Source organism: Gigantopelta aegis, chromosome 10 (assembly GCF_016097555.1).
Source record: "Gigantopelta aegis isolate Gae_Host chromosome 10, Gae_host_genome, whole genome shotgun sequence".
Lineage (NCBI taxonomy): Eukaryota > Metazoa > Mollusca > Gastropoda > Neomphalida > Peltospiridae > Gigantopelta > Gigantopelta aegis.
The window spans coordinates 29,595,594-29,739,772 of NC_054708.1; the positions used below are offsets into that span (position 1 = coordinate 29,595,594).

The following is a 144,179-nucleotide window of genomic DNA, read 5'->3' on the forward strand; positions in this document are numbered from 1 at the left end:
CAGCACATGCACAGCATGTCAGGTCAGGTCAGGTCAGGTCAGGTCAGGTCAGGTCAGGTCAGGTCAGGTCAGGTCATAGGTTTCAATGTGCTCATTCAGAACAAGCTGTTGCTATAGCACTCTCCTCTCATGGGCACATGTGTCGACTTTCAACGGCTCCTTCGTTCAGGACAGGAAAAGGTTTGGGGTGGGTGGGAGACGGGGTCGTGTGTGCTGGCGTGTGCAACGGAGCACAAGCAGCCCAACCAAGGTCACAGCATGTCAGAAGTGAAGCATCAATAATCCCCACACAAGCACAGCGCATTAAAAGAAAAAAAAGACATCGGATTTAAATATAACACAGCTATATATTTTTTTATGGATGTCCCCAGCATTTCCAATCATTGTCAGTCATTTGTGATCTTTTATAATTCATTGATTGGAGGTCATAAATGCATGGATGTTTATACACCTCTGTGATTAACCTTTCTTCATTAATATTTTGCTTCAGCATTATTTATCAGTAAAATTAAAACAAATTTGTCAATGGCGTCAACATGTGAAAGACCTAAAATATTACAACATTATGTCATCACATCTGGGATTTGTGTGTGTGTCGAACAACAAGCATCAAAAATCACCTTCTGAGTAATCAGTAAAAAGTGACAGTGATGCAATGTTGATAAATTCACTGGAAGTGATTTGTTTTGCTGTCAACATGTTGTCAATGTGCTGAGCAAGTGTGGGGTGAGCTTTAGAGATGTGCCAATCATGTCACTGTGTTAACGCTTTTACAATGTAGATGGCAAATTTTGTGAATTATAACAAAATATGTTTTTAAACATTATATTTTAATATCATGTGAGAGAAGAGGGGAAAACCTTTTTAACATTTTTATGTATTGGATGGAGCACATGACACAGGTTAGTTTAGATAGATACATGTACAAATGGATTAAACTGAATTTTTTTTTTAACTTTATATGTTCTGTTTATATTACCTCCACATTATTTTTTTAATTAAATTTAGGTGTTAAAACTCTTCATTCAAAATGTCAACAAAGATATCAATTTTACATCACACAACCTGAACGAAATATAAGGATGTTTTCTAAACAGTGAATGCTTGCCACTACCCCAAAAAGGGGTGGGGTGGGGTAAAAAGAAAAACAAATGAGCAATAAACAGAGAATTAAACATAAAATAAATTAAATAAAGTATCACAAGCTGATATAAAATACTGCATTATATGCACGGAACACAAACTAAATCAGTGACAAACTGGAACATTTAAACAATCGCCAAGAAGCCAAGTTTAACATCAGAGTTCTTGTTTTGTGGTTATTTCGGGGCAATAACTATGATCCACTATCAGTTACATGTAGGTTTATTTACCAGATTTCTGTGATTTACCTGCTTAAATATATATGCTTGCATGTACCTTGGTTATTAAGCAGTGTAAAATATGTTTGATTATTACAGCCTCTGTTCCAATTAACATTACTTAAAACATTTAGTTTTGACAAAGTCTACATGCTTCTCATCATCCTGTTTGTTGAAGCTAAAAATTAATTTAAGCGAAACACACACGAAAATACCACAAATAAAGGGTTGATCAGAGGCTTTGATGCTTTGAATGTATACTACAAGACAAAAGAAATGCTATATGCAATATAACATAACGAGCTGCTTTGGGTAGTAATATGAAATAGACAAAACACTGAAATTTTGTGATTTCAATTTAAAAGTTATTTTAATGAAGACAGTTTCTGTTTCAATTAATATAATATTATATTATATTATATTATATTATATTATAATAGTATTATGTAGTATATCGTAGGGATTACATGTATGTGCAAACTATTTGTATTTACTTGCACTTCTTTTGTAGTTCAGTACATATTTCACCTGCTGTACTTTCATGATCACCTTCTCGGGGGTTTTAAAATAAGAACCATTAGAAAAGTGTAAATTAATATACATACACTAAATTAATATATGTACACTAAATTAATATACGTACACTAAATTAATATACATACATGTATTTTAATTATAAAGGCAAGTTTTATAAACTTCTCCACTTACACGACTCTTTTGTATTTGATAATATACAGCCACTGTGAAAAGGAAATCTAACAATCCATATACAAAATGAAAGATGTAATACTCCACAAGAAAACAAATGAAAATAAAATGAACACTATTTATCTAAATATGATTATGATTCAACATTTTTACGTGTTGACCTGTAACATAACTAATTCAATAACCCACATCCCTTAAATGTAATAAATGCTTTTGACAGATATAAAGTTTATTAACCTGCATTAAGAGTTACAAATAAACTTTTGAGTTAAAAAGTTTTCAAATGTTAAAACTGACATAATAAATCATATTACACCTTTCAATTAGAACCTCTTTTTTTAAAGTTACAAAATGTATATAAAATTTAATTTAACAAAAAGTTTGTATTTAAATTTTGAGCAGATTTCAATTTTGATTTGCGATCACCTGAAAAAAGGATTATACTACAAAGATATACCGGTATTATCTTTACAAATATAAAGAAAAAGAAATAATCTCAAAAATTACATAATAACATACATACAGTAATTGAAGTTTGAAAATACACACTACCATTGCACAAACAGTTTTTACTGAAAAATAAAAACATAAGAAATATGTAAATTACACCTTACAATAACAATATAACTGTATGCAGATCTAAAATTATACAGTTGCACTATTACACTTGTTAAATTCACATGTCAGAATATTTCTTAAAACCTAACTAACAGTATACTAAAACAAATCCCCTTTGTGACATAAATGTATTATAATTGTTTATTAAAATGAAGAATCTAGGATTTAGGTCTTGAATATATATATATATATATATATATATATATATATATATATATATATATATATATATGCAAGCATATTGCCTTTTAGCCAATACTTCCTGATCTAAAGTGTTTCTTTTGGAACATTAATTTTATATATATTTTCCACATTTTATCTTTGGTTTTACTGTATTATCATTTTTTCTCTCCACTTTTCCTTTTAGAAAACAATTCTCTTTGGTCTTAAATTAAAACTTTTACTTTCTCAAAGTACAGTAGAATCTCGCTGGGTTGAACTCGGAAGGGTCGATTACACCACAACGCTCATACCAGAAATTAAGAAGAAGAAGAAGAAATGTTTTATTTAACGACACACTCAACACATTTTATTTACGGTTATATGGCGTCGGGAACCAAAAACGTAAGTCCAGAGTTAACTTCCATGTTGTTGACCGAATGATTCTCGAGCACCGACGGGAGTTCGAGCCAACGGGATTCAACTGTATCTCTAATTGAAAATTACCACTATGAAAAGTGCTGTTTTCTAGTGCTACTTGTACATGTACATCATATATACTACTACTTTACTAAGAAACAGTATTACTTTAAAATAATTATTAACAGATACAAAACTAATATACAGGTGTGTAATATATGTACCTCATTACAGACATCAAGCTAATGACATGATACATTCAAATGTACAAAAATTAAAAATTAGATTCAAATTTCTACCTCTATTCTGGTATTTAACATTCAAAAAACATCACCGATATTGACTATTTGTGAACAATAAATGTTAATTTGACAGTCTGCAAATAATTTCACTTTTAATATCAAAAAACAGCAATAAAATCTACTACATGTACTATTCGATCGATAGTTAACAAAGAAAAACATGATTTTTTTTTTGTAAATTCAAAGATACAAAAGACGTTTAACATATAGAATGAAAATGAATATTTGTGTACCGAACACAACATGGCAAGTTGATCGTTGTTCTTTACACCAAGTTTGTATAATTTACAAAAACCAAAATACATATATTAACATACTATAGTCCGTCCCACTGGGATCACATTTTTTTCATACTGTGTAATGTACTACAAGTTAAAACCAGACCAGCGAAAGGAAAAGAAGGAAGTTGAAGTCACATGACCGGAACTACAGGGAGCATACAGTGAAGAATTTTAGGCCATCCCATTAGCTGTTGGGATGTTCGGACCAGGCAACTCGCGGGAGAGGTGCACTTGTGAGGACAGGTAATGTGAAAAGAAAATTTATTTCTGAGCCGATTGATTTGTAAATTACCCACACAAATTGTATTTCTTTGTTATTTCCAAAACAGTTTTACTTTTCTTCTTACGTCAAACCAAAATGAAATTATTTACAAAAAAACATTTTAATAGAATGATGGGACAGACTATAGATGTTTACACAAAAATCCTAAATTGAAGAAAGTTACAGTAAACATATTCAATAATTTTGTTACAGTAACCATTCAATGTTTCTGAATCGTCAAGCTGCCTTCACCAGAAGACATAATTCTCTAACAATATATGGGTTTTTGCCAGAGGTAAAATAACATACTCTAAAATCTTGGATATTAATGGATACATTTTTATAATTTTCGGAAAGATTATGGTAAGAGAACTGCTGTTTAAGATGTGTCAAACTATGAAATACAGTGTCAAATTTCAAAATATTTAAAACCCATAACCACTAAGTACGATCTGTTTTGTTTTTATTACATACCCTCAAATTATTTTCTGGCAGAAAACCTGACAATCTGGGTGATAGCTATCTCAACTTAAAAATAAATCAAATGGCTTTTACCAGTTACTCATAGCAGCAAACGTATAAAGAAAGAAAAAAAAACCCTCAAACGTCAGTCACCTTTCTTAAGAAGCCACAACTAATTAAACAAATACAACTAAACTCTACTAAAAGACCTACATCTATGTTAATTAACTACCCTTTGTTAAAAGACCACTTCTTGGAAACCCATTTGAGTGGCTGCTTAATTAGTGTTTCACGGGACACACAAAAAAACATCAGTATTGCACATTGAATAATAGGCACTTATTAGCTGTATACAAAGCACAAATAGCAAATAAGCTGATATGTACAAGTATGTATTTATTCAGATCATATATCACACAAACCAATATATATTCACAACAGAAGATGTAATATGCATATGCATGAGTTACATGACACACAAATCCAAGTGCAGACAAAAATCGGTGTACTTATATATTTAGTGTTATTTAAATTTAGATAAACTATAATGAGATATTATCTAAAATTATCTCCCTTGTTAGACTGGTCTATAAGCATACCATTTACACAATTATGGTTTATTAACACAAAGTACTGAATGTTTCAGAATATTCTGGAATGTATAAATTATGTACTAGAGAATTAAAACGGGTACATGCCACAACATTGTGACCTGCAACTGGGTAACAGACTGGGGCCTAATTCACTAAACTCTCGCAACTTTGCGATCTCGCAGTGCAGTGCTAAAAGACATGCAAGGAGGATGCTTTGTTGTCTCACAGAGGCTTAGAGACCGTTGTGAATTAGGCCCCTGGTTTGTAAAGACTACTGGATCCGATGTCAAACATCTGGTCTTCCAACATGTAGTCTTCTGAGAAACCGGCCTTGGTGGCATCGTGGTTAGGCCATCGGTCTACAGGCTGGTAGGTACTGGGTTCGGATCACAGTCGAGGCATGGGAATTTTAATCCAGATACCGACTCCAAACCCTGAGTGAGTGCTCCGCAAGGCTCAATGGGTAGGTGTAAACCACTTGCACCGACCAGTGATCCATAACTGGTTCAACAAAGGCCATGGTTTGTGCTATCCTGCCTGTGGGAAGCGCAAATAAAAGATCCCTTGCTGCTAATCGGAAAGAGTAGCCCATGAAGTGGCGACAGCGGGTTTCCTCTCAAAATCTGTGTGGTCCTTGACCATATGTCTGAAACCATATAACCGTAAATAAAATGTGTTGAGTTCGTCGTTAAATAAAACATTTCTTTCTTCTGAGAAAACTGGCTACATTTTTCCTATCAGCAGCAAGGGATCTTTTATATGCACTTATGGGGAACTGGTTGAGATAGGCCAAAAACATTTTTAAAAATCAGAGAAGAATACCCCCAAAGGGGTTTGATCCATTAACCCCCAAAACCGCAGATGTGCCCTCAAATGAGTGAGGCAGATTCCACCCTTTCTTCAACAAAAAATATGTTATATGATGAAAATACTAAATGCACTCATTTGACAGCTAATGAAATTTGAAAAGAGCCAAGTGGTTACAATTTGTTTTAAATGGCACTGCATGCTGGCCACCATGAAATTTTATCTGAAGTTTCAACATTTGATAGGCCATTATAAAATAATAATTCCTGTTTGTACACACTTGTAATGTATAGTATGGCTGTCAGTACTACAGAGTATGGCCAGCTGAGGTTAACTAATACATTTAAACCCTTGAAAAAAATTCAATTTAAAATTACTTTTGGAAAGTGAAAGATGCATTTTACTACTGCATTTTGAAGTGAAAATACAACAACTGTTATAACGTATCTTGGTGTGCTATGAAAGCTGAAGCAAATTAATGTAACACATAACATCTTTATTAACAATCTTACACTATTTGACTACACAGTAAAGAGAGTACATTTTAACTGTTTAAACTGTGCAGGTACAATTGTACTACTAATAAAGAGATTTGCAGCCTTAAGAAAACAAACTGGTAATACATGTCAATGTTTGATCCATTCATACCAACATCTAATAATGATACTTTCACCTATTAAACCTCAACAAAACCATTACCTAGAATATCAAGCATTAATTTTTTTTAAATTATTAAATAAAACACAAATGAATCTACTTGATGCTAATGAAAATATGACTTCTTTTACCAATACACACTTCTAAATAATGATAATTAAATAAACTATATTTCAAAGAGAAAACAATACTAACCGAATAGTTCTGTAAATATATTATCACACTCATCCTAATGTTTCACCTGTGAAAGGATATGTTATAGTGATACACTATACAATTGTTTTCTTTTCTTAAAACTTGCGTAAAAAACATAAATAGTCTTCCTGACTTTCCAAAATGAACAAAGGTAATTGTAAATAAAAATTAAATTCAAAACAATGTCAACTTTTAGATTCATTCATTCACTCTCTCTCTCTCTCTCTCTCTCTCTCTCTCTCTCTCTCTCTCTCTCTCTCTCTCTCTTTTCTCTCTCTGTCTCGGTCTTTTTTCTGTCCATTTTTCTCTGTCTCTGTCTTTTTTCTCTGTCTATCTGTTTCTCTCTGTCAAACTCTCTCCCTCCCCTGTTCTCTCTCTCCATCTCCTGCTGTCTCTCTCTCTCTTAACTCTCAATCTCACACTACATAGTACAACATCAAACCATTTACTATATACTAGATAACCATATTTCATATGTAACAAATTTTCATATACAACCTTCATCTAAAGATGAATATAAGACAGATCCACAAAAAAAGCTGCAAATCATCAAATATTGGCAAATGTTTTTAACATTAAGCAAAAATTACAACAATCAAAATTTACTCATAATTTCAGCTGATCAATGATCCATATATTCACTGATATATTACGTCTAAAACTGAAACTTTATGACATTAGCACAATGGAATATATTGATGGAAAGAAATTAGATATCACACCAACATTAAGAGAAAAGAGCGACTGCAAACGAAACTATAATCTTGAGCACATGTCAGGAAGTTAACCATGTTACTGACATTCAATCTCACATTGGTGACATTCAATCTCACATTAGTGACATTCAATCTCACATTAGTGACATTCAATCTCACATAAAATCTTTATACTATCGACATTATGACACTAAAGGCGAGAGCACACAATAAAGAGTGCCTCAATAGACAACATTACAATTTCAGCTGCTATGCAATGGGCAATTCTAATATGAGGCAGGGTTCAACAAATCCACTAGCCATCAGTCCCAGCTAGTAAGATTTCGTCTGGACTAGTGGAAATTATCAACTGTATTACTGTAACTTATCCCACAATCACTGTATACATTGGCAAGATATGATGATTAGATAAATCTCTATATTTTCGGTCATTGACCAAAAATATCGGTCACATGACATAAGCCCAACTCGACTCGAGTATTTCAGAGTAGATTTTCAATAAACATACTCTTTAAATCATTTGTTGAAGTGCAGTAAATACAAATAACTTTTAGTTCTGTGATAACAATACAAAACTTGTATATTTATTTATAAATTAGAGTTTATAAATGCTTTTTTAATGTGTCAGAATGTAGCTAGCGTCTTACAAAGAATGACGTCATGCATCATGTATGACGTCATACGGCAAAAGCCTTGCTAGGTTGACAATACTCTATTTGTGTACACAAAAGTGGAATAAATAATGATTTTCCGAATATTCCTGTAGGATTGCAGGACAGCAGAAATAACCAGTTATTCCCTATATATATAGGGCACTAGCCAAAGTGTCTGTGAGGGCTAGTTACTTCCTCAAACATTTGTCGAACACTGTATGAGGCACTTGTATTGTGGTGTTGCCTTATGAGTGACTAATACTTCAGTGTGCGATTTTGGTTTAAAACATTTAAGTGTCTTTAAGACTCCCCTGTTTGCGAATCTTCAGAGCCTGCCACCAAACCAGCGAGCTATGCCGTGCGTCTCCAGTAGAACTGAAGATACACTAAATGTTTTGCATAAAACCATGGAAAAGATCACTATTCAAGACTGTGGTTTCCCAGGATTTTGAGATATATGTTGACTGGAAGAAAGGAAGGTGGAAGGAAATGTTTTATTTAACGATGCACTCAACACATTTCATTTACAGTTATGTGGCGTCGGATATATGTTGACTGTGTCATTTTGAAGAATCAATGTAATTTGTACAAATAATTTTTACAAGCCATGCGGGCTCGTATGCTAGCCAAGCTAAAGAGTCCTATGTGATTTTTGCAAGCCTCAGGCTCCCGGACTCTCCTCAAAATCGCACACTGTACTTGGTCTACAATTTTCTCTGCATGTATTTAGTCACTGGCATGGTCCTGCTAAAACCAATGACACTTCATGTTTGCCAATATTTCATGATTTACCGTATACAATATATCAAAAATTTATTCTGCAAATAAAATTGCAATGATTATAATATAATATCAGGAAATGTTAATGTACAGAAATGATATATGAATGTTAAATCATCATTTACAAAGGTGCATGCACTCTGCAAGCTCTAAAAACTAACCAGCACAAAAAAACAAACATTAACCTAAAAACTTGTTACACAATTATGAATTCAAGCATTCAGGAGATCAAATTTCACCACATATCAGAACATGAGGGCTGTTCAAGAATTGACCATATGGAGGCAGGGGAGTGGAAGGCAATTTTGTTTGTATACCCACCACCCGCAATATAAAATTTCATTTAAATTAAGTATTAAAAGAAAAAACATTGTAGCTTAACCACCAGTCATAAAATAATTACATCACCTCCTAACTGCCTCATGTGATCAACTTTAGAACAGTCCTGAGATTATATAATATATATATATATATATATATATATATATATATATATATATATATATATATATATATATATATATTGTGTAAACAATCAGAAATCTTTTTTTTTTTTTTTTTTTAAAGTGTTACATGAACCAAAAAAACAACAAAAAAAAACAATTATGTAATTCTTCAAAAATTCTGCAACAAAGAACTTTAAAAAACCCACCCACATTTCCTGATGGGTCAGTGCAAGAATTGAGAAAACAAGCATTCAATAAGTAAAATTTGGATTTTATATTCTGTATACATGTATGTCATGATATATATGATTAAACTACAGAAAGGCATTTCAGAAAAATTATAGATTTTTATGACTGACATTAACCTGCTCAAAAATTTCAAATGAACATGAAAGCACATACCAATTTTTTTTTTTTGTAGACAGGACATTCTTGCACTGGCCTAGACCTCTTAATGTAACAAATAAGATCGCGTCACGTGTTAGATTGTACCACTAGATGTCCTCCTTCAGTGGCGAATAGCGAGAAACACCTTTACCCGAGACTTTACCTCCGTGACTTTCATAGAAACTTAAATCATCCACTCCTGCTGTGTCGTTTTGGAAGTCGTTCTCGGGAACTGCGCTGAAATTCACGCTGTCTCGGTCTTCCTTCAGCTCCACGGTCCAGAACGGTTTCTTAGGAGGGAAGATCTTCCATCGACGATACACAGCAAAGCCCACAAGTCCAGACAGCGTCAGGATGATGGCAATGCATATTCCCGCAATTACACCCTTCGGCATGCCACCTTCACCTGGTACATCTTCTGCAAGGTACAAAATTGTATATTCTATAGTCCATCCCATCCTCCTACATAAATGTTTTTTTGTAAATAATTTCAGTTTGGTTTGACGTAAGAAAAAAATGTAAAGATTTTTGGAAATAACAAAACAAACACACACTATTTTTGTGTGTAATTTAAAAAACAATTGGCTCAAAAATAAATAACTCGTAGTAAATTCCAGAGTATTAAAAATGGCGTTCCCGGTGGGAAGGACTATAGAATGATTAGGTAATGTACTGATGATGCTTACAGTTGAAATACAAGGTGAAAATTAAGTAATAGTTTAATATTACAATCTTCAATACAGTATATACAAATACTTCCATATATATTTTCAACTTGGAGTTTTAAAATGCTTTTTGATGAGATACAATGTAACTAGAACAGCTTTTGTATTTAAAAAAGAATCACGTAATGTATCTTGTACAACACGTACCTTTGTTTGACACCCAGCAGCCCAAGTGTTTTTCATGCTGGAGTGTCATTAAATGTTTAACTGGCATCTTACATAATGTCCTACTACAAATGCCTAGCTAGACTGATTATACACAACTTGCATTACATTTTTTTAGAATAATTACAATTTTTCAATAAATAAAATAAAGAAATACTGCTGTAAGATACTGGCCCATAATGCTCAGGTCGAATGGCGAATGCATTTATCACTCCAACCATCATAGGATACAGCCGATATTCTTAAGACAGTAACCTGTTTTTTTCTATCTCTGTTTCTCTACATACATGTATCAATGTTTCCCCTAGGTCTCATTCGGACCTCGCATGAACCTCATGGATTTCTTTGCTGTAACCATAAAACTTTTAACTTAAAAAAGGGCTCTTCTCTGCGATTAATCCACCAATATATTTTTTTTTTTAATGCACAATCTAATTGTCATAAATATATATAACCCTGAAATTTATGTACCTGCCTGTTTACTTTTATTCCAATCTAAGTTAAACAGATAACCAGTACTTTTTCCAACAAATGCCACCATATGTGACACCCAATAGCCGATGTATATTTTTGTGCTGGGGTGTCGTTAAACATTCATCCATTCATTCATTTCATTTTAAGATTAATTACTCTAATACTCCGCAGGGATAATGCAACTTGCTAAACCTCTGAACAAATCGATTCTTGCTTTTTTTTCTGTACTTTTTTTCGATGAAGACGGACGTCAGCCCTTGTTCTCTCGATCTGCCCCCCCACCTGGGGGGATTGCTCAAGTCCTACGGAATGCTGTTAGAATACCGGGTATCGTACACCGGGTCACGGGCTTCCGTGACCTTGGTGTACGGGAACCCACCATCTCCGAAGAGAGGAAGATATAGGAAGAGGAAAAGCGCGCTAGGGAAGGAACAGGGGGGGGCCAAAGCCAGCGGCTAAACCGCTGGTGGCGGCTCCTTCTGTGAAACCGCCCACAGCCCAGCCTGCGACCAAGAGGAAGAAGTCGGACAAGCTCCGGACAGAAACCACACGGCCGACTACGCCACCGCCAACTCCATTTGAACCCATGTTCCCGGAGTTAGCGGTCAGGCTCCCTATTCGCCACTCTACTTCAACTCCGGAATTAGACCGTGCTACCAAGGAGGAGCGCGCCCGGAGTTCGGCCCTACCTGCCGTTGGAAAGAGGAAGGCCGAGACGACTGCGACCACCACCAGCAGGGACCCTCCTCAACAACCGCCGCCGCCCCCCAAAGGGGCGGGACCAGTGGAAGGCACTCAAGCCTGGATGCTTCACGGCCACCTGGACAAGCGATACGGCCGATGCTATAGGATTGGCATTAAACATCGGGACAATTTTATTTGTCCCCCGCACGAACCGGGATTTTGGTAGATCCCCTACGGCGATGGAGAGCACGAAAGCCACGTCATCAGCTTGAACGATGGAATCGAGTGTCTGCTAATGACATATCGCAAGGGACAACTCTACAACCAGGCCCTGCTGCTCACCGAGATGGATAACGTTTCAATCCATCGCATCCTGAAGAAGCTCTTCGGCGGTGAGCAGTACCCCAAGGCTGCCAAGGCCATGGGGACACCAGAGTTCCACCAGTTCCTGCCCAACTACGATTCCAGAGTCTGGCTCTCCTCGCCGTAGTCACCAATCTCCCACTAACCTCCTACCAACCTTTGCCTCCGTGAGTACCAACCTTTTTTATTGGGCTAGTTAGACTTTAAACATTTTTGATCGAGTTCAAAATTCTTATGTTTATTTTTTTTATAAATAGTCTAACGCATTTTACTTTGGCGCCCGATCTATCACTCAAAATCACCTTAAAACCTTTCGGCTTAGCATTCTTAACTATTTTGGGTCAAATGTTAGAGTCCAGACATGTTTTTGGATGCAGTTACTCTTTGTAGACTTAGGTAAAATACAGGCTTCACCGAGGAATCGAAATTCAGCCAATCAGAGCACGGCTCCCACTCGGTGTTACTTCAAGTTTGCGAAGTGTCTGCTATTTGGTCCGCGCTCGCGTTGACCTTACTAAATGGCTTTTTTCCAAATTCCGCCCACCTCAAACTTACCCCCCCCGCCTGCTCCGGAGTTAGTCACTGGCGAAGTCAGAGGCTAAATCCGTAGTGGGCGTGCCTGAACCTTCGTGGATAGGGGCACGTTAATAGAGTTGCCCATTGCCCATTGAACAAATCATAGGTATAAAATGAAATAACATACCTTTGAGCATGCAGTTTTTTTTATGAATTGGATCGCCAACATAGCCTTCCACGCACCTTTCACAGTTAAAACCGGAGGTGTTGTGCATACAGTGTATACAATATCCTGCAAGAAATGTAAGTAATATTCAGACATTTTGTTTTCAAAAGAGTAGGAAGAATTCTTTATCCAATAGTTAAATAGCTTCAAATGGTCTAAATGCATGTTAGTGAAGACAGTTTAGGTTACTGATCGGCAAACTGTAAAATATGAAGTCAAATTGGGTGAACATATTTCCACATAAATGAACAACAAGCATTCAGCATGCCATCTGTGACAGAGTTATGGCACTTGAATAAATCCTGATGAAAAGATAAAGCTTGTTTTATTTAACGACACCACTAGAGCACATTGATTCATTAATCATCAGCTATTGGATGTCAAACATTTGGTAATTTTGACGTACATGTATAGTCTTAGAGAGGAAACCCGCTACATTTTTCCATTAGGTTTTAACATGCACATTCAGAACAAGCTGTTGTAGCACATGCCTGTCATGGACACAGGTGTCGACTTTCGCGGGCACTTCCATCCAGGACAGGAAAGAGTTTGGGGTGAGTGGGAGAGCATGTCTCCCGTGCTGGCATGTGTAAGCTTTTTCCATTAGTAGCAAGGGAACTGTTATATGTACCATCCCACAGACAGGATAGCACATACCATGACCGTTGATATACCAGTCGTGGTGCACTGGCTGGAATGAGAAATAGCCCACCGGCGGAGATTGCTCCTAGACCGACCACACAACATGCAAGCGCTTTATCACTGGGCTACGTTCCGTCCCCAAATCCCCGTGAAAGTCAAATTTGATCTGTCCATAACGCAGTCAAAAATGTGGTAAATCACCATGGAAATCAAACCCGATCTGTAACAATACATGATAAAGCTATACATAACATTTTAGCTCAGTATCTTAAAGGTGCTGACTCTAGTTTTAACTTGTAAAAAGTGGACACTAAGTTTATTTAATTTACAAACCAGGGGCCTAATTCTCAAAGCTCTCTTAGGCTCTGCTAGACAACAAAGCATCCTCTTTGTAAGTCTTTTAGCATTGCACTGCGAGATCGCAAAGTTGCGAGAGGTTAGTGCATTAGGCCCCTGTACCACATTTGGATAAAGTTACAACAGAGTGAAAGAAGAGTCTGTGACGTTCAAACTGATAAATATCCTTAAAAATAAGGCTAGAACTCGAAATCAATAACTGCTACTTCTCAGACGCAGGTACGTTTTTAAAAATATGACAAAATGCATTTTGTGGTATTAGAAACACCAGGATGACCAGAAACACTTCAATCTATGGAAATGGATCATCTAAACAATAAAATATAAGTAATCTCTGATTTCGGCGATCATAAACGGCTCTAATAGTGAAAAAACATGTTGTAGTGTTTAAAAACTAGGGTATGTTCCTTTAAAGCATTGCAAAAATTTATTTTTCTAAAGTCTGAAAAACAACATGTGGAACAGACAGACAGCTTGAAGTAAAGTTTGTTTTATTTAACGACGCCACTAGAGCACATTGATTTTTTATCTTATCATCGGCTATTGGACGTCAAACATATGGTCATTCTGACACTGTTTTTAGAGGAAACCCGCTGTCGCCACATAAGCTACTCTTTTTACGACAGGCAGCAAGGGATCTTTTATTTGCGCTTCCCACAGGCAGGATAGCACAAACCATGGCCTTTGTTGAACCAGTTATGGATCACTGGTCGGTGCAAGTGGTTTACACCTACCCATTGAGCCTTGCGGAGCACTCACTCAGGGTTTGGAGCCGGTATCTGGATTAAAAATCCCATGCCTCGACAGGGATCCGAACCCAGTACCTACCAGCCTGTAGACCGATGGCCTGCCACGACGCCACCGAGGCCGGTCAGACAGCTTGAATGACAAAAACCTATAGTCCACTCCAGTGGACTGATAGGGGACTAAAAATTATTCTTTTCTACTGCATTGTTTGTCTAGACACTAGCAAAAGAATATTAAGAATTAAAAAAAATTGCTAAAATCTTTAACTTTTAAAGTATGGATTACAGAAATATAGTGAAACTCTGCTATTGCGACTATTAAAACTGGCCTTAACAGTGAGGTGGTCCTAATACCAAATTACCAACTTTAAAAATGATGATTGTTTAGTAAATATTGATTGTAAATTTTACGTCCCACCCTCCTTTCTCGTTATCATCAGCAATGTCTCACTGATAAAATTAATAGGTGATGACGGTGTATTGGCATTTACATTGAACTGTAAGAGTAATCAAGGGTCAAACATGCTTTAGTTATTTGTGAGCTTGGGCTCATTCTTTTTCTTAATTATTACACAACAGTTGTTAGATGGGGTTTTACTGAATTAATATTATCACATGTGTCACAGGTTTCTGTGTGTCCCATTTATCGGTTACACAGAAATAAATCCATGTAACCCATTTCCTTTTTGTGTAACCCATTATATCCAAGTAAATGGGGTTCCAAATTTTGCGCGAACCAAAAATCGGTTATGCAAAATTAGATTTGCGCGAGCAACACGCAAATGAAATGATCGTAATGACCTGTATCACTCATAATAGGGAAAATATTTATGATAAGTTGTCACTCAGAAAATATCACTCAAACAACAAGTAACCTGTACATAAAGAGTTGAGAAATATAAGGAGTTAAACATATTTCCTAGGTTTCTACATATACACGTCACATACATACACAATGAGAATCACAACATCCAACGAAGAACACATTCATATGTAGTGCTGCAACGATAAACCGGTATACCGCGATAATTTATCAGCTCGATACGAACTGCGGTACAGTTTTGCGTATCGCGATTTTTATACGCTATTTTTTTTCCTTGTATTTTATTTGACTTGAAATAGGCAAATAAACAAACAAAAACCACATCATTTTATTAATTGGTGGTGACAGGAAGTGTAACTATCACGTTAAGCGTAGTCGGCTTACTTGTTGGCATACGAAGTGATAGGTCGGTTATACTTGGTTCTGACTTCTAAACAAAACGTGTTTAATGTCCATTGAAAATAACCAGTTAACGATAATTATAAATAAATGTTTTGTTACTTACACATTATCATTCATTGTTCATTTACGTTGGAATACGGCTACGGCTATCATCTTCAAAGAAATAAACCAACAAGTGAGAATCACACTTCGCTGTTTTTCACTGAACTCGGAATACTTCAGCCAATCGTTCAAAATACCTCGGCTAATAACCTCGGCTCTGGTTTGGTCGATCTGCCGAAACATAGCGACTCAATACGTACATTTCCGTGTTAAGCGAGCAGCAACGGAAAAGCCCGATAGTAAGGATTTCCGAATGTGATAATTTATAAATAGTTTGACACCGTCACACCGGTGTTCTAGTAGACAAGTATTGTGTTAAAAAATAAAAATATGGCCTAAAACATTTAGCCTGACAGCTGAAACTAATAAAAATCATTAAATAGTTATGCCTTCTGTTTTCATTAAAAAAAAGACCCAACCCATAAATATTAAATTTAAATAATATCAACTATATTGCAATACATATTGCAATACGGTTTCTTATATCGCAATATATCGCAATACGGTTTTGACCGTATCGTTGCACCCCTATTCATATGCAACATGTAAATGACATTTGAGACATTTGAGACATTTGGAACCACTTGTAGCTGTAAACAACATTATTATAATAAATAAGGACAATTAAAGAGGTAAAATACCTAAATATGGGTCACACATTTGAGTGGCACCAGGATATGTGTTGCCATGACACTCGCATGGAATGCATTTTCGATTGTAGCGATAAAAGCCGTAAGCACAGTTCTCACACATGGCACCACTGTATCGTTTTTTACACATGTTGCATACTAGATAGCCTTCTCCTGCAAGCACAACAAAAGTATAAGTTAGTAACAGCATAAACACTAAAAAAAATTGTCTATCGACAGGTACCGTAAATCTTTCTGATGTGGATGCAGAATATTTCTTGGGAGGGAGAACAGTAAAGACATCATGGCTCACCCATCAAATAATTTTAATTAATAATGAACTCGTAAATTAATTCACATAACTGCTAGCCAGTTTTTAAAAAGGTGTTAGAAGAAAAAACAAACAGGTTTTTTAAAGGTAAAAGCCATTTCAGATTCTTAACCTAGTCTCAAATGGCTTTGACCTCAGATTACTTTCGTGATAAAAAACTTAATCACTTCAACAAAATATTGACGGCGGTCATGAAGTCAGACAAAAATCATTATTCTACTGAACCACATTATATGTATGTGTTGTATGCAAACAAACAAAATAAAATGTTTTATTTAACGACGCACTCAAAACATTTTATTACGGTTATATGGAATGAATGAATGTTTAACGACACCCCAGCACGAAAAATACATCAGCTATTGGGTGTCAAACTATGGTAATGGGGAAAACAAAGTGATGATCAACATTAATATAAAAATTCAACATTTAAATAAAAACACAGTGTAAAGGACTGTGCAAAAATACAAATATCAGAGATAGATACTGACTTTTACTAAAAACACCAATTTTGTGCTGTATTGGCCATTTCAAAGAGAATGTTACACCCCTGCACCACGGTGAGGTTAGAGCACACGCAGGGTGTCAGACATATGGTTAAGGTGTTGTATGCAAGCCAAAATGGAAAACTATAGTACAAAGGACTGCAGAAAGTACTCGCCCACTCGCCAAATGCGAGTAAAAATTCTGACGGACAAGTTTAAAAATGCAACTACCAGTCCGACGAGCAATCTGATTTTTTTGCTGACCGACTGTTATTTATTTATTTTATTATTTTGCATTGAATCCACGACTCCGCCCGCGTCAGCCATGCCAGAATTCCAAATCATTCAATCAAACGGTTCAGAATGATGACAAAATACACAACAATACATAACATATTGCCAATAGACTACTCAGGAGTTCCAAACTGCACAAGGGTGACATTCCGGAAATGGGTTATAGCGAAAATGGAACCGTACCAAAACGTCCCCAAATGAAAACAGAACTAAAATAGACAAAATGGAGCCAAGCATTGGCTCAAATGACACTAAAACCTATGGCTATATGGCTTAAACGGAAGCAAAAATTAAATGTATGGCTAAAACGGCATTACATACATGCATTGTTTACATTATTCAACATTTAATAATGGATGTTCGGACCAAACATTTTCAGGTTGTAACACGCGAACACCATGTTAGTCAATTGATACATTGAAATGCTGATATAGCTAAAACAAACACCCCCCCACCCCCCACCCAAAAACTAAAATATTTCAAAACAGGTTTGGGGTTTGATTTCGTTCGTTTGCCACGTTATGTCAAGTGTGGTTAATAATTTAATCATGTTTTTGTTATCAATACATGTGTGTGTGTGTGTGTGTGTGTATAAATAAATATATTGTTAAACAAAAATAATTAATATTTGTATATTGTTCTATAGGCTGGTGGACTAGTAGACATTCTTAAACAGAAGGTTAAACACCACAACAACCATCAAAAACAAAACAACCCATAGAACTATTAGAAGGACACTCACTGAAGTAACATGTCGGTCTGATGGTCAGCTCTGGACTGCAGGGACATCGATGGCATTCAAACATAGGCCCACTTCGGTAGTAGCCCGGGGCGCAGAGTTCACAGAAAAGCCCAGTGTATCCTACATTACAGAAGCACCAGCGAGGGCCCGTCAGGTTACACAAAATGTTGGCTCTCTTTCCTGCGACAAGTTTGGAATTTGTGCCAAAGTAGTCACAATGACACTCTGTAATTAAAAAATGTTTTTAATAATTTTTGTTCGTAGCCATATCGTAGAGTAATCAATAGTCATGCAAAAAAATTCTCAAGCTTGCGTGCACGCGCGAACCAGATGATAAAACAACACTTCCTGGTCTGTTATAAAATATGTCTAAAATGAAAAACATTTGGTAAGTGATTTACATCATTTGTTTTTTCATCAGTGAAAAAGTCAGTTTTCTTCAATACCAAATATATGGGTCCAGAGACTGAAATTGCCAAATATGTAAATAAGAATGGAATGTGCGACTATTCGTTACGTTTTACATAGTATGCCAAAAGTGGGTTCTATTTAAAAACTTGCGTTATGGCAAATTAATTCAGCAGTAAATATTAATAACAAATTGTGTGTTATATACAGCAAAGGACCAACTATTTAAGTAAATAATATTTGTTTTACTTCTTTTTTGTTACACAAATACTGTTTCAGTGTTTGTTCTTAGGTGCGTGATAAAATACTAATAATTGTTAACACTACTGGGGGGGATACAGGTACCTCTGTTCCTGGTTGTGGTGACAATGCTCTGAGAATTGAGAATATGTCCAGAAATGTACTGAGCAGCTACATACAATGTGTAGGTAGTGTTGGACTCCAAGCCTGTGATATTTGCTTCAGTAATATCCTCATCATCAATGGCTGGCTGGACAATCATAGTCAGGTTTGCTCCTGAAAACAGAAATAACAATAATAATAATACCTGCAGTCACCTGTGCAGGGGGTGGGGTTTTGTGGTTGAACCCCCACCAACCTACTCTTGAAAGTAAAAAATTATAAAAACATTAATGTATTTTTCGGGGGAACGACAACTCGGCCCCTTTATAAACTTCACGCCTGAACTGATACTCACATGTAGTTTACACTAAGTACACGTATAGGTATGACTCGCCTAATATGTGATGCCCTTTAGGACCATCCCTCTTTGGTCTGACATGAGCAAATGGTGTCGCTCACGTGTGCTTGCACAAAACTAATTCCACACTGGTGAAAACCTACTCGTCACATGCCAATATCATTCCATTATTTTACTCAATGTTTCTGTGAATTTATACACTGAGAGCAACTGGTCTCATACACAGTGTCAGGAGAACAGTATCTTGCTCAACATCGATTTTTTAACCATAAGCACAGGTGGGACAGTAAAATAAAGTTGGTTTTGTTTAACGACACCACTAAAACCCACTGATGAATTCATCATTAGCTATTGGATGTCAAAACATAGTTTACATGTACATGTATATATGGTAATTCTGACGTAGTCTTTTGAGGAAACCTAATACAGTTTCCCTTTAGCATCAAGGGATCCTTTATAATTATATCTATTCAGAAAATGGGTTCACTCAAAACACCTCAAAAGAGCACTCTGTCAACTGAGCAACAACGTACATCTAGATCATGCCCCTTAGTGACACCACTACAGTATGAAAAATACATTTAATATATATATTAGTAAGTGATGTGATATTTGAGCTAAGTACTACAAATAACTAGAACAATCAAAAACACAATATGAATACCTGTATACAGGCACTGACAATCTATTCTAGGAAAAGAGATCTGTGTTTAACATAATTATAATGTAATTTTTTCAAAAAGCATCTACTGGTTGGTCCAAACATCTTACAATGACACTGACAGCAAACTCATTCCTGTTAGTCTCTTTAAGAAACATTAAAACCAGTGCTGTAGCTTAGTATGGGAAACACTAGCTTCCATGTATTTACATACATGTAATAATTTAAAGTCATGTTTACCTGTTGCATTGTTGATATAATGCACTATGTACTTTTCAACGCAAGCCTGGTCAAATGGCACCATGAGATCATCGGTGTCCGTTTCTGTCACGTTGCCAGGTGATGATATGTTGTTTACAAAATCAACATGAAGTTTTGGTGTCTGTGTACTATTGGTCGCGTTTGAGGAATAATTGTGATTTAGAAAAAATCCACGCGGCATGCATGATGGAGCTACCGGACTGGTTCCAGTTCCATTAGTAGAGTTACTCCCCTTTGCTGTTGTTGTGGCGTTCAGTGCCTCCGTACTGACTGGGGTTGTTGTCACGGTCGATGTTACAGTTGTGCCTTGCGATGATGGTGTAGTCGATGTTGTATTGTCATCAAAGTCCACAGCAGTTGCATTCCAGTCATGAATAGGATATACTGCGGGTGATTGCCATGATATATACATGGTGGTCTCTGTGACGAGGAATACTGTAATATTTTTTGGAGGCTTTAAAGCAATTCTCACTGAAAATGGGTGGAAAAAAAACAAAACAGTTTTTAAAAATCTAGACTGAATCATACAACAACAAAAACAATCTACAAAACAACATGGGCCAGAAATATTTTGCAATGTAATTAGACTTATAATATTAGTATAATATTATACTAATATTATAGCCTAATTTTTATAAGAAAAAAGAAAGAAATGTTTTATTTAATGACGCACTCAACACATTTTATTTATGGTTATATGGCGTCAGACATATGGTTAAGGACCACACATATATTGAGAGAGGAAACCTGCTGTCGTCACTTCATGGGCTACTCTTTTCGATTAGCAGCAAGGGATCTTTTACATGCTAATTTTTATAACATCCAATGTTGCATATTAATTTTGTACCAAGACATCACTCCTCTCAGATGATACAAGGTATACATGTATGTCACGAGAAGGAAAGCATGCAGTGGTACATATTACATGACATCCAGAGCTTCCAGAATTTTTTTTTATAAAATCCACTAGCCATGGGATCGGTGATTTTAAAAATTTACTAGCCACGATTAAAAATTCACTAGCCCTACTTAACTTTAAGTTAATACAATTTTACTAAATAATAGTAAAAATTGGATATGTCACTAAAGAAGGAAGGAAATGTTTGACATACCAGTTGTGGTGCACTGGCTGGAACGAGAAATAGCCCAATAGGCCCACCGACTGGGATCGAACCGAACGCTGTACCACTGGGCTACGTCCCACCCCTGTATATCACGAGAAGGAACACATGCAGTGGTACATATTACATGACATCCAGGGCTTCCAGAATGTTTTATAAAATCCACTAGCCATGGGATCAGTGATTTTAAAAATTTACTAGCCACGATTAAAAATTCACTAGCCCTACTTAACTTTATGTTAATACAATTTTACTAAATAATAGTAAAACTTGGATATGTCACCTAAAGAGAGACATATATATATATATATATAGCTTAAAAAAAACTAACATATTGGGGGTGGGGGGACAGGATATTCATATTTACAAACTAGACTTAACTGCAACATTGGACCAAAACAATTCACTAGCCGTTGAGCATGGCAAAAGCAGATATTTACTAGCCCAACAATGAATAATATCACTAGCCATGGGAGTGGGGCTACCATACTCTAGAAGCCCTGTGACATCACATAAAAAGTACAAAGCAATATTACGGTCATATATAAATTACTTTTATCCTCAAACCTGTGCTTCAACCTTTGAGATTTTGTTCATAAAATACATGTAGATATTTGAGAAGAATGAAGACATGCATATAATATACACTAATACATAATAAAAATGAAATTTCATTCATTGGGTATAATTTTAACCTTTAATGGTCAAACATTTGGTAATTCTGACACATAGTCATCAGAGGAAACCTATATTTTTCCTAATGCAGCAAGGGATCTTTTATATGCACTTTCCCACAGAAAGGAAATCACATACCATGGCCTTTGTCCAGTTGTGGTGCACTGGTTGGAACGAGAAAAGCCCAATCAGCTGAATGGATCCACCTAGGTGGTTCGATCCTGTGACGCAAGCACCTCAAGCTAGCACTCAACCCACTGAGCTAATCCCGCCCCCCATACCCAATTACATGTAGATGCATACAGGACATTGTAGTGTTGATAGATATTTACATATCTGTGCTTACTTTACAATAGAAAGCCCCATGTGAATTAAGTAGTTATACATACTAGTACATGTGGCAGACATTTCCATATATGTTTTATCAAGTATGATTTTCAATTTGAATGGATCTACTGTGGTGGTTCGACCCTGTGATGCCAGCACTTCAAGAGAGCAGTCAATCAATTAAGCTCAATCCCACCCCTTACAGTTGATTAAGTCACCCATTGGTTCAATTAAAACTGGTATTGAAGACGTGTTCAAAGTAAAGCTTTATGCTGAGGCCCGGGTGTGCACTAATTGTTTGATTGGTATCACGATTCATCTAACAGTTACCGTGGCACTTGGTGTACTTGATTTCATTTCAATTTATTTACGTGCTTATATAGCCAATTAAGGTTCAAGCATGCTGTCCTGGGCACACTCCTCAGCTATTTGGACTGTCTGTCTGGGTTATAATATATAGTTGCTAGTGGTTAGTGAGAGAGAAGAGGGTGTAGTGACCGTACACCTACCCATTGAGCCCTTAAGAACTCACTCTGGGTTGGAGCCGGAACCGGGCTTCGAACCAGCCTGTAGACCAGGCCAGTGGTGATCTTGAAAGATCATTACCGATTGCCACTTAACAAACATGACAACTGACACTTATTTGTGGTAAAGAAAGGATTGCATAGTTAAATTGTTGTGATTCCCCGATTCATCTATAGTTAGTTCAGCTAAAAAAAAAAAAAATCCTAAGGTTGTAATAAGCGCAGCAATTGTTAATTCTGTTCGGTGATTTCCCACCTGATATTTCATGGATCACCAGTTCAAGGGAAATATAGCTAATAACACTTACAGAACCAATAATTTAGCTCAAGCAAAGACTTATATAGTCGACCCAGGATGTGTTCAACCTATCAACATTTAATATATATATAAGGGTTTAATTACCAAACAAAAACGTGGGACTTCATTTTTGGTTCAAGCACTGCAGTGTATTCAACCCTTCCATGTTCGACCCAACGAGATTCTACTTTACTTGGTAGTGGTATACTGGGGTACCACAATATCGCGGTACTTAACTATTTGGAAGAAACAAAGAAATGCACTAACATATATGAAGGTAAATATACTTGGGTTGCAATTTTGGGGTTTTGGGTTGTATTTAACATATTTACATTTTCCAATGGAAAAGTCGGTAATAATAATTATTCTTCGTCTGCAAGACAGTGTGGGCATTTTTTTAAATTGTTCATCGTATTAGTGAGATTCAACAGTTATATAATCAATATTTATCAAGTGAAACCAAGAATATATTAAATAGTGTTTTCCCTAGCTTGTTTTAGCATGGTGCAGCACCATGCCTCAATAGTCTAGCACCATCTTGTCTTAATCAGCACCATGCTGCCCTGAGATTGAACAAGCCTTTTTCAGTAACTAATTCTAAAATTTCCTTTATAAAACAAGCAAGCACATAAATTACATTAATGTTTATTTCAATTAATTTTTGTGTATTTTGAATGAAAAACAAGTGCCCCAAAAATAGTGAAAATGCCCCAGAAGTGTTTGGTCTACCATGCCTTGCCTAATTTCTAGGGAAATCACTATTAAAAGTTATGTGTTTTGTTTAAATTGCCAGTAAATATAGGCATGGCCCTTAAATGTTTCCATACTTTTCTAGGGGTCACGCATTCTAAATATAGTAACACTGTGACAGTGTATAGCCTCGTTTTTATTGTCAACAACCAGACGACAGTCTGACAACTATCAGAGCAGAATTGTATGTGTGTGTTAGGTACTGGGGCTATTTATAAGCATAGGGGTGTCAGTAAAATCGCACTGTTATTTTATGACCAAACAGTAAAACTATGAATACTTACCCTAAATTTTGACATTTTTTAAAATTTGTTAACAGGCAAAACAATGTGTTGTCTGTCATCACATTTCTAATAATAAACATGCCACCAGGGGGCGTTGCGCGTGCTAAACTGCAAAAATGTAAATGCCGCAATATCGTGATCGAGCAAGGAGTATACTGATAATTTTCATTTCCGCCATATTTTCATTCCACATTTTAGATTTTGTATTACTCAAGGTTAAAAATAACTAAAAATTTAACAAGTAGTTTCAAAATTTACAAAATTCTCCAATTCAAAGACTGATATTGTGTAACAGATTTAATTTATTAATAAATATGGGGAGCTTTTTTAATGTAAATTTTCCATTCTTAATTTCTTAGGCCTAAGTCATGCGTGTTAGTGGGTTATTATTATCACAAAAATTATAATTACTTTTGCTGGTATTCTTTAAGGTCAATTTTACTATCATAAATCTAACAATGAATTTTGAATCCCTTGGACTCATTTAGGCACATACGGGCACATCGTCGGATCTATACAAATAAGTCACGGTCATCACTTTCAACATTCACAGTTTCTTTATTCGGATCATTCTCACCTGAATCAACCTGGTAGGTTCTTTTTGATTCACCATCAGCTGTTACTGCGCCCGAGACACTACCAAGACAAATACACCACATGTAAAATAAAAACAAATCCATGATTACTTGACAGAATTAAATTAATCTATTAATAAAAAATATATTATTCAGTTTTGCATATTTTCTTAGTTATCACTATTTGACTCAACTGGCCATGCTAGTTGCGATAAAATGGCGTAACAATAAAGCAAAGAACTGTTATTCAAGGGAAGTAATTTAAAAAATAATAATAATAATAATTTAATAAATTCTTTATTTTAAGAGGGTAAACTCAGCATAATTTTGATAATCTGCCCTGAATAAAAACAACAACAACAATAGGCTTATAATCAGTAACCAAATTATAAGCGCATTAATTCTCTCTCTCTCTCTCTCTCTCTCTCTCTCTCTCTCTCTCTCTCTCTCTCTCTCTCTCTCTCTCAAACACACACATCCAGATACAAATACAAATACGCGCGCCCGTTTATTAATTAAATTTAAATGTGTGTGTATGTATATATAAAATAAAAATAAAATAATAATAAATTCAATAAATTACTGGTTATTGATATTGACGTTTTAGTATGTATAACAATATTAACATCCCTGAAATGGCCGTAAAATGGTATTTTAGAGCCTCTAGATTAAAAATATATATATATTTGGGAGCTAGCTCGAGTCATATCTAGTTAAGAGGTGACTCGAGCTACTGGGGGCCTGCTCCCTGACCCCCTAGCGTATTGCTCGTTCGTTCATTCCAAGAATCCATCTGCCCCCATCATCCTACAACGTAAACAAAATCCTAGCTACGGTCCTGTAATCATAAATATATATATTTTTTTTAAGTGTTTTTTGTTTCTAATAAATATCCTGATTATGTGTTGTTATTTTGTATGGGTTTTTTTTGGTTTGGTTTTGTTTTGTTGTTGTTTGGGGGTTGTTGGTTTTTTTGTTGTTGGTGTTTTGGGGGGGGGGGGGGGGGGGGGGGTAAAGTATTAAACAAATGTTGATATTTTTTCGATGACTTGGCAAGTAATTCCACAAGTCTATCCCAGTGTAATGAAATGTTCGCTTAAAAAACGTACCGGCCTCGGTGGTGAATGGATTATTCACATGAAGAAGAAGAAGAAGAAGAAGAAAAAGAAACCAAACAAAAACAATTTGAAACATTTCTGGCATCGGTGGCGCAGTGATTAAACCATCGGACTGCAGGCTGGTAGGTACCGGCTCCAACCCAGAGTGAGTTTTTAAGGGCTCAATGGGTAGGTGTAAGGCCACTACACCCTCTTCTCTCTCACTAACAACTAACAACTAACCCACTGTCCTGGACAGACAGCCCAGATAGCTGAGGTGTGTGCCCAGGATAGCGTGCTTGAACCTTAATTGGATATAAGCACGAAAATAAGTTGAAATGAAATTTTAAAACGTTACGGCCAAATCTACGATGCCTGTTTTTCTTAGACGCAGGTGTTTATAGGCCTACATTGTAAGTACATGTAATTACACACGTGCAAGATTAAGGTATAGGCTTCAGGGCCGTAGCTAGCGGGGGGGGGGGGGGGGGGCAGTTGCCCCCCCAGAAAAAATCCGGAAAGCACTATAGAACTAAAGAAACTACTCAGTTGCCCCCCCCCCCCCCCCAAACAAAAAATCCTAGCTACGGCCCAGGGCTTTGTAATTCGGCCCTTGGTGTCTGGCTGAGGTAGGCTACTAACACTTTGTCAGCAGATGCAGACCTAAAATAATTACACTCTTCCCAGACAGGACAGCACATACTACGGCCCTTGAAAAACCAGTCGTGGTGCACTGACTATAACAAGAAATTGCAGTTATTAAATTAATAACAAACATAATTTTCATGGCATCATTTAAAAAAAAAAAAAAGTTTTGTTTATTTATAAGAAAAAACACATTTATTTTTATTTTTTATTAGTTCAGCAAGCAGGCTTTATTTGTAATGATATGATCAGATGAGCTATTTTAGGAATTATTAAGGTTTTTAAAAACAATAATTCTACCCAATGCTGATAACTTTCTTGTAGAATATTATTTTGTAATATTTTAGATAATCAGTATTTTAGATTTATAATTTCTAATAAAATTTTATCCAATGCTAAAACAAGAAAAATCACACTAAAGAGATTAAATTGTCCCAAATGAAAATTATATTCTATCTTCCATCTTGTATATAGTTTAACACTTCAAGAACGTTTTGCTGCCAATCCAAATGACTTTTTAAAGTACTTTCAAGTGATTTAGGAGATCCGTCCAAAATAAAGTTGTCATTAGCACATTGAAATATGAGGTACTGCTAACCAACAATGTCAATCCCATTATCATTTCTTATTAATATTGAGAGAATTTAAGCATATATTATAAAAAACATGGAGAAAGAGGGTCACCTTGCATATAGCCTTGTTGTAATTTTCAATTCTAGAGCTAAATGAATAAACTTTATTTTAAATTTGTTTCTTCTTAAATCTCATCAATTAATTTTTCTTCTTCCAATACTTCTGAACTGGTCATACTATTATCATTTTTCAGATCACTTATTTCATTACAGTTTTGATTCTGAGGTATTTTCTATTTTCTTCTTAAAAGTAAATATGATACATTTCTTAAACAGCCAAATAAGATATAATTCTTTTCTCTATTTCCATCAACAAAATTTCCATGAAAAGTTTATCATTAATGGTTAACTTCAGATCCATTGGTTTTATAAACACCGATTTATTTTTGTTATTTTTAAATTTAGTTGTTTTATTTTCTGTTCTTAAAAATACAGTACGGTATATATAGCAGAAAAATGAAGATCAGTACCAATTATTGGGTGTTGTTGTTGTTGATCTCTTTTTGTGTGTGTGTGTATATGTGTATTTTCTTCATCATAAACACCGGCCTCGGTGGGGTTGTGGTTAGGCCATCAGTCTACAGGCTGGTAGGTACTGGGTTCGGATCCCAGTCAAGGCATGGGATTTTTAATCCAGATACCGACTCCAAACCCTGAGTGAGTGCTCCGCAAGGCTCAATGGGTAGGTGTAAACCACTTGCACCGACCAGTGATCCATAACTGGTTCAACAAAGGCCATGGTTTGTGCTATCCTGCCTGTGAGAAGCGCAAATTAAAGATCCCTTGCTGCCTGTCGTAAAAGAGTAGCCTATGTGGCAACAGCGGGTTTCCTCTAAAAAACAGAGTCAGAATGACCATATGTTTGACGTCCAATAGCCAATGATAAGATAAAAAATCAATGTGCTCTTGTGGCATCGTTAAGTAAAACAAACTTTACTCTTTTTTTCATCATAAACAGTTTTGTTAAGCACAACATACTAGTATTACTGTATACATACATTGATATTATGCAAACACTATGTCACAGAAATTTCAAACTTTATAAAACAAATACTAGAGGTGCCATTGGCTTCCAAGCATTTATTAAGAATATCACAATCAATCAATTAACAGAACATTCAATATACTAGTATTCAATCAAGTACAAGATTACACAATTAAAAGAAGACCATTTCAACACGAAAACAGAAATTTAAAACAGTAACATGTTTGAAGCACTATCCATGAAATATAGATATTATTTGATGTGTGTATATGTGCATTCTCTTTATCATAAATGTTGACGTCCAACAGCCGATGATAAAATAAAAAATCAATGTGCTTAAATACCCGGTAAAACAAACTTTACTTTATCATAAACAGCTTTGCTTAACACAAGGCAATAGCATTACTGCATACATACATTGTATACAAATATTAAGCAAACAATAAGCCAACCGATATTTCAAACTTTAAGAAACAAATACTAGATGCACCATTAGCTTCCAAGCGTTTATTATGTAAGAATATCACAGACAGACAAGCAATTAACAGAACATTCAATAAAGTACATAATTACACAATTAAAAAAAAAATGCCCATATGGAAATGAAAACAGAAAAGCAGTAATATGTTTAAAGTACTATCCATGGAATACGGATATTATTTGATAGTGGAGACTAACTTAAAGGGACATACCCTAGTTTTTAAACACTAACGTACATTTTTGACTATTAGAGCCATTTTTGATAACTGAGATCATACTTTACTTTTTATTGTTTAGGTTATCCATTTCCATACATTCAAAGTGTTCTTGCTCATCCTGGTGTTTTTAATATCACAAAATGCATTTCATATTTTTAAAAATGCACGTGTATCCAAGAAGTAACAGTTATGGAGTCAAGTGACAGAAAATATTGCAGAGTATTGAAAGGCAAGGAATTACTGCGAGCTTCTTAATAGTACAAATATAAGAAGTTCTTGTGTAGCACTAAAATCTGGAATTTCCTCTCTGAAACCTCCTCAATTACACACTTTATTCCATGGCACTTTAGGAGTATATTCAGAAACAATCATTATATCATTATAGTTTTCTGTTGGTGAAGTTAAATTGACCCCACCAGTGTCAAAGATGGGGTCAATAACTATGAAGCAGGTGTGTGTATGGGTATTATAGGGCCTCCATGTTTGATCATTTGTGGGGTGTTTGTTAAATTATGTGAATTCAGACTTTGAAATGAAAACTATTGAGTGGAGTGATTAATTGCTCCCATAACGTAGATTATGGAGAGCCATTTAGGATATTACTATAATGATATCATATAAATTCACATGAAACGGGTAGCTAAAATTGACTCTCCTTGAACAAGTCTCAGGGCAGTGATGAGGAGCGAGGGTGATTTAAAGGTGAGGTCTGTGATTAATTGCTCCCATAACTTAGATTATGGAGAGCCATTTAGGATATTACTATAATGATATCATATAAATTCACATGAAACGGGTAGCTAAAAGTGACTCTCCTTGAACAAGTCTCAGGGCAGTAATGAGGAGCGAGGGTGATTTAAAGGTGAGGTCTGTGATTAATTGCTCCCATAACTTAAATTATGGAGAGCCATTTAGGATATTACTATAATGATATGATATAAATTCACAGGAAACGGGTAGCTAAAAATGACTCTCCTTGAACAAGTCTCAGGGCAGTGATGAGGAGCGAGGGTGATACCTCACCTTAAAAGGTGAGGTCTGTGATTTGTTATAAATACCAAAGTCCCCAAAGCTAAAAATCACTGGGTTATCTCTGTACTTTTACGACAGCCTGGACAAAGAAATGAAAATAACAGTTGTTTAACGACACATTATGAACTGCAAAAAGTGTTGCCCAAGAGAATCAGGCCCCATGACGGTAGCCTTTGAAATACCAGTCATGGAGGACTGGTTGGAATGTGAAAAATCCCTAATGATTTCACCAACACCATCCTTGTGACAACCCAATGCACCTCAAGTGAGTGCTCTACCACTGAGAAGGAAGAAAATGGTTTATTTAACTATGCACTCAACACATTTTATTTTACGGTTATATGGCGTCGGACATATGGTTAAGGACCACACAGATATTGAGGAAGGAAACCCGCTGTCGCCACTTTTATATGCACCATCCCACAGATAGGGTAGTACATACCACAGCCTTTGACATACCAGTCATGGTGTACTGGCTGGAATGAGAAATAGCCCAATGGGCCCACCAATGGGGATCGATTCCAGACCGACTGCGCATCAAGCGAGCACTTTACCACTGGGCTACGTCTCGCCTCTTCTACCACTGAGATGCATTCCGCACCACCTGCAGCTGATCATCAACACAAATGACCAACTATCAAAGGTTAATCTTTTTCAGGTGACTTTTTTTTATTTATTTTTTATTACCTCTATGTTAATTTATTGTACCAAAAGTTTAAAGTTAAAGTCGGTTTTGTTTAACGACACCACTAGAACACATTGATTTATTAATCACCAGCTATTATATGTCAAACATTTGATAATTTTGACATATAGTCAGAGGAAACCCGCCACATTTTTCATTAGCAGCAAGGGATCTTTTATATGCATCATCCTACAGACAAGATAGCACATACCACAGCCTTTTATATACCAGTCATGGTGCACTGGCTGGAATGAGAAATAGCCCAATGGGGGCCCACTGACAGGGATCGATCCTAGAGCGATCATGCATCAGGCGTGCACTTTACCACTGGGTACGTCTCGCCCCTTATTGTAGCAAAACCTAAAGTACATGTAGGTCTTATTATATGCCAAATCTGGTGTACAATGTGAGAAAAGAAATTCAGTGTCGTCATAAAGGCTATTCATTTTCAAGAGTACCAAAATATAAAATTTTCCAGACAGGACAGAACATACATGTACCATGATGGTATTTCACATATCTATCATGATTATGGTGGCTGGAATGTGGGGAGAAAAAAGCAGCAATGGGTCTACTGATTGGACCAAGCATTCAATATCTGGGACCTGAACCACACGACGACTGAGACCTGAAGTAAATACAAGTGCTCACTTAATTCTCTCCCTGTTGAGATCATGAATCATACAGGTACACATCAGGTCTTTTGAATTTATGTTCAGCTGTTTCAGCGCATAAATTTCACAGAAAATAAATTAATAAAAAGGCTATATTATTTAATGATGTTTTCAAATTCTTTTTCTCTTCTTGCAAAGGTTTCTGCAACCAGTAGTGGAAAGATGAGTGTTGCTTCAGCACAAATCTGCAGTGAAAAAACCCAAACAGTTTACTTAAATAAATAGCTGAAATAAAAAAAATTGTCATTTCATTTCAACTTATATTCGTGCTTATATCCAATTAAGGTTCAAGCATGCTGTCCTGGACACATCCCTCAGCTATCTGGGCTGTCTGTCCATGACAGTGGGTTAGTTATTAGTTGGTTAGACTGGTTAGTGAGAGAGAAGTGGGTGTAGTGGCCTTACACCTACCCATTGAGGCATTAAAACTCGCTCTGGGTCTGAGCCAATACCTACCAGCCTTATGTCCGAAGCCGGTAGTTTTCTGTCATGGTAAACATAAAAGAAAATTTACATTCTATATACTTATGAATTAAAAATTTTAAAAACTTTAATGATGGGACTAAACGTAACATCTTAAAAATAATTATGTTATGCATCTTATTAAAACATTATACTCAGGTGTACAGGTCTTGTTGGCTTGTACTTGTAAATAAATGAAAAACTGACAACAAATTTTAATATTATTATTATTTTATTTTTTAATTAACCAGGTTAATACATCAACATATTAAATAGGTTTATGACCTGGATATTGTGGACAAGTTATAGAATAAAATACCTTAACTGGTGTGGCAGTCGTCCGTATTTTGCCCCAGGAAACCGCTTCATCTGGACTGGCTCCAGAATCACTCCCATCAAACTCACTCCCAGTGTTGAGGTACACAGAAAAATCGGCACCATTTCGCTAAAAATAAAAGTATATGTTGTATATTTCATTTAAAGTAACATAACCTGAAAATGCTGGTTTTTGCCAAATTATCATGCAAAGAATTTAGATAATTCGTTTCTACATTCAAATGTATAAAATGAAAACAAAATGTAATACAGTATGTCAGCAGAACTTTTTTTATCTGGCACTATAAGATTTAAGTGCTATAATCATGCAGAAAATAATTTTATCATGACAAGTAATAGTATTAAATACAATGTAGCATATAACAATATTTTATGTCCTTAAAACCAGTTATTAAGAGTATATTCAGTATAACTGACCAACAGAAAAAAAAATCACATTAAAAACTGGGCCCCATTTTACGGAGTAACTTTAGCATTAAAATCATAAGATGATCTTAGCTCCAAGATCAATTCATAATATATATATACATACATACATACATACACACACACACACACATACATACATACACACACACACACACACACACACACACACACACATATACATACATACATACATACATATATATATATACACATATACACACACAAGCCAGAACTTTAAGATTTGATGTAAATATATTTATTTCAGATAATCAGTTCAGAAAACTGGGCTGTTCATTGAACAGACAAAACAAAAGCCCTTTTCAGTCTGCACAACTATACATTATTTAGGGAAAATTTTTTTCAGGATGTTCTATCAACAGCAAAGAAGAATTACCATGAGGTTAGCATTGCAAGTGTGGTGTTTCACAACTCCTCCACCTAAGATAATCATTCCTGTGTTTTGAGCGAATACAGCTTGGCTGTTCAATCGACGTACATCTAAAATGAGATAAATTTTTAATCACTACAAACATTCTGTATGGAAATTCATTTCACAGGATGGGGAACACCATCTGATGCATTCAGTTGGATTGAAAATCTATCTCACAGTCCATTCCCACTTGGCTGATCTGGGTGGCAGGATGTCAAGGAACATTTTGCTTCAAAAATTCTGAGTGGTGATATTGCTAGTCAATTAAAATTGATTAGTAACTACAGTTTAATGTTTTAAAATAAATGTGTACAGGGCTTCTAGATTATGTTAGCCCCATTCACATGGCTAATGATTTTCAGTGTTGGGCTAGTAAATAACTACCATTGCCATGCCCGATGGCTAGTGGAAAAAAGGTTGTCAAATGCTGCATTTAAGTCTTATTTTGTAAATATGACTATCCTGCCCCCAATCTTAAGTGTTTTTAATTACTATCTCCCTCTTTAGGTAATATATAAGATTATTACTATTAGTAAAATTGTATTAAGTAAAGTAGGAATAGTGAATATTTAATCACGGCTAGTACATTTTAAAAATCACTGATCCCATGGCTAGTGAATTTTGTACAAATTCTAGAAGCAATGTGTGTAGCAATCTCTAAAACGTGCATAGTGAATCGCGACGCTATATTGAACAAAATGTTCCCTGGATGATTTGTTGTTTAACCACACCACTAGAGCACATTGATTAATTATTAAATTAATCATCGGCTATTGGATGTCTAACATTTGGTAATAATTCTGACACATAGTCATCAGGAAACCTACTACATTTTTCTTAATGCAGCAAGGGATCTTTTATATACACTTTCCAATAGACAGGAAAGCACACCATACCACGGCCGTTATCCAGTTGTGGTGCACTGGAACATTAAAAACACTGTGGTTAGTACTGTCCCATCTATTGGAAAGTGCATATAAAAGACCCCTTGCTGCCTTTATGTGGGAATAGCCTAGGCTGAACAAAACCAATTGCGTGTTTCCTATTACATGCTGGGTAGGTAGGAAATGTATTTTACTTAGAAAAATTATTTTATATTTTAAATTGATCATGACAAGAACTGTGTTAATGGAAAGTAGACCGTAGTCCTGATTTGTGCCAGTGAACCCAGTTTGTTTATCCCTGAATGGTAAACAAATTGAAGCACTGAATATGTGACAGCATCACTACCTTCTACAATATCAATGACGAGTCCTGGTTTCCTGTACGAGTGGAAATACACAATATCACCAAGAGAACCATCCGTAATAGCTGGACAGAAGACTGGAATGTTGTTCTGAAAAAAATAAACACACACAGATTCAATGATGAAGACATCTGCTTATAAATTGAAAGAAAGAAAATGAAAATATGCTTAATAACACCTCACCACATTATAAACTATGACAGTTAAGTGTCAAATAAATGTTTATATTTACACCTGGTCAAGACACAGAAAGGCCCCACCTACCGAAAAAGCAGCAAGGGATCTTTTATATACATTTTCCCACTGATATACCACAGATTTTGATGTACCAAAGACAGGATACTTGAACCTATAAGCTTGAAAATCAAGTTAAAACAAGCATTCTAAGAAATACAAAGAAATACATGTCCCCATATCAGGGCCCAACAAATTGTCTTATCTCCTAAATTCAAGACCCATAACTGTAAAAGTACATGATAAAGTTATACACAAAATTTCTCAAGGGACTGGGAACAAAAATATCTGAAAACCTATATGTGGGACAGACAGACGATAAGACAATCAGAAGGATGGAGATGACACCTATACAGTAAAGTACGCTTATAACGAACTGCAAGGGACCAGCTTCATTGGTTCGTTATAACAGTAGTTCGTTGTACACATTTGCAGAAGTTGGTAATTTTTATTCCGAAAGTCGGCCATTTTGAATTTTGAACTCAATATAACAGTAAAAAAAATAAAAATGCCTTGGTGATTATAAGACATTTATAAAAAATATATCATTTATTACAATCAATAAATACAACAAAACATTACTGAAAGATCACATCAAAAGAGTTTAGTGAATTACATGTACCTAATCACGTTTCGTCACGTAATCACTAATCGTGGTTTGTTTACTTAGCGTTGGACGCATAACTTCTAATGCCGAGTCAATGTCCGCAATGCTGTCAAATACTGGCAATCGAATATCTCCTTTGCTCTGAAAAAACAGTCTGACTGTCTCGAGTGTCTTGTGCGTTTCAACTGCTGTGGGCGTTGGCTGTTCGGGTGGCTCCTGTGTATCGTCCTCTGGTTCAGAATCACTGTGGCCGTCTCGTTTTCCGATAATGCTATGTCTTTCTTTGATTTTTGTCCGAGATCAACAGCTGCAACGATTTGAAATTTCACATCTAGATCGAGCGCTTTTCTTTTGCGTGATGTTTTCGTGTCCGTCATGATTGCATACTGAACGAAAAACTGACACGGATTTATAACAAACAAAGAGAATCCCATTAATTACCGCTGATTAATATCATTGTATATATATATTGAGTTGAACGTGTCAGACTGTTTTTGGAGTACGGTTGATCTCACGGCTCAGCTGTCCGTTAACACTGATTGGTTTGATACGTAACGGTTCCGGTATAATTAGTGACTTAATCCCTTAATTGATACCTGTTCCCAAGTCCAGACAAACAAAAGTTATTTAGGCTGTTGTTTTAGTGCGGTCGTGCGGTCGATCCCACGGCTTTGCAGCGTTTTACACTGATTGGTTTGATAGGTAATGCTTCCGGTATTCACGGTTCGTTATGTAAACACTTATTTACACTGGAATTAACTATTTGGGACCACAAAATTGGTTTGTTTTAACAGTTAATTCGCTATACATAGTTCGTTCTATACATTAAAATGTATTACTAATATATAGGGGAGAAAATCGGGACTTTACAATCAGTTCGTTCTAACCGGTAGTTTGTTATAAGCGTGTTCGTTCTAAACATACTTTACTGTAGTTCCCTCCAGTTGGACCAGTAGGGGCTAATAAACAATTGCTGCAAACTATAAACTAAGCACAGCAATGAAATAATTAGAAAACCTTTAGATTACCTTGTATGCCCAATAATACACAGAATCAGGGTTGTCTATTTCTTTTCCAAGTCTTGCGATCATCTTAGAAGGAGTCCACAAGACATTCTGTAACAAATCAAAAACAATACAAAATGACTTCGGAAGTCCTATCCTTTTTAGGTGTTTCTTTAGACTACGATGCCCAGTGCAAGACAGAGGACTGAAGTTTGTCTTTTTCTATCTGGATGGTCAATGCTGTCATGGTCAGCATCGTATCCACCAATGTTTGTCCTTTTCTATCTGGATGGTCAATGCTGTCATGGTCAGCATCGTATCCACCAATGTTTGTCCTTTTCTATCTGGATGGTCAATGCTGTCATGGTCAGCATCGTATCCACCAATGTTTGTCCTTTTCTATCTGGATGGTCAATGCTGTCATAGTCAGCATCGTATCCACCAATGTTTGGCCTTTTTCCATACCCCATTGGTTAGGAAATATGTGCTCGCAAAGACATGCAGGCCAGTTGCATGTTTAGGATAGACTGTTTGAACCGCAACAATCATTATTTCCATATAATACTATTTTCCACTTTCTCAAAAGTAATTTAAATAGAATCAGAATGACAGTTTACAACATTTAGCTCTCCTAATATATATATATACAGCTTGGAACTAGTATACTTGATTGTACAAATTTAATGTAATAAAGAAATGGTCTACTGGAAGATTATCTATAGTCCTTTCCACAGGGAATGCCTTTTTTTATCCTCTGGAATTTACTACAAGTTATTTATTTCTGAGCCAATTTATTTTCCAAATTGCACACAAAAAATTGTAATTTTTTGTTATTTCCAAAACACTTTTACTTTTCTTTTTATGTCAAACCAAACTGAAATTATTTATGAAAAACATTGTTGTAGGACTATAACTTGATTGGATTTTTTACTATGATAGCTTTATTTATATCATTACAGAACAGAGCCATACATGTACTTAGCTAAAGTAAGTGAGGAAATACAAACAATCAGGGCAACAAAGCCTTCTGCAGTTAAGACAAAAACGTCACTTTGAAACTAAAAACCTAGGGCACTTCTTTTGTATTTTGGGGAGGGGACCGAGTGCTCCTGGCACATCCTTATTAGCTATGGTCTTGAGGAATAGTAGGCCTACTAAAAAACTAAAATCTTACTTCTTGGGTCTGCTCCTCGAGCATCTTGTCTAGAATTGGCATCAACCAGTCCTCAAAATGGCAGTAGTTGTCATTGGGCACCAAAAGGTTCCCAATTCGATTAATACCCTTGCTCCGGAGCTCTTTACCACGAAGAGAAAATTCTCCTAGGAATGTTGGTGCCATGCATTTGATAATATCTTCTTCTATTCCCCCTGCTGTGGTAACAATACAGTCAACCTTAAAAAAAAGAGTTATTTAGTACATGTAAAGGGAACATTTTGTTTTAAACATTTTTATTAGCAACAATTGGTGATCAGTTGAAAATTGAGTAGCAACTAATATTTAACGTCTTAGAATTAGAACGTGACACACCACCATCCCAAGTTGTTCCTACATGTGAGGTTTGATGGTCCTGTATGTATGATATGGTACGTATGTACATACGTATGGACAATGCCATACCATAATACGACCCATCATAGATGGGCGTATAAAAAACAGAAGAGAAAAGGTACATGTAATTATATGGATGAATAGCCAAAATGTTTGGGTAAAAAATAAAAAAAAATAAAAAAATAACCTACAACCAAACACTATAAAAACTAAAAATATCTTGTCGTACACTCACCATGTTATGTTGAACTAGGTATCGAAGGACCTCTCGAACCCCAGATGAAATGAGGTTTGACGTGAAGCTCAGAAAGATTGTACAGTTGCTGAGTTCCCTTCCAACTGGATTCAGATTGATTCTTTCACTGGCCTCTTTGGTTAGTGGTTTCAGCTTGCAATCAATCTACAAAATGTACAGGTACACTTGTAATCATGCCTTAGATCTGCATCTATGATTGACTGTGGGGGTGTGGAAGTCCAGTGGCAAAGTACATGTCTGATGTAAGATATATCTTGCACTAATCGTCGTTGGTGCGTCCATTGGGCCATATCTTGTTCAAGCCAGTGCTCTACAACTAGTGTAACAATGGCCGTGGTATGTGCAAGTGATATAAGATCTCTTCTGAAAACTGGTAGATGTCGCCTAGATGTACATAACATGTTGTTAAACAAATATTCCATTTTGAAACCAGACTCTGTGGTCTAGTGGTTGAGCTATTAGTCTGGTATGTACTGGGTTCATGTCCAACCTGAGGCAAGAGGGTGTGTGTGTGTGTGTGTGGGTATGTGTGTGTGTGTGTGTGTGTGTGTGTGTGTGTGTGTGTGTGTGTGTGTGTGTGTGTGGGTGGGTGGGTGGGTGTAGGTGTGGGTATGGGTGTTTCATTCCAGTATCGACTCCAACCCAGAGTGTGTGCACCACTAGGCTCAATGGGGAGCTGTAATGCCACATAAAACTCAGTTTCACCCACTTCATGGGTCCGATTATGGGTGGGTCTCCCAACATGGGGGCCAATGATTACTGCACACACTTCAAGTTCAGTGTACCTTGGGCTCGAGTGATACTGTGATACATTTTTGTTCATGTAGCTCAAACAACAGCATACATACATGTACAAAACTTAAAATATGGTAGATTCACCATTCATCTCAACATCATCTATATATTATGTTTGTGATGTCCCCTGTCCCCTGCAAAAAACAAAAAATTCTTTGTCTCTGTGGTGTTTAAAACCCCCAAAACATCCATTCTTATTGTACACTCTGAACATAATACATTCACCTACCAGTTAAAAATCATATAGTTGCCCCCTCCTCTCCCCAAGTCACTGTTACCTTCTGATACGATACCTTTTATATATTAACTAAAATACTTGTAAATGTGGATGTAAATGGATGTGGGAGATGGGAGGTGGGAGATTATCCATTTGCAGAGTATGATCAATAATATACAAGTGTACATGTACAAAGTACTATACTTTCAGGCCTTCAGATTTCACGGAAACAATCGTTTCCGGTACAGTGTTGGTAGCGTGTCTGTAAAATCACAGAACCGAAATTTTGTTTCCCATGATTAATATATTGAGTACAACAATTCAACAGAACCTAAAAACAGTTTCGGATTGGTTCCCATGATCACAAGACACGGAACCGAAATGGTGTTTTGCATTAAATTTTAAATCCTATGGCCTGTATTTTATACATGTATTAAAGCCGCACGCCCTAGTTCCATCCAGCGAAAATAAATTATAATTTTGGTTAATCTACAAACCTATAACACACTTCGATCACGTTTTTATAAAATGGAGTGAAAAAGCAGGTTTTATATCGATAAATACCATGGGAATCCCCATGTCACAATTGCTTGAAATAATTTTGAAAGTTAGTATTCTGATGTCACCGGTAAATGTCGCTCGAAGCACAAAAATGCCTACGTCACGACAAATTTCACAGAGCGCGCACAGACTTGGGGTGCGTTCCTTTCACCTCTCCTGGACATGTTCCAACTGTTCTGTCCTGGACAGCGAAAGGAATGAGTTTGGAACAGGAAGTTACTTTACGAACACGGGTGCTTCTGTTTAGGAAGTGGCTGCTGCAGCAATCATGATACTTGAATCGGAATAAGACGACACTGACCATGTTGACTATACTACTGTGTTTGAAATAATACATTTTATATATTTTGTATAAACCACAATTAGCCTAAATTTGCTATTCGGAACCGGGTACTAGTGCCTAACCCAGTGTCTGCACTTAACTTTTTTGGGGAGTTGCCATAAGGGCAAGTGGTGACAGCACTTTCACTTGCCTGGATCTATTTTCACTTGCCCGAATAATATTTAAAAAAAATTAAAAAATATTGCAACAGATTATAAGAGAAAACATTTATTTTGAGTATTTTCCTGCACTCAACCAACCCACTCCTTAAATAAATAACACCCTACCCCATCTCAATGAAATAATAATAATTTTAAAAAACCCTAAAATATAATGTTCAGTGGATACGATCTATGACGTGTACACATAACCAGGGCTGAATCTTGTCAACATGAATTTGTGCCCAATTTTACATGCCACTTAACTTACCTTACACCTATTCTTATATTGGGCATATGTTTATATGTAAAAGCAGACCTACACTTTTTCATGGTGCAAAGTAGGCTACATAGCTGTACTTTTATTTATTTATTAATTATTGATTTAAAAAAAAAAAAAAAAAAAAATCGGTCGCCAGGCGGGCAACCTTACTGTGGGTTTTCAGTCGCCTGTCGTCGTTTTCATTCGCCAGTGGCGATCGGGCGACCGTTAAGTTCGAACCCTGCTAACCTATTGTTATTAGCAATTAGATGCACTGTTTATTATTGGTGGTGGTGGTGGTGGGTGGTGGGTGGTAGTGGTGGGTGGTGGTGGTGGTGGCGGCGGCAGCAGCAGCAGCAGCAGCAGCAGCAGCAGCAGCAGCAGCAGCAGCAGCAGCAGCAGCAGCAGCAGCAGCAGCAGCAGCAGTAGTAGTCGTCGTCATCAGGGGTGAAGAGGCACTTCCCCTCCCCAGGAAGAAAATGTAAGATTTTGTTTTCCTACTCTATTTAAATAAAGGTAACAATATAGCTCGAATCCCCCACCCCCACCCCCCAAAGTTGTATCCCCTCTCCAGATATCGTAAGACTTAGCAAAATTATTGGTTTTAAGGGTTTGTAATGTTTTATATTGAGATACTTACTTGTCTGAACTTTATTATTAATGAAAATGTTCACGAACTGTGAAGAAAAAACTCACAAATGAACAAGCAAACGACAACAAATCGGATGTTGATTGCGCAAACCGTGCACGAGAAAACAAACTGAACCAAAATGATAACGGTCATGTGGTATACCAACATCTGTGACATTGAAATGGGAATATCCCCTCTAAAAATAGATTAGATCGTGTCTGCTCAACAGTTTTTTCTCAGAGGCACGTGGCTTTTTAAGAAATACGAAAAATGCATTTTGTGGTATTACAAACACCAGGATTACCAGGATTACCAAAAAACACTTCAGGTGAATGGAAATGTATATTCTAAATAATAAACGGTAAGTAAACTGCAATTTTATTTGTGAAAAAATGGGTTTAATAGCGAAAAACAACAGCGTAATGGTTAACAACTAAGGCGTGTCCCTTTAAGCTACATTTTCAAAGAAATAACACAAAATAGTTTGGAACTAAACCACCATGCTACATACAACATGTACAAAATCCACCGGATAAACAGTTTGGATGCTCTCATGTATGTACACTTGTTCAAGCAGTGCATCACACATATAAACATGTATGTAAACTCATACAAACCATTTTGTTGATTTCCTTAACAGCCAGACCAAAGTTAGATGCTTGAAATCCGGACTGAGCGTACGTTCCAAGCAGCTTGTGATAGTCGATGCCTTGGTTGAAATCGTACCCTTGCACAGTTGGTGTTCCTTCTGGAAGTGGTTCACTCTTCACCAGCACAGCACCCGTGGCAATAGCTGGGGGGTTATTTCCTTCGGCCATTGTCCCAAAGCTTTATACTGCTGAAGAAAATAACAACAAATTCATGAAATCATTACATGTTCATGTAGCTACTTAATATTAAACATTTAATAATTCTGATCATGTACATGTATGTAGTTTTGGAAAAAGTCTGGTACCTTTTCCCCATTAATTAGTAGTAAGAGATATTTTATATGCACTTCCCCACAGATAGGATAGCACATACCATAGCCTTTGATAACCAGTTGTCTGGCAGAGTGCTCAGAACAGACAAAAAAAACCTGCTGTGCCCAAATTAGTTACCCTGCTGAGGCTAAAATAATTTTTACAATGTTTTTCAGGTCAGGGCATAGCGTTTAAATTGCATATTCAGAACAAGCTGTTGTACATAGTAAATGCCTGTCATGGGCACAGGTGTTGGCTCTTGCCAGCTCCTCTGTCCATAACAGGAAAGGGTTGGGGTGGAGGAAATTGCAAGACATCAAAATTGCTATATTTGTTTTCCAAAAATGATGGCAGTTAACATTGGTTCTAGAAGACTCCATTTTGTCATTTGCCTTAAAATATTTAAATAATTTTTTATAAATTATTATAAGTACATGATTTGTTGAAAAACATACATGTTTTGATAAGGCTGTGGTGTGTACTACCTGTCTGTGGGATGGTGCATATAAAAGATTCCTTGCTACTAATGGACAAATGTAGCAGGTTTTCTTTCTAACACTATGATAAAATTACCAAATATTTGAGATCCAGTAGCCGATGATTAATGAATCAATGTGTTCAGGTGGTGTCTTTAAACAAAACAAACTTTTTGGGGGGTGATTGTCGGGCATTTGTCGTATTATCGTACAAGATGGCCCCTGGAAAACGGAATGGCTGAGTGGGCGATCATGTGACGCTATATCACGATATAGGTCAGAGAACTTAGACTTCTGCTGTCTGAACTTTACCAAAGTTTAGCTGAATGTGGGTGCTGTTGGGTTTCTTTCTGTACTCTGTGTATTAGTTATTAATAACTGGATTTTTTTTAATCAAGGAACTTGAAAACATCAAACATGGGATTGTTGTGGTATTAGAGCAGGAATCTCTGACTACCTTTTGGTGGACAGTGATTGAAAGAAAATTACATAGCTTGGTCTCTGACCACGTATAACTGTCCACAGTCTTACAGTCAGAGTACTCGGGTACCAGACGTTTCATCCCCAAACCAGTTCACCCCCAGTCAGTTCGCCCCCAGGTCTGTTTTCCCCCAGTCAGTTCGCCCCCAAATAGGATGTCAGTTCGCCCCCACATGCTTAACCAGTCAGCCCCCACAAAGGTACCAGTTTGCCCCCACAAAGGTACCAGTTCACCCCCATAAAGATAATCCCTCAATTAGAATAATGCTCACCAGAAGAGGCCATATTGAGTTGGCATTGCGGTTCAAAGCCCTCTTAGGTGTTAGCCGAAGATGCATAATCAGCATCAAGGTTATGTAGCTCATTAACCATTGTTTTAAAATCAAATAAGGTGGAGGTTTATTTCGTTTTATTTGTGATAGTTTGTAGATACTCATAATTCTTTTTACTCAAATTATTTCTTTATTCTTAAAACAGATCCTATATTTGGCAGGAATGGACATTTTAATAAATGCTGTTGATGTGGTTTATATGTGTAAAAGTGCTCTATAAATTAATTAAACTGGTGATTATATTATTGGTGCCTGGACTGACTCATGATCCTGTCCAAATCGTGGAAAGACAACAATCTCCCCCCTCTAAGAAAAGAAACACACACACACACACACACACACACACACACACACAGAGTTTAACATGCCTCTAAAGAAACATCACAATAATTGTTAAAAAGTAACAAATAATTGGCATTTTGGGGCAAACTGACTAAACATTTGGGGTGAAATGACAAATATTTGGGGGTGAACAGGCAAACAGTTGGGGGCGAATCGACTTGAGGGCGAACTGGTACATGGGGCGAACAGGTCAAATTGGGGGCGTACTGACTGGGGGTCAACTGCCTTGGGGGCGAAACGTCATGGATTCAGAGTACTCAGGCTAATATTTAAAAAATATCCTTTCAAGTTTCATAAACTGAAAAAGTACAAATTAAATATAATTCTGATTGGATTGTACCTGTATTAATAGACCACAATACGTGGTACAACACAGTTTTGCTGTTGTGAATAAACTGATTTGATTTGATTTGTCACAGCTTACAAGTTGTGACTGTAGCTGTGTATTGTCATAGAGTTTGCGTTACAACTTACAACTGGTTGCTCTTAGTAAGTTGTCAGCAGTCGATGTGGATTTCCTCACTTGTGTGTTCTTGAGAAAATATGACTCCTATAATTGTATTTACTTACTTATAATTGAGAATAATGAAATAAATTTAAATATTCCTGCTTATAAGTACTTCGCTTGAAAGTAAAAATTGCACATGCACCTCGATTCTGTAGTATTTTCCACCTTTCATTTTTAATTAATCTATATTTTGTAAATTCAAAACACTTTACATTCAGTGACAGTATCCATATACATGTAGATATATATTTATAGCAATGAAATATACTAACTAATGACTGTCAATGTTGTATGATGGCATAAAACAGTTGTAATATACTTTGATATTATTGCTATTCTATTCTTCTATTTGCAATGGAGTAGGTTACTAGGGTGCACACAATGTTAGAGGAAACATTACCCAAACAACGACAACTATGGCCGACGAGCCTGTCATGGATGAAAATGAAAGAAAAGTTGTCAATGAATTCTGCCACCTTTTAGAAAAATCAAAGCAGTTATTTAATGGGCTTAGGTAATTAATTGTTTGAAGATGCATAATGAGTGATTATTAGACAGATGCATTAAGAAATTAGGACGATCGCATGTCCGTTACTTGTCATCGTTGCCGCCGCATTCGCGGCATTGACACTGATCATCACATCACTGTCATCAGTCTCAACGACGACGGTCACGGTCAGCATATCGTTAAATTCCGTAGTGTAGGCTTCGGGAAAGACTTTAGACCATTCCTGCATTCATGTATATTGGAGGAAAGATTTATATCAGTGTTTTCATTGGGTGAAACATTTGGTAATTTTTTGCATGTAATCTTACAGAAAAGAAAGAAGGGATTATTCATGTTTGCAATTTCCCACATTACACAGCTTTTGGTATACCTGTCATGGGGCATTGCTTGGGATGGGGATAAGGACTTTCATTTGGCACTGTCACAAACCCTAACTCTATTTATTATATGTTTTTACTATTTATAATGTTCTTTATACATGACAGTGCTAAAGGAAAGTCCTAACGGATGGGGGGAAATTTCAATCAGAGAATGGGTCCACTGACGTGGTTTGATCTTACAATGCAAGCATTCTAGCAACTTAGTCCGAACAGACGTAGAAAGAAAGTGTGGTTCTTTCTACGTCCGAAAATTGTTACATTACCCTATATATAGTTGGTATTAAAAACTTTTGGCACTATGTTTCAATCATTACTCAACCGAAATAGTGCAACAAATGGACACATAAACCAAAAATGTATAACCTACCATACTCACTAAATCCTGATTGAAGTACTTGCGTCATTATTAACAAAATAAATCTTCCAAAAACAAACTTCAAACCTTTCCCCGCCATTTTAAATTTGTTAAATAGAGGGAAGCAACTTGCCCTGCACATTAAGAAAAGTATTGACTTAATGTGCGTCCTGCACTATCTAGTGGCAGCTAGATTGAATGCTAGTCAAGTCACCTCAAAACCAACTCGCCCAACCTTTAGTCAACTCGCCCCACTATTTGGTCAACTTCAACTTTACTGTCTGTAAATAATTTTGACAGTATATCTATGACTTTGGTGTATCAATTGATTTATTTGTATTACAGTGAAACTCTGCTATTACGACCACTTGTGTGTCTCATTAAAACTGGTCTAAAATTGGGGAGGCCCTATTATCAGATTAACAAATTAATTATTAATAAGGAAGGAAATGTTTTATTTAACGACTCACTCAACACATTTTATTTACGGTAATATGGCATCAGACATGGTTAAGGACCACCCATATATAGAGAGAGGAAATCTGCTGTCGCCACTTCATGGGCTATTCGTTTTCTATTAGCAACAAGGGATCTTTTATATGCACTATCACACAGACAGGGTAGTACATACTACAGCCTTTGATATACAAGTCGTGGTGCACTGGCTGGAACAAGAAATAGCCCAATCAGCCTACCAACAGGGATCGATCCCACACCGACCGTGCATCGAGGGAATGCCGTACCACTGGGCTACGTCCCGCCCCTAATTATTAATAAAGACAATGTACTGTTTGATAGTGTATCTTAAACTGAATGTTCTGGCGTGAAACATAGATGTACAGGCTCTCATTATTAATAAAGACAATGTACTGTTTGATAGTGTATCTTACACTGAATGTTCTGGCGTGAAACATAGGTGTACAGGCTCTCATTAATAATAAAGACAATGTACTGTTTGATAGTGTATCTTACACTGAATGTTCTGGCGTGAAACATAGGTGTACAGGCTCTCATTATTAATAAAGACAATGTACTGTTTGATAGAGTATCTTAAACTGAATGTTCTGGCGTGAAACATAGGTGTACAGGCTCTCATTATTAATAAAGACAATGTACTGTTTGATAGTGTATCTTACACTGAATGTTCTGGCGTGAAACATAGGTGTACAGGCTCTCATTAATAATAAAGACAATGTACTGTTTGATAGTGTATCTTACACTGAATGTTCTGGCGTGAAACATAGGTGTACAGGCTCTCATTATTAATAAAGACAATGTACTGTTTGATAGTGTATCTTACACTGAATGTTCTGGCGTGAAACATAGGTGTACAGGCTCTCATTATTAATAAAGACAATGTACTGTTTGATAGTGTATCTTACACTGAATGTTCTGGCGTGAAACATAGGTGTACAGGCTCTCATTATTCATAAAGACAATGTACTGTTTGATAGTGTATCTTAAACTGAATGTTCTGGTGTGAAATATAGGTGTACAGGCTCTCATTATTAATAAAGACAATGTACTGTTTGATAGTGTATCTTACACTGAATGTTCTGGCGTGAAACATAGGTGTACAGGCTCTCATTATTAATAAAGACAATGTACTGTTTGATAGTGTATCTTACACTGAATGTTCTGGCGTGAAACATAGGTGTACAGGCTCTCATTAATAAAGACAATGTACTGTTTGATAGTGTATCTTACACTGAATGTTCTGGCGTGAAACATAGGTGTACAGGCTCTCGTTATTAATAAAGACAATGTACTGTTTGATAGTGTATCTTACACTGAATGTTCTGGCGTGAAACATAGGTGTACAGGCTCTCATTATTAATAAAGACAATGTACTGTTTGATAGTGTATCTTACACTGAATGTTCTGGCGTGAAACATAGGTGTACAGGCTCTCATTATTAATAAAGACAATGTACTGTTTGATAGTGTATCTTACACTGAATGTTCTGGCGTGAAACATAGGTGTACAGGCTCTCATTATTAATAAAGACAATGTACTGTTTGATAGTGTATCTTACACTGAATGTTCTGGCGTGAAACATAGGTGTACAGGCTCTCATTATTAATAAAGACAATGTACTGTTTGATAGTGTATCTTACACTGAATGTTCTGGCGTGAAACATAGGTGTACAGGCTCTCATTATTAATAAAGACAATGTACTGTTTGATAGTGTATCTTACACTGAATGTTCTGGCGTGAAACATAGGTGTACAGGCTCTCATTATTAATAAAGACAATGTACTGTTTGATAGTGTATCTTACACTGAATGTTCTGGCGTGAAACATAGGTGTACAGGCTCTCATTATTAATAAAGACAATGTACTGTTTGATAGTGTATCTTACACTGAATGTTCTGGCGTGAAACATAGGTGTACAGGCTCTCATTATTAATAAAGACAATGTACTGTTTGATAGTGTATCTTACACTGAATGTTCTGGCGTGAAACATAGGTGTACAGGCTCTCATTATTAATAAAGACAATGTACTGTTTGATAGTGTATCTTACACTGAATGTTCTGGCGTGAAACATAGGTGTACAGGCTCTCATTATTAATAAAGACAATGTACTGTTTGATAGTGTATCTTACACTGAATGTTCTGGCGTGAAACATAGGTGTACAGGCTCTCATTATTAATAAAGACAATGTACTGTTTGATAGTGTATCTTACACTGAATGTTCTGGCGTGAAACATAGGTGTACAGGCTCTCATTATTAATAAAGACAATGTACTGTTTGATAGTGTATCTTACACTGAATGTTCTGGCGTGAAACATAGGTGTACAGGCTCTCATTATTAATAAAGACAATGTACTGTTTGATAGTGTATCTTACACTGAATGTTCTGGCGTGAAACATAGGTGTACAGGCTCTCATTATTAATAAAGACAATGTTAATAAAGACAATGTACTGTTTGATAGTGTATCTTACACTGAATGTTCTGGCGTGAAACATAGGTGTACAGGCTCTCATTATTAATAAAGACAATGTACTGTTTGATAGTGTATCTTACACTGAATGTTCTGGCGTGAAACATAGGTGTACAGGCTCTCATTATTAATAAAGACAATGTACTGTTTGATAGTGTATCTTACACTGAATGTTCTGGCGTGAAACATAGGTGTACAGGCTCTCATTATTAATAAAGACAATGTACTGTTTGATAGTGTATCTTACACTGAATGTTCTGGCGTGAAACATAGGTGTACAGGCTCTCATTATTAATAAAGACAATGTACTGTTTGATAGTGTATCTTACACTGAATGTTCTGGCGTGAAACATAGGTGTACAGGCTCTCATTATTAATAAAGACAATGTACTGTTTGATAGTGTATCTTACACTGAATGTTCTGGCGTGAAACATAGGTGTACAGGCTCTCATTATTAATAAAGACAATGTACTGTTTGATAGTGTATCTTACACTGAATGTTCTGGCGTGAAACATAGGTGTACAGGCTCTCATTATTAATAAAGACAATGTACTGTTTGATAGTGTATCTTACACTGAATGTTCTGGCGTGAAACATAGGTGTACAGGCTCTCATTATTAATAAAGACAATGTACTGTTTGATAGTGTATCTTACACTGAATGTTCTGGCGTGAAACATAGGTGTACAGGCTCTCATTATTAATAAAGACAATGTACTGTTTGATAGTGTATCTTACACTGAATGTTCTGGCGTGAAACATAGGTGTACAGGCTCTCATTATTAATAAAGACAATGTACTGTTTGATAGTGTATCTTACACTGAATGTTCTGGCGTGAAACATAGGTGTACAGGCTCTCATTATTAATAAAGACAATGTACTGTTTGATAGTGTATCTTACACTGAATGTTCTGGCGTGAAACATAGGTGTACAGGCTCTCATTATTAATAAAGACAATGTACTGTTTGATAGTGTATCTTACACTGAATGTTCTGGCGTGAAACATAGGTGTACAGGCTCTCATTATTAATAAAGACAATGTACTGTTTGATAGTGTATCTTACACTGAATGTTCTGGCGTGAAACATAGGTGTACAGGCTCTCATTATTAATAAAGACAATGTACTGTTTGATAGTGTATCTTACACTGAATGTTCTGGCGTGAAACATAGGTGTACAGGCTCTCATTATTAATAAAGACAATGTACTGTTTGATAGTGTATCTTACACTGAATGTTCTGGCGTGAAACATAGGTGTACAGGCTCTCATTATTAATAAAGACAATGTACTGTTTGATAGTGTATCTTACACTGAATGTTCTGGCGTGAAACATAGGTGTACAGGCTCTCATTATTAATAAAGACAATGTACTGTTTGATAGTGTATCTTACACTGAATGTTCTGGCGTGAAACATAGGTGTACAGGCTCTCATTATTAATAAAGACAATGTACTGTTTGATAGTGTATCTTACACTGAATGTTCTGGCGTGAAACATAGGTGTACAGGCTCTCATTATTAATAAAGACAATGTACTGTTTGATAGTGTATCTTACACTGAATGTTCTGGCGTGAAACATAGGTGTACAGGCTCTCATTATTAATAAAGACAATGTACTGTTTGATAGTGTATCTTACACTGAATGTTCTGGCGTGAAACATAGGTGTACAGGCTCTCATTATTAATAAAGACAATGTACTGTTTGATAGTGTATCTTACACTGAATGTTCTGGCGTGAAACATAGGTGTACAGGCTCTCATTATTAATAAAGACAATGTACTGTTTGATAGTGTATCTTACACTGAATGTTCTGGCGTGAAACATAGGTGTACAGGCTCTCATTATTAATAAAGACAATGTACTGTTTGATAGTGTATCTTACACTGAATGTTCTGGCGTGAAACATAGGTGTACAGGCTCTCATTATTAATAAAGACAATGTACTGTTTGATAGTGTATCTTACACTGAATGTTCTGGCGTGAAACATAGGTGTACAGGCTCTCATTATTAATAAAGACAATGTACTGTTTGATAGTGTATCTTACACTGAATGTTCTGGCGTGAAACATAGGTGTACAGGCTCTCATTATTAATAAAGACAATGTACTGTTTGATAGTGTATCTTACACTGAATGTTCTGGCGTGAAACATAGGTGTACAGGCTCTCATTATTAATAAAGACAATGTACTGTTTGATAGTGTATCTTACACTGAATGTTCTGGCGTGAAACATAGGTGTACAGGCTCTCATTATTAATAAAGACAATGTACTGTTTGATAGTGTATCTTACACTGAATGTTCTGGCGTGAAACATAGGTGTACAGGCTCTCATTATTAATAAAGACAATGTACTGTTTGATAGTGTATCTTACACTGAATGTTCTGGCGTGAAACATAGGTGTACAGGCTCTCATTATTAATAAAGACAATGTACTGTTTGATAGTGTATCTTACACTGAATGTTCTGGCGTGAAACATAGGTGTACAGGCTCTCATTATTAATAAAGACAATGTACTGTTTGATAGTGTATCTTACACTGAATGTTCTGGCGTGAAACATAGGTGTACAGGCTCTCATTATTAATAAAGACAATGTACTGTTTGATAGTGTATCTTACACTGAATGTTCTGGCGTGAAACATAGGTGTACAGGCTCTCATTATTAATAAAGACAATGTACTGTTTGATAGTGTATCTTACACTGAATGTTCTGGCGTGAAACATAGGTGTACAGGCTCTCATTATTAATAAAGACAATGTACTGTTTGATAGTGTATCTTACACTGAATGTTCTGGCGTGAAACATAGGTGTACAGGCTCTCATTATTAATAAAGACAATGTACTGTTTGATAGTGTATCTTACACTGAATGTTCTGGCGTGAAACATAGGTGTACAGGCTCTCATTATTAATAAAGACAATGTACTGTTTGATAGTGTATCTTACACTGAATGTTCTGGCGTGAAACATAGGTGTACAGGCTCTCATTATTAATAAAGACAATGTACTGTTTGATAGTGTATCTTACACTGAATGTTCTGGCGTGAAACATAGGTGTACAGGCTCTCATTATTAATAAAGACAATGTACTGTTTGATAGTGTATCTTACACTGAATGTTCTGGCGTGAAACATAGGTGTACAGGCTCTCATTATTAATAAAGACAATGTACTGTTTGATAGTGTATCTTACACTGAATGTTCTGGCGTGAAACATAGGTGTACAGGCTCTCATTATTAATAAAGACAATGTACTGTTTGATAGTGTATCTTACACTGAATGTTCTGGCGTGAAACATAGGTGTACAGGCTCTCATTATTAATAAAGACAATGTACTGTTTGATAGTGTATCTTACACTGAATGTTCTGGCGTGAAACATAGGTGTACAGGCTCTCATTATTAATAAAGACAATGTACTGTTTGATAGTGTATCTTACACTGAATGTTCTGGCGTGAAACATAGGTGTACAGGCTCTCATTATTAATAAAGACAATGTACTGTTTGATAGTGTATCTTACACTGAATGTTCTGGCGTGAAACATAGGTGTACAGGCTCTCATTATTAATAAAGACAATGTACTGTTTGATAGTGTATCTTACACTGAATGTTCTGGCGTGAAACATAGGTGTACAGGCTCTCATTATTAATAAAGACAATGTACTGTTTGATAGTGTATCTTACACTGAATGTTCTGGCGTGAAACATAGGTGTACAGGCTCTCATTATTAATAAAGACAATGTACTGTTTGATAGTGTATCTTACACTGAATGTTCTGGCGTGAAACATAGGTGTACAGGCTCTCATTATTAATAAAGACAATGTACTGTTTGATAGTGTATCTTACACTGAATGTTCTGGCGTGAAACATAGGTGTACAGGCTCTCATTATTAATAAAGACAATGTACTGTTTGATAGTGTATCTTACACTGAATGTTCTGGCGTGAAACATAGGTGTACAGGCTCTCATTATTAATAAAGACAATGTACTGTTTGATAGTGTATCTTACACTGAATGTTCTGGCGTGAAACATAGGTGTACAGGCTCTCATTATTAATAAAGACAATGTACTGTTTGATAGTGTATCTTACACTGAATGTTCTGGCGTGAAACATAGGTGTACAGGCTCTCATTATTAATAAAGACAATGTACTGTTTGATAGTGTATCTTACACTGAATGTTCTGGCGTGAAACATAGGTGTACAGGCTCTCATTATTAATAAAGACAATGTACTGTTTGATAGTGTATCTTACACTGAATGTTCTGGCGTGAAACATAGGTGTACAGGCTCTCATTATTAATAAAGACAATGTACTGTTTGATAGTGTATCTTACACTGAATGTTCTGGCGTGAAACATAGGTGTACAGGCTCTCATTATTAATAAAGACAATGTACTGTTTGATAGTGTATCTTACACTGAATGTTCTGGCGTGAAACATAGGTGTACAGGCTCTCATTATTAATAAAGACAATGTACTGTTTGATAGTGTATCTTACACTGAATGTTCTGGCGTGAAACATAGGTGTACAGGCTCTCATTATTAATAAAGACAATGTACTGTTTGATAGTGTATCTTACACTGAATGTTCTGGCGTGAAACATAGGTGTACAGGCTCTCATTATTAATAAAGACAATGTACTGTTTGATAGTGTATCTTACACTGAATGTTCTGGCGTGAAACATAGGTGTACAGGCTCTCATTATTAATAAAGACAATGTACTGTTTGATAGTGTATCTTACACTGAATGTTCTGGCGTGAAACATAGGTGTACAGGCTCTCATTATTAATAAAGACAATGTACTGTTTGATAGTGTATCTTACACTGAATGTTCTGGCGTGAAACATAGGTGTACAGGCTCTCATTATTAATAAAGACAATGTACTGTTTGATAGTGTATCTTACACTGAATGTTCTGGCGTGAAACATAGGTGTACAGGCTCTCATTATTAATAAAGACAATGTACTGTTTGATAGTGTATCTTACACTGAATGTTCTGGCGTGAAACATAGGTGTACAGGCTCTCATTATTAATAAAGACAATGTACTGTTTGATAGTGTATCTTACACTGAATGTTCTGGCGTGAAACATAGGTGTACAGGCTCTCATTATTAATAAAGACAATGTACTGTTTGATAGTGTATCTTACACTGAATGTTCTGGCGTGAAACATAGGTGTACAGGCTCTCATTATTAATAAAGACAATGTACTGTTTGATAGTGTATCTTACACTGAATGTTCTGGCGTGAAACATAGGTGTACAGGCTCTCATTATTAATAAAGACAATGTACTGTTTGATAGTGTATCTTACACTGAATGTTCTGGCGTGAAACATAGGTGTACAGGCTCTCATTATTAATAAAGACAATGTACTGTTTGATAGTGTATCTTACACTGAATGTTCTGGCGTGAAACATAGGTGTACAGGCTCTCATTATTAATAAAGACAATGTACTGTTTGATAGTGTATCTTACACTGAATGTTCTGGCGTGAAACATAGGTGTACAGGCTCTCATTATTAATAAAGACAATGTACTGTTTGATAGTGTATCTTACACTGAATGTTCTGGCGTGAAACATAGGTGTACAGGCTCTCATTATTAATAAAGACAATGTACTGTTTGATAGTGTATCTTACACTGAATGTTCTGGCGTGAAACATAGGTGTACAGGCTCTCATTATTAATAAAGACAATGTACTGTTTGATAGTGTATCTTACACTGAATGTTCTGGCGTGAAACATAGGTGTACAGGCTCTCATTATTAATAAAGACAATGTACTGTTTGATAGTGTATCTTACACTGAATGTTCTGGCGTGAAACATAGGTGTACAGGCTCTCATTATTAATAAAGACAATGTACTGTTTGATAGTGTATCTTACACTGAATGTTCTGGCGTGAAACATAGGTGTACAGGCTCTCATTATTAATAAAGACAATGTACTGTGTACTGTTTGATAGTGTATCTTACACTGAATGTTCTGGCGTGAAACATAGGTGTACAGGCTCTCATTATTAATAAAGACAATGTACTGTTTGATAGTGTATCTTACACTGAATGTTCTGGCGTGAAACATAGGTGTACAGGCTCTCATTATTAATAAAGACAATGTACTGTTTGATAGTGTATCTTACACTGAATGTTCTGGCGTGAAACATAGGTGTACAGGCTCTCATTATTAATAAAGACAATGTACTGTTTGATAGTGTATCTTACACTGAATGTTCTGGCGTGAAACATAGGTGTACAGGCTCTCATTATTAATAAAGACAATGTACTGTTTGATAGTGTATCTTACACTGAATGTTCTGGCGTGAAACATAGGTGTACAGGCTCTCATTATTAATAAAGACAATGTACTGTTTGATAGTGTATCTTACACTGAATGTTCTGGCGTGAAACATAGGTGTACAGGCTCTCATTATTAATAAAGACAATGTACTGTTTGATAGTGTATCTTACACTGAATGTTCTGGCGTGAAACATAGGTGTACAGGCTCTCATTATTAATAAAGACAATGTACTGTTTGATAGTGTATCTTACACTGAATGTTCTGGCGTGAAACATAGGTGTACAGGCTCTCATTATTAATAAAGACAATGTACTGTTTGATAGTGTATCTTACACTGAATGTTCTGGCGTGAAACATAGGTGTACAGGCTCTCATTATTAATAAAGACAATGTACTGTTTGATAGTGTATCTTACACTGAATGTTCTGGCGTGAAACATAGGTGTACAGGCTCTCATTATTAATAAAGACAATGTACTGTTTGATAGTGTATCTTACACTGAATGTTCTGGCGTGTGAAACATAGGTGTACAGGCTCTCATTATTAATAAAGACAATGTACTGTTTGATAGTGTATCTTACACTGAATGTTCTGGCGTGAAACATAGGTGTACAGGCTCTCATTATTAATAAAGACAATGTACTGTTTGATAGTGTATCTTACACTGAATGTTCTGGCGTGAAACATAGGTGTACAGGCTCTCATTATTAATAAAGACAATGTACTGTTTGATAGTGTATCTTACACTGAATGTTCTGGCGTGAAACATAGGTGTACAGGCTCTCATTATTAATAAAGACAATGTACTGTTTGATAGTGTATCTTACACTGAATGTTCTGGCGTGAAACATAGGTGTACAGGCTCTCATTATTAATAAAGACAATGTACTGTTTGATAGTGTATCTTACACTGAATGTTCTGGCGTGAAACATAGGTGTACAGGCTCTCATTATTAATAAAGACAATGTACTGTTTGATAGTGTATCTTACACTGAATGTTCTGGCGTGAAACATAGGTGTACAGGCTCTCATTATTAATAAAGACAATGTACTGTTTGATAGTGTATCTTACACTGAATGTTCTGGCGTGAAACATAGGTGTACAGGCTCTCATTATTAATAAAGACAATGTACTGTTTGATAGTGTATCTTACACTGAATGTTCTGGCGTGAAACATAGGTGTACAGGCTCTCATTATTAATAAAGACAATGTACTGTTTGATAGTGTATCTTACACTGAATGTTCTGGCGTGAAACATAGGTGTACAGGCTCTCATTATTAATAAAGACAATGTACTGTTTGATAGTGTATCTTACACTGAATGTTCTGGCGTGAAACATAGGTGTACAGGCTCTCATTATTAATAAAGACAATGTACTGTTTGATAGTGTATCTTACACTGAATGTTCTGGCGTGAAACATAGGTGTACAGGCTCTCATTATTAATAAAGACAATGTACTGTTTGATAGTGTATCTTACACTGAATGTTCTGGCGTGAAACATAGGTGTACAGGCTCTCATTATTAATAAAGACAATGTACTGTTTGATAGTGTATCTTACACTGAATGTTCTGGCGTGAAACATAGGTGTACAGGCTCTCATTATTAATAAAGACAATGTACTGTTTGATAGTGTATCTTACACTGAATGTTCTGGCGTGAAACATAGGTGTACAGGCTCTCATTATTAATAAAGACAATGTACTGTTTGATAGTGTATCTTACACTGAATGTTCTGGCGTGAAACATAGGTGTACAGGCTCTCATTATTAATAAAGACAATGTACTGTTTGATAGTGTATCTTACACTGAATGTTCTGGCGTGAAACATAGGTGTACAGGCTCTCATTATTAATAAAGACAATGTACTGTTTGATAGTGTATCTTACACTGAATGTTCTGGCGTGAAACATAGGTGTACAGGCTCTCATTATTAATAAAGACAATGTACTGTTTGATAGTGTATCTTACACTGAATGTTCTGGCGTGAAACATAGGTGTACAGGCTCTCATTATTAATAAAGACAATGTACTGTTTGATAGTGTATCTTACACTGAATGTTCTGGCGTGAAACATAGGTGTACAGGCTCTCATTATTAATAAAGACAATGTACTGTTTGATAGTGTATCTTACACTGAATGTTCTGGCGTGAAACATAGGTGTACAGGCTCTCATTATTAATAAAGACAATGTACTGTTTGATAGTGTATCTTACACTGAATGTTCTGGCGTGAAACATAGGTGTACAGGCTCTCATTATTAATAAAGACAATGTACTGTTTGATAGTGTATCTTACACTGAATGTTCTGGCGTGAAACATAGGTGTACAGGCTCTCATTATTAATAAAGACAATGTACTGTTTGATAGTGTATCTTACACTGAATGTTCTGGCGTGAAACATAGGTGTACAGGCTCTCATTATTAATAAAGACAATGTACTGTTTGATAGTGTATCTTACACTGAATGTTCTGGCGTGAAACATAGGTGTACAGGCTCTCATTATTAATAAAGACAATGTACTGTTTGATAGTGTATCTTACACTGAATGTTCTGGCGTGAAACATAGGTGTACAGGCTCTCATTATTAATAAAGACAATGTACTGTTTGATAGTGTATCTTACACTGAATGTTCTGGCGTGAAACATAGGTGTACAGGCTCTCATTATTAATAAAGACAATGTACTGTTTGATAGTGTATCTTAACTGAATGTTCTGGCGTGAAACATAGGTGTACAGGCTCTCATTATTAATAAAGACAATGTACTGTTTGATAGTGTATCTTGAACTGAATGTTCTGGCGTGAAACATAGGTGTACAGGCTCTCATTATTAATAAAGACAATGTACTGTTTGATAGTGTATCTTGAACTGAATGTTCTGGCGTGAAACATAGGTGTACAGGCTCTCATTATTAATAAAGACAATGTACTGTTTGATAGTGTATCTTGAACTGAATGTTCTGGCGTGAAACATAGGTGTACAGGCTCTCATTATTAATAAAGACAATGTACTGTTTGATAGTGTATCTTGAACTGAATGTTCTGGCGTGAAACATAGGTGTACAGGCTCTCATTATTAATAAAGACAATGTACTGTTTGATAGTGTATCTTGAACTGAATGTTCTGGCGTGAAACATAGGTGTACAGGCTCTCATTATTAATAAAGACAATGTACTGTTTGATAGTGTATCTTACACTGAATGTTCTGGCGTGAAACATAGGTGTACAGGCTCTCATTATTAATAAAGACAATGTACTGTTTGATAGTGTATCTTGAACTGAATGTTCTGGCGTGAAACATAGGTGTACAGGCTCTCATTATTAATAAAGACAATGTACTGTTTGATAGTGTATCTTACACTGAATGTTCTGGCGTGAAACATAGGTGTACAGGCTCTCATTATTAATAAAGACAATGTACTGTTTGATAGTGTATCTTACACTGAATGTTCTGGCGTGAAACATAGGTGTACAGGCTCTCATTATTAATAAAGACAATGTACTGTTTGATAGTGTATCTTACACTGAATGTTCTGGCGTGAAACATAGGTGTACAGGCTCTCATTATTAATAAAGACAATGTACTGTTTGATAGTGTATCTTACACTGAATGTTCTGGCGTGAAACATAGGTGTACAGGCTCTCATTATTAATAAAGACAATGTACTGTTTGATAGTGTATCTTACACTGAATGTTCTGGCGTGAAACATAGGTGTACAGGCTCTCATTATTAATAAAGACAATGTACTGTTTGATAGTGTATCTTACACTGAATGTTCTGGCGTGAAACATAGGTGTACAGGCTCTCATTATTAATAAAGACAATGTACTGTTTGATAGTGTATCTTACACTGAATGTTCTGGCGTGAAACATAGGTGTACAGGCTCTCATTATTAATAAAGACAATGTACTGTTTGATAGTGTATCTTACACTGAATGTTCTGGCGTGAAACATAGGTGTACAGGCTCTCATTATTAAAAAGACAATGTACTGTTTGATAGTGTATCTTACACTGAATGTTCTGGCGTGAAACATAGGTGTACAGGCTCTCATTATTAATAAAGACAATGTACTGTTTGATAGTGTATCTTACACTGAATGTTCTGGCGTGAAACATAGGTGTACAGGCTCTCATTATTAATAAAGACAATGTACTGTTTGATAGTGTATCTTACACTGAATGTTCTGGCGTGAAACATAGGTGTACAGGCTCTCATTATTAATAAAGACAATGTACTGTTTGATAGTGTATCTTACACTGAATGTTCTGGCGTGAAACATAGGTGTACAGGCTCTCATTATTAATAAAGACAATGTACTGTTTGATAGTGTATCTTGAACTGAATGTTCTGGCGTGAAACATAGGTGTACAGGCTCTCATTAATAATAAAGACAATGTACTGTTTGATAGTGTATCTTAAACTGAATGTTCTGGCGTGAAACATAGGTGTACAGGCTCTCATTATTAATAAAGACAATGTACTGTTTGATAGTGTATCTTACACTGAATGTTCTGGCGTGAAACATAGGTGTACAGGCTCTCATTATTAATAAAGACAATGTACTGTTTGATAGTGTATCTTACACTGAATGTTCTGGCGTGAAACATAGGTGTACAGGCTCTCATTATTAATAAAGACAATGTACTGTTTGATAGTGTATCTTACACTGAATGTTCTGGCGTGAAACATAGGTGTACAGGCTCTCATTATTAATAAAGACAATGTACTGTTTGATAGTGTATCTTACACTGAATGTTCTGGCGTGAAACATAGGTGTACAGGCTCTCATTATTAATAAAGACAATGTACTGTTTGATAGTGTATCTTACACTGAATGTTCTGGCGTGAAACATAGGTGTACAGGCTCTCATTATTAATAAAGACAATGTACTGTTTGATAGTGTATCTTACACTGAATGTTCTGGCGTGAAACATAGGTGTACAGGCTCTCATTATTAATAAAGACAATGTACTGTTTGATAGTGTATCTTACACTGAATGTTCTGGCGTGAAACATAGGTGTACAGGCTCTCATTATTAATAAAGACAATGTACTGTTTGATATTGTATCTTAAACTGAATGTTCTGGCGTGAAACATAGGTGTACAGGCTCTCATTATTAATAAAGACAATGTACTGTTTGATAGTGTATCTTACACTGAATGTTCTGGCGTGAAACATAGGTGTACAGGCTCTCATTATTAATAAAGACAATGTACTGTTTGATAGTGTATCTTACACTGAATGTTCTGGCGTGAAACATAGGTGTACAGGCTCTCATTATTAATAAAGACAATGTACTGTTTGATAGTGTATCTTAAACTGAATGTTCTGGCGTGAAACATAGGTGTACAGGCTCTCATTTTCATAGTGGGGCAGGCTGGCTTTTGCCCGAATTAAACGAAAATGTCCAAATCTGGAAACAACATTTATTTAATTAGTATTATAACTACCAAACAGCTATATAGGGTTCCAAACAAATCACTATGCATTTTTACATGGATTACAACTAATTTTGAGGGTAGAATGATGGAAATACATGGTAAAAAGGTCTCAGTTTAGCACATTTTGCCTGAATATCTGTTTAATTTTTGCCCAAATTTGAAGTTTTGCTCCAGCACGAGGGGAGCAGTTGCCCCCACCCCTGTCTCGTACGCTTGTGGCGTGAAATAAATATGTTTTAGTTTGTCAAATCTAATACATTAGTTTAAGTTTTCTTTAAATATAATATAATAAAGTGCAACTGGGGCAAGTTGGTAACATTTGGGGGGGGGGGGGGGGGGGGGGCGAGTTGACTAAACAGTATGGAGCGAGTTGGTGTTTGGGGCGTGTTGACCTGGTCCTGCTAGATCTTGCCCTATAAACTTTAAAAATATTTGAATTATTAAGACTATAAATGTACCTGTTGTCATGTTCACTTGGGAAGACCAGGGCTACAACAGTTTGACAAATCTGCTAGCCCGACGCCCATGGCTAGTGGTTTTTAAGTTCGGGCTAGTGAGAAACGCAAAACCCCTCCTTATCGCTCGATCGTGTGTTTTTTTCTTTTCTTTTTCTCTCGGCTGAAATTTCGTTTAATAAATTTGATTGTGACGTTTGTCATCGAATAATCAACGCAATTAGTATATATAATAATAATCCACTTGAACTAGGTCTGCAAACTGCAGTAACATGATATCTCTACATTGCCACAGTTACAGCATGCATTGTTTACTTTTCCCTTTCAAGTTTCTGGCACAGGAAATAAGTCTAATGACATGCATGTTTTGATTGGTTGGACACGTCACATGGTAGTTAATCTTGCACATATGTTTTAGGCTAAGAACTTTGAAATCACCAATCGCGACGACAGGTTAATCTCAATCAAGTAAACCCCAGTCATGCTTTGAATTGCACATGCAATGACTCTGCTTGGCCTATTACGTGTAGCGGTCTGGATACAGCTGCCGATACAAGATGATACCTTTTTTGTTCATCAATTAACAACGGATTAGATGTCGCCATTATATTCTTTTCATATTGGTCTGACACGGGATACTGCCCTGTAATTGAGCAGTTGGCATCACCATTCCTGGCGACATAAGTAGTAGGGCCCTAAATGTATAACCCACTACTAAATACACTGAACCATCATGTCATACTGTCGTACCCTCACTTAAATTTAATTATTTTGATAGTGTTGTTTAGATACCAACCATGAGTTTGCTCAATTATTTTTCCCCGAAGGGAGGGCAAAAGCGAAAAGGGAACAATGACGATGGATCACACTTGACAAAAAACCAAACGTACAACACGACAAAAAACTGAAAGTTACAACATGATTTAAGTGTTTGTTTTATTTTATTGTTATACTCGTAAATGTGTAATGTTACAAAAATGATATAAAAATCTAGTTATAATTGATCAGAAATTTGGGCTAGTGCTTTATCTTGGTGGGCTAGTGTTTTTCACAAACCCACTAGCCCTGTGGCTAGTGACTTTTCAAAATATTTGTCATACTCTGGCTACAAACTACTGCATGTTTCCCTCTTTCTGTCAGTCAAATGTTAAAATATATTAGACATCCATCAGCTACAATTTTAAATGCTCAAAAAAATCCATAGCCACCTTTATTAAACTGTCACCTTTGTCCTCATGTTTTTTCGGCTCATAATATACATGTGCATTGTACAAATGTTATGTAGTTATAATTTATATATATGTATATACACACACACACACACACACACACACACACACATATATATATTAAAGTGAGTTTGCACCTTTTCTTAAAATATTATTTTACTTGCAGAGATCTTCCACAATATGGTCACAAGCAGTGGCAGTCATACTTCGGAAGAACATTTGATGTGTACACAAAACTCTGGAAATTTCAGCAACAACACAGGTACATGTAATTAAACAGGACTCAGAATAAGAAATAATCTTAGTATGGCCTACTGTTGTTCAACCCTGCAATTAAAAAAAACTCCACGGCAAAAAACAACAACATGCCATTGAAAAACAACTTGAATATAGTCCAAGGCAAAAAAATGTCGTGGAGTATTAATAACTCCACAGCATTGCAGTGGTTGTTGTTGGTTTTTAAATGGCAGGCCACAAGAAATATGCCATTTTAATTTTAAACAGAGATGATGGTTTGAGATAATGTGAAAACAAATGTGATCTCTGAGATGTATTTTAGAGCATTACAGATTTTAAATATAACAAAATCATGACCTAAATGGCTGATGAGATAACCATACATGCATTGTAAATCTTTCTCTTGAAAAGTGATTTATAGGGTGGTTTCTGCAGATGAAGTACTGTTTCACCTGTTAGGTGTCATAAAAATTAATGAACTGCTTTTTGCAGGCCTTTATTTCGAGCCTTGTTAAGCCATCATAGTGAAGCACTATATATTAACTTTAATAGCATACAGAGGATAATTTTATGTGGGTCCAATAAAACAGTTGCAATATATAATATTCCATTATTTTACTGGTTATTTAATGACTCTTCTACGATCTATTCCATAGGAGTGGGAGATTAAAAGAATCCTTCATATATGTCCATGTGGGACAGGGCTATTCCACCTGAGGGTACATAATTTGTTGTCAGGGACGAGGCTTGCCGAGTCCCAGACATCGTATTATGTACCCGAGGGTGGAATAGCCCTGTTCCACATGGATACATAATGGATGATTATTTTTCTCCCATCCAGTAGATGAAAAACAAGTATTTTGGGAAAACGTGAAAAACCTACATATTTTTTTTTATTATCTTACAATAAAATAATCATAACCATTAAAAAGATCGTACCCAAAAATGGTGCATACTAAGAGTATAAACCGAAAATGATAGTATAATTTCATGATGACAGCAGGTTTCCTTGTTTTTATGAAATATAAAAAGTATTTCTTGCATTATTTTGCCGTTTACGTGACATCACCCAATGTTAATATCAACTCAAACAATAGAAGTCGAAGTGGTCATGCAAGACCGATTTATTCTGCATGGGCTTACGTCGTGGAATACGCCTGTCTTGCATGGCAAGGGATGGGAGAATAAACCTGTTTCCAGTACTTGCATACATGTATATATTGATATGTACTGACAGTACTATGCCATTTGTATAAAAAAAAACCCACATAAATTAGTTTTATTTGCATTAAAAAAATATTACAGCAGGTCAAAGTCTTATACCTTTACCTCTCCCACCCATCATCGGTCTGGTGATATTAATGTACTTTTGAAATAGTCTTGGTGTAAATCACAAAATAATCAGTATTTCACTATGAAAGTATCAGACTGATGAAAATACATTCAATAAATTACTTTTATTCCTCAGCATGTTTGTGTACTCGTCAATGAGATTTGATATGCTTTATTTTTTATTTCAGGCAAATACTAGATGGAAAATATGGGTTAAAACGCTGGCAAATTGGTGAAATTGCATCCAAAATTGGACAGTTGTACTACCACTACTAGTAAGTAAAAACTGTTGTAAACATGGATAAAAAATCGTTCTTTTCCACTGCTTGATGCACAGGTTTTACTACTGATTTTAGTTTAATGTTTTAATACTTGCTCAGGACTTCTAGATTATGGTAGCCCCACTCCCATGGCTAGTGATATTCAGTGTTGGGCTAGTAAATAACTACTGTTGCCATGCCTAATGGCTAGTGAAATTATTTTGTCAAATGTTGCACTTAAGTCTATTTTGTAAATATGAATATCCTCACCCACCCCAACCCCCAATGTTAGTGTTTTTAAGCTCTCTCTCCCTCTTTAGGTGACATATCTGATTATTACTATTATTTAGTAAAATTATATTAATTTAAAGTAAAGTAGGGCTAGTGAACTTTTAACTGTGGCTAGTAAAAAAAAATTAATTACTGATCCCATGGCTAGTGGATTTTATAAAAATTCTAGAAGCCTGACTTGCTGTTATATGTTGTTAAAAACTACATTGTGTACATAGCTTTGCTTAGCTTTTATTCTACTCTTTATCACAAGTCTTTGATTAAAATTCAAATGTGTGCTTTACATGCCAGTTTGTTAATAAAAATTAATACTCATTCAAGGTGCCTAGGTTGTGAGATCGAACCACCTTGTCAGACCCACTGGGTGTTTCCTCAAACCAACCAACCCCATGTCTGGTATCTCAATGCTGTTCTGTCATATAAAAGATCCCTAAATGCTTGTGAAAAAAATATAGTGGATTTCTTGAAAATGAAAAAAATGTTTTATTTAACAACGCACTCAACACATTTTATTTATGGTTATATAGCATCAGATGTATGGTTAAGGGCCACACAGATTTTGAGAGGAAACCTGCTGTCGCCACTACATGAGCTACTCTTTCCGATTAGCAGCAAGGGATCTTTTATTTGCGCTTCCCACAGGCAGGATAGCACAAACCATGGCCTTTGTTGAACCAGCTATGGATCACTGGTCGGTGCAAGTGGTTTACACCTACCCATTGAGCCTTGTGGAGCACTCACTCAGGGTTTGGAGTCTGTATCTGGATTAAAAATCCCATGCCTTGACTGGGATCCGAACCCAGTACCTACCAGCCTGTAGACCGGTGGCCTAACCATGACGCCACCGAGGCCGGTCTTGGAAAATGAAGGAAGGGACATAGCTTTGTGATAAAGTGCTTGCTTGATACGCAGTGGGTCTAGGATCGATTCTCGTCGGTGGACCCATTAGGCAATTTCTTGTTCCAGCCAGTGCACCACAACTTGTATATCAAATGCCGTGGTATGTGCTATCCTGTCTGAGATGGAGCATATAAATGATTCCTTGCTATAAATTGAAAAATTTAGTGGGTTTCCTCTCTAAGACTGACAGAATTACCAAATGTTTGATATCCTATAGCTGATGATTAATAAACCAACATGCTTAGTTGTTTCATTAACAAAAACAAACTTAACTTCGTCTGAATTACCAAATGTTTGACATCCAATAACCACGTTCAATTAATCAGTGTGCTTAAAACAAACATTAACAATGATGAATGAACTTCCTATAGATTCATACATGTGTATTACTATTAGTATACATTGTAGATATACTTGTACCTGCATTCTGTTTTAATTTTCAGTCTGAGGACCAGTGAAACCAACTATCTCAATGAATCATTTTCCTTTTATTCTGCAATAAGAATGAGGGCGTACTACTCCAAGGCCACAAAGGAAGAAAGGTACGTCGTCATTTTCATTTTGCAGCAAGCCCATAAATTAAGGAAAAGTCAATCACAATTTTGTTCTCTCACTATTAAAAATAGTGTACAATGTACAATTCTTCTCATTACTGATGGATGGTCAGTTGTAAAAGAATGTGTATGTGTGTACACATAAATTATTCAATGTTTTAACCAACATATTTCATTTTTGTAGAACTAGTACTGTTAATAACGTGAAATTCATTGCACAGCGACATGAACAGGTAGAGATTCAACATGTTTTAATAAACATTTTCCACAGGACATATTAATAATGTGTGTTACATGAACACTCTTGTGTTGGCATTATTTTTTAGTGGTATTTTTGGTCTAAATTCCAGCATTAGACCTGTATAATTTAATTTATTAATTAGATGTAAAAATATCAAATTTATATCAGATTCTTTGGTTTTATTTTATAAGATGTAACTGTTTTAAATTTGCTTTTCCCCGAAATTGAAACATATTTTATGATTTCATAATTTCTAAGCAAATAAATTTTAGAGCTCATTGAATTACATATTTACAGTTAATTAATATTACAATACGAATTCTGTGCCTTTTAACCTTTCAAAGGTTTTTTAATTAATATTTTAGTCTTGGAAGTAATTAATCAGCTTTTTGAAGACAAAATCAAAATCAAATAAGCATTCTGCGTATTATATTTTTAAAAAGTATTTTACAAATGCTGAAAGTTTTGTTTTGCTTAACAGTATGCTACATGATATAGGAAAGTCTCTAGTAATGGTTTGCCAGGACAGGTCAGTTTTGTTGTGATGTAACACTATTAACTAGTGACGATTGGTGTGCAGGCCTTCTAATGCTGATATGTGCCAGTGTCAACGTGTGTGCAAATTTCTGTTTAACCATGTATTATTAGAATCTATTACCATTGTACGGCAATTCCAACCCGAGGGACAAAATGTTTTTATGTGAGGGCTGAGATTTACCGAGGCCCTTACAAAAACATTTTGTCCCGAAGGTGGGAATTGCCTTATCTATACCTCAAAATGGTGATTGATTCTTTTTCTTGCCCATTTAATTTCAATAACAAAACATCAATTTTGTAAGCTACGGTTTGTTTATTCTAGAATGATTCATAAACATTTAACCTACAAACTCGTTTAATCATGTACGGAAAAATATAGTCCACAGTTTGCAACATCATAAAATGTAACAACTTAACCATAAATATAAATTTTAAAATATTAATTTGTTTAAATATTTTAAAAACGATGATCCAAAGTGAAATGACAACATGGGGAATATGCAATTCAACAGAATTCTTCAAAATATGAGTCATGACCTCAATCGTCGTAAAACATGAGTTATGTCATCAGGCGTAATTAGAAATTAGAGATTTCAGTCCAGTGGGCAAGAAATTACGCTAGGGAATGTATATTTATGGTGCTGTTCCTTCACAATGTTGTTCAAACATTGTGTTCCTTTAGTGTTTTTATGATGTTGTTTTGAATAGTTACACTACATAATTTAACCTTTTCCAATCACCAAAGTGCAATTTAATAATGGCTCATTTAACACACAATTAACATATTTAATTTAGTTTGTGGTAAATATTATTTATTAAATAGATCTGCCAAATTCATTCTTACATTTCTGTATGTGGGAGTTAACATGCACACTGCAAATGTATGGTGTACAGTTTAGACTATTAAAAATATGAATATCGAAACGTATTACACCACTTGTGAATGTAACAGTAAATTATGTTTGTTAGATATGTTTGCAAATTCAGACAGATCTAACATGTATATATTCGATACTAACCTGAAGATGTTCTAATCCTATATTAATTTAATCCAATACTAGTTCTTAATCCAGTGTACTTTATCATGTTATGAAACATACCAAATACTGATTATCATCGGGATGCCTCATACACATGTAACTATATATATAATAAATGGGGTATTTAATTAGCAAACCTTACTATTTAAGGGGAGTTTTCACTTTGACAATTAATCACTCCCCTCATCACTCCCCTCAATGTTTTGGAGGTATGGGGCCTAATTCACTAAACTCTTGCAACTTTGCGATCTCGCAGTGCAATGCTAAAAGACTTACAAAGAGGATGCTTTGTTGTCTAGCAGAGCCTAAGAGAGCTTTGTGAAGTAGGCCCCTGGTTTAGAAACCTTTTTTGTTGATGTTATTAGATATTTTATATTTAAAATGAGTTAAGCTGTGGGATAATTTTAACTTTTAATAATATTAAATTATTTAAATTCTTTGGCATAGATACCCAGTAGTAAATGATAACACTTCATTAAAAGTGTAAAAAAAATAAAAATAATTAAAAAAAAAATTGTTTAATCATATGATAGATAACAGTTGTTCTGCACACATACAACACGACATGTGCACTAGCTTTATTGTAAGGCCTGTTGTCTGTATGCATGGCTAAACTGGTCAGTGGTGCTTCCTTCCGTTCCCAGTCCACAGCTTCCAGTACCATCTACGTCCAATCTCTCCTGTCGTCTAGTCCGCTAAGTGGTATTCCTTTCAAACATAGTGTACATCTAGTAGAACTACATCCTAAACATTGTCTTACCCATTTCTCTGCATGTTCATGTCATCTCCAACAACCAAAGACTTTATATACATGTAGCTTTTGTCAATCTTCCTGTATATTGTCATTTTGTGTACATCCATGGTTAAAGATAATTTATGAGATTTTGAAAAAATGTGACCTTTTCAAACAAAGTGACAATGATAAGTTGGTTCAAATATTTGAAAGTGGAACAAATTGGATGTGATCTCTCTATTGAGAGAATTGGATATACCCTCCTCATTGCATCTAGATTGCTCTGTCAAAGGATGGGGTACATGTATGTGCTGTTCTCTCTGAAATTTTGAGAAATGCATATTAAAGATCCTATTAACATTATTTTCATATGCATTAAAGGGACATTCCTGAGTTTTCTACAAGTTTTAAGATGTTATCGACTAACAGAGACTTTTTAACAATTGTAATTACATATGAAATATATTTTTCTGCATAAAATGTTAATGGCTGTATATTAAACGTGTTTCTGATCATTATAATATTTGTACTAGGTAAAATTTCATTTTATTTCCTAAATTATTATCTTTCTTCGTATACATGTACGAAATTATTTGAAGACAAAATTCAGTTTGGGCTTGTTACAAATATTAAGATGACCAGAAACACATTGAATATATAGACAGTAATATTCTAAACAAGAAAATAGATTTAATTTGTATGCTTAATCGTAGAACTGTTTTATTAGTCGGAAATATCTTACAGTGCAGCAAACTCAGGAATGTCCCTTTAATATTAGGATTTTATAAATAGGTGAATAACAGAGGGCTCGACCTTAGCGGTTGCCCAGGGTATTTTGGCTACCAAATGTTTGCTCGGTCTACCAGATGTTTAAACCTGGTAGTCCACCGGGCTACTATATATTTGTTATACACGTCCAGTTACTCTGCATTTTTTTCAAGTATTAAATTTATGGGGCTACCCATTTTTACTGGGGACTACCAGATTTTATAACCTGGTAGCCCATTTGGCTACCACTGAAAAAAGTTAAGGTCAAGGCCGGCACAATGTCGTGTACCTGTAATTATAATGTTTGACAGAGAAAATAAGTATGAACAATGGGCCCTGTGTTCCTTTATTAGCTGCATATAACTAATCAAAAGTACATTGTAAACCCAAATACAAAAAGTTTGTTTTGTTTAACGACACCAATGGAGCACATTGATTAATTAATTATCGGCTATTGGATGTCCAAACATTTGGTAATTCTGACTCGTAGTCATCAGAGGAAACCCACTACATTTTTTCTAATGCAGCAAGGGATCTTTTATATGCACTTTCCCACAGACAGGAAAGCATATACGACGGCTTTTGCCCAGTTGTGGTGCACTGGTTGGAACGAGAAAAAAACCAATCAGCTGGATGGATCCACCGAGGTGGTTCGATCCTGTGACGCAAGCACCTCAAGTTAGCACTCAACGGACTGAGCTAAATCCCGCCCCCCCCCCCCCCATACCTAATTACATGTACATGTATACATTACATTGTAGTGTTGATAGATATTTATACATCTGTGCTTACTTTATAATAGAAAGCCCCATGTGAATTAATTAGTATACATACATGTGGCAGACCTTTCCATATGTTTTTATTAAATATGATTTTCAATTTACATCATGATGATCACAATCATGCTTACTAAAACGTCTAAAAAAAATTGTGAATTCACTCTATACATATATTAATACAATCTATCACCGTTGTGAGGTACTGTTGTATACATGTAGATATGGCAGTTCCAACCCAAGGGACAAAATGTTTTTTGTGAGGGCCAAGGTTTACCGCAGCCCTTACACAAACATTTTGTCCTCAGTACTGCAATTGCCTTATGTACACCTCACAACGGTGATTGATTCTTTTTCTTGCCCATTTAATTACAGTAACAAAACATTAATTTTATAAGCTACAGTTTGTTTATGGTAGAATGATTCATAAACATTTCACCTACGAACTCATTTAATCATACACAGAAAAATATAGTCTACCTTATGCAGTGACATAAAAAATTTAACAACTTACCAATAAATATAAAGTTGAAAATATTAATTTGTTTAAATATTTTTAAAACAATGATACAATGTGAAATGGCAAACAGAACTCTGAAAAACATGAGTTATGACGTCAATCGTAGTAAAACAGGAGTTATGATGTCATGCGTATGTAGAAATCATCCAGCAACGGGGTGCTAGACAGATTTATCTAGCACTATGCAAAAGCTGGCTAATTCAGTCCAATGGGCAAGAATATAGTGTATCCCCTTCATCATAATTATATATTTTAGGTGGATTTGGTTGGTCAGTTTTTTAATGACTAAAGATCATCCTGGCTTTGAAAGCCAGTGGGGACATGATACATTTTCTAAACCGACAAAATAAAATTTAGGATCTGTTTGGAACTGTTTGGTTGATGATGTGGTTGATGTGTCTTAACTTTGTACTTATTATATCTCACTGTTCCTTGGTTGTGGCATTTCTGTACTCTCTTCAACTCTGTCTGTGAATGGTATTTCCAAGAACAGGTGATAAATATCTGGTGTCGGTTCCAGGCAGTGGTCATAGCAATATTGAACTCTTTGTGACCTTCAGTTACTTGATTGTGTAGCATCTCAAGGGGCTGTTCAACATCTATTTAATTCCCAGGGGTGGGTGGTCATGGAAATGTTATGGGAGAGCGAGGGTTGTGTTTGTCAACTATTACATAACATTTTCGAAACATATGTCGCTTTTTATTTATGAAGTAAAAGCAGCAAGATGTTGCTGTTTTGTTCTTTAATAAATTGTTTTCTATCTGGCATTCATCACCAAAACCAATCAAGCATATAAAATAGTATCGGTCAAATTATTTCTTAAGGACAGGTAAAGTGGGGTGGACGTATTCGTGAGCATTGCATAATTTACGAGATGGGGATGGTCTTAGTGTCAGAAATTTTTTACATGGGGGGGGGGGGGGGGGTATAAACAAAATTTAAATGCCAGATTTTGTGTTGTGAACATGTACATGTATTTGTTGAACGGCCCCCAGGCATTTTATACATACTATATGTAATATTATGTACATAATTATTATTTGAATTAAATTGTTTTGTTTCTCCATTATGTTGTTAACTAGTACACATTTATATTTTTAAAAGACTGCCAGTGTTAGCTCTGAGTGATCAGACAATTTCGTCAAATCATCACTTTAAACTAAATTGCAAAACCTCAGTTATTTTCTAATCAAATAACAATTATTGCATGAAATTTATTTGACAAATTAAAATAAAATTTGCCAATTTTTATTAAAATTTGAATTTGGCGAGTGCTCTGACTAACATGTAGTTTCCATTGTAATACAATGTATGTTTTATTCAAACAGGGCTTTGTATACATTTATATTACTAAAAAACTGTCCTAACTTAAAAGGACATACCCTAGTTTTTAAACACTAACGCATATCTTTTACTATTAGAACCATTTTTGATAACTGAAATCATACTTTACTTAGATTTTATTGTTTAGATTATCTATTTCCGTACATTTGAAGTGTTTTTGGTCATCCTGGTATTTTTAATACCACAAAATGCATTTCTCATATTTTTAAAAACGCATGTGCGTCTGAGAAGTAACAGCTATGGAGTCCAGTTTTAGTCTATTTTTAGAGGGTATTTCACCATTTCAAAGTCACAGACTCATGTTTCGTTGTGATACAGGTTTGTAGATTAATGTGAACTTAGTGTTAATTTTCACGAGTTGAAACTAGGGTATGTCCCTGTAAGCTTCCATTGTAAAGTGTTAGAGGCAAACAGGGCTTTGTATTTTTAAATCATTAAAATTACATACATGTTAATGTACATGTAATTACGTTTTCTTGTTTAGAATATCAAGGTCTGTATGTCCAGTGTGTTTCTGGTCATCCTACATGTATACTCAATGTTTGTAGTACTACATTTTATCTTATAAGTTATAACTTACCCGTAAAATCCATGTCATAAACCCATTTGATATTTACCATTATTAACACGGTTAATAATGTTTTGCTGTCAGTGGGACGTTTGTTTCCAAGACAACAAGACTTATATAACTGAGTGTAACATTTTCATAAGATTTAGTTAGAGTGTATAGCGTCAAAGTACATTCATGCTAATCATGATGACGTTAAACTACCGATGGAGGCAACTTCAAAACTGTGATTTAATAAATATTGAATTAAAATGTTATTTTGAAAGTGTTATAGGATAAATAGAATTGGCTACTCATGTATAGTATCAACCTCGTCTATCAAGCAAAACCCACAAAAGTTAGCCACACATATTTTTGTTTCATTTCAACTTATTCAATTAAGGTTCAAGTATGTTGTCCTGGGCACACACCTCCGCTATCTGGGCTATCTGTCATGGACAGTAGGTTGGTTGTTAATTGTTAGTGGTTAGTGAGAGAGAAGAAGGTGTAGTGGTCTTACACCTACCCATTGAGCTGTTAAAACTCGCTATGGGTGGGAGCCGGTACTGGGCTGTGAACCCTGTACCTATTAGCCTTATGTCCGATGGTTTAACCACGACACGGCCGAGGCCGGTAGCCACACATAACTGGCTTATGTTCAGATCAGAGCCAATCCTGCAATTAACAAAATATCTACGGGGAAAAAACCCTGTCCAAACCATTGCTGATTGCCGTGTACAATTGCAGGGGTTGAGAGCAAGCAAGACACTTAAAAACCAGCCTCGCATTATTATTCCTTTGTCTTTTGACAGTTGTCTAATATAGAATATAACGGGACAATATTTTGAAATCTGAGGTAACCGGAAATAGGTTCACGTGGTTTTTACCTAGGTAACCAATTGTTCGGTTACGTGAATTATATTTGCATAACCTGTGGATTACCTGATCAGTTACATGTACCTCAAAGTTACGTTGAAATTATATTTTAAATACATAATTTTTAGCTCAAACATAAAGTTAAAACAAAATACAAAAGAAAACGTTTTATGAAACAGTTTCTTTAATGCTTACAAATTGAAAGAAGTGACTTGTAGATGTTTCTTTTGTTTTCGTACGATCGTAGCGTTGTAGATTTATTATTATTATTATTATTATTACTATTATTATTATTATTATTATTCACCACTTGCCATCGGGATCGCAAAAAGTAATTTTTAGTTGCCCGAATCTAAAAACCACTGTCCTTGGGCATCAGGTGACCGTATTCTAGAACCTCTGTGCAGCTTGCGGAAGTTAATACTATTGTAAAAGGACTAAATATCAGCCCAGTACTGAAACAAAATAAGATACATTTGGAGGAAAAATGCCCATTCCCTGGTGCATGATTAGACTAATAATTTTGTTTCATAAATAACAAATAAAGGCTACCATTTGTCACTGATATGTAAAATTTAGTATATAGCAGATTAAAAAAAAACCCCACCAAAAACCCAAACAACAAATGTCCAGTTCCTCTGAACTACATGTATAAAACAGGCTACTTATTGGTGCATGATTAGATTAATAAAAATAAATCTTATAATAACATAAAAAGAAAGAACACAATCTGACACTGACATTTTGCGGTGGCGATGCTACTTTCACTTTATCGCTGGTACTTCTATACTACAGTGACGTTCCAAATGTTTGTTATTTAAAGCTCATTATGCGATGTTAGTATTTGTGACATTTTTGCATTTTCAACCTTTGTAAAATTATAGGCAATCCAGTATTATGTCTACATATATTCCTTTAGAGATAGAATAGCAGCAGATAATTTAGGTGCCTTAGCGGTCCGTGCACATTTCTTTAAAACTTTTGGCTCGACTCTATACTGAGCCTTTGGTCGCAAGTTACAACCGTTGCAATATACCGTTGTCTACTGATTTACGGCGCATCAAGTATTTAAAAATCAGTCTAAAACATTTGTCGGAATACTAGTAGTATGTCTGCATGAATAAACTTAATGTAATCGTGAAGTCTGCAAGTTTTAATTTCTGAACGTCTACAGGTCACGACGTAACCGATTTAAATTCGCATAAATTTAATTTTGTATAACTGACACGCGAACAGAACGGCGGTTCGCGTGAAATATTGTGCCCTGATATAATCCACCAACCATGGATGGGTTTCATTACACTGATTTTTAAGTCAGCAGACATAATTGTAATGCCAACATGTATACATGTATCACTCAGTAAACTTTCTGTAATATTTCAAAATTTACAAACATGTAGCCAATAAGCTAATTCCAGTTAACTGAAACAGCACATCAGACACAGCTTGTAAGCATTCAGTTCAACTCTGAAAGCAATAAAAAAAAATATGTGTGGAGCATGCTAATTATGTTTGCTACCTTTAAGTAACAGCTAACATCATAATACATTTAATGTATGCAACAGCTGACATCGCAGTAATTTGTATGACACAGCTTGGGCAACTGTTGACATCTTGCAATACTTTCATGATGCAATATTTAATGGTTTTACAGTATACATTGTATATTTTTCCATTGATACAAATATGCATTTAAATGTATTGTAAAGTACATGTAAAAGCCAGTTTGAGCGAACATGACCAAAACCAATAAATATAGAAACACTGAATTGTATACACTGGTATAATTACAAAATGTTCGCATTTATATGATTTCCTCAATTCTGATTGAACGATGTCAAAGAAAAACTGAATGTTATCCTTCAATAAACCTCAGAAAATGACGTCATTACGCCAGCTGAGACATCATTACATAAAACAGGTCATGGAAAGGATGCTAGAAGCAGATGTCTGTGTATTTTAACTAAATATGGTGTGTCCAGGCGCTTGTGCATACATTTTAGAAGAGAGTGGGGGGCTAAACTTTGCCTAGCGAAATTTATGACGAGTTAAGACATGCTTCCCTGGAAAAGTATTGAAAAAAAAAGAGAACATTTGCTTGATAAAAAATTCTTATATAAATGTATGCATTTAATTTTGGTCGTAGAAAAAAAAGCCTCATTACTAATAGTCTGAAATGTGTTGCCATGGAAGTAAAGTTACGATAATTACTTTTTAAAATTCAAATTTAAAGCTCAGGTTCACAGTATATATTTTTTTTAAAGATTATATAATAATAAGCTGAAGTGATATATTTTGCTGGACAAATATGGGTGTGTGGGTAATTTTTGGCATGCTTCCATCAGAGAACTGTTCAAGCATGTCTGTCGTGGGTACAACCTACAACTTCGCCAGAGAGTTCTGTCTATGACAGGTACATGTACATGTAATTTCTGCTGCTTTTGTACTCTATAGTAGAGACCACCTGTTTCTAAACAGGACACCCTTGAAACCAAATAAGAAAGTCCAGTTATAAGAGATACAGTGTAGCCTCGACAAATACCGATTAGTATAGACTCGGTTGATATTTTCCATATTAAAAAATACTCATGATGAATCCTCTATACCCTTACCGAAATGACTTATATTTTTCACTTATAAGTGAAGTATAAGTCGTTAATACTTTTCAAGTATAAGTGACTTATAAGTAAATGATTAGGATTTTGTATGCAAATGAGGTATCACTTATACAAAGTATATGTGACCTATAAGTGAAGCGTTAACCATATATATAAGTGAAGTGTAAGTCATTCGCTTATATTTAACAGAAGTGTTAGATATATATAAGTGACTTATAAGTGAAGTACCAGGTATAAGTGAAGTATAAGTGATTCACTGATATTTAACACAAACTGCTGTATAAGTAAAGTATAGGTGAAGTATAAGTGATTCACTGATATTTACAAATATTGCTGTATAGTGAAGTATAAGTGATTCACTGATATTTTAAAAAAAATGCTGTATAAGTGAAATATAAGTGAAGTATAAGTGATTCACTGATATTTTTAAAAACCCCCACTATAAGTGAAGTATAAGTCATTCACTGATATTTAACAGAAACTGTTGTATAAGTAAAGTATAGGTGAAGTATAAGTGATTCACTGATATTTACAAACATTGCTGTATAAGTGAAGTATAAGTGATTCACTGATATTTTATAAAAACGCTGTATAAGTGAAGTATAAGTGAAATATAAGTGAATATCAAAGGTTGTGGTATGTTCTGTCCTGTCTGAGGTAAGATCATATAAAAGATGACTTGCTGCTTTTGAAACATGTAGAGAGCTTCCTCTGAATACTATGGGTCAGAATTAATTATCAATTTAATTGTTTACATCCAGTAGCCAGTGATGAACTAATCAGTACTCTGGTGACATCATTAAACAAATGAAATTAGGCAGCAATCTGTCTCTGGAGACCAAATTTCAATATTCTTAGGTAATTTTTGTATTAATGCGACTGACCCTATCTCCACCCACAGAAATGGACACTAATTTTGGTCAAGCTACCAACTGGTAACAAATGTTTTGTCAAGAAAAAGAAAAAGAAAAGAAAAAAGAAGAGTGAAACAACAGGTTCAAAATCCATGAATACCATGGGAATTCCCATGACCCATTTAATTCATATAATTGTTTGAAAAAGTTATTATTCTTATGTCACCAGTACAGTATGACAGCACTTCCACACCATATCTGTAAACTGTCAGCAAGACATAAAAATTGAAGCACAATAGTCTATTAACAAAGTGGTGTTTCATTCTTCCCGAAGTGACCCACTAATACATGTATATCTGAACAGTATATGCAAAGAAATATTTTATAAATAATATAAATGAATATTTATTTTTAAATGTTAGATTGGATTCTCTCACATCCCTTTTTTTCAGTTATGTCTTGTTCAGTGCCATCTTGATATATGTCATCCAACATTCAGATGGGATTCTGCAAAGAAAAAAAATATTTCATATAGTCTGAATAGATCTGTTATGTAATTAGCAATTGTTTAATGTAAACATTTAGTTCTTTCTATTAGTTTTTAAAGACTAAGTTAGAGAATCACAGCCTACCAAGTTTCAGATGTGGGGAATCAAAACTTCAGGAAAAAAACTAACTTTCAGTTAAATTTTCAATTTTACTTCTAAAAAATAATAGTTTAAAAAAATATTTAATCAAATCTGTAGAATAAACATTAATTTTTGTATTAAAACAGACTTTGAAATATTCAATGTTGAACTTTAATTTTAATTAAGAAGAAACCAGAAAATAAAATACACATGTATATACATATATTTTTAAACTCTTAAGTTCTGGAAACTACTAGAAAGAATCATGCAAATAAGTAATAACTGTTTATAAATTTCTCTGATTCAACTGATTATGTTTCCATAAGTTTCATGTATTTGTATGTACATGTTGAGGATATTAAAGCTGGATGATCAACTTTAATAAAACATCAGTCAGACTGATTTGTTCAGTACATGAATCATTACAACATGTATGTATCTGGAGATATATTATAACTGGTGAATAAATGAAAACATCCATTTTAATTTTGCATTTTGTAAAAAAAATATGATGACTCTAGGTTTTTCTTTTGGTGTTCTCTGTAGCATCTTTATTTTTTTCTGAACAAACACTAGGTATTCTGACTTTAGAACAGTTTTAATGTAAATGATATTAACATGCAATGATTGGGCTTATAAAAAATTAATATGTGTATTAAGCAAACATAAAAGCTAACAAATATGTTTCATGTTACTGTTTAAAATGTCAGTCATTACAACTGCCCCCATTTCCCTTGGGCTTTTAATTAGAACTGTGTGAAGTAAATTAATTACTCCCAGTCTGCTAGAAGTAGAGATACACATCCTTTTGATAAGAGAGGTACAAAGTGATCAGGTGACATCTCCCATTCTCCTATAGACATTTTATTGCCCCAATTAGTGGAGCTGTGTAATCCCTTTGTAAGGTGATATCTAAAGACTTCCAGTGTTTGTGAATTGCAGAAGTTGATGAACATTACATAAATTATTTTAGTTCATTTAATCAAAATACATATATATATATATATATATATATGATGCTTTTCAAGTTGGCTTTATCACATAAACTGTTTTAATGTACAATGGCACAAATGTTCCTCCATTGCTCCTATAGTCACAATGATAAAAATTATATTGATTAAAAATTATAACTTATTAATACTTCCAAGCTATTAATTGATCATATGGATTTAAAAACTTTAAAATTTGCCTTGACATAAAAAAAGAAAGAAAAATCATGTTTGTTGGTAACAGGGGGAAACCACAAGTATATTTTAATTAATTACTACTAATTACTTATAATATTTAAATGTAAACAACAACACCAAACCTTTATGTGACAAAATAACTATAATCAGCACTATAGTTTGAACTATAGTTGTATTCACTAAATGAAATGTCTATGCACATGCATTAACATAAATGAAAAGAATTTATCAGACAAAGGAATGCCGCCATTTTGTCTATTTGAAAATCCAACAATGATTGTAATGCATGGTTTTTAAATGAAAAACATGAAGTGTTAAAATTAAAAAATAGGTGCTACATGTAGTCATATACTTACCAAATTAGTTTTCCTGTATGATAGACTTGTTCCACGGACATGAGGTATAGTCTTAACAAAACACATGTGCACAAAGAAAATGTCCAGGTGCCGCCATTTTGGGTTTTTTTCTGTAGTTTCCTCCTACTGACTGGAGACCCACACAGTGGTATCTGAATTAAGTCCTTTTGAAGTTGCACCATGGCAAGGCTATTAATCTCAGGATTTTGCACCTCTCATAATAATCCCTTGTTCCATCTGAATTCTTGATGTCATTGTTGTTGTCTTTGTTTTTCTTTCTTTTTTAAAGTTAATTAACTTTTTTTTATATGTAAATACAAATTACTATTAATAGATAAAATAAATCCATACTGTAATAAACATTGAAATGGAGCTCACCCCCACCCCCATCTACACCCCTCTGCCCTACAGCTATAATTTTACAGATATTTATTGTGACAGGTGGTGAGTCTGGAGGGTCTATTTAAGTGGGGAGGTAGCATGGGATAATTATAATCATATAGCATCATGTGTATTAATATTAATATTAATAATTTTAAAAATTATTATTGGAAATACTATCAAATTCTGTTACATGTATGTTTGGTTGTTTAGCCACTGTTCCCAATGAATTTGATAAATCCTGTGAGAAGTTATGAATTTTTAAAAAATAACCATGAAAATGTTTTGGACTTAGTTTTTTTCCCGTTCATTTGGAACACATCATTTCCTTTGCAAAAAGGACTATCTCCAAACTAATAGTTTACTTATATTTCACTTATAGAAACAAACAAAAAATGTCTTAATTCCAGTTCACTTATACCACTGATAAACCACTTATAGGTGAAATATATGTGGAGTATCAGTGATGTATCAGTTAACCATTCTTTTCACTTATACTTATACACACTGATACTTCACTTATACCAATATATGGGTAACTTATAGGCCACTTATAAGTGGCGTATAAGTAAAGTATATTCCACTTATAAGTTTGTATAAGTTATTTCCGTAAGGGTATATGTGATTTCAACACGAATACAGGACATGAAAGCTGAAATACTGGTTTCATGTCAGATCATCCACATTATGTTTGTTCCCAGTTGCTAAAGTAGGTTATGTAGAACATTGATTAATTCACCATTATTGCTCAATATGTGTGGTATGCATCATGCCTTTTTTACTGTTCAGTGTAACAATGCTTTAAAACATGACAAAAGACATTTTGTCAAACCATGGCAGTTGATCATATAAATTATGAATAACGAAAGTACAGATGTTTATTGACTATATGTAATTGTCTTTGAATGGTGCATTAGGGAATTGTGTTACCAGAAATGGAAGTGAGATCATACATGTAGCTTAATTTAAGCTGGATTAATAAGAAAATACTGTTAGCAGTTTAAAATGGTTAACCAAATTCAGTGTAGCTTATAGCCAAACAAATGAAAACAGAGTATTTAAGGATTTTCTGTTATTTCTTTTAGATCCATCAGGATATGAACATAAAAAAGCATGTGCAAACTGTGTGAATTGATGAAGCGTTTACACAAGTTTGCCATGCATGCTGCTGCTTCTGTTTCTTCATACCTCGATGAATCTAAAAGAATTCATAGACAATCCTTACAGTTAAATTTAAAATATACTTACTGATACTAATAAAAACACAAACAAGATTATATTCTTTTTTGAATTTTTTCGTTTGTTCTTGAAAAATAATGCTTAATAATACAAAGTACCAATAGAAAATGAGCCATCAGGGGCCTAATTCACAAAGCTCTCGTAGGCTCTGCTAGACAACAAAGTATACTATTTGCAAGTCTTTTAGCATTGCATTGCGAGATCGCAAAGTTGTGAGAATTTAATGAATTAGGCCCCAGATATATAATGGTCCCTGATGATATTATTCATGTAGAAATTAACAAACTCACGTTGCTTATATGGCTGGACAAACAAGATGGCTTTAATTTGTAATGAATATTATGGAAATTTAATTATATAATATTATTATTGAAACAGTGTAAAAGCTTGGTGTCATTGCTTTATCTTTTTGGCAAATTTATAATAAAATATAGAATGTCATGTACTGGTACATGTACTTCAGCCAAATTCAACTTCAGTTTGCATTTGGCAGATATATAGAGGTATTATTTTTATCATCCATTATCATTCTTTTCATTTGCGACAATTGTAAACAATGTCAGTAATGTACATGTAGGTTGAATATATTTGGCAGCGGTAGACTTGTTAATTAGCAGAACGACAGTGGCGTGACGTCACTAATGATAGGTTTAGTGCTGAAACATACACAGTAACATAACAAAAAGAAGCGATATCTCCTAGGAGAATATCGCTGGAGATATCGCAAATTATAGTGCCAGCGATATCTCCTACAAAAGACTTTAATGGATGATATATATACATGCAACAGCTTGAATCGTGTTATTTATTGATATGTGCATAATGATCCCGTCTGTAGGGGATTATCTAGGTATTGAACAGATAGTCTGCTTTGTTTCACACTTAGAATTTCCCCAGTGTGTTAATGTCATTTGTGAATGATTAATACCGAGTAGCTATGACAACTGCATGCAGGCACATGAATCAGGTGTAAGCATATTTTATTGTGTTAGATAATTAATAATTAATACAAATGGTCATCAGAAACATACGCTTAGAATCCATTTATGTGTATGTGCATTACCTAATACCACAGGCACATCTACAGAGGAGTGTTGAGGGTCGAAACCCCACCTCCCCCATGCTTAAGAAAATTTTCCATTTATGGGGGACCACAATCTAGACCCCCCATTAAATTCCCGCATACACGCCTGTACCAACTAGATATACAACATACATGTACATACACATTTGTGTATACAATTAATGCTATATATGATTTTTTTCTGACTTGTGTATAGTTATATTCATATTATTTGGGGCACTGTGTCATACAGTTTATTAATATCTAATATATGAAGACATGACTGTCATGACAAAATCTGATCATATTGCATACCTGTACATGTGTTTTAATTGTTTGATTATTATTTTTTTCATTCATTAATTTTTATACCATTAAGGTTCAAACATGCTATCCTGGACACACACCTCATATCAGCCGTGGGGTTAATGGTTAGTGAGTGAGAAGTTGGTAGGGTGGCCTTAAATTACACCTTCCCGTTGAGTTTTTCAAACAGATTCTCACTGGGAGCTAGTATTTCACATATTTTGTACTACATATATGTACCATTATGTAAGTCTTACATGTATATTATAAGTCTTATATTATGATAGAATGAAATAATATTCAGAAGGGAGAGATATCAACACTCATGACTTGTTACGTATAATGTACAATATGTATTTATTAGCATAAATTTACATGTTGACTGTAGCAATCAATATTAATTGTAATTATCATAGTAATGAATATACTTCTAATGATAAATTACTTTAGTATTGGTTAAACCAAATGAAAACATCTTAAACTACTGTTAGTTCCTTTGAAGTATTGTGTTTGACGACTTACATGCACTGAAAATTATTTTAAAAGAAAGCTATAGATTGAGGAATAATATCTATCATTAAACCGCGCCTCTCTTGATGAAACAGTGGCATTAGTTGTTGGTTTGCTCCATTTACTTCTACAGGCCTTCGAATTTCATGGAAATGGTACTGTGTCGGTAAAATAAGTGTTTAAATCACAGAACCGAAATTTTATTTCCGATGATTTAAATTATATCGAGTACGACTATTCAACAGAACGTAAAAACAGTTTCCCATCAGTTCCCATGATCACAAGGCAAGTTGAAATCCTATGGCCTGCTCTATAATCGTGTCTTCTGAGTGTCTGGCATCAAGTTACTTAAAACTACATTTCAGTTTTACACACTCTGTAATCTTGGCATTTCTCAAGTGCTGATTCTCTGGCATGGAATTACATGTTCTTGAATATATACATTTAGCCTCCACCTTAATCAGTGGCACTGTGGTCTGTTAATCAATATTCCATTATCCGAATACTCTATATAGTGAACATCGACTACAGAGAGCTTCTTCATAATATCATACTGTAAATACATACATACATGCACATGCACATGTATATATTATTAAATACATGTAGTGTTAACTGTAGAATCATTCATGCATAACTCATAGGCACCAGAAGTGTGGGGGGGGGGGGGGGGGGCACTTACACCTCCAACTCTGAAGCTGGAGGGACATGAGTATGCCCCCCTCATCCACCCTGTTAAAAGACGATCTAAATATGGATTTAAATACATATTTTGATGTTTGGGGGTTTTTTTTACAAGAATGTATATAATTTTTATACAGGTACATGTGTAGCTCATAATTCTCCACTATTAGAAACAGTTTTAATACAACCTGAGTCAATATAAACATTCTAAACTGTTTTATAATAATTGTAGGTGGGTGTGTATTATATATATACATGTATATATTTATGACCTCACATTTAATGCCTGGCCTTTCCACTCCAACCTAGTTACTGCCTAGTATATAATTGGACTTGGTGTAATAGTGATTACGCCATTGGTCTTGGGGTTCTTGGAGCTATTAGATCTGGGCAAATCACGGGATTTCATATTTTGTGGGAAACACTTTCTCAGTCCTGTGTCCTGTAATCATTGGAACCAATGCCTGGGAAACTATTTTTCAGTAATCGTGGATACTAGAATTGAAATCAAGCAAATTACACATGCATGTAAATTAATTTTGTACTTTTATCTGTGTGTAACACAACATGTATAAATAAATGTACATGCAAGTATTGTACACACTGAGATTGATAGTTCGATCCATATTAAAAAAAATTTAATTCTTTATTCATAAAGAAAGTTATTTTCCTCGTATGTAGTCTGCAACTGGTTTTTCATTGAAACATAAACAAGTGAAAGTTTTTTATTATTTGTTTAGTATTCAGTTTATGTCTTATACATGTTTAGCTAAATAAATACATTTACAATGCTTAAACACCTGAGTTTAATTTAGCCCAATATATTTGCACTAAATAGACGGTACTCACTGCGTACATGGGGGGGGGGGGGGGGGGGGGGGGGGGGGTCAAAACCTTTTTTTTCAAGTAAATTTTCAAATTTATTCATGTATTTTTCAGGGGAGCATGACCCAACCCACCTAAAAACTTTGCTCACCGTAGTCTAGAACCCAGTTTCATGCACATGCGCCTGGTAACACATTGTACATTTTTTGGTCCTTCGTTTATTCATTGGTTTGTTCATTAAGTGATTGATTTTTATTTTTTTCATTTATTTCATTTCATTTTATTATTTTGTTATTTCAGGGACAGCTCTGGCACTCACCAAATTCGCCAATTGCAAATTTAAAAAACAATTGGTTAATTTTATTTTAATTAGGCAAAATAAGTTCATGTAATAAATGATATTTTGTTGCAGTATTACTGGATTTCTGCAATTTTTAAAGTTTAATAGATAATTTGGTATGGGGAGGGGGGGGAATCTTGACCCAGGGCTAGCTCGGCCTGTATTTCATTTCATCTGTTTCATTATAACATTTAAAAAAAAAATAATTAAAACCCTGTGGCACTCTACAGGTTAATACAAATACGATACTTGTAAAAGCAAGTATTAGTTATATTGCACCATACACATGGTCTTAATTTAATGATAAGCATGCATTCATTTCATATGGTGTTACCATGACGTTAAAATCTCAGACTCTTAGTAGAGTTCTGAGTGTAGACTCTAAATAAAAGTTTTATAAGCACTATAGGCTTAGTATGTTACAATATCTGGTGTTTTAATGTGTTGTGTGTTTTAACTATTTTTGCAGACCAGACCTGATGGTAAAGAAACTGCGGTATTATGCAAGGTTTATTGTAGTGTGTTTGTTACTCAAAAAGATGAAACTCGTTCGGGATCTTGTACGGGTAGGTCACAACGTTTTGCACTGAAGCTTATCACAATAATTACTTTGCAGCTGATATTTTAGTGTACAGTGTAGATTAAGTTACTAAGTAATTGATTCTTTATTGGTGTGCTATAGTATACGTGACTCAGAATTAAACTAATCAAACATAGTTACATGTCTAAATAAGATTAAGCCATCGGACGACATGCTGGTAGGTACAGGGTTCGCAGCCCGGTACCGGCTCCAACCCAGAGCGAGTTCTTAAGGGCTCAATGGGTAGGTGTAAGGCCACTACACCCTCTTCTCTCTCACTAACCACTAACAAACTAACAACTAACCCACTGTCCTGGACAGGCAGCCCAGATAGCTGGGGTGTGTGCCCAGGACAGCGTGCTTGAAACTTAATTGGATATAAGCACGAAAATAAGTTGAAATCAATCAATCTAAATAAGATGTACAAATGCAACTGAATTTGTTAAAGTTTTAAAATTAACTTTACGAAATAATAACATTTACATCATGTACTTTATAACATATACATGTAGTACACACGGTTATGATATTAAAATGTTTTTGGAATGGTACATGTAATTAGCTCACTACTTTGAATACCACACTCTTATTAACATCTGTTAAAGTAGAAGGGTGTGGTGGCAAAAGTAGGAAACTATATCACTGTGACATTGATATATATGTACATGTATACATGTATATACATGACCATGACCTATAAATTCTGTGATTGTGATTTTTATCTAAGATCAGATATACATGTATAACATTGTAACTATTTCGTTGGTTTATTAGCAATCTACATGTACATACTGTTTGTCAGAAAATATATAATAATTATCATCATAGAAGACTAGTACACCGTAAACAACGGTATTAATATTGTTCTCCAAGATCCATTATACCTCTGTACTGTGTATATACACGTACATATAAATATATTGAGAGCAAGAAATAAGGCAACACTTGATGTTGAAGAGCACATTCAACTCACTATACTTAAACATTCATTATAGCTGATATGTATAGAATATAAACGGGTGTAATGTGGAATTAACTGTCAGTAACACAGTTGACTTTTTATCAGTGTAATATTGTGATTTGATGTTAATAATCCAGTGTGTTAACTGCTGACTGCCTCATTTTGGACAGGAGCTGGCGAAGCAGATTGACGACTACACGTCCACCTATGAACCCGAAGACCAATTGGAGTGGAATCTTGTGCTCGGTGAAATCAAGGCTTTCATCGAGGTGAGTGGCAGCACTAATGAACAAACATGAAAAAAAAATCTCTAGATTTGTTTTCTTCTTGGAGTTTTTGTATTTTGGTATCACCAGAAAACTGTTCTTTGATGAAAAGTTATCATTAATACACTGCTTTTCAAGACTGCAAAATTCTCTTTATGTTTTTGTTCACTGTCAGTTTTATCTTTGAATAATGAACAGAATACATGGTTGAAATTAACAGAATACATGGTTGAAATACGTGTCATACATATAAAGGTTAATAACTCCAAAATCAGTATAAATTACCTTAAATTTTGTTATTGTTGATGCATTTTTATATTCTTTAACAGAGCTCTATGTGTTAACCTAATTTTTGGAATAATTATATTTCCAGGCAGACAACATTATTAATGTTGTGGATGTTGACTCATCGACTATTGTATTGTCTCATCGACTGACCCTCCTGAACACCCCACCCCTGGACAAAGGAACTCCAGTTTACCTCACCCTACAAGAGATACTCATTGTTGGAAACTGCCATGAGCAGGTAGGTTATTTCTTTGGAACTAGTCTGTTTATCTGGCTGTTCATCCAAAAGCATTTGTCCAAAAAATAAAAAATTATCTAATAAAAAAAAGGTGACACTCGACATGTTTCTGTCATCAACAATAATTGATATATTACAGGTTAAGTTCAGTGAGCTGAAACTCGACATGTTTTCTATCGTCTACAATTATTGATGTATTACAGGTTAAGTTCAGTGAGCTGACACTCGACATGTTTTCTATCGTCAGCAATTATTGATGTATTACAGGTTAAGTTCAGTGAGCTGACACTCAACATGTTTTCAAAGTTCAGTGAGCTGACACTCAACATGTTTCCTACCATTGATATTTATTGCTGTATTACAGGTTAAGTTCAGTGAGCTGACACTCGACATGTTTCCTACCATTGATATTTATTGCTGTAATTACAGGTTAAGTTCAGTGAGCTGAAACACGACATTTTTCCTACCATTGATATTTATTGCTGTATTACAGGTTAAGTTCAGTGAGCTGACACTCGACATGTTTCCTACCATTGATATTTATTGCTGTATTACAGGTTAAGTTCAGTGAGCTGAAACTCGACATGTTTTCTATCGTCTACAATTATTGATGTATTACAGGTTAAGTTCAGTGAGCTGACACTCGACATGTTTTCTATCGTCAGCAATTACTGATGTATTACAGGTTAAGTTCAGTGAGCTGGCACTCAACATGTTTTCAAAGTTCAGTGAGCTGACACTCAACATGTTTCCTACCATTGATATTTATTGCTGTATTACAGGTTAAGTTCAGTGAGCTGACACTCGACATGTTTCCTACCATTGATATTTATTGCTGTAATTACAGGTTAAGTTCAGTGAGCTGACACTCGACATGTTTCCTACCATTGATATTTATTGATGTATTACAGGTTAAGTTCAGTGAGCTGACACTCGACATGTTTCCTACCATTGATATTTATTGCTGTATTACAGGTTAAGTTCAGTGAGCTGACACTCAACATGTTTTCAAAGTTCAGTGAGCTGACACTCAACATGTTTCCTACCATTGATATTTATTGCTGTATTACAGGTTATGTTCAGTGAGCTGACACTCAACATGTTTCCTACCATTGATATTTATTGATGTATTACAGGTTAAGTTCAGTGAGCTGACACTCGACATGTTTCCTACCACTGATATTTATTGATGTATTACAGGTTAAGTTCAGTGAGCTGACACTCGACATTTTTCCTACCATTGATATTTATTGATGTATTACAGGTTACGTTCAGTGAGCTGACATTCAACATGTTTCCTACCATTGATATTTATTGATGTATTACAGGTTAAGTTCAGTGAGTTGACACTCGACATGTTTCGAATGCTCCAGACACTGGAGAGAGAGCCTCAGGAAGATTTGACCAATCAGATCTATGATGCTTCACCTGCCCCGGGACGGCAGCCATTTGTAAGCATTTTTTTTACTAGAGAAATTAATATTTTTTATAAATCTGGGAAATCCTGAACAATCAACTTTATGAAGAGGCTTATAGCTACCTGTTTATTCACAAAAGGGCAAACACTAGAAGACAACTTTTAAATTATTAATTACTTTAAAAATTTGTTTTTAAAGTTGATTTAGCTCTTTTGAAAGAAAAAAAAGAGGTTTAAATTTATATTAGCTATGGACATTTATTTATAGTCCTTCCCACAGGGAACACATTTTTTCATTCTATGGAATTTGCTACTAGTTATTTATTTCTGAGCTGATTGTTTTTTAAATTGTATTTTTTGGTTATTTCCAAAACACTTTTACTTTTCTTCTTACGTCAACAAAACTAAAATTATTTAAAAAAAAAAAAAAATTGTAGGTTGGGACGGACTATAGCTGCCATCATTTCTGTTATGATTTATTGTGCTATTACAATATTAAATGGTTGCATTTTAAGTGGTCACTTAATTTAATTTGCGATATCAGTGCCAGTCTCTTACAATGTAATAATTATGAAATAGGCATATCTAATTCATAATATATCAATTTAAAGTCATTATAGATGCCTATTTGTGCTTAAACTGTTTCTTGATATGTGCACTATAATGGTCAGATTTAAGAATTGAATTTGGGTAAAAGATCTGTCTATATTGATGTGTTTCATTGCAAAGAATTGTTTTCAGAGTGCCAGAAGACCAAACCCCTAAAATCCTATTGAACTGGTCATTGAGATATGTTGTACATAAGATAGGCATGAACATTTATTTCTCTGGTGTCTTGAATCTCTGAAGCAATTTTTGGATTTTGCAAAAGCCATTTATAGTAATTTATGTCTGTGTTGTTAAACTTAACATAATTATTCATTTCCAGTGTTTGAAACAGTAAATTATTAATGTGGTTGAAGTAAATATTTTAGATTAATTAACAACCTTAATTTACAAAAATTACAATCCCCCATTATTTACATTTTATAACTTAGCTGTATGCATGACATTGTACAATTGTGAAGAAGGTGTGTTTTTTTCTTTCAAATATTCTGAAAGCTGATGTGCTTGGTTCATTCCATGCACGTGGTCAGAACAGAAAAAAAAAATAGATAGAGATTATTACCCGAACTTGTGTGTCATACTGATTTGACGAAACGTAAGTGTCGGGATTCTTGTATTGCAAAAGCAAGGGTAATACATGAATCCTGACACGAGTTACATAAAATCAGTACGATTCACATGGGAGTGTAATAATTTCTTTATTATCAACATTATCCAAAATATTGTTTTTATTAACAACAAGCTATGACCATGTGAAAACTTTTCAAACATAACTAAAAAGATACAACAAAAAGACATCATTTTGATCAGAGTGTACACTGGGGAAGCCGCATTAAGTTAGGACGTCGCTTCACAAAATGATGTCATTCGTTGTACACATGAAATCATTATGACACATGTGGGTCATACTGGTTATATTTCCCTGAATATCTTGGAACTATGTGGATAATGGATGTTGGTATTGCATGTGTCTGTAACTGTTAACAGTCTTTAAGTAGAATGTACCAGCCAGTATATTTAAAGCTCTCTGCTTCCCTTCATGTACATGTACATGTCTGCAAGAGTGATTCTGTGTTCTGTCACTGTTTATTTGTACGCACAAATCTTTACACACCCAGTCTTAAATTACGGTCTTTAATTTCTCTCAACAAGTCTTCATGTTTTTTTCTTAATCTTGTATATTGTATTATAAGGCTCATCTTATGCTGTCATGTGGGATTAAAAAGGTACACCCGAGGTGGTGAAAATTTCAACCTGGAACGAAATTTTTACTATCAAGGGTGTACTTTTTTTTTTATTCCACATGACCGCATATGATGGAGTCTTTTTCTCTCATCCATTCAGTAAATGAACTATTATTGTACATGAAAAGACAAACATGGCTGAAAAAGTAACTTTTTCATTTGACTATTTTATCATAAATAATCTACGTTATCGTATTTGTCATGTTTGGTTAAATGTAATTTAACACTACAAATTAACAAGATAGCTTTTATAATAAAGGCTTTAATAACAAAATATTGGTTTAAAATTGTTGTCTAATGACCTCACATTACCCATCTCACATTAAGATGTACCTGCCTTGTACCTCTGTCTTTTTTTATATATTTTTTTATATTTTTTTTTTTACGTTTTCTGTTTCCTTCTACATTTTATACAGTTCACTGACATGTAAGCACTTCTGATCTACATTTATCACAACCACTAAATATGTTTTAAAATTTCAGTGAGAAATTATTTTAAAATGTATATCTAATAAAGAATCTTCTTAATATTCTTCCATTACATGTTCTAAGTGATTCATGTCCCCTTTCTGTAAAATTTTGTAAAGTTGAATCATAATCGATGTTTTTATTTTATTTTCAAATGATATTTCAATTATCAACTTATTGGGATTTTCTTTTTAGACATTTATGAGACCAGGTCCATCTGGGCAGGTAATTATCAATTTCCTTGTGACCAGATGTACATGGGGCATGGTGTATGCATATTTAAGTGTTTAACATAAACTACAATGCTTGCAAATATAGTATACATGTATATACTGTATATATTCATTTGGTTATGGATACCTGAATTCCTTCTATTGTTTTAAATAATTAGACAAATATTTGATATAACAAAGTCAACTAATATGATAAGCCTGCTCTGTGCATGGAATACTTCCTGTATTTATTTATTTTATTTATTTATTTATTTAAAATTAAATACATCTTTTTATTTTCAACAACCTATAGCTTGCTTGTGGATGGTAGTACGTCCAACTCACATACTCACTTTTTATAATTTGCAGAAAGCATGTATTTAGAAGCAATGCAAACTATGATAAGTTGCATGTACGTTACAATGTATTTTAATCTTCAAACTCAGCTAGTTTTGCAAATCTCTGCAATTACATATTTTGTTCACCTTTTCAGGTGTGTTCTGTTTACTGTTAATCAGCTTAAGCTCACTAGTGTTTTCATGAATTTGGTAAATGTGGCAAAGTTAAACATATTAAGTACCCAACTGAAAATTAGTATGCTTACTATTAGACGAAGTATGCATGACAGTCCTTCATATCCAAGGCGCACGATTGTGCTTGCGCTCCCAAGCACACCTTAATTTTATCTCAAGTAGAAGGTTTTTTTATTGTCCACCTAAAATGATGGTACACGTAACAGGACTCTTCGCACTTCAAATGTGAAGGACTGGCATGAATTAGAGCTTTATGTGTTTTTTTGACATGTGCATACGGATTAATTTACATGGTGCATCTTAGCATTACCTACAAACCCCATTGGTATTCTGGAATTCTTTCCTTTTGTATCAAAAAAGTATTTAAGATTAATTCTTGTGCACAGAATACATTCTTCAGCGGCTTCTTTTTTCTTTCTTTTGCTAATGTTATGTATATATACATGTACATGTGCTTCTATAATATAAATCAATTCAGTACATTGGGTTTACTTGAACTATTTAACAAAATTATGTATTTCATTACGTGTACACATTCTATGTAATTATATGTATAGTCTCCTTGGGTCTAACAATTAATATATCTGATTTGGAATTCCGTATATTGTAGCTTATCTGTAGTGGGGGTTTTAATACGCTACTGTGAAATTTTGTAAATACTGCAAGCGATATAGAACTTTGTGATAGAATCACTCCCATCAGGTTATATTCTCTTCAACTGTCCAGGCGTTATTAAGCTCTGCAATCAAAGTTTGTTTTATTTAATGACACCATTAGAGCACATTCGATTAATTAAGGATCAGCTATTTTTCAGAATGTGGCCCTCACTACGAATTAGTCAGTTTACAAACAAAGGGTTGGACATTCCTTTCTAATGAATGTTTTTTTCATAATTCTAATTTTTGTATTTTTGTTTTTTTTCTGAAGGAAAATGGTGACCATCGTCGTGAAAACCCGCACAAGTATTTGCTGTACAAGCCAACGTATGGACAGCTGAACACATTCCTCGCATCTGCCTTCAAAGAACTTCCACCCAGTGGGGCAATGATTTTGTACATATCTGCAGATGGTTGCCTTGGCAATGCAAAACATACTGATGATGGTAATGTGTGTTTATACAATGCTTCTGAATACCGTATATTGCCGTGTATTAGCCGACTTTTGAAGTCTAGAAATACTTTCCAAAAGAAGAGAGTTGGCTTATACATGGAGGCAACAAATTGATTCGTAAAATTCCGATCGAAAACACTCCAGACCCTAACTTACAAATTTTGATCAAACTAAGAGATAATACACGGCAATATACGGTACTATGCAAATTTTAAAAATATAAAATTACATTAATTGAATGGTTAACTTTATTATAAAGTAAAGTTAAAAATGTTTTGCCAAGCTATAGTCAAATACAATGTAATCAGGAGATGACATTACATGTTTTCATTTTCAATAAAGCTTAATTCAATTTTATAAAAATCATTAAAAATCCTGCATTGGTAAAATTCCTTTTTAGAAACCAAAATGACCATGAGTTAAGTCCCTTAAATAGTGCCGTAATTTGTGCTATTTTCCCGTCTGCAGCTGTGTAGTGATATACTGAAAATGATCAAGAATAACATGTATGAATAACAATGTCATACTTGTTTTCGTGTAATGTCTGGAACATTTAACTTAGGTATTTTGTAAGAAAGAAATGTTTTATTTAACGACGCACTCAACACATTTTATTGACGGTTATATGGCGTCAGACATATGGTTAAGGACCACACAGATTTTAAGAGGAAACCCACTGTCGCCACTACATGGGCTACTCTTCCGATTAGCAGCAAGGGATCTTTTATTTGCGCTTCCCACAGGCAGGATAGCACAAACCATGGCCTTTGTTGAACCAGTTATGGATCACTGGTCGGTGCAAGTGGTTCACACCTACCCATTGAGCCTTGCGGAGCACTCACTCAGGGTATGGGGTCGGTATCTGGATTAAAAATCCCATGCCTCAACTGGGATCCGAATCCAGTACCTACCAGCCTGTAGACCGATGGCCTGCCACGACGCCACCGAGGCCAGTGTATTTTGTAAGATGCATTGCTTTGCGGCACTTGGGTGAAAGCAAAAGTAGGAATTATAATACTCTTTGTTACTGGGAATACAAAGTATACAAGTAAAATATATTTAAACCTCATAGTGAAAATTTTTATTATAAAGTTAACAGTTAATGATCATTGTGGCAGCCTTACCTAGTAGGGGCAGGACGTAGCTCAGTGGTAAAGCATTCGCTTGATGCGCGGTCGGTCTAGTATCAATCCATGTCGGTTGGCCCATTGGGCTACTTCTCGCTCCAGCCAGTGCACCACGACTGGTATATCAAATGTTGTGGTATGTGCTATCCTGTCTGTTGGATGGTGCATATAAAAGATCCCCTACTGCTAATCGAAAACGAATAGCCCATGAAGTGGCGACAGCAGGTTTCCTCTCCCAGTGGTCCTTAACCATATGTCCGACACCTATATAACCCTAAATAAAATGTGTTGAGTGCGTCGTTAAATAAAATATTTCCTGACCTGTCTGTCCCTTACCAAATTAATAGTTAGTTTGCAATGTATTTAGAATGTGACAAATGAAATGTTTAAGTTCATGATATGTTATAAGAAAAATAATTTTTTAATTTTTTATTATAGCTGCATATGACCTCGGTGGTGTTGTGACAAACAGTCGGAGGGAGGGAGAAGTTCCAAACAAGGGTAAAAAGCCGGGAACCCTGAAAGAAATGCACTGGTAATGAACATTTTATTTAAATTTTAATATTCAACTTTACAAAATGATATTTTGAAATATTCCTCAATAGAATTAAAGATTTAAAGGTGTACTGATTTACAAGTGCTACACAAATCACTACCCTAAATTTCAAATGCGGTTAATGACAATCTGACAAATTGATAGTTCACTTTAGTATAACTTAATTTACTTTACTTGGATTACATGTAGGTGTGGAAAAATATGAGTGTGAATTGGTGAAAGCATATTAATTCAGGGAACGTTATGTTTTTAAAAAAATGATAAACAACAGTTGTTAGTCAGTTGAACACTGATTAGCAACTACTATTTAGTATTTAAGAATTATGCAATCTGAAATTTTCATAATGAATTGCTATCTGATTCTTTTTTTAATGTTCCCTGTAATTGCTTAATTTCTTTGGTTTTAAGACATTTTTACATGAAAATGTAAAATTTTGTTTTCCATATTTGAATTAAATGTAATAAATAAATAATCCAAAGTCCTAACATGTTGTCGTATACTGAATTGTTTACAGCTTGCATCCTGGAGATTTGTATCCGTACACAAGAAAACCACTGTTCCTTATAGTAGACAGTGACAACAGCTCAGCATTCCAGGTATTTTGTCATGTTTTTCAATATTCAGTGCTACGTTAAGCTTGACTTTAGACCCTCTTAGTCTTACTTCCCAAATGAGTATCCCATTGCATAGCAACAGTGCGTTTCCTCTCACAATATCTATGTGGTCCTTAACCATATGTCCGATGCCATATAACCTTAAAATGAAATGTGTTGAGTGCGTTGTTAAATAAACCATCATAAAGCTAGCACACTCAGCAAACGGGAGCCTCTTAAAAGGTCCAAAGCAGCCAATATCCATTGGCTGAGTCAGATGGCTTGTGTGGGGTGAGAAAAGGAATAAAATCCCTTTGTGATCTCTGGCCCACTCTATCAGACTAATGTTTATGTAACTGGCATGCCCGTCATATAACAGCAATTTGAAATCAGAATCATATCCTATACTGAAATTCTGAAAATTATTTTCTAAGACGTCCCTAAACAGGACACTGTTCAAGCACCCAGTGTCTGACATTCGCATTTCAGTGCTAGTTGTAAATTTTTTTGACAACTCTGCGGTTTTCCTTTTCCCTTTAAAAATTATGAAGGGTCACCTTTCCGCAGGTAATGACAGTAACTGTTGCCGATCTGGAGCTAGTAATAGTGCAGGCTTGCTGCCCTTCAATGCGAGAACTTTTTCAGGTTTATGCTCCGTGTTCACTCCTGTTTCATCCACTTTATATATACAATGAGGCTTTGTGTGTAAGTCATATTTGTCCATAATTGTTATAAGTTCAGAAAAATATGATTGCAGTGCTTCAGGTGTTGCGCACTTGGCTCGATATAATTCTGTACTTCTTGGTTTTAATAGTTTCAGTTCCGGCCATCTGCAAAAGAATTTTGTCAACCACCCATTTGTAAGTGTACGGCCATGTGGCAAAAGCCCAAGAATTGTGCATAATCTGTAGCCAATTTAATTACCTCTGCTCTAGAATAGCCATATCCCAGAGTTGCCAAATAATTTATGTGACGAACAAGTTTTTTCTCATCATTTTCTTCTAATAAGGCATGACGTCCTGAAGTTATCGGGCTTTACTACGTTTCCATTACGTACCCGAAAGCATTTGGAAGCTTTATATGCAGTCATGCCATTTTGTACAGCTTTGCATACTGCTAATAATGTTTCTTGGGTGTGTTTTAAGAATTTAAGAATTTAGAATGATTTAAGAATTTTTTGAGGTATCTGAAATAATTAGGAAAATAAAGAATTAAGTGATTTTGTCAAGAAAACTAGATTTCTATGCATGTTAAAGGACAAAAACAAAAACAAAAGGAATGTAATAAATTTCAATACAGTATATACAGTCCGTTTGTTATGCCACACACACTGTTTTTATTGGAGGGAGAGGTGTCAACAAAACAATACGGACCTAGGGTTGGGTTTTACACATCTGGCCTTCTATACATAAAATCGGCTTTTCCCCCGCAAAAATAGTCACGTGACCTGAAAGCGGCTATCCGGAAGTGACCAGTCATTACTCAGTCGGCAGTACTAGCAGACGTGTTTGGTTGTGTGGGTTCTGTCGTGCATCTGTTGCTGTTAAGCATGCATTTGCATTGCATTCAGTAAGATTCCAGGGTACAAATTAACTGTAATAATACATTTCATTGTGCATAAAACATATTCTTACCCTTTTTTCCACATTTTTATGGAAATTTGTTTTAAGTGTACTTCCTTAACAAGAAATTGTTGTTGTATAGTCGAACATGTGCAGACATTACAAAATACCCGGAAGTGAAATAATACGGTTTTCGATTTTGTACGGTTTTTGCCAATTGACGACATCTCAGAATTGTTTCCAGAACCTGTTTATCACAGTCAGTTTTTCCTGTGCATAAATATATTTTGAAACTGAATCTAAAGATGTTTAACTCCTACTTGAAAAAAAATAGTTGGAGCACTGGCCATTTTCTTGCCTGAAGTTCTAATAACCTGTTGCTTTTGCCTCATTGGCACCTGCCTGCCTCTAAACAAACAACTTGATGACTGCATGCTAAAAAAGGAGGATGTTAACTTTTTCGAATCATGTAATACTCTTAATACATTTAGTCAAATCACTCCAGAAAAGCTTTGATGTTATCAGTGTGTTGGGTGTATACAATGAGCACATAGACCATTGAAACATTGGTCGAATGTATGAGCTTGGCTTTAGATTTGAATTACCAAACATTCCTTAGTCTTACCTTTAGATTTGAATTACCTAGAAGTGTCAGACTGGGTCTGCCAAACATTCCTTTGTCTTACCTTTAGATTTGAATTACCTAGAAGTGTCGGACTGGGTCTGCCAAACATTCCTTAGTCTTACCTTTAGATTTGAATTACCTAGAAGTGTCGGACTGGGTCTGCCAAACATTCCTTAGTCTTACCTTTAGATTTGAATTACCTAGAAGTGTCAGACTGGGTCTGCCAAACATTCCTTTGTCTTACCTTTAGATTTGAATTACCTAGAAGTGTCAGACTGGGTCTGCCAAACATTCCTTAGTCTTACCTTTAGATTTGAATTACCTAGAAGTGTCAGACTGGGTCTGCCAAACATTCCTTTGTCTTACCTTTAGATTTGAATTACCTAGAAGTGTCAGACTGGGTCTGCCAAACATTCCTTAGTCTTACCTTTAGATTTGAATTACCTAGAAGTGTCAGACTGGGTCTGCCAAACATTCCTTAGTCTTACCTTTAGATTTGAATTACCTAGAAGTGTCAGACTGGGTCTGCCAAACATTCCTTTGTCTTACCTTTAGATTTGAATTACCTAGAAGTGTCAGACTAGGTCTGCCAAACATTCCTTAGTCTTACCTTTAAAGGCGCAGACCTTAGTTTCAACTCGTAAAAATGGACACCAAGTTTAGTTAATTTACAGACCTGTAACTCATTTGAATAAAGTTACAGCAGAGTGAAAGAAGAGTCTGTAACGTTAAAACTGGAAAATATCCTTAACAAAATAGACTAGAACTCGAATCAGTAACCGCTACTTGTCAGATGCACATGCATTTTTTAAAAATATGAAAAATGCATTTTATGGTATCAGAAACAACAGGATGATCAGAAACACTTTGGTTCTATGGAAATGGATAATCTAAACAATAAAATATAAATAAATGTTTGATTTCAGTGATCATAAACGGCTCTAATAGTGAAAAATATGCTGTAGTATTTAAAAACTAGGGTCTGTCCCTTTAAGATTAACTGGGAGAAAGTGATTGACCCATGTACAAAATTAAAAGTAAACCGATTAGTGTATTGAATGCGACTATATTCCTCAAATGATTCTGCAGCTACTAGACAGTCATCGTAAAACACAACTTGCTGTTACTAAGAAACGTCTAAGTATCATCATCCATTTTATTACATACCTATTCAGTCTTACTATAGTGATAAAGACATTTTCAAACGTGTAATAAATTTATTTTGTATGACAAATATGTGCAATCTGGACCGGAACTTTTAAATGGGGAATTCCCTTTTCATTTTTACTGCAGTTAGCGCCTTTTATTTACTGACGTCATATATGATTTACAAATGACGTCACATCGTATTTGAAACATTACACAATGCTGCTGCAGAGTATGATTCTTAACGTTAAGCAAATCCATGAAAGGAGTTTTGATCATAGATTTAACAAAGTGTTGTTATGACGTTAAATTAAAAACCGTTGTTGTAAAACATAAAAGAAGGTATGTAATAAATACAGAACTTCACATACATTGTTTTCGCTTCCTATTTATTGCACTCGTTTGTTTTGCGAAAGAACACACCACTAGCGGTCTCATGGTATATATTTTTGCGCAAAATAAACTGCAATAAATAGGAAGCAAAAACAACTTATGTGAAGTTCTGTATATTTATTAACTGGGTTATTCGATTAACACATACAATCTGGAAGCTGAATATATGGACTAATGAATATATTTAAGTGGCCATTTAAGAAGAAGAAAAAAACAGTCAAGGCTATTACGGTTTTACTGTATTTAATTATAACTTTTTATATTCTTTTTTTTAATTTGTTTTATTTTTTAATCAACAGAATTACCCCAACTTATTTGGACAGCCATTAGTGTGTCTCCTTTCACCGGAACAAGTGCCAACAACAATGCAAGGTAAGCTTCAAATGGGATAGAGGGCTGACTTTAAACCTATCAGTTAATATTAAAATGATCACTTAACATTCCATAGTGAGAATTCTTTTCTTTGTTTAACGTAATAGTCATTGGGAGATAACTTGGTGGCAAGTTTATTGTGCTCGCAAAGTTTTTAAGTACTTTTTAGTGTAGTGCTTATTGCCTATCGAAATGCCACCAACTCTGATAAGGTAAACAATTTGCCATTGGTTATTAAATTTCTTTGAATTTACTTCTTTTGAAATGTACTTGTTTTTAAAACATAATACATATATGAATGCCCCACTTCAAATAGATTGTCAGTGATGTTACATGATATGTTTATTTTACCTGCTTTAAGATAACAGGTGTGGGATTTAGCTCTTCTTCTTCTGTGTTCAAGCTGTAGTTGATCATGCTTTAGATTTGGAGTCTGGTTGTGGTGATAAACACTGGTGTCTCTGTCAAGTCTTCTTTGGAACCCCAAAGCTTGACAGCCAGTGTTGCTCAGTTCGGTCAGTGCTTTATCCTAGGCTTCCTCATAGAGGGGACAGAATTGCAGGATGTGCTTTGGGGACCATGGTCCTGTTTCACATGGACATTCATCCGTGTCTGCCAGTTTCAGGTGGTACATATGGGATCTGAGATGGCAGTAACCGGTTCTTAGGATTTAGCTCAATTCAGTAGAGTACTCACCTAAAGTGATTATAGGATCAAATCTACTTGCCGGATCTTTATTGTTGTTGCGGGTTTTTCTCTGAAACCCATGTCAGAAATACCAAATGTTTTGACATCTAGTAGCCCATAATTTAATCAGTGGTGTCATCAAACAATTTTTTTTTTTAACCTTTTTCAGATCAGCATCAGAAAGGCAACCTGTTCACGCTGTTCCTGCATTCCCCGCTGATGGCGCTGTGCTACGTGTGCAACATCGTAGACATTCCCATCATGCTGTGGGACAAGTGCCACACGCAGATCGACAAGTTCATGGTGGAGTCGAGCAAACTGTTCATCAGGAGCAGGAAACTAGGTATGTAGCCGTGATGTATGAAGGGATGTTGTGTAGGTTTAAACTGTTTATTATTGTAACCATTCACATTACAATGGGATTGCCCATTTAAAGACCTGTGAAGATTCATTTTACATTACACCATTATTGTTATTGCATTTATAACAGACCTATATTATACATGTTTAAACAAAACAAAACAAAACAAATACGGGTGGGGGGGGGGGGGGGGGTAAGGAAGGATGGAGGAGGGTATGACCATGCATGATGTTATTTTCCTCTGAAAACCCATTCACTGGAAGGTAGCACATGTTGCATTAAGTACAACATATGCGACAATGTCTGCAAAAGGTATGGATAGGAAAAAATAACAAAATATTGTTTTAACATTTTTAGAATAGCCAGAATACGACATCAAAATATTTTGGCTCAAAGATATAATTTATTATGTAATGACAGGAATCTTCATCTGACAATGATGAGAGTTATTTCTGTTTTTACTAGCCAGAATTAAAAATTCACTCGCCCTACTTTATTTTAAGTTAATACAATTTTACTAAATAATAGTAATAATCAGACATATGTCACCTGAAGAGGGAGATAGAGCTTAAAGACACTAACATTGTGGGTTGTATGTATCAAAAGTATCAGAATATTCATATTTACAAAATATACTTAACAGCAACATTTTACAATTTTGTTTCACTAGCCATCAGGCATGGCAATAGTAGTTATTTACTAGCCCAACACTGAATATCACGAGCATGGGAGTGGGGCTACCATAATCTAGAAGCCCTAACATTTCATATTGAAATATAATAAACAGACAACAGCTAACAGAAACATGTTTACCCTGATGCAGTATATTAGATGCTTACAACTTGATAACATTCCCAACAAACAGGTTCCCACACATGTGCCATATTGAAATTCTTATGACATCATTTTTAAATTCTGCACCTGTACTATTTAATGAACCCGGTCACATATTTTTGGAAACAGCATAAATTAATATCTTTCATTAATATCAGTATTTTTTAATCTTTCATTATTAGAATCATGTCATTCATTTATTCATTCATATGTATTTATTTCAGATCATTCCTACATGCAGTTTTTTGGCGATGATTTTCTAAGATTGTTGCTTCTGCGTTTTGTCTTTTGCTACATTGTACTCATTCTCCATAGAGGATTCAAGGTACTTTTAACATTTTTGTTAGTGAGTAATTGTTTTATTGTTGTCCCCTACCTGTCCAACCAGAGAAGGAAGGAAATGGTTTATTTAATGATGCACTCAACAACTTTTATTTACGGTTATACATCGTCAGACATATGGTTAAGGACCACACAGATATTTCCACTTCATGGGCTACTCTTTTTTATTAGCAGCAAGAAATAGCCCAATGGGCCCACTGACGGGGATCGATCACAAACCTCACACCAGCCAGTGCACCACGACTGGTACATCAGAGTCTGTGGTATGTGCTATCCTGTCTATGGGATGGTGCATATAAAAGATCCCTTGCTGCTAATCCAAAAAGAGTAGCTCATGAAGTGGCGACAGTGGATTTCCTCCCTCAGTAGCCGTGTGGTCCTTAACCATATGTCCGACACCATATAACCGTAAATAAAATGAGGACTATAGGTTTCATCTCCATGTGTCGGACCCACATATAGTCTTCCAGATGTCTTTACCACTGGGCTACGTCTCGCCCCGACGACCAGAGAGGACTATAGGTTTCATCTCCATGTGTCGGACCCACATATAGTCTTCCAGATGTCTTTACCACTGGGCTACGTCTCGCCCCGACGACCAGAGAGGACTATAGGTTTCATCTCCATGTGTCGGACCCACATATAGTCTTCCAGATGTCTTTACCACTGGGCTACGTCTCGCCCCGACGACCAGAGAGGACTATAGGTTTCATCTCCATGTGTCGGACCCACATATAGTCTTCCAGATGTCTTTACCACTGGGCTACGTCTCGCCCCGACGACCAGAGAGGACTATAGGTTTCATCTCCATGTGTCGGACCCACATATAGTCTTCCAGATGTCTTTACCACTGGGCTACGTCTCGCCCCGACGACCAGAGAGGACTATAGATTTCATCTCCATGTGTCGGACCCACATATAGTCTTCCAGATGTCTTTACCACTGGGCTACGTCTCGCCCCGACGACCAGAGAGGACTATAGGTTTCATCTCCATGTGTCGGACCCACATATAGTCTTCCAGATGTTTTTACCACTGGGCTACGTCTCGCCCCGACGACCAGAGAGGACTATAGGTTTCATCTCCATGTGTCGGACCCACATATAGTCTTCCAGATGTCTTTACCACTGGGCTACGTCTCGCTCCGACGACCAGAGAGGACTATAGGTTTCATCTCCATGTGTCGGACCCACATATAGTCTTCCAGATGTCTTTACCACTGGGCTACGTCTCGCCCCGACGACCAGAGAGGACTATAGGTTTCATCTCCATGTGTCGGACCCACATATAGTCTTCCAGATGTCTTTACCACTGGGCTACGTCTCGCCCCGACGACCAGAGAGGACTATAGGTTTCATCTCCATGTGTCGGACCCACATATAGTCTTCCAGATGTCTTTACCACTGGGCTACGTCTCGCCCCGACGACCAGAGAGGACTATAGGTTTCATCTCCATGTGTCGGACCCACATATAGTCTTCCAGATGTCTTTACCACTGGGCTACGTCTCGCCCCGACGACCAGAGAGGACTATAGATTTCATCTCCATGTGTCGGACCCACATATAGTCTTCCAGATGTCTTTACCACTGGGCTACGTCTCGCCCCGACGACCAGAGAGGACTATAGGTTTCATCTCCATGTGTCGGACCCACATATAGTCTTCCAGATGTCTTTACCACTGGGCTACGTCTCGCCCCGACGACCAGAGAGGACTATAGATTTCATCTCCATGTGTCGGACCCACATATAGTCTTCCAGATGTCTTTACCACTGGGCTACGTCTCGCTCCGACGACCAGAGAGGACTATAGATTTCATCTCCATGTGTCGGACCCACATATAGTCTTCCAGATGTTTTTTGACAATGCCTTGAGATGTTGAGTTGAAATTTTGTGTACTATTACAAATCAACTTTGACTTTTATAGTGATTTATCCATTTTTGACAGTTATGGCCCTTGAGATACGGAAATTTGTTGGGCTTGGTAGGGGACATGTATTGCTTTAGCAGGACTCTCAAAATACTTGTGTACCTTGTATGTAAGTACAGAAGAAGAATATGTCAGACAACCTCACTGAATGTTAGTTTTGTACTTTTTAATGCAGTTCCAAAAGTTTTTTCGTTCCATCCTATATGCATAAGTATATGCACTTTATGTAAATAAATTACTTTCTTATTGATTTTTCAAAGGTTGGGTTACAAAGAAAATGTTATGAGTTATGTGAGATCATTTATCAGACCTCATTTGGACAAATTACAATTTGTATGAACATGTTTGATGTAGGCCGAGTTTTTCCATTTAAAGAACCTTTCAATCGATTGACAGCCTTCATGGAGTTTTTGTCAGCCAGAATGTCCAGTAGACTAGTTAAAACCCTCATTTTGTAAAATTTACTATTCATTCTCATTGGCAAACAATAACTTAATCATTTCATTCATTCAGTTCAACTTATTTTTGTGCTTATATCCAATTAAGGTTCTAGCACGCTGTCCTGGGCACACACCTCAGCCATCTGGGCTGTCTGTCCAGGACAGTGGGTTAGTTGTTAGTGTTTAGTGAGAGAGAAGTCAGTGTAGTGGTCTTACACCTACCCATTGAGTTGTTAAAACTTGCTCTAGGTCGGAGCTGGTACCAGGTTGTGAACCCTGTACCTACCAGCCTTATGTCCGATGGCTTAACCACGACACCACCGAGGCTTCTTAAATCAAGTAATGACAATCATTTCTTTTTACTGTCTATATTAACTTAAGTATTATTATTATATCAGACTGTGTCGTTCTGGTTCCTATATTAAAATTATTATCATGATACTAATATCAACTATTCAGTTCTGCAGAATGTTCAGCTTTACAGGTGCAAAATGTTGTACTGTACTTACTCTGCAAACATTGATTGATTTTTTTGAAAATCTTATTTATTTCAGGGACCCAGCTTTTATCCTGTATCGCACCCACCACTATCCACAGATGAAATTTTAGAGCATCCAGTGCTTTATAAAATAGTTCTAGATCTTGCCAGTATTTTGGAAGTACGAGGATTGTTTGCAGAACCAGGGGAGGGCGACATTGCTGCATGATCAGGACATTGATTATTAAAACAATAATTGTGGCATGATCAGGACATTGATTATGGTATGATCAGGATATTGACTAACATGATCAGGATATTGATTATGGTATGATCAGGATATTGACGGACATGATTTGGATACTGATTATAGTATGATCAGGATATTGATTGTGACATGATCATTATATTGATTATGGTATGATCAGGATATTGATTGTGACATGATCAGGATATTGATTATGGTATGATCAGGATATTGATTATGGTATGATCAGAATATTGATTGGGACATGATCAGTATATTGATTGTGGTATGATCAGTATATTGATTATGGTATGATCAGGATATTGATTGGGACATGATCAGGATATTGATCATAACATGATCATTACATGAATTGTGACGTGATCAATATATTGATTGTGACTTGCTCCATCCTGTGGTATGATCAAGATTTTTATTTAGTTGTGATCAGGATATTGTGGCATAATCAGGATTTTGACTTTGTTATGATCAGGATATTGTGACACGATCAGGACATGATTTATCGCCACATAATACGGACATCGTCTTGGCTAGATCTCAATACTCCAAAGATACCTTTTATTTACATAATATATTTATGGATAATTATTTTAAGTATTTATTCTATTTATCTTGTTCACACAAAGTGAAGTTCTGGTAAATGTGCTAACATTCTGAAGGCACATCTGCCACTACTTTCACATTTTAATATATTTTTTTGCCTATGAGGTATTTTTAATTAAAATGCATGTGTGTATGTTTTGTATATGTGATAAATGATTTAAAGGTATCCTCTGCCGTTGCATGGCTGAACATATCTGAACTTGATGTAGTGTGCTTTATTGATACATATTTAATTTACTTGGTAAAGCACAGGTTTGAAAAGTTAATACGTATTAGCTAGATTACAGATATGTTATGTCCATCACTAAGTACTTTACTTCGCAGTCACTTTCTTCTTCAAATAGTAGACCTGTATAACTTATAATTTAAGTTATACAGGTCTAAAATTGCCGGATATTATTAGGTCCATCTTACTGCATTTCTAGTTTTTTCCCACTCTTTGTCATTGTCAGTTTAATTCCTGTGATCTTTTTCACATTGTAGTTGAATATACTGAATTGTTGTATGTAGATAACATAAAGTATTTCCTAAAAACATTTTTTAATATTCTAAACAATAGTTGACCATGCATAGATATTTTACCTCCCATCCTCAGTAAGAATGGAGGAGGTTTTAATTTTCAGAATTATTTATCTTTGAATTACCAGAGAAAACATTTTTGTTCTGAGGCTTCCTCGTGTAACAGGCCTAAAAAGCATTTGCATGAATGATTGTTTAATTTGTGCCTTGCTCGTGCAAGACTAGTTTAGTGTAACCTGTATTTTCTTGCATTAAATTTAGAACATGATTCACATGGTCATAATGGATTACACAAATTGAAACAGGCTTCTATAGTCCATCCCACTGGGAATGCCTTTTTTTTCATATTATGAAATTTACTACAAGTTATTTATTTCTGAGCTGATTGATTTGTAAATTACACACAAAAATAGTTTTTTTTTGTGTTTTTTTCAAAAACACTTTTACTTTTCTTCTCAGTCAAACAAAACTGAAATTATTTACAAAAAAACACATTTATAGGAGGATGGGATGGACTAGTTTTACGTAACCTGTTTTTTCTTGCATTAAATTTAGAACATGATTCACATGGTCATTATGGATTACCCAAATTGAAATGTGCTACTAGATAAACGGGTTGCCCAAATGTGTGAGGCTTCATTGTGACTTGGTTTAATGATCTTTGAACCTCCCAGTACTTAATACCTAATTGTGCTGCTTTCACCATCCATTTGTCACATCCTGCTGTTATAATGATTATTATTAGTGACAATATAGTCAAGCATTTTTACCTCATATTTTGGGAAGCTTGTTAAAATTCTGTTTGATACACTTTACTATTTGTGAAAAATATGTACTACATGTATGTACATTAACATACATGTAGTTTCAGTGATTGCATGCAGTGTTTGTTCTGAATCTGTGAGAATGTGAACAAGAAATATTATATTGATGGTACAGAGTGTTCTTTCCATTTGAAAGCAAGAGGCTGCTTGCTATGTTAAGCACCTTCCTAAACAATGTACTTCATCTGTAGAACGGCCCCACCCTAGTGCCAGAGTAAATCCTCAAATTTGGGCAAAAATGAACTGGCCAGAACCCTTTTCAACTTGTATTTCCATCATTTTATTATTATTTGTAATCCATGTAAAAATGTATAGTGATTCATTTGCAACCCTATATGCTGTTCGGCAGTAATTACTGAATTAATATGAATACATGTTGTCATTCTTATTCAGGCATTTTTATTTAATGTGGGCAAAAATCAGCCCTCTTTCCTCCCACCCACCCACCCACTCCACAAAAATGGGAACCCCTACATCTATGTTTATCATTTCTGGCTTATTTTGATAAGCTGGTTACACCTAAACATTCTTAATCTGTGTGATATTATCATTAGAATTCCCAAAGAAAAAGATGTCTTTAGAAATTTTTATATGGTGTTTTTTTGTGGATATATACGTACTTAAGATTTTTTGTTGTTGTTTTTTAAAATCAGTTTATGTTTTAGATATCTCTATATTGTTTTTGAGTGATATACTTTATTGAACTTTATTTCATATATTTTTTCATGTACATGTAGATGTGCCATACTTCACTAGTCAATCAGATGTTCACTGTGCATAAATAGACTACGTACAGTACAGTTACTCATTTATATAATTATTGTGATACATTGCTTTCTGCTGTAACATTGTCATACAAATGGTTTTCTTCCCTTTGTAGTTTTACAGTATTGTTCTACGATCACTTATAATTAGGTAGTTACTAATGGTGATACATTTGATCTATAATATTGTATTATTATCTGGGCTAAAACATATTTTAAAAATGTATATATATGTAATTGAATAGACTGAAGAAGAAAAAAAATGGTACCAGTATATTTATAATTAACACACTGTAACACTTTCTTTTGGTGTGACAGAAAAATAGATGGTCGCACATTGATGTGAGGAGATGGTGAATAGGACTGTAAAATGGAGAAATCTCTTGAAATATTCTGTTACAGCCAGTGAAATCTATTTTTTCCCAAGAGATATACTTGAATGCATAATAAATAAATCTTTGAATGTATAATGTTGCAAGTCATTGAAATCACCTTTTCAGCAAATTTTACATATCAAATTTTAAATGATTTACATGAATTTGAATGATAATAGTGAAAGAATGTTAGTGTGATATGGGAATATGAGATGAATGTCTATAGTCCTTCCCACAGGGAATGCCTTTTTTCATACTATCAAATTTAATACAAGTTATTTACTTCTGAGCCAACAGTTTTCTAGATTGCACACAAAAACGGGGGGGGGGGGGGGGTATTATTTTCAAAACACTTTTAGTTTTCTTCTTACATCGGACCAAAATAAAATTATTTAAAAAAAAATAAAAAAATTGTAGAGGATGGGACAAACTATAGTGTAAAACATAATTAGGGGGAATGTGGCAGATCTTACTGATTTGATGTTAATTTTGGTGTTTAAAAAAAGAGAATTATAACGAGATCAGTTTAACGCTTGCTACTATGCATGTTATTGTTTCTCTAACTTTTATGTTGTTTTATGTTACATATAATGTACCTTAGGACACTTAACAAATTTCACAACTTCACATTCCCATCCCCACCCCCTAAAAAGTGTCAGGTCATACACCTATGCTATAAAGTATAATAAAATGTAATAATAATTTTTTTAAATGCAAACGAGAATCAACAGTCACTTGTAACCTAATTCCAGCAAAATATTTAAAGAGTTTTTGTCATTAAGTCTAGTTTGGCTTGACATTAAAAGAAAATGAAAACAGTTTTGGAAATACATATAACAAAGATGTTCTATTTTTATGTGGAATTTGTGAAAACATTGATAGATAAAACAGCAATACTTGCCCATGGCGAAAAATATCATCTGCTCATAGAGTTTAAAGTTATATGATTTTCCTTTTCTTTTTGCATCGAGCCAAACTGGAATTATTGAGAGAAAAACACTGTAAATTTCTTTGCTTCAATGGGGCATAAGATTGAATACAAATATAAGGTTCTGTCGAAGTCTAAACTGTTTTTTACGACTTGATCACAAAGCATAGTAATGGTCAACATCAATTTGAAGTGTTTATGTTGGCATAATAGTATTATTTGCTTGTGTTAATTTTTTACTGTTGATCTCATGTTTTCTCAGGAATATTATTTATGAAACATGTAGTTACGAGTATTGATGATTTCATTTTTGCATAGTGAAGTTTATTTTTGTGATTATATGGAGCAAAGGAGCATTATATTTATAGTGCTTATAAGTGTTTTAATTTGTTGGGTTTTTTCATAATCACCTCTTTATATATTATCTTCTGTTGGATTTTTGCAGATTTAAAACCCATCTTTATCCTCTTACACCACCGCCATGTTTCAGTGAAATTTCATACTTTGTGATAACAACACCTTGCAGCTTTTACTTAGTCTCATTTTGATGATAAATTATTAGTTTGTCTCCTAAATTTTAGCCTGTTGGATCCTAATATTCACTCAATAGATTATCTTCTGTTACTGGGATTACAATCTGTATGGAATGAATAATAGTGTACATACATTGTATATGTATGTGTAATTTGACTTTTAAAACATTTGCTTTTCAGACTTGGTTTCCTGTATGATACTTGTGCATGAAACTTGTCAGACATTCCAGATTTTACAGGCCCCAATCTAGAAGTGAATAAGTAGGAGAAGTGACTTCTCTCTTCCCGGAAGAAAGGGGAGAAGTTTGATAAATAAAAAAAATAGGTTAAATGAACATTTCTCGATACATTTCATAACATTTTGCCATGTTCTGCATTGATTCAGAAAATTTCTGAATTATACACTTGGTTCTAATCGTAATATTGTGATATAAAATATTACTACTTCCGGTTATAAAATTTAAAGAAAACAATTCTATGTATCATTAAAAATGTGATATTATTAAGTAGCTGATAATGTATCGTTATGTTAAAATGAAAGTAATAATTAGTATTTTTTGGCATTACTGAAATTAATGTGGTCAAGAATTAATGCTTGACTGGTCATTGCAAACGGAGCGATATGTCGATGTACAGTCTGGTGCGAAAGTAAAACACGGACCGACAAGGTGCCAAGTGAGCTATGACACTAAACAAGTCGGGGTCTTGACGTCTGTTGGGTGATTTAGTTTTTGAAATGGTATTAGGTCCAAAATATTACAACGACTTCGACTTCTTACGTCTACTAATAACTTGGTGACATGGGCCGACTTTCCACAGAGAAAACGTTCACTGGCTAGATTAGGGCCTGTTTAAGTGTCAATTTCAATTATTAAAGTTTGTATAGGTATTTGAATGGTTTAAGTTGGTTTAATGTTGGAGTGTTTATTTATGCTCATTTGTCTTTTGTGTGATTTTGTGTTTAACATCGGATTAGGTACAAAATATTACAGCAACTTTCAGCGAAGAAAACGTTCATTTTGCCGGCTAGATTAGGGCCTGTTTGCGGGTCAATTCCAATTATTAAATTTTGTATATTTGAATGGTCAGTATATATGCAGTTTATATGGTTTAATGAAAGACTTGTTATTTAAGCTCATTTGTGTTTTGTTAAAAAGATGACACCAGATCCAGTATTTTTCTCACATGAAATCAAAAATATTATTTTGTTACTCATCAGAGATAGAGATACATTGTTTTATCTTAAAATGTCTTGTACAAGACAACATAGGATACTTATATTGAAATGGATGGTCTGTTATTCTGTATTTTTGTGGTACAGTATTTACAATTCTCTTTAGGTGGACTCATTGTTCCACGACTAGTATACCAATATTAAAGGTCATGGTATATGCTGTCCTGTATATGCGGAAGTGCATATAGAAGATCCCATGCTGCTAAAGAAATTTTTTATCGGATTTCAATGTGCTCTAGTGGTGTCATTAAACAAATCAAACTTTTACTTTCTAAATGTACTGTTACTTCAAATTCTTTATGTCTAAAAATCATTAATCAAAGACACTAACTCACATTTAAAAAAAAAATGAATGAATGAATGAATGAATGAATGAATATTTAAATATTTAAAGACACCCCAGCACAAATAAAACATCGGCTACCGGGTGTCAAAAAGGTAAGTATATGGCTGAATTTTCATTATCAGTATAAAAATTCAAAAGATAAAATAACATAGCAGTTGAAACCAAACTGAAAATTGTTTTGTAGTTGGATGTGTGTACTTTCACGTAATAATTTTGCAGTGATCTTCTGCCCATTGTTCCCAACTTGGCCAAGAGTTATCCCCCCTGAAAGAACTATGAAACCTATATCATGGAAACTAATGTCACATAATGTGTAGGATTATTTTCATTATCAACAGGCCGTTTAGAATGAATGTTTTCCTTGTTAATTTTGAGACTTATTTCACATTTGCATCAATGATAATGCTGCCTTATTGGAAGCTTAATTACTACACAATATGATTAGAATTGTTACTTGCCTTTTTTTGCAAAAACTACAAAATGTGCTCATTGTTATTTATTATTATATATTTTGTAACGGTTTGTTTTACTCTTCTTTTGTTTTTAAATGTAGTATTTATTATTAATCTGTTTATGGTACTATGTATCATGTGATGATATGTATATACTGTGGTGGGAATATTGTGCGTATTTGGTGGGAGAGGGGGGGGGGGGGCTGTGTGTATGTGTGCGTGTGTCTGTGTGTGTGTGTGTATGTGTGCATGTGTGTGTGTCATTTTTGTCATGTGTTGAATGTGGCTAATTACTTTGAAACAGCATTCAGTGTAATTTTAATTTATTAATTTCAAAATCATGATGAATAACAGATTTCAAATTGGTAATGATAACTTACAATAGGGTTTACGTAATATATTGTGTCGTTCTTCTTCTTTCTGTTTTGTTTTGTTGGGGGTTTTTGTATGCGAGATGTTTTCTTTATTCTTGAATTTCTTTGTTAATGTTTTTTCTTTAAGTGCTTTTTGGCCTTGAACTACTATGCTTTATACAAAACTTTCAGTATATGTAGCTGGAGTCGAAAGTTGAACAAACTGAATTGTGCTTCGAGTCTGGACGAAATTGTCAAGTCGGACTAAAAGTTTTATAAGCCTTGGCCGTGGCCTATAATATACCACACTCAGCATTAAGCTTATGAAACTTTCTAGATACATGTGTATAAACAACAAAATATTTTAAAACATACATGTAGTCCCTTGTGGAAACCTGTGCCTCAGACCTGCCAAATATCTCACATATACATATAATGCAGAGGTCTCGTGCACTGGTTTCCTTTCTCCTGCACTCTCGCAAGCTTAGCCATGTGTTCTGATGCAGATATGCAAAATCTTTAAAAATCTGGGGCTAATTCACAAAGGTTTCTTGGGCTCTGCTAGACAACAAAGTATCTTCTTTTAGCATTGCACTGTGAGATCGCAAAGTTACGACAGTTTAGTGAATTAGGCCCCTGAATTATTTCCTCAAAATGATGCAATCTCTAGCACGCAAGCTTAGACATGTGAATTCTGATGCAAACTGCTACATCTTTTAAAATAGCTAGACTTCCACATTAATTGTCTAAAATGACCAAATCTCTAGCATACAAGCTTATAAGTTATTGCCAGGGCTGTAGCTAGCAGGGGGGCAGTTGCCCCCCCCCCCCCCCCCAGAAAAAAATCCGGAAAGCATTATAGAAACTTAAAGAAAATTCTCTTCTTAACTTTAAGGAATTTTAGACTATTAACTACTCCGTTGCGCGCCCCCCCCCCCCCAAACAAAAAATCCTAGCTACGTCCCTGATTGCGGTGTGTATTCTGACCCAAAGCTGCAAAATCTCTTTAAAATCTAAACTTCCACATTACATGTATTTCTCTAAAATGACCAAATCTCTAGCACACAAGCTTTAGTCATGTGTATTCTGACACGAACATGCAAAATCTCCTTTAAAAAACTTTTAACTTTCGCATTATTTCCCCACAATGACCCAACCTCTAGATAAATGTTATATACCTCCAGCAAGCAAGATGCATGTAAGAGATCCTTGGCAGGTTCGATACCTCGTGTTTTATTAAAGCGTCCCGACTACACTACAGGGTTCATAGCCTTAAAGACCAAACAAATTCAAAGACTTCTACACAGCGGTCAAAGACAATAGAATGCTATTAAAATACCAAATCAGTCTATTTACGTTGCTGTCCATGGCAAAAAAAAATTGAGCTTTTTTTTACATGCATCATGACAGATTAAACCTTGTAAGTGGAAAATATCAAGTGTATGCAGCTGTAAAAGATATCATTATTGCTTTGGCTATGATTTGTGAGAATTTAAAAACTTTTATTACAATTCAAAGACTTTCAAAGACCTAAAAAAATTTTTTTCAAATTCAAATACTTTAAAGGAATTTAAAGATTGCTATGAACCCGGACTTACCTTTCTCATTTTGAGCTAATACAAACTTGCAGAAACACTTTGGATTTGTCATAATTGATAATTTTAGTAAAAAGTAATTAATGTGCACATTGACGGTAAAACCCCCAAAACAAAATGAAAAACCCACCTGTAAGATTATATTTTACACTGACTGAAAACATGTAAATGATGAATCATTCCAATTTTGTTCTTTTAAAAAGTGAAACTACTTTTTGTGTTTTGTACGAAATTGTATTGTAACATAATTATGTAATCATAATTATGTGATCATAGTTATGATAAATATGATCACATTATTACGATGATTGACACACATTGGTTTCATTATTAGTTTCATGTGCTCTTTACTTTAAATTAGCAACAATTTTTCTCTATGTTGTGTCTTATTGAAATCAAAAGTATATTTTGTCCATCGCCTTTGCTAAAGAAACATTCCAGTCATAAAATCTTTTGAAAACTATTACCTGGCTTAAAACAAAGTTTTAAAATGTAAACTCTGGTTGCTGAGCATTTATCAAAAACTCATTAAATGCTAATAAGCTGAATGGACTCTTTAAAAGCCATATTATTTGAATCTTTTTTAAACTTTATTTTTCAAAGGTCGTACATATTTTAACTTTTGAAATTGAAAGCTTTTCACTTGTAGTTAGCAGGTTAATCATACCAATTTCATTAAACACATTTTCTATGTCTTATAGCCTATCATGTGTTGCGATTTTTCGAAGTTTATTCAAATTTATTCATTAATTTTTTTTTTTTAATTTAAAAAGTTTTGTGATCAATTTATTTATTTATTTATTTATTTCAATAAATATGGACGTACAAATGTTTAACTTTGTTTTGTTTTTTATTTTGCAATTTGTCACCGACGGTTACATTCACCTCCGTGTTGTATGTAAGTCTAGGTTGTTATTTAAAAACATGGTAAGTGATTCATAGGCAATGTGGTTGGCCCCCCACCCCTCTCCATAAAATTCTGGCTACGATTTCACCCTGCCCACTATCGCCCTTACACATGCCAGCGTGGGCGATCCACTCTCGCCTCCCCCCCCCCCCCCCCAAAAAAAAACCCCCACAAAAAACAACAACAACAACAACAAAAAAACCCAACAACAACAAACATGACAGGCGTGCGCTACAACAGCTTGCTCTGAATGTGCACGTAAAACCTTTAGTCTGAACGGACATAGAAAGTGTTAAGAAAAGTATTGACTTAATGTGCGCCACAAGACCGCCCCAGCAGCCATTTACATGCATAAACATGTACAGGTAGTAGAATCGAGTTTTCAGTGTTGACCTTGAAAAGCAAGGCATGTGTTTTGTTTCCTGCTAGCTCGTTCGTTCACTGTTATCTGTAAACACTAGATAACAGTATATCTGTTGTCATTAACGTAAGGTGGATAAACCAAGTACAGTCCGCTACACTCGACAGATTTACGAAACTTTTCCCCACCCCTCGCCAGGCGTTTTATTGTGTTTGTTGAAAGCGTAATCAGGATGGGCTTATTCGGTAAGATTTTTGTTTGTTTCAAAGATAGGCCTAGTTGGTATCACTCCCCCATTAGAGTAATTATCTAAATTGTCCTGTTATTTCTGTCCAGGGTCAGATCACTGGTTACCGGCCTCGGTGGCGTCGTGGTTAGGCCATCGGTCTACTGGCTGGTAGGTACTGGGTTCGGATCCCAGTCGAGGTATGGAATTTTTAATCCAGATACCGAATCCAAACCCTGAGTGAGTGCTCCGCAAGGCTCAATGGATAGGTGTAAACCACTTGCATCGACCAGTGATCGATAACTGGTTTAACAAAGGCCATGATTTGTGTCATCCTGCCTGTGGGAAGCGCAAATAAAAGATCCCTTGCTGCCTGTCGTAAAAAGAGTAGCCGATAGCGGGTTTCCTCTAAAAAAAACAGTCAGAATGACCATAGGTCTCACTACACAGATCACTTCCGGGTAAGAGTTCATTGATGACGGTCCACTATAGTTCGTTATTGTGGCACATGTTATGGTTCACATATTCACTTCTAGGAAATGGTGAAGAATTAAAACAATATGTATGTTTAATGGTAAGCCTTCTGGCTGTATTTTGCCCATGTTATTTTGTAATATTGTGCATCAACCTTTTGGTACATGGGTGACAGCCGGAGTGAATCGGTTAACGAACCACCTGTTCGGACCGGTACTACAGCCAGATGCGGTCATATAGCAAAAAACTGAGACGGAAAAGTTCACAATTTTGGAGTGAATATTAATGCTTATATAATGTATATTCGCAATGGTGTATGTTGTTAGTGCCAACGAGAACCCATTCTATGGGCAATCTTCGCTTGAAGTTGGGCAGTTTAACATGGGTTTCAATGGCAGATGGCATTTGTGTAGTGATACCATATGTTTGACGTCCAATAGCCGATGATAAGATAAAAAAACAAAAACAATGTGCTCTAGTGGCGTCGTTAAATAAAACAAAGTTTAGATCACTGGTTATCCAGAGACCTTACCCGGGATGGACATGCCTGAAATCGTGCTATAGTCTCGTACGCTTAGTAGTGGGGACAGTACCAACTCCAAATTTCCACATTTCCCATCCCCTCCAGTTTAACGAGACGTAGCCCAGTGGTAAAGCGCTCGTATGATGTCCGGTCGGTTTAGGATCGATCCCCGTCAGTGGGACAATTGGGCTATTCTCGCTCCAGCCAGTGCACCACGACTGGTACACCAAAGGCCGTGGTATGTGCTATCCTGTCTATGGGATGATGCATATAAAAGATCCCTTGCTGCTAATCGAAAAGAGTAGCCCATGAAGTGGCGACAGCAGGTTTCCTCTATGAATATCTGTGTGGTCCTTAACCATATGTCCGACGCCCTATAACCGTAAATAAAATGTGTTGAAAGGCGAATTAATATAAAAACGACTCCTTAAATTTTTTGGGGTGTCCATGAAAAAAATCTCTATACGTGTTAGTTTTGGTTATCGACCTCAATAACGCAGTTGTTATGACATGTTGATCATCAGGCTGGAGGCTGGCAGGTATAGGCCTACACCGGTGACGCATCTGTTTACATATACAGTGGCGGATCCGGAAAATCCATTTAGGAGATTGGGGGGGGGGGGGGGCAATGACATGAGGCGGAGTGCCAAGGGAACTTTGAGGGAGGTCTGGAGGGGGGGGATGAAAATTAATATATAATAAAATTATAACTGTCCCCAAATTTGAGTGGGGGGACCCAAGATCCGCCTCTGATATAAAACGATGTTGGTGTTGCATTTTCTTTCTTTGTCAACAGCCATGGAGGGCGGCACCTAGCTTAGTCGGTATAGCTTGTGTGTCCTCTAGCGCTGGCCTGAAGTCGTTGCATTTTAGGATCGAACCTCCTCAGTGGACCCAATCTCTGACTCTTTTTTTTCTTTCCATCACAACCAGTGCCCCAAGACTGGCATACCGCTGTCTAGTCTGTGGGGAAAGTGCATAATCTCTTGCTGCTAATAAGAAAAAATGTAGTGGGTATCCTCTGAAGACTACGATTCAAAATTACCAAATGTTTGACATCCAATAGCCGGTGATTCATGAATCAGTGTGCTCTAGTGGTGTCGTTAAACCCTTTAACTTTGTCAACCATATTGGTAGGCTAACGCGCATCTCATTCGCGATGTATCGCGGGTCATAGGATCGATCCCAGTCGGTGGACCCATTGATCGAGTTTGTTTCCATGCCATCCCATCCAGTATCTCACGACTGGTGTTAACAAAACATGGCATCCTTGTTCTCTGCCGCTAATAAAGCTGGTCCGACCCACGGAACTAACTAACGACCGCCGGTAGTAGGGGTGTATAGTAGGTGGTTACAGGTGCCTCGTAACAATGTCAACAGTAACTACTGAACACTCTCCGAAGTGGTCAGACTAAGCTCACAGCTAAAAGCTGATGGAGAATGACAGGTGTGTGGCACAGATAGCCACAAGAGACAAGCACCTGTCGCGGTTGGAGAGACAAGGACTGGGATGTGGAGGTGGACAGCGAAAGAAGTTGAAAGACAGGAGTTGCCAGATCGGGAAGAAATGAGACGGAATTTAAAGGAGAGAAAGGAAAGGGGACAGTGGGATTAAAAAACCCCAACAAACAAACAAACAAACAAACAAATGCTGTAGGGTAAAGTGATCATGAGTCGGACAAATTCCTTTACCAACATCACTGGCATGAAGGAAGGAAATGTTTTATTTAACGACACACTCAACACATTGTATTTACGGTTATATGGCGTCAGACGTATGGTTAAGGACCACACAGATATTATCGCCACTTCATGGGCTACTCTTTTTGATTAACAGCAAGGAGTCTTATATGCACCATCTCACAGACAGGGTAGTACATACCACGGCCTTTGATATATCAGTCATGGTGCACTGGCTGGAGCGAGAAATAGCCAATGGGCCCACCGACGGGGATCGATCACAGACCGACCGTGCATCGAGCGAGCGCTTTACCACTGGGTTACGTCCCGCCCCTAGATGAGAAATAAGATGCATGAATTCAGTAATTTTACTAACAACTTCACCATTAAACTTCTAAGATAAAACAGATATTATCGCCACTTCATGGGCTACTCTTTTTGATTAACAGCAAGGGGTCTTTTATATGCACCAACTCACAGACAAGGTAGTACATATCACGGACTTTGATATGCCAGTCGTGGTGCACTGGCTGGAATGAGAAATAGCCAAATGGAGCCACCGACCGGGATCGATACCAGACCGACCGCGCGACGAGCGAGCGCTTTACCACTGGGCTACGTCCCCCCCCCCCCAACAAAAACAAACACAAAAAACACCCACACACACTGGCATGAAGATTCGTTTCTACAATCGTCGTGCAGTTGATTATTATTATACTTTTGTGCACAACTACAAGTCTTGTATGCCATTTATTAAATTAATCCATATTTGATTAATAGTGTGGGTATTTGAACAAGATCTGTGAAAATAGGTATGTTAGAGATACACATTGTCCGACTAAAAGAGAATGTGTCCGAGTCACGATCTAATATTGAAAATGTTATATTTTGCACCATATTTCTGTTAATAAAGTGTTTATTTAAAACAAAACATACATGTTACGTACATCTTCAAGCGCGTGTGCAGGAGGGGTGGGGTGTTGATGATGGTAATGTTAAAACATATATACATGTATATATATATATATATATATATATATATATATATATATATATATATATATATATTCCGGGGGATCTTTATTCGATCCCCTGTCTAGAACCTTCGCTCGCCACAGTCTAGATTCATTCATTGCAATAATTTATTTTCGTGCTTATATCCAATTAAGGTTCAAGCACGCTGTCCTGGGTACACACACCTCGGCTATCTGGGCTGTCTGACTAGGACAGTGGGTTAGTTGTTAGTGGTTAGTGAGAGAGAAGAGGGAGTAGTGGTCTTACACCTACCCATTAAGTCGTTACAACTCGCTTTGGGTGGGAGCCGGTACCGGGCTGCGAACCCTGTATCTACCAGCCTTATGTCCGATGGCTTAACCACAACACCATCGAGGCCGGTACAGTCTAGATACGCCCCCCCCCCCCCCCCCCCCCCCCCCCCCCACCGGAGTCCCCTGCACCACTTGCCTGATTGTATATACACCGTTCACAAAAACATTGCTACGTCAGCGCTTGGTTTTATCACATTCTATATCACGTTATTTTGTTTTAGAATGCCAGTTTGATCCTAAAGGATTTGAGGTTACACCTGAAATTCTTGATAACTACAATAAACTGGGCTATGTTGTCATTAGGTAAGAATATTAATTTATTAATTAATTTATTTATTTATCTATCTATCTGTATATTTATTTATTTATCTCTTTATTTTTATATCTTGTATTTTGGTTTTACTATAAACTTTATTTATTTATATACAATTTAATCTATCTATCTTTCTGTCTGTCTGTCTACCTACCTACCTACCTACCTCTCTATTTCTCTATCTCTCTACCTATCTATCTCTCTATCTCTCTATCTATCTATATATTTTTTAATTTTGTATCTGGTTGTAAAGTTACAAACCTATAGTAGGATTAAATAACACGGTATTCAGTTCAGTAACTAAAGTAACGAGTTCGTGATTAAACTACAAATGTAGCTTTATATACGGTATGCTTTATGTTAGTTTATTTACAAGATACGCAGTGTATACAAAATGACCGCAAGGGTGTATACACCTCGAGTTGGAACAGATAAAAAAAGAAAAAAAGAAGGTTTTTGTTTTGTTTAACGACACCACAAGAGCACATTGATTTATTAATCATCGGCTGTTGGATGCCAAACATATGGTCATTCTGACACAGTCAAAGAGAGGAAATCCGCTACATTTTTTCCATCAGTAGCAATGGATCTTTTATATGTACCATCCCACAGACAGGATAGCACATACCACGGCCTTTGATATACCAGCCGTAGTGCACTGGCTGGAACGAGAAATAGCCCAATGGGCCCGCCGACAGGGATCGCCAAACCGACCGCGCATCAAGGGAGCGCTTTACCACTGGGCTACGTCCCGCCCCTGGAATAGACAAAATATGTCAGGCGCGTTACGCCGCGCTTTTGCAAGGGTTGGAGGGTGGTGGTGGTTGGAGTTGAACCCTCCCAGCTGGAAGTGAATTTTCTTTTAAGCCGACAGCCCTAGCTAACACTTAGCGAGGCGCAGTCTAGACCCCCTGCACAATTCCCTGCACACGTACCTGGACACGTAGTACACGATGTTATAGTTATGTCACGTCTTCGTGTAAACTTTAGGGGTGGGGCGTAGCCCAGTGGTAAAGCGTTCGCTTGATGCGCGGTGGGTCTAGGATCGATCCCCGTCAGTGGATTTATTGGGCTATTTCTCGTTCCAGACAGTGCTCCATAACTGGTGTCACAAAGGCCGTGGTATGTACTATCCTGTCTGTGGGATGGTGCATATAAAAGATCCCTTGCTGCTAATCGAAAAGAGTAGCCCATGAAGTGGTGACAGCAGGTTTCCTCTCTCAATATCTGTGTGGTCCTTAATCATATATCTGACGCCATATAACCGTACATAAAATGTGTTGAGTGCATTGTTAAATAAAACATCCTTCCTTCGTATAAACTTACCCTGGGCTGATTTGCTTGTATAGAGATATGACATAGATTCAAATATATATACATTAAGCTGACATAACTGGGTTAGAATTGTGAATATTGTAAACAGTCAAGATCCGAATGTATGTGCATAAATTCGTACAGTTTTTGGGTAGTTGAAAATTGTTAAAATATTAATCTATGATTCTAATTTATGTTTTTACTTCACATGGGTATATCGTACAGGTTCATTGTCACTGAAGTCAGATCTTACTGTTCGCCCGGCCATGTAAGTCTCCGTTACTTGGTTGATCTGAGCAATGCCAATATTATCCAGGATTTAAACTGGACCTAAACTATTATTAGCAACTTTTTTAGTGGTCAGAACATTCTGCCGGCAAATTCAAGATTAAGTTAGCCAAATAACCATTTTTGCTTGTATGGTAAAGGACATGTGAATTTCCAATGACCTTTTTGGAAAGTTAGCAATCAAATTCATCTTGTTATTTGCATTTGATGATTTAATAACAAAACGACATCTTAAAGGTATATACCCTAGTTTTAAACACTAAGTCATATTTTTGACTATTAGAGCCCTTTTTGGATAACTGAAATCATACTTTACTTAGATTTTATTGTTTAGATTATCAATTTCCGTACATTCGAAGTGTTTTTGGTCATCCTGGCGTTTTTAATATCACAAAATGCATTTCTCATATTTTTAAAAACGCACATGCGTCCGAGAAGTAACAAGTATGGAGTCGAGTTTTGGTCTATTTTTAGAGGATATTTCACCATTTCAAAGTCACAGACTCATGTTTCACTCAGTTGTAACTTTATCCAAATGTGTTACAGGTTTTTAGACTAACTAAATTTAGTGTTAATGTTCACGGGTTGAAACTAGGGTGTGTCCCTTTAAACCTTCGTCATCTCGTAATCAGATGATAAGAATATTCGACCAGGCAAAACCAGCTTGAGAAATTCGGAATATTTTTTTCGCCATGAAATGTCACCTGTATACAAAATGTCGTTGGCTTATGTCAGATCCATTAGTGGAGATTTTATTTTGCGGACAGGTAACATCTTATTTCAGAGTGAAGTAGGTTATGCTCACATCTGATAACCAAAAACCTGGATTAATGTGTGTACTTACAGAGGCTTATTTGACAGTGAAGACTTGGAAAACATAAAGAAGGTGGTCGAAGGATCTGACGCCCTTGTGAAGCATGCCTACACTGTGAGTAACGACGAATATTGTGTATGTGTAATACACGAACTTCAACATGGCGACCACATTGTAAGAAATTTAATAACAATATTGAAGTATCTTGTTAAAGCGTTGGATCATTACTAATGTTGGTATTTATGGAAGATATGTACAATATATAGGGAAAATGGGCAAGCCTGAAACTAGGGGCACTGCATATATATATATATATATATATATATATATATATATATATATATATATATATATATACATACATGTATATATATATATTTTTTTTTTTTTTTTGAAAAACGAGTGCTAAAAATGTTAGGAAGTACATTCACATCATTTGGTTTTGAATTACATAACATTATTCCAAAATCCGTAAGTACGATGCATTTGCTTTAGTCTTTTTCATTACATATTTTACAACTTTATTATTCCTTTAAAAAAACATTTTCTGTTTTGTGATGTTAAAAAAAGTTTGACTTTTGAAGTTGATTAGCGGGAAAAGTATGGTCAAATTTTTATTTATATCTTTCTTTTAACATGGCGTGTGATACAAAACGTGATGTTAACAAACAAAAAATGCTATACCAATGAAAACCTACGCAACATCTACTGTAGGCTACATACTGAAAAACAATAGTTGATTGGCCCACCATCTTCTTTTCTGACAACCCATAGTCTTGTTACAGGATGAAATACACTTCTTTATTTCTGAGTGTAATATTTGCTCCCAACATGTCGAGATTTCTTTTTTAAAGCATGACTGCTATGACGTTTTCAGAAAGACAGTCCCATATTGAACTGGCCATAGGGTTACATTTGAGGGACATAAAAAAAGAAGAAATTTCGAAACGTTGGGGTCAAAAAAGAACACTCGAAAGAATAAAGAAGTGATTTCTATCCTAGAAAAAAACAGTACTGTGTGAAATGAAAATGTTGCAATAATCGACCACAGTTGGTCGCACGCACGGTAGATTGTTGTAGTCCTACCATTTTTGATATTACGTGTTGCATCACGTGCCATTTTAAAAATAAGCCATTATCAAAACGAACATTTCACCATTCTATATAAAACAGAATAAACTGATTTTGTGACTTTTTGTTCTGCTTAGCATATATTTTCTTCAGGGATGATAACATATGCAATAAAGTGACACTGTTGTGTTTCAGAGAGGGACGATTAGTGACCACCCGGCCACCCTGGCTCTCTGGAATCAACCCGGTAATGACGTCACTGGCATGGTTGCAAGATGTGAAAAGGTTGTGGGAATAAGCGAAAAGGTGTGTCCGTTTGTACTGTTTATATTTGACTTTGACAGCACCTCACAAAAGTGTGGGGTTTTTTTTTTTTGGGGGGGGGGGGGGTTGTGGGGGGTTTTGGGTGGGTTTTTTTCAATTGGTTTAGATTAAGAGGACCGGTCGTATAACACTTAAATCAGCACAAACAACCCTGCATTAATTGTTTTTAAAAATCTATATCTAGATACCACCCACATAATAATTAAAACAATTTGACAGGACATGTATTTGCTTAGCTTTCTAACAAACAGAACAAACATAACATAATTATAAAGGAAATGATTTCTGCATAATTGGCTCGTATAGATTGTGACACTGACTTATATCATTTTGTATTTGATGTCTCTGCATTTCACTTATTGATAAAGTGTGCTGATTTAGCTTCTAGGCGGAGAAGTGTATCATTACCACAGTAAACTCATCATGAAGAACGCCAACACGGGAGGGAAGCACATATGGCATCAAGATTACGGGTAGTTATCAAATTAATTCTTATATAGAATTTCTATTATTGTAGCTATATTAAAGTTTATTTTGTTTAACGACACCACTAGAGCACAATGACTATACTAAAGATACCCATATCTTAAGAGGTGGAAATGGAGGACCAGGAAGCTGCCAGTAGTTTTATGGGGGGGGGGGGGGGGAGAGGAAGGCTGGCCCCAATAATATTATTACGTTTTAAGTTTTTATAATTAATAGTAAGTGCCAGTATTTCAAGAGCTGTTTTTGCATATATGCATATGTAGATATATGTTGTACAATTAATGAACCATGCAAACTACTTCCTCCCTCCCCTCCCCCCCCCCCCCCGGTATATAATTTGTTCCGCCACCTGTTCATCTTAACTTCGGCGAAATCCATTTCTTTGTACAAATCGGCTGTTTCCTTGTGGATACACCTGACCGTATAACGGTCGGTCCTAAATTATTATTCTTTTCTGATCACAAGTAGTTCATGATCATGTACAACCACGACACTAAAATTCTCGATAGACCAAGATGTCAAAGCTTCGTGCAATGGAATACACACCTACCGTCTGAGCAAGAGGGAAATTAATATTTATTCCACGACACCCAGGAGGCGGATCCAGAATTTTTTAAAAGAGGGAAGGTATCACACAATTCTAAAAATGACAAGACCGAGTTTGCTGATGTCAAATGTGCCAAGCTCCCGAAGACAGTGAGAGCTATACGGGGTTGTGGAAATCTGAAGGCCCCGGATTTTTTTTTTAATAAAGATGCACAAAGACGCGTTTTCGTGGCAGTTTAGTGTTGTTTTGCTTACTGTTCTGTTTGGAACATTTTGTCTGATAATAATTTGTGGTGTTGGAATATACTATTATATGTCGTCGTATGACCGGTTACGAATATGTCCATTTACTATATTTTGTGGATGATGAATTTCAAGAACAAAACAAAAAAGTAATTAAAAAGGGAACTTCAAACCGAATCCGCCAATCACACCTCAACGCATCATTTTAAACTATGGTTATATCGCCACAGAGAGAGAGAGAGAGAGAGAGAGAGAGAGAGAGAGAGAGAGAGAGAGAGAGAGAGAGAGAGAGAGAGAGAGAGAGAGAGAGAGAGAGAGAGAGAGGGGATGGGAGGGGGGAGAGACAGACAGGGATATATATATATATATATATATATATACACACACATACAAACACACACACACACACACACACGTGCATACAGAGAGAGACAGAACGATAGAGATAGAGAGAGGACAAGAAAGAGATAGAGGAAGAAATAAATGGTATGGTCAGGTCAGTGTTTAACGTGCACATTCAGAGCAAGCTGTTGTAGCGCACGCCTGTCCTGGGCACAAGTGGCGGCCGCGGCCGTCTCCTTCGTCCAGGACAGGAAAGGGGTGGGGTGGGTTGGAGGGAGGACCGCCTGTTCTGGCAGGTGTAAGGGAGCACCAGCAATCCGACCGGGTCCGGTAACAGGCGGAGGGCGGAGGAAGAAATGAAGCATAGGGTTCTTTTATCAGCACTTTCCCATAAACAGTACGTTTGCCTTGAGTATGACGCTTCGGGCAATTTCTCAATGTATCCTTCCCCAAAAGGTCCACTGATTATATATAACACATATGCCCCTATAGGCCTATCACATACATGTATATCTTTCAGTTACTGGTACCAATATGGATGCCTGAAGCCGGATATGTTGACGATGTTCATAGCCTATGACAAATGTACAAAAGAAAACGGCTGTCTAGAGGTAAGATTTTTTATTTTTTTTATCCAGTTTGCTCAAAACATAATAGTAATACACAAAATCGTTCTTAAAAGAAAGTCTTTTTCTTCTACATTCAAGAATATATGCATGCATTTGTTCCCACCGAAGAACAATTAATCTAAAAAGTGACCTCATCAGTTAAAAGGGGCGAGACGTTGCCCATTGGTAAAGCGCTCGCTTGATGCGCGGTCGGTTTGGGATCGATCCCCGTCAGTGGGCCCATTGGACTATTTCTTGCTCCAGCCAGTGCACCACGACTGGTACATCAAAGGCCGTGGTATGTGTTATCCTGTCTATGGTATGGTGCATATAAAAGATCCTTGCTGCTAAACGAAAAGAGTAGCCCATGAAGTGGCGACAGTGGGTTTCCTCTCTTAATATCTGTGTGGTCCTTAACCATATGTCTGACGCTATATAGCCGTAAATAAAATGTGTTGAGTGCGTCGTTAAATAAAATATTTCTTTCTTTCTTTCTTTGTTCCCACCTAAGAACAATTAATATAAAAAGTTACCTCATTAGTTAACACCTGATCCTTTTCTCTTTTTTGTTTACCTGAAGAAGAGCCTATTTTTATTTAGTGTTCTCTGATTTTTTTTTCTGAACCTAACCCCATTTTAAGGCTAGTGGCTTGCATATACGTGTGTACATGTCCTTTTTAGTTTAAAAGTGGGTTTTTTTCCTACATGAAGAGATTATATACTATTGTGCTCTTATTAAAAAAAAATTAATGTACCCCACCTCTTTTTAAAAGCAAAACATCGTAAGCCTAGTTTTGCACATAAACGTAAATCTACGACTAAAACACAATTCTTATTACTATCATAGTACAAGAAATATAGTTTTATGTACACATATTTCATTTTCTTTTGTAATTAAAATGCTCCCAACTTCCGTAATGGTGCAATTTTCCGTGTGACATAGATGTCAAACACATGCAAATGTATGCCCGGTATAACTGCTAGTCGCAGACGTAAGTTTACGATGTTTGGTGAAATTGGCCCCTGGTGCTTATAAAACTTTTAGGGCCGAGTTCATATGTCTGGGTTATCGGTGGGTTTTGGAAACATATGGTTTAAACCTAGGTTAACCCGGAGTCATGTTTACTGTGCATTTCACTTGTCTGGCTTTCAGTAACCCTAGTTTAACACTGGGTTGCAATTGTATTGCTTGTTTAAACCTGCCCTTGAGGTCGTTTTTCGCTGGGTTTGCTCAAAGTAACTTTTCTTCATGGATAATTTCGGCAGCAAAATTCTGTTTTACGTCAGTATCGCAGAGCCATGAAATGTGAACGTATTTTCAGAGACCATTTGAACCCACTACAGAATTGAATAAAGGGCGAGGGGTCGGGGTGTTCGAACCCCATCCCCTTTAGTCAAGATGCCCGTTTGTCCTTTTTTTTAGCACGACTGTATAATTAGATCCACCCCTTGACGCAACAATTATTTACCATGTTCGTGGCGAATGAACAACAAAGTGCCTGGGATATATAGAGAACAATAAACGAGATACCAGTTATTATCGAATTTAAGTTTTAGTCGTCACAAATGAAAATTATTTCACTCGGGACATAAATTTGATAATAAATGATACCGAATTTGTTATTCTATTTATTACCCCAGCTATGTTTTCTCTAAACACCTTTATTGTAGACGCACATGCATGTGCATCTAAGCTATAGAAACGATGGAAACCACTTTACACTGTTCTCAATCTAACTAAAATTAGCTCCACTATTACATGTGGATCTAACAGCAGCCAGTTGGAGCTCATGTCCACCAATCAAAACCTTACTTGCAGAATCATGCCAGTGATTTGAAATTAATTTAAAAACATTCCGAATTATCCTGAGGGTATACGACATGTGAATTACGAATGCCACATGTAATAGTGGAGCTAATTTTAATTAGATTGAACTGTTCTGAGTGTTTCTATAACTTTGTATTTCAATCACGTTCACAGATAATTTTCGAAAACAAAAGGTATCTTTATTCTGCTAAAAATATATACAATGAATTGCATTAAAGCGGCAGTATCAGGAATATGTTTTATTATTTAAGCATATAGAACAGAAAATCCAATTACGTTTGGTGCATATAATATTATGACGCCGCACTCCGCATTGGTTTCATTACGCTGGCTTATCCAGGTCAAAAACAAAGCCGGTATTTCGAAAGTGGGACACTTTTGATGGGCTTCTACTGATCTCGGTTTTCATTGGCTTTTCACAAGTGTGGAATTCCCCAACAAGAGATCACGTGAGATTTCGCAATTTTTGAACAAATTTAACTGTCTTGATTGAGGGGTCGTCTCATATCTCCAAAACATAGTTATATCCATAGAGGTATGGTACAACGCCTTTCCAGGGGTCGGTGGGTGGGGGATTTGCCTTGAAATTTTGACAGTGGCCAGCTGTTGGCCATCTTGATAAATCAAGGCTAATATTCGTTCCTCGAATACGAGGAACGAATATTAGCCATGATTTATGAAGATGGCTGTTGGCATACGCGTTACATGAAAGGGGGTGTTACTAATTACGTAACGCTCTAGGGGTAGAGGAAGAGGGTACAGTGTTCGATTTACGTAACATTTTTCAAGACTATATGTTATTTTTATTCATTACTTAGATCTAAAAAGGTGTTTTTTGGAAATGCGCGGTCAATCTAGGATCGATCCCCATCGGCGGGTATATAAAAGACCATGGTATGTGATATCCTGTCTGTGGGATGGTACATATAAACGATCCCTTGTTAAAAACAAATGTAGTGGGTTTCCAAGGCGCGTGTGCAGGGATTTCAACGGGGTTGGAGTTATAGACTGTGTTGAGCGAAGTTTATATGGGGCCATGCTCCCCCAGAAAATACATTTCAATTTTTTTTAAGCTTGGGCAAGTAAGGGTTTCGACATCCAATACCCTCCCCCTGCACATGCACCCGATTCATCTCTAAGATTATATGTCAAAATTACCAAATGTTAGACATCCAACAGCAGATGGAAGGAAGGATAGGATATTTTAACACATTTTATTTACGGTTGTATGGCGTCGGATGATTATTAAATCAATATGCTCTAACTTTGATATCGTTAAACAACCCCCCCTAACTTTACCCTTTCCAAACGAAAGAATATTTATTTGAATTTATTGATTTTAACTCGTAAAATTAAGAAGTGAAAACGTTCATTGTCTGCTTTAGTATATTTTATTTTAAAATATATATACATGATTAATGTGTTACTAGTATACAAACTAAACTTTGAAAGTTCTACTAACACTTTATAAAATATTAATTCTGAAATAGGAAGGTACGATTGTCGATAATACGTTGTCGAGATCAAACCGGTTTTAACGAAAGACTCTAGTACCGTATCCTCAACCGAACGTTCTTCGTACAGCGCTAGATTTCTCTTTTAATTTTTTGAGACGAACCCTACAATTTGAAATCGGCAAACGCACGTGTTAACTGAAACTGACAACAGGCTGTCGTTTGTGCTTTGCCGAGCTATGGCGGCACAGGCGACGAATCAAGCGTATACTTTTGACGATCTTCGTTCATAGCGAACACACACGAGGTTTTTTTTAAAGTGCATTTGAGCTTGTATTTCATATTTGTACATGATGTTATAATATGGTAACCAGAGAATGTAACTTTAAAATAACATTTTGTTATAAATTTAACACTAAAACAGTCGTGAACGCAAACTCTTTAAAGGGACATTCCTGAGTTTGCTGCACTGTAAGATGTTTCCGACTAATAAAATATTTCTACGATTAAACTTACATATTAAACATAGTTTCTTATTTAGAATATCAGTGTCTGTATATTCAATGTGTTTCTGGTCGTCTTAATATTTGTAAGAAGCCCAAACTAGATTTTGTTTTCAAATAATTTCGTATTTTAGGAAATAAAATGAAATTTAACCTAGTACAAATATTAGAACTATCAGAAACACATTTAATATACAGTCACTAATATTTTATGCAGAAAAATATATTTGATATGTAATTACAATCGTTTAAAAGTATCTGTTAGTCGATAACATCTTAAAAATTGCATAGTTTCTTATTTAGAATATCAGCGTCTGTATATTCAATGTGTTTCTGGTCGTCTTAATATTTGTAAGAAGCCCAAACTGGATTTTGTTTTCAAATAATTTCGTATTTTAGGAAATAAAATGAAATTTAACCTAGTACAAATATTAGAACTATCAGAAACACATTTAATATACAGTCACTAATATTTTATGCAGAAAAATATATTTGATATGTAATTACAATCGATAAAAAGTATCTGTTAGTCGATAACATCTTAAAAATTGCAGCAAACTCAGGAATGTCCTTTTAATAAAGGGGGAAAAAGGAGATATAGGCCCACAGGTTTGAAAATTTGACCAAAAGTTGCCTCTCTGCCCTCAGGCGTACTCGTCCCATCTTTTTATTTTATTTTATATTTTTAGAATTAAAGGGAAATACCAATAAGAACGTTTATTGATATTTACATTATTACAACAGCTATGTAGGGTTTTGTACGCATTTAACATGGATTATAACTAATATTGTGAGTAAAATGATGGAAATACTTGGTGAAACGTTTTCAGGCCAGCTCATTTTGTCAACACATCTCCATAATTTTTGCCCGAATACGAAGGTTTGCTCCAGGCTGTGGAGGGAAGAGGTAGCTAAGCCCCCATCTAGCGTGCGAATGCTAATAATATACCGGTAAGGAGGTATCAGCTACAAAGTGATGAAGTGTAAGCTATCCCTCGCGTATGTCCCTTTCCAGATCTCCGGGTAACCCATGTAAAAAGCGTTGTTTTGTAAACACAGGTAAAACACACACATATGTAGGTCTTGGTCAAGTGTTTTCGGCGTTTTACGTAAACCAGTGTTAAACCTAGGTTTTGATATAACCCGGTGTTACAAAACCCAGACATATGAAATCGGCCCTTAGAGTCTTAGACTAGAGACTCTAATAGAGTCTGAGATACTAATGGCATGACAACGCCATACAAATTATATGCGTGTGACGTCATTAGAGATTGAGTCTGGACTCTTAAAAAGTTTTATAAGCACGGGCCCTGGTGTGTGTGTGTGTGTGTGTGTGTGTGTGTTCGCGCACGTGCGCGCGCGCGTGTGTGTGTTTCTTTAGTTAAAAAACAAAAAACATTTACTCTGAGTTCCATAAGTGTTTGTGTTTATTAATGTCTTGTTAATATTTTAAATCCATTTTGACAGTCTATTTACCGAAAAATAAAGAAAGAAATGTTTTATTTAACGATGTACTCAGAACATTTTATTTACGGTTTTTTGGCGTCAGACATATGGTTAAGAACCACACATATATTGAGTGAGAAAACCCGCTGTTGCCACTTCATGGGCTACTCTTTTTGATTAGCAGCAAGTGATCTTTTATATGTACCATCCCATAGACATGATAGTACATACCACGGCCTTTGATACACCAGTCATGGTGCACTGGCTGGAACGAGAAATAGCCCAATGGGCAACCGACGGGGATCGATCCCACACCGACCGCGCATCGAGCGAGTCTATTTACTGAAGTATGTGCAAATATTCGCATTTCTTTTGTTGTTCAGTATACTTTTGCCTGCATCTATTATCTCCGTGTTTGTTATTTGCACACAGATACTGGTTGGCTCGCACCAGTATGGCAGAGTGGATCACTTGATGATCAGCGGGCAGCAAGGAGCGGATCCAAAGCGTGTTGGTCATATCGCAAAACACACAGAGAGCCAGTTTGTGGAACTTAATCCAGGTTGGTAATCCGTGTATGGAGGCTTGAATTTTAAGATGATGCTAATGATACATTATATTTTTATGATTATATATCCTAGCTATTACGGCTCAGAAATGATGATGATAATGATAATAATGATGGTGGTGATGATGATGATGATGATGATACATTATATTTTTGTGCTTATATATCCTAGCTGTTAAGTCTAATAAAATAATGATGATGTTAGTAGTGATGATGATGATGATTTTGATGTTGGCGGTGATGATGATGATGATGATAATACATTACATTATGTACTTATATGTATTAATATGTATTAAGACTCCAAAAATGTATTAAGATGATAATGATGATGATGACATATTATAGTTTGTGCTTATATATCCTAGCTTTTAAAACTCAGAAAATGATGATGGTGATGATGGTGATGATGATAATGATGTGATTCATAGCACATACTTTCTATTTGGCTACAGGTGACGCACTGTTTTTCCACTGCAATGTACTACACCAGAGTCAGCCCAACACGAGTCCAAACCGACGATGGGCTTTGATCAGTGCCTACAACAGGGCATCGAACAGCCCAGTCATCGAGTCAGCTCACCCACAATACACTCCATTAGAGAAGGTAACGAATTTCAATACTCACAATACACTCCATTAGAGAAGGTAACGAATTTCAATACTCACAATACACTCCATTAGAGAAGGTAGCGAATTTCAATACCCACAATACACTCCATTAGAGAAGGTAACGAATTTCAATACCCACAATACACTCCATTAGAGAAGGTAACGAATTTCAGTACTCAATGGGGCGGAATGTAGCCCAGTGGTAAAGCACTCACTTGATGTGCGGTCGGTTTAGGATCGATCCCCGGCGGTGGCCCCATTGAACTATTTCTCATTCCAGCCAGTGCTCCACAACTGGTGTAACAAAGGCCGTGGCATGTACTACCCTGTCTGTGGGATGGTGCATATAAAATATCCCTTGCTGCTAACTGAAAAGAGTAGCCCATGAAGTGGTGACAGCGGGTTTCCTCTCTCTATATATGTGTGGTCTTTAACCATATGTCTGACGCGATATAACCATAAATAAAATGTGTTGAGTGCGTTATTAAATAAAATATTTCTTCTTCAATACTCACAATACACTCCATTCTAGAAGGTAACGAATTTTGATACAATACACTCCATTACAGAAGGTAACACATTTCGAATCTTACCTATACCGGATATTTACAAGAAATGAAAATGTCACGGTTATTCATATAAAAACTTTGGATGCATTGTTGTCATCATTTGGTAAACCAAATATGAAAGTCAGTATATATATAAAATTATTAAATAAATTAAGATTTTGTTTTTAAAAATAACATTATATACATGTAATTAAATTGTTTTGAACCTGTGAAAATACCAGGTTGTTTTCAACCCAAATAACAAAATAACAAACCTTGATAGACGACGTTTGCAGTTAACTCTCTCTTGATGTGAATTATGAACTGTCTGTATTGCTGTCTTTAAAGTTTTCTCTTTTTCTCTCTATGTCTGTCTATCTCTGTATTTCTGTCTGTCTGTCTCCATCTCCTTCTCTCCCTCTCCCTCTCCCTCTCCCTCTCTCTCTCTCTCTCCTCTCTCTCTCTCTCTCTCTCTCTCTCTCTCTCTCTCTCTCTCTCTCTCTCTCTCTCTCTCTCTCTCTCTCTCTCTCTCTCTCTCTCTCTCTCTCTCTCTCTCTCTCTCTCTCTCTCTCTCTTTTCTGAAGCTGATCATGAATAACCTTAGTGTAATAGTTTGCAGTAAATTCGCCAGTTCCTAGTAATCTGTGTTTGACACCCTGTGAAAAAGACTGGTTCACCTTCGTCTTTTTCTTTTTCAGGTTCCAGATTCCTGTGTCAAAGAGTGCAAGAATTACACAGATATGAGTGGCAAGGCATTCTTCAAGCCCACTTCAAATAACCTCTTTCAGCCGATCAACACTAAGTAACCACTGAGAAAACTGGACCAATTATGCCTTTGATATTATATGGCCATTTAATTATCTATCACATATTTTTCTTTAGAAACGTTAAATCATATGACGTTTCTACCGATATGTACACAGGCAGCAGTATGAGACAGATTAATATTGTGACAGTTTATTTTGTTTTTCGTAAATATGTACATTAACGCATGTTCATGGTATGTACATTTTGTGAACGACCATTGGTATCTGCTAAAAATAAATAAACAAATAAATTTAAAAATAAAAAAAAAAAAATAAATATATATACAACTGGCCATTTACTTTGCTGATGTCGTCTGGAAAAATGCATCTCACTATCGGTATTATTGATATGAAAAGTTTGTTTTGTTTAACGATATCACTAGAGCACATTGATTTATTAATCATCGGCTATTGCATGTTAAACATTTGGTAATTTTGACATACAGTCTAGGAGAGGAAATACGCTACATTTGTTCATTAGTAGCAAGGGATCTTTTATATGCACCGTCCCACAGACATGCTAGCACATACCACTGCCTTTGATATATCAGTTGTGGTGCACTGGCTGGAACGAGAAATAGCCCAATGGGCTGACCGACGGGGATTGATCCCAGACCAACCGCGCATCAAGCGAGCGCTTTAATACTGGGCTACGTCCCACCCCTTTAATAATATAAAGTTACAGTTACGGCGAAAGCAGAGTTTCTTGTTGCTAGACATCAAACATTACAGACCAGTAGGAAGCTCACAATTATTGGAAAGGTCTTTTTCGACTCCACCATGAATGGGGGGTGCGAGATAATGCCTCCACCCATATATGTTTTTTAATCGATGTTTTTTGCTGCATTCTGGGGCAGTTTGAAGCAAAAATGTATGTTTCGATGACAGTGTACGGCGATATTATATTTTGAGCAGGATTAACGACACCATGCAGTGTTTTCAGGCCAAATAAGAACTTATCACATCCTACGGCCTTGTAGTAGTATTACGTGCCTAACGTTCTGCCAGGCATACTATCATAAGCGTACGAGACGGGGGGGGGGGGGGGGGGGGGGGAGACACAGGAGACACCTGCCCCCTAGTACTGGAGCAAAACCTCAAAATTAGTTGTAATCCATGTAAAAATGCATAGTGATTAGTTTGCAACCCTATATAGCTGTTTGGTAGTAATGCTAATAAGAATAAATGCAGTTATCCAGATTCGGGTATTTTTGTTTAATTCGGGCAAAAGCCAGCCTGCCCCACTACAAAAATGGGAGCCCGTACGTCTATGCTGCCTATATATGTATAATGTTTGAACTTTGATGTAGTATGATATCATGTGCCATGGGCGTACATAGGGGGGGGGGGGGGGTGTCGACCGAACACACACACACCCGAAATCGCTTTTTTAATAATTTAATATATCTGACATTGATATCTGACATTATTATATTTACTCAACATAGAAATATATGCCCAATATCTCTGCAATCTATTTTGGAACCCCCCTTTTCAAAACTCAACATAGAAATATATGCCCAATATCTCTGCAATCTATTTTGGAACCCCCCTTTTCAAAATCCTCTGTACGCCCGTGTGTGCACTACATGGTTGTTAGTAACAAAGGACAAAATGAAAATGAATCCAAACGCTTGATATTTTATTTTACTGTCTATAAATCAGTAACAATAGAGTGACCGTGCTTCAGTCGTTGGAGGGGCGGGGCGTAGCCCAGTGGTAAAGCGCTTGCTTGATGCGCGGTTGATTTAGGATCGATCCCCGTCGGTGGCTCCATTGGGATATTTCTCGTTCCAGCCAGTGCACCACAACTGGTGTAACAAAGACCATGGTATGTACTATCCTGTCTGTGGGATATCCTGGGATAACTGAATTGCATGTAGTTGCTAGAAATCTGGAACATCTATAAATAAAAGGATACTGGTGTTCAGTGTTCACATGTTCATGATTTATAGTTGAGAGTTGGCAAAACGGAAACGTTTGTAGGCCTAGTGTGTTTCCAAAACATTCCTATTGCTGATCAATGTTGGTTACGATTACTTGTATTACCTTTTGTAAAACAAATATTAATGCTATGAATAAATTAAATAATAATTATCATGACTGTATTTTGTGTTTTCCTTCACGATTTACTAGTTTATAGTTTACATTTCGTGACTTGATGTTCCCTTCATCGTTTCTGATTAACACGCGCGCGCGCGCGCACATACGCACAAACACACGCATATCGAATGACTGAACAAAAAAGAAGAGGAAAAAGGTTCCCTTGTTCAAGTTGAATAGCGGAAAAGCAGACAGTACCGTAGCCCGAGTACTCTGATTGTAAAAGAGTTAGACGGACATGAGAGCGTCATAACCGTCCAAATGTCCGTCTAGCTCTCTTACAGTCAGAGTACTCGGGCTAACAATAGGGTCTCCACGAGTACTCTGATTGTAAAAGAGTTAGACGGACATGAGAGCGTCATAACCGTCCAAATGTCCGTCTAGCTCTCTTACAGTCAGAGTACTCGGGCTAACAGTAGGGTCTCCACGAGTACTCTTATTGTAAAAGAGTTAGACGGACATGAGAGCGTCATAACCGTCCAAATGTCCGTCTAGTTCTCTTACAGGCAAGAGTACTCGGGCTAACAGTACAGATCATTGAAATTGTGCATTTTAATTAATACTAAAGGTGTTAATGACCAGTCCGGCACATTAAATATGAGACCAGGAATGTATTGCCTTTACGGATTAGTCCCATGATCAGGTTTCCTACATAGTTCGTTGGTTTTCATAAGGAGTTATGTTACATCCGGTTAAGAGGACAAAAGAAAATGGTAAAATTTGTGAAAACTCACGCCTCCATGATCTCCGCGGTAAATGTGTTGCCCCAACACACCCATGTCTTTCAATTCATGTCTTCTGATCCACCCTTCAAGAAATTGCGCAATATTTCCTTTTTGACTTAATCCTACGAGATATCCAAAATTCAATAGCACCAAATTAAACACCCCCCCCCCCCCCCCCCCCCCCCCACCGCTACCGAACCCCGGTCGGGCTGTTTGTGTAACTTTGCATTTGCCAGCGCGGGTGATCCCTTCTCCCACCCACCCCAACCCTTTTCCTATCCTGGACGGAAGGGCCGGCACCTGCGCCCATGACAGGCGTGCGCTACAACAGCTTGTTCTGAACGTGCAGGTAAAACCCTATGACCTGACCTGACCCAACACCCATGTCTGAACTTCTGCATGTTATGTCTATGCAATGCGTTCTCACCATGGATATATATATATATATATATAAATAAAAATGATAAAAAAAAAACAAGTGTACAGTATATATGTATTTAAAAAAAACAATTTAAAGAAATAATGATCCTTTTACATGTTTCAGTCTGTACTTATCTTATTATATACTCTTCAAAAGAAGAAACGCAAAACCACATTGTCGTAACATTTGGAGAATTGATTTAATTATTGAATGGTGAGTCCGATAATTACCAAATGTTGCAGGATTGTTCACAATTCACTCTAGTCCATTGTGAGTAAGTGATAGGACACACCACCAAGGTCAAGGTCATCTGGAGTCAATACCGGGTGTGGCCTCCGCGTGTGTTGACAACTGCCTGGCACCGCCTGCCCATTGAAGCAACCAGAGTACGGATGACGTCCCGGGGGATGGTGGCCCACTCGGCCTACAAGGCTGCTGCCAGCTCGGGCAGGGTCTGGGGCTGTGGTTGTCGCTGTCGGAGGCGTCGGTCCAACTCGTCCCATAGATGCTCAATTGGGTTCAAATCCGGTGATATCGATGGCCAAGGAAGGACATTAATGTTGTTGTTCTGTAGGAAAGCCGTTGTGAGACGTGCTGTGTGAGGCCTGGCGTTGTCATGTTGGAACACTGCGTTGGCGTTGGCCTTAACTGGAACGATGTGTGGCCGGAGGATCTGGTCAATGTAGCCCTGTGCATTCAGGTTGCCCTGCACGTGGACCAGGTCAGTTCTGCCAGTGTGTGAGATGGCTGCCCACACCATGACACTACCCCCGCCGAATCTGTCCACTTCCTGCACGCAGTTTGCCGCATAACGTTCACCACGACGCCTATACACGCGACATCTTCCATCATGACGTCGGAGCAGAAATCGGGACTCGTCACTGAACACACCTGTCTCCATCGCAGTTGAGACCATTGTCGATGAATCTGGCACCACTGCAGTCGGAGTCGACTGGGGATGGTGTTGTGTGTGTTAAGATGACACCTCGAACTGGACGTCTGGCACGAATTCCTACCTCACGTAGGCGGTTCCGTACGGTCTGGTCGGATATCCTGCGCAACCTGGTATTGCTGCGGCTGTGGAGGTGGCAGTAGTCAATCGTTCCCGAAGGTGGCGTACCCGGATGTAGCGGTCCCTGCCCGGGGGTAGTGACCCGTGGTCGACCGGATCCTAGGGAGGTCACGTGTTGATCCATGTTGCTGGTAACGGTCCCACAGTCTGGAGATGGTGCTTGGGGACACATGGAATGCCCTGGCAACGGCCGTTCTGGATTCGCCTGCTTCTAGTCGGCCGATGGCATTGTTTCTCTGCGGTTCACTGAGACGTGGCATGTCCTGGATTGTCAACTGTCGGCCAGATACAGAGGCCAGGCAAGCGAACACCCTGCACTTTTATACTGTCGGTGTTCATGTTGCACGTGCAGACAACGCACGTGCAGTGGTGACATGGTTTGCACGTGGATGCGTTTTTGCGAATATTCACATTTTGGAACTTTATTGTACAGTAGCTGCGTTTTATCGAATGTAACCGTGGGAATGTGTTTGGGACATGCAATCACCTTATATTCACAAAGCATGAACCGGTAGGAAACATAAAATCGGAGTTATAACCCATTTGTACCCTTTTACGTTTCTTTTTTTGAAGAGTATATATATATATTAAAGTGTACGTGACTGCTATCCTTATTTGAAACGTATTCTTCAGTTAAAAAATTTAGGCAGGTGTTTTTTGTTTTTACTAGGCTACTGTTGAGAGGGGCAATGCAATAGGTCGCATACAATTTGCACACTGCCAATAATATTTAGTTAATATGTAATGTTAAAAGAACTTTATTTATCGGAAACCTGTTACAATGGCAAACATTTCAAGACGGTCTCTTTAACAGCATTCCAAGGAAACGTAAAACGGGATATAAGTTAGTTTATTATCTACACCTTGAAAAATATATGGATCACCTCTATGTATTAAAATTTATTTAGTAATGTCAGACTCCTTCTTTTTTTTCTTTTCTCTTTTTTTTGACAACCAGCATATGCGTACGAGATGTGGACATTGGGAGGGATCAAAACGTCAAATTCGGGCAAAAATGATAGAGATATTCGGGCAAAGTGTGCTAACCTGAGACCTTTTTACCATGTAAGGCGGGACGTAGCCCAGTAGTAAAGCGCTTGTTTGCTGCGCGGTCGCACTTGGATCGATCCCTGTCGGTGGGCCCACGACAGTGCACCACGACTGGTATATCAAAGACCGTAGTATGTGCTATCGTGTCTGTGGGATCGTACATATAGAAGATCCCTTGCTACTAACGGGAACGGGTAGCGGGTTTCCTCTCTAAGAATATATGTAAAAATTACCAAATGTTTAACAATGTGCTCTAGTGGTGTCGTTAAACAAAACAAACTTTACTTTTTTACCATGTATTTCTATCAAAATTAGTTGTAATAAATGTAAAAAATGCGTAGTGATTCCTTTGCAACCCCATATAGCTGTTTGGTAGTAATGCTGATATGAATACATATTGTTATCCAGATTCGGGAATTTTCGTATTAGACCTCTTTCACATTCCCAATGCGTATGTGCGCGAAGAGTACCGTCCCTTGCCGAATTGGACGGTATCGAGGCTATATACAAATTGGGGGGGGCATGATCGACAGTTGCCATGAGCGTCGTGAGTAGCTTCGTAGGAGCTGTGAATCTCTAGCGACTAACGTACATATTTCGTATAAGAGGTTAAAATGGCTACGAAAAACGGTCTACTAAAGTTTACATCGGAATGGTTAAAGACCAAAAGCAGTGAAACATTAACTTAGACGAAGTCTCTGGAGCCGCCTGTCAAGGGTATTTTAACAACGCAAAATTAAAAGATTCATACAATAAAATTAACTTTATAGTTAAATACTCACGCGGATTTCCAGTGATGTTTAATTCTCCACATGTATCGGTATTTAAAATTTAATAAAATATGCCTCCCCTCCCCCCTAAAAACCCCAACAAAACCCCTAACTCACAGCTCTATTTTCCCCTTATCGTTTCATTAAAAAACTACTAATCAATGTTACATGTTACAAATTATTTATTTATTTATTTATGTATTTATTTATTTATTTATTATTTTATTTCATTTTCACTATCATTTATATCAGATACATACAACTTCACTTCAAATAATATCTGATATTTACGAAGTTTTAAAACATATATGAGCCGTCACACGCGGAAACCTACAACTTAGCATGATGCCAGAAACCGAGTAAACGAGGCTCAAAGTTGTGTCGTCACATGTAAACGCGGAAGTAAAAGTTGACATGCTGTTTGTTTTTAAGAATTAAGAAGATGACATCTTCTTCTTTACATGAAGATCAGTTTGAAGTAAACATATATCTGTATGTACAATAGTGTTTGGTTACCATTTTGTATTTTGTACCTGAGAACATTGGTTGAGATCGTTAGCGATACCATCAGTACTTTGATACACATTTACAAGCATAGGGACAAGTTCTATATATCGATATGGTATGCAAGTATCACACGTTTTTATCACGTACATGATTATACATAACATAAAGTTCAGCAACCTTTCCAGAGTGGTAGACCCATGCAACCCGATACGATTCTAATTTGATGTTTGGTCTAACTTATGAATATTGTATACAACTTCAGGCCCGTAGCCAGCATGATGATTAGTGTGGTGTGGGGGGGGGGGGGGGGGGGGGGGGGGGGGGGGGGGGGGGGGGGGGGGGGGGGGGGGGGGGGGGGGGGGGGGGGGGGGGGGAGGGGGGGGTCGAAATTTCATGTAAACGGAACTCGATCATTAAACGCGAGCGCCGAGCCATAGCAGGGCTTCTAGAATTTTATAAAAATCCACTAGCCATGGGATCAGTGATTTTAAAAATGTACTAGCCATGATTAAAAATGTACTAGCCCTACTTTAAATAAGTACAATAGTAATAATCAGATGTGTTACCTAAAGAGGGAGATTGAGCTTAAAAATCCTTAAATTGGGGTAGAAAGAGGGGACAAGATATTCATATTTACAAAATATGTAAATGCAGCATTTGACAAGGTGTTTTTTCCACTACCCGCCGGGCTAGTTATAGTAATTATTTACTAGCCCAACACTGAATATCACTAGCCATGGGAGTGGGGCTACCATAATCTAGAAGCTCTGCATAGACGGGAGGGGGGTCCCCAGATTTATATATATATAAAACCCCTTGCCAAACAATGAGATGAATTTTTTTATAGAAACTTGAAGAAAATTCTCTTCTTAACCGTTTAAGGAGTTTTAGACTATTAACTACTCAGTTGCCCCCCCCCCCCCCCCAACAAAAAATCCTAGCTACGGCCCTGCTAGCAACACATTAGAATGCCTCAAATGACGTGGTGTACACAGGCACTTACATGACATTGTACAAGCATGCGTTAGGTATTTGTTTTTATCAAAATACAAACTTTGATCCTTTGTTATCAAACTATAGTTTATCTTTTTTTAAAGATGATAAACAGAGATTGATAGTAAACCATGGAGTGTGTTGGCCGGCTGTGTTTGCTTACAGCCGTCTTTCTAGTGTTTTCAGAAAGCGTAAAGGTGAGTGCTGTCATTCAGTTATTTTATTTATAAATTATTATTAGGCCTATTAATATTGAATAATAATATAGATAATGTGTATAATAAAGAAATAAGAAAAAAGGCAGTTTTAAAGTGGCATAATGTCCAAAAATATTTATTCAGTTTTGTGAAATGTAAATATTATACCTTCAGTTAGCCTAAATGACCACAAAAATGTACATCTAAATTTCGTTTACTATTATTTATATATTTATAATATCATTGTAGATTTCAATAAGAGTGACCGACAGGTTAATGCGTCACGTGTCAATGTGTGAATTTGAACTGTATGTCTATATACTCTTGTAAACCACTGTTTATGCTGAAGGGCAATACATTACAATTTTCATATTCTTGAGTTAATTATACAAAATGTACAAATATTATTAATCGTTATACGCCTATGAGACGGGTTGTCCCCATAACCCTGTGCTGAAGCATTCGGGGATTAAACCCCAGTCTCACATACACGAATTATATCCCGAATAGGCCCGATTTAAGAATTCTTGGTGATTCTTGGATATACGTATTGGGACCGTAGGGTGTTCTTGGCCTTTCGTCAGTATTCTTGAATGTTCTGGATCGACTCCCGACTGTTTTGAACATATTCAAAACTGTCGGGAGTTATCGTGAATAAAGTTGAAATTGTAACTCAATCTTACGAGTTCTTGAGGGCATTGTGCGTATTCGTAGTATGTTCGTAGACGCAATCGGGATATTCGTGGGGTATTCGTACGTCTGTTGAAGGGTCTTTCTCTGCCTCTGTTTCTCCACGGGTACGCTGGCTCTCCCCTCGTCCCTTACGGCCGGTTGCTGGCTTCTTGAAGAGCGGCATGGTGATATTCCCTGCATGCAGGCAGGACGTCGAGTGAAATTTGGCCTGTTCAGCAGCCTTCATATAGGCGTCTTGTGGCAGTCGTACTGGTTCTTGAGGCAGTCGTACTGATTCGTGTAGCAGTCGTGCGGATTCGTAGGCGAATCGTAGTAATTCTTGACGCGTTCCGCATTGTCATGATTCGTAGCGTATTCGGGAAGGCATCCTAGGGGACACGTAGTAGATCGTCCCGATTCGTAATGAATCGGATTTAAGATCGTAATAGTATCGTATTAGTTCTTGCAGCAGTCGTGAGCATTCGTACGCAGTTCGGGAAAGAAGCCGAATCATGCAAATTTTGCCGCAAAAAATCGGGAGCAATCGGGGCTGCATAGGATCGTGTATATTCCTGGACATTCTGGGTATAATTCGTGTATGTGAGACTGGGGCTTAACAGTGACACATATCACAGCCTTTGATAACACTAAATAAATACGAAATTTTTTATTATATCATCAACTGCCCTAAAACACAACTTATTACAGTCGAACAACTCTGCTCAGATGTGGACACAGCACGAACTACTCTGCTAACCAGACCCCCTGCCACTTAATAATATTTATTTTAATTTACCGAATATCGAAGATCAGACAAAAGACAATAGAATCTGTTACACTACATATACTTTATTAGATAGAGTTGTAGTTTAGTTTTTTTGATGTTTGCGATTAATATTTTATGTACTTTATTTTTGCTGGTCAACCAGACAATGTTTTTATTATTCATATATTAACATGGAAATAAAGTTATTGTATCGTATTGTATTGTATTGATATACCAGTCATGGTACACTGGCTAGAAGGAGAAATAGCCAGGTGTGGTTAGTTTGGTGTTTCTGAAGGATATTATAAAGTATTATAGTGTATTAGTAGAATTTTGTAAAGTCCCTCTTTGTGACGTAACACCCCTTCCTAGAAACATCATGCGGTCGCCTTTGATCCACAATATGCACTTATTCACACGTAACGGTCTGGATTTAGCTCAGTCAGTTGAGTGCTCGCTTGAAGTGCTTGCGTCGCAGGATCGAACCACCTCGGTGGATCCATTCAGCTGATTTTTTTTTCTCATTCCAACCAGTGCACCACAACTAGATAAAGGCCGTGGTATGTGCTTTCTTGTCTGTTAGAAAGTGCATATAAAAGATCCCTTTCTGCATTAGGAAAAATGTAGCGGGTTTCCTCTGATGACTACGAGTCAGAATTACCAAATATTTGACATCCAATAGCTGATGATATATTAATCAATGTGCTTCAGTGGTGTCATTAAACAAAACAAATTTTTATTCACACTTCTTTATCTAGGCACGTTCACCATGCTAACCACTCAACTGTAATGATCCGAAGTTTATCGTAAAAACACCAATCTTCTAATTTTCAGACTATAACGGGATTCACTACAGATTCCTACTCGACATCAGAGTCTACAACTGACCATGTTTTACCAGTCGCGCAAGTTCCGCCAGGTATAATTAAAATATTTTAGTAATATAACCTTAAATTGCCCATACCCTTTCTGAGATCGAAGAATCGTTTTGAGTTTTGAGGCCAAAAGAAGTGCTGTCATGTCCACCCCCACCCGAAACCTCCCTCCAATTTGATCATAAGCATAGTTAACTAAATAAAATTTACATTAATTTTAGCATCATTTTATTTTAAAAAAAATAGTAACCTCTAAATTAAGAACCAATACAATGTTATTTATTTGTTTTACAAGAACGTAAAGAAATATTACTTTGGTTTGTTTAATGACACCACTAGAGCACATTAATTTATTAATCATCAGATATTGGATATCAATCATTTGGCAATACTGACATATAGTCTTAGAGAGGAAACCCGCTATATGTCTCCATTAGTAGCAAGGGATCTTTTACATGCACCACTCCACAGACAGGATAGCACATACAATGGCCTTTGTTATACCAGTCGTGGTGCACTGGCTGGAATGAGAAATAGCCCAATGAGCCCATTGACGAGGGTCTATTCTAAACCGACTGCACACCAAGGAGCGAAATATCATTGCGTATTCTTTTGAAAATGTAGGAAACAATGTTTACTTAATACCCAGAAACCACAAAATAAACAATTTAGCTTGATAAGGTAACTCATTATGAATAGACAACCATGCAGATCCAATGCTTCCAAGTCTGATAAAGATAAAGATTTTTGAATTCAAGTAAAACCAACATCTTAAATACTACACCTTCTTTTAATTGCAGGTTCAGTACCACTTACTGCAGGAAGTGGAGTCATCACTTCCCCCGGGTACCCATCACCCTATCCGAACCGCTGGCATTCCAGCTCATTTACATCTCCCAAATATCTGTCTTCGATAAATGTTCCCGAGGGTGTACTGTATGTGGAATTCCGTTTCGTAGATTTTCACATCGAAGCATGCGGAGGAGGAAAGTCAGCGTGCCACTGTGATGGATTAATCATTGAACATCTTGGAAGACGACTCTGTGATAACAACCCACCCGGGCCGGGTGGAATCATCAGATTTGTGTGTAAGATACAGTATGATTGTAATAATTAATGCTTGATGAAGGAAGGAAATGTTTTATTTAACGACACTCAACACATTTTATTTACGGTTATATGGTGTCAGACATATGGTTAAAGATCACACAGATATTGATAGAGGAAACCTGCTGTCGCCACTTCATGGGCTACTCTTTTCGATTAGCAGCAAGGGATCTGTTATATGCACCATCCCATAGACAGGATAGCACATACCACGGCCTCTGATGTACCAGTCGTGGTGCAATGGCTGGAGCGAGAAATAGTCCACTGATGGGGATCGATCCAAAAACCAACCGCGCATCAAGCGAGAGCTTTACCACTGGGCTACGTCTCGCCCCTAATGCTTGATGAATGCAATCAGTTGTGGTTGGATCTATCGCCAACATACAGTTAAACTTTGTTTTGTTTAACAATACCTCTAGAGCACATTGATCAATTAATCATCGGCTATTGGATGTCAAACATTTGGTAATTCTGACACGTAGTCACCAGAGGAAACCTGCTACATGTTTCTTAATGCAGAAAGAGATCTTTTGTATTCACCATCCAACAGACAGGATAGCACATATCATCACCTTTGATATACAAGTTGTCGTGGTGCACTGGCTGGAACGAGAAATAGCCCAATGAGCCCATCAACGAGGGTCGACATAGTTAAATTTAGGGTTTTAATTGGGGTTAGGATCATGGTCAGGGCCAAAATTATGGTTAGTCTTAGAGAGTGGGCTGGACATAAGATTAGGCTTAGCCCATCTCCATATGCCAAGGTACCATTCCGTATAGCATAGTGCATTACGTAAATACTGCATTTCGTAATGAGTTATACTATATGAAACTGTACCTTGGCTTGAGAAGATGGGCTTAGCCATAGAGTTAAGGATAGAGTTAGAACAATTTGTCAGTGATAAATCCAGGTACTACTATTAATAATCTAATTTTGAATAGGGGCCGCTACTGAATTCAGTTGTCCTGTATACGGTAATAAATAAATAAATCTAATTTGAAAAGTTAAAGGGACAGACTCTAGTTTCAGCCCGTGAAAATTAACACTAAGTTTAGTTAATCTACAAACCTGTAACACATTTGGATAAAGTTACAACTGAGTGAAACATGAGTCTGTGATTTTGAAATGGTGAAATACCCTCTAAAAATAGACTAAAACTCGACTCCATAACTGTTATTTCTCAGACGCACATGCATTTTTAAAAATATGAGAAATGCATTTTGAGATGTTAAATACACCAGGATGACCAAAAACACTTTGAATACATGTACGGACTTTGATAATCTAAACAATAAAATGTAAGTAAAGTATGATTTCAGTGATCATAAACGGCTCTAGTAGTAAAAAATATGTCTTAGTGTTTAAAAACTAGGGTATGCCCCTTTAAAACTATCCAATAT

At 36.1% G+C, this 144,179-nt stretch overlaps 5 protein-coding genes across 7 annotated transcripts in view; 3 read left to right on the plus strand and 2 right to left on the minus strand.

Annotated features, from left to right (window-relative positions):
- Window positions 1-9,509: 9,509 nt before the first annotated feature.
- On the minus strand, window positions 9,510-25,297 carry LOC121384367 (multiple epidermal growth factor-like domains protein 9). The gene is made up of 7 exons (XM_041514731.1): window positions 25,100-25,297; window positions 20,523-21,014; window positions 19,267-19,437; window positions 18,514-18,738; window positions 16,674-16,835; window positions 12,922-13,026; window positions 9,510-10,225 (listed from the first exon to the last, which is right to left on the minus strand). The coding sequence occupies exons 1-7, from the start codon at window positions 25,200-25,202 to the stop codon at window positions 9,915-9,917; spliced, it is 1,569 nt and encodes a 522-aa protein (XP_041370665.1). The 5' UTR covers window positions 25,203-25,297; the 3' UTR covers window positions 9,510-9,914.
- Window positions 25,298-31,092: 5,795 nt separating this feature from the next.
- On the minus strand, window positions 31,093-44,291 carry LOC121383981 (deoxyhypusine synthase-like). 3 transcript variants are annotated; one of them, XM_041514113.1, is made up of 10 exons: window positions 44,111-44,291; window positions 41,662-41,882; window positions 38,078-38,242; window positions 37,468-37,686; window positions 36,318-36,404; window positions 34,433-34,538; window positions 33,167-33,270; window positions 32,327-32,452; window positions 32,002-32,029; window positions 31,093-31,730 (listed from the first exon to the last, which is right to left on the minus strand). In XM_041514113.1, exons 2-10 carry the CDS (start codon window positions 41,860-41,862, stop codon window positions 31,720-31,722), a joined length of 1,047 nt encoding a protein of 348 aa, XP_041370047.1. In that variant the 5' UTR covers window positions 41,863-41,882; window positions 44,111-44,291; the 3' UTR covers window positions 31,093-31,719. The 3 variants fall into 3 exon arrangements, with proteins under 3 accessions (XP_041370047.1, XP_041370046.1, XP_041370045.1); XM_041514112.1 differs by lacking the exon at window positions 32,002-32,029 and having other exon boundaries at window positions 41,662-41,879; XM_041514111.1 differs by lacking the exon at window positions 32,002-32,029.
- A 249-nt stretch (window positions 44,292-44,540) lies between these two features.
- Window positions 44,541-106,559, plus strand: LOC121383001 (protein SCAI-like). Its single transcript, XM_041512724.1, has 16 exons — window positions 44,541-44,658; window positions 61,964-62,059; window positions 63,555-63,641; window positions 65,261-65,359; window positions 84,216-84,312; window positions 85,458-85,556; window positions 85,927-86,079; window positions 87,408-87,530; window positions 90,010-90,039; window positions 91,487-91,661; window positions 93,235-93,331; window positions 93,868-93,949; window positions 97,972-98,044; window positions 98,901-99,074; window positions 100,151-100,251; window positions 103,191-106,559. The coding sequence occupies exons 1-16, from the start codon at window positions 44,561-44,563 to the stop codon at window positions 103,341-103,343; spliced, it is 1,737 nt and encodes a 578-aa protein (XP_041368658.1). The 5' UTR covers window positions 44,541-44,560; the 3' UTR covers window positions 103,344-106,559.
- A 6,616-nt stretch (window positions 106,560-113,175) lies between these two features.
- On the plus strand, window positions 113,176-131,991 carry LOC121384225 (L-proline trans-4-hydroxylase-like). Its single transcript, XM_041514511.1, has 9 exons — window positions 113,176-113,420; window positions 117,628-117,709; window positions 120,168-120,249; window positions 121,402-121,512; window positions 121,912-122,003; window positions 123,668-123,758; window positions 129,419-129,548; window positions 130,010-130,161; window positions 131,413-131,991. Exons 1-9 carry the CDS (start codon window positions 113,408-113,410, stop codon window positions 131,518-131,520), a joined length of 861 nt encoding a protein of 286 aa, XP_041370445.1. The 5' UTR covers window positions 113,176-113,407; the 3' UTR covers window positions 131,521-131,991.
- Window positions 131,992-139,154: 7,163 nt separating this feature from the next.
- Window positions 139,155-144,179, plus strand: part of LOC121384446 (adhesive plaque matrix protein-like) — a 13,828-nt gene continuing 8,803 nt past the window's right edge. The window contains exons 1-3 of the mRNA XM_041514843.1: window positions 139,155-139,358; window positions 141,631-141,715; window positions 142,472-142,759. Coding sequence (XP_041370777.1) covers window positions 139,293-139,358; window positions 141,631-141,715; window positions 142,472-142,759 — 439 coding nt within the window. The 5' untranslated portion in view covers window positions 139,155-139,292. The remainder of the gene's footprint in view (window positions 139,359-141,630; window positions 141,716-142,471; window positions 142,760-144,179) is intronic.

What these genes read in the sequence shown, in the direction of transcription:
- LOC121384367 (XM_041514731.1), bottom strand. Translation starts at nt 25,202, where the DNA reads ATGGATTTGTTTTTATTTTACATGTGGTGTATTTGTCTTGGTAGTGTC. An exon ending in AACCTACCAGGTTGATTCAG is followed by an intron (nt 21,015 to 25,099) that starts GTGAGAATGATC and finishes ACCCATTTTCAG; the next exon opens with TGAGAATTGCTTTAAAGCCT. An exon ending in AATGTGTGACCCATATTTAG is followed by an intron (nt 13,027 to 16,673) that starts GTATTTTACCTC and finishes CATTTCTTGCAG; the next exon opens with GATATTGTATACACTGTATG.
- LOC121383981 (XM_041514112.1), bottom strand. Translation starts at nt 41,862, where the DNA reads ATGGCCGAAGGAAATAACCCCCCAGCTATTGCCACGGGTGCTGTGCTG. An exon ending in TCGAGGAGCAGACCCAAGAA is followed by an intron (nt 36,405 to 37,467) that starts GTAAGATTTTAG and finishes GATTTGTTACAG; the next exon opens with AATGTCTTGTGGACTCCTTC. An exon ending in CGACTGCCACACCAGTTAAG is followed by an intron (nt 31,731 to 32,326) that starts GTATTTTATTCT and finishes TTTTCACTGCAG; the next exon opens with ATTTGTGCTGAAGCAACACT.
- LOC121383001 (XM_041512724.1), top strand. Translation starts at nt 44,561, where the DNA reads ATGGCCGACGAGCCTGTCATGGATGAAAATGAAAGAAAAGTTGTCAAT. An exon ending in CAGTTATTTAATGGGCTTAG is followed by an intron (nt 44,659 to 61,963) that starts GTAATTAATTGT and finishes TTTTACTTGCAG; the next exon opens with AGATCTTCCACAATATGGTC. An exon ending in TTGGAAACTGCCATGAGCAG is followed by an intron (nt 86,080 to 87,407) that starts GTAGGTTATTTC and finishes GATGTATTACAG; the next exon opens with GTTAAGTTCAGTGAGTTGAC.
- LOC121384225 (XM_041514511.1), top strand. An exon ending in TTGTGAAGCATGCCTACACT is followed by an intron (nt 120,250 to 121,401) that starts GTGAGTAACGAC and finishes GTTGTGTTTCAG; the next exon opens with AGAGGGACGATTAGTGACCA. An exon ending in GTTTGTGGAACTTAATCCAG is followed by an intron (nt 129,549 to 130,009) that starts GTTGGTAATCCG and finishes ATTTGGCTACAG; the next exon opens with GTGACGCACTGTTTTTCCAC.